Source organism: Ahaetulla prasina, chromosome 1 (genome assembly GCF_028640845.1).
Source record: "Ahaetulla prasina isolate Xishuangbanna chromosome 1, ASM2864084v1, whole genome shotgun sequence".
In the NCBI taxonomy this organism is placed as follows: Eukaryota; Metazoa; Chordata; class Lepidosauria; order Squamata; family Colubridae; genus Ahaetulla; species Ahaetulla prasina.
This window is the reverse complement of record NC_080539.1, coordinates 300,754,082-300,883,645: the sequence shown is the minus strand read 5'-3', so window position 1 is coordinate 300,883,645 and position 129,564 is coordinate 300,754,082. Positions and strand designations below refer to the sequence as shown.

General features: G+C 40.7%; 5 protein-coding genes across 5 annotated transcripts; all 5 read left to right on the top strand.

Moving 5' to 3' along the window:
- Positions 1-7,946: 7,946 nt before the first annotated feature.
- LOC131187607 (disintegrin and metalloproteinase domain-containing protein 20-like) lies at positions 7,947-10,136 on the top strand. The gene has a single exon (XM_058162047.1). The coding sequence runs from the start codon at positions 7,947-7,949 to the stop codon at positions 10,134-10,136; it is 2,190 nt and encodes a 729-aa protein (XP_058018030.1).
- Positions 10,137-15,501: 5,365 nt separating this feature from the next.
- Positions 15,502-17,637, top strand: LOC131187603 (disintegrin and metalloproteinase domain-containing protein 20-like). The gene has a single exon (XM_058162034.1). It carries the CDS (start codon positions 15,502-15,504, stop codon positions 17,635-17,637), a length of 2,136 nt encoding a protein of 711 aa, XP_058018017.1.
- Positions 17,638-36,548: 18,911 nt separating this feature from the next.
- On the top strand, positions 36,549-38,684 carry LOC131187591 (disintegrin and metalloproteinase domain-containing protein 20-like). The gene has a single exon (XM_058162021.1). The coding sequence runs from the start codon at positions 36,549-36,551 to the stop codon at positions 38,682-38,684; it is 2,136 nt and encodes a 711-aa protein (XP_058018004.1).
- Positions 38,685-46,035: 7,351 nt separating this feature from the next.
- On the top strand, positions 46,036-56,627 carry SYNJ2BP (synaptojanin 2 binding protein). The gene is made up of 4 exons (XM_058161926.1): positions 46,036-46,249; positions 50,658-50,794; positions 52,475-52,570; positions 53,840-56,627. Exons 1-4 carry the CDS (start codon positions 46,186-46,188, stop codon positions 53,984-53,986), a joined length of 444 nt encoding a protein of 147 aa, XP_058017909.1. The 5' UTR covers positions 46,036-46,185; the 3' UTR covers positions 53,987-56,627.
- A 17,505-nt stretch (positions 56,628-74,132) lies between these two features.
- On the top strand, positions 74,133-125,595 carry LOC131187538 (deubiquitinase DESI2-like). Its single transcript, XM_058161925.1, has 5 exons — positions 74,133-74,830; positions 111,480-111,552; positions 114,851-114,944; positions 119,258-119,399; positions 125,253-125,595. Exons 1-5 carry the CDS (start codon positions 74,792-74,794, stop codon positions 125,493-125,495), a joined length of 591 nt encoding a protein of 196 aa, XP_058017908.1. The 5' UTR covers positions 74,133-74,791; the 3' UTR covers positions 125,496-125,595.
- The last annotated feature ends 3,969 nt before the right edge of the window (positions 125,596-129,564 follow it).

The window sequence follows — 129,564 nt, the reverse complement described above, 5'->3', positions numbered from 1 at the left end:
CCCATGCCCGGACAGGATGCCAGGAATGAACAAACAAACCTCACTCCTGCCTGCCCTGAGAAACCTGGAAGGAATTTGGCAAAGCTGCAGAGGCTTTGTGGCCACGCTTGATACGGACTTCCTAGACCCGGTCGTCGGAGGGGGACACAACACAACCACTCGTCTAGGGATGGCGACCCAACTCTCATTTGGCCCGTTTAAGCCAGCCGCCGAAACTTGGGACACATTCCTGGAACATTTCGAATGCTTCTTACAAGCCAATGATTATACGGAACTGTCCAACATACAGAAGAAAGGGTATTTCCTCAGCCTGTGTGGCCGAGAAATGTTTGGGACAGCGAAAGCCCTAGCAGCCCCAAAGCTATTGCGAGATGTTCCATGGGACGTCCTGTTGGATAAGCTAAAAAACCATTATGCCCCAGCGACATTGCGGATAGCCCAAAGGCATGCATTTTGCCAATGGGTCCAGAAAGAGGGGGAATCTGTGGGCGATTATGTAGCCACCCTCTGGTCAGCAGCATCACAATGTGATTTCCGTGACCTGGATGATGCCCTGCTAGAACAGCTGGTTAGCGGGGTGCAAGACATGAAGCTCCAACAGCATTTGTTGGCTTGTAAAGAATTGACTCTGTTGTCTGCGAAAGATGAAGCCCAGGTAACCGAGATGTCAGAGAGGTCGGCGACGGAAATCCAATGATTCTATGCCTCAAATACGCCCCAAGCAAGAGGATCCGCTGTCCACCATGCGGACTCGGATCTGACCGATTCCTCCGATGAGGGTGACAGTGTGAGTCACCTCAGAACCGTGCCAAAAAATAATTGGTCTCCAGCGGTCATATCATTCCCACTCAAGTGCGCAGATTGCGGCAGAAACCATGACAGGGCAAACTGCCAGTTTAAAACAGTGATCTGCCGATGCTGTGGCAAAAAGGGTCATCTGGCCAAAGTATGCCGGGCCGTTTTGCCTTCTGCCGATACCTGGCCAGAGCCCACCTGAACCAAAAAGCTACTGAAGAAGTCCCTTAATCAGTGTGACGACTGCTATGACATCAACCATGCCACGGTGACCAAGCCCAACAACAAGATTTACCTCACGGTAAATCTTGAGGGGGCACCCTTTAAGATGGAAGTGGACATGGGGTCCTCTAAGTCCTTGATTTTCTGGGCTACCCTGTGGCACCTTGTACCAAAGATGTCAAAGAGCCACCTCAAGCTGTGCACTGTTAGACTAAGGGACTACCAAGGTCACCCCATCCCTGTCATGGGATGTGATCTTTTCAAAGTCAGCCATGGCCGTTTCACCAGCTGCCTTCCTTTGGTGGTAGTAAAAGGGAGTCTGCCCAGCCTTCTTGGGCTGGATTGGTTTGAGGCATTTGGCCTCAATGTGCTGGGAATCCATTCAACTACTCCTGATGCCTTCGAGGACGTCCTCCAAGAATTTGCCGATGTGTTTGATGGCCAGTTAGGTGAATATAAGGGGAAGCCCATTTCTTTTAATTTGGACCCCCAAATTACTCCAATTCGTTTAAAAGCTAGAAGGATGCCTTTTGCATTGTGGCAGAGAGTAGATCAGGAACTGGATAAACTCATTTCCCAAGGGATCCTAGAGCAGGTGGATCATTCCCCTTGGGAGACCCCTATTATGATTCCCATTAAGAAGGACGGATCCATACAGATCTGTGCTGATTACAAGGGAACCATCAATAGAGCTCTGCAGGCCAACCTGTTCTGTCCCCCACCTCAGTCCGGGAGGCATGCAAACTGACTCAATTAGCCAGCAATTTAGTCCACGGCAACTATCAGCTCTGGCAGCAAACCAGCGTTCGTCTGCCAAGGTTTTCTTATCTCCTGGATGCTGGTGTCGCAGAGCTCGTTACCAGAGCAACCAGGAAGTCAGGAGCAAACAGCAATTCAGGCCAAATGCTCAGTCAGATAATTCAGCTTAAGTGTTCTCCAGTCAGTTGATTTGTTCGTCACGAAGTAGTATAGCAGCCCCTCCTGCTTTTATACCCCGTGGGGTGTGGCTCCGTGACTCAGCACTTTCTAGGCCTGCCCCACCCCTGCTTCTGTTGTTCCTGCCTCTCTTGTCTATGAAACCTGGGATCTAAACAGGGCTGATTGTCCACAGCTGGGTCTGGAAGTGTTTCCTGGGTGGGGGGAGATACAGGAGACAGAGGCCTCGTCACCTCCTCCACCTGGCCTGCCTCTGGCTCCTGGAGCTGAGCCAGAGAGGCCGGCCCTGCACAAGGGAGCCCTGACGGCCCTTCCCCCTCACTCTCTAAGTCACTTTCAGGCAGGGGGCCAGGCCCGGGGGGGGCTGGAGCCACAACACAACCCTTACCCGGTCCCCGTGGTGCAACTCCTGTTGCACTCACTGGGACAGGGTTCCATTTTTGCCAAGCTCGACCTGACACAGGCCTATCATCAGTTGCCGGTCGATGAGGCAACAGCTATGGCTCAAACCATTGTTACTCACCGGGGGGCTTTTAAGTGCAAACTCCTCCAGTTTGGAGTCTGCGCTGCCCCTGGTTTGTTCTGGAGCCTGATGGAGCGGTTGCTCCATGGGCTTGAGGGTGTCATCCCCTACTTCAACAACATCCTTATTTCAGCCAATAGTCACGCTGACCTATGCATGAAGCTTAGGGCCGTTCTGACTAGGATCCGGAATGCGGGGCTTAAATTGAAGAAGCATAAATGCAAGCTAGGGGTGCCCAGGGTGGAATTCCTGGGATTCCTTGTCGACTCCCAGGGTATCCACCCCACGCCCTCCAAATTGAGGCCATCCAGGATGCCCCCACTCTGACCAATAAAGCCGAGTTGCAGGCTTTTTTGGGCTTGCTTAATTTCTATGCAATTTTTTTGCTCCATAAGGCATCCTTAGCTGAGCCCCTTCACAGGCTTTTAGATGCAAAGTCTCCTTGGCATTGGGGACGGGACGCCGCAGGTGCTTTCTGGGCCATGAAGGCTATGCTCACCTCCACTGCAGTCGTGGTTCAGTATGATCCCCATCAGCCCCTTTCCCTGGCCTGCAATGCCTTGCCTTATGGGATCGGGGCCGTTTTGAGCCACATCCTGCCCAATGGCTTCGAGGCTCCAATTGCCTATTATTCCAGGATGCTCTCTGCGCCCGAACAGAATTATAGCCAATTGGACAAGGAGGCATTGGCAGCCTTGGCAGGAATCAAGAGATTCCATGATTATGTGTATGGGCGTTTTTTCCACTTGGTCACCGATCACAAGCCCCTTTTGGGCTTGCTGGCTGGTGACCGCCAAATGCCTCTCATTCTGTTGCCGTGCATGTCCTGGTGGGTGGAATTTTTAGCGGCATACAACTACTGGCTTTTATACCGTCCTGGCCGGTCTCTGGGACATGCAGATGCCCTCAGCCATTGCCCGCTTCCCACAGCCGTAGAAGACCCAGCCCCTGCAGCCTCAGTGTTGCTCATTGATGACTGGCAGGGGCCGATTTTGGCCTCTGATGTTACCAGGCACACTGCCTCTCACCCTGCCCTCACTCTGGTTCTCGACTGGGTGCGCAGGGGTTGGCCGGACTCAGCCGTGTCTCCTGAATTTCTACCCTTCCAGCGCAGATAGCATGAGCTGTCTGCGCTGAAAAGATGCCTCTTGTGGGGGAACATGGTAGTGGCACCCTCAGCGTTAAGGGCGCCAAATTTAAATGGCCTCCATGACTCAGCACTTTCTAGGCTTGCCCCACCCCTGCTTCTGTTGTTCCTGCCTCACTTGTCTACAAAACCTGGGATCTAAACAGGGCTGATTGTCTACAGCTGGGTCTGGAAGCGTTTCCTGGGTGGGGGGAGATACAGGAGACAGAGGCCTCGTCACCTCCTCCACCTGGCCTGCCTCTGGCTCCTGGAGCTGAGCCAGAGAGGCCGGCCCTGCAGAAGGGAGCCCTGACGGCCCTTCCCCCTCACTCTCTAAGTCACTTTCAGGCAGGGGGCCAGGCCCGGGGGGGGGGGGGCTGGAGCCACAACACAACCCTAACCCAGTCCCTGTGGTGCAACACCTGTTGCACTCACTGGGACAGGGTTCGATTTTTGCCAAGCTCGACCTGGCACAGGCCTATCATCAGTTGCCGGTCGACGAAGCAACAGCTATGGCTAAAACCATTGTTACTCACCGGGGGGCTTTTAAGTGCAAACTCCTCCAGTTTGGAGTCTGCGTTGCCCCTGGTTTGTTCTGGAGCCTGATGGAACGGTTGCTCCATGGGCTTGAGGGTGTCGTCCCCTACTTCAACAACATCCTTATTTCAGCCAATAGTCACGCTGAGCTATGCGCGAAGTTTAGGGCGGTTCTGACTAGGATCCGGAATGCGGGGCTTAAATTGAAAAAGCATAAATGCAAGCTAGGGGTGCCCAGGGTGGAATTCCTGGGATTCCTTGTTGACTCCCAGGGTATCCACCCCACGCCCTCCAAATTGAGGCCATCCAGGATGCCCCCACTCTGACCAATAAAGCCAAGTTACAGGCTTTTTTGGGCTTGCTTAATTTCTATGCAATTTTTTTGCTCCATAAGGCATCCTTAGCTGAGCCCCTACACAGACTCTTGGATGCCAAGTCTCCTTGGCATTGGGGATGGGACGCCGCAGCTGCTTTCCAGGCCGTGAAAGCCATGCTCACGTCCTCCTCTGTTTTGGTCCAGTATGACCCCCAGCAACCACTTTCCCTTTTCTGTGATGCCTCTCCTTACGGAATCGGGGCTGTTTTGAGCCACATTCTGCCCAACAGCTCCGAGGCTCCAATTGCCTATTATTCCAGGATGCTCTCCATGCCCAAACAGAATTATAGCCAATTGGACAAGGAGGCGTTGGCGGCAGTGGCAGGAATCAAAAGATTCCATGATTATGTGTATGGCCGTTTCTTTCACTTGGTCACCGACCACAAGCCTCTTTTGGGCTTGCTGGCTGGTGACTGCCAAATGCATCCCATTCTGTTGCTGTGCATGTCCTGGTGGGTGGAATTTTTAGCGGCATACAACTACTGGCTTTTATACCGTCCTGGCCGGTCTCTGGGGCATGCAGATGCCCTCAGCCATTGCCCGCTTCCCACAGCCGTAGAAGACCCAGCCCCTGCAGCCTCAGTGTTGCTCATTGATGACTGGCAGGGGCCGATTTTGGCCTCTGATGTTACCAGGCACACTGCCTCTGACCCTGCCCTCACTCTGGTTCTCGACTGGGTGCGCAGGGGTTGGCCGGACTCAGCCGTGTCTACCCTTCCAGCGCAGATAGCATGAGCTGTCTGTGCTGAAAAGATGCCTCTTGTGGGGGAACATGGTAGTGGCACCCTCAGCGTTAAGGGCGCCAAATTTAAATGGCCTCCATGATGCCTACCCCGGCATCGTTCGCATGACGGCACTGGCCCGCAGCTACGTGTGGTGGCCCAAACTGGACCAGGACATAGAGCTGTGGGTATCCAGATGCCAGCGCTGTCAGCTATCCAGACCAGTTCCCCTGGCAGCCCCTGTCAGGGACTGGGAAGTCCCCTGGGTGCCTTGATCCCAGGTCCATTTGGACTTCACGGGGCCGTATGTAGGTCTGACATTTCTGGTGCTGATCGATGCCTACTCTCACTGGTGGAGTTGGTATGCATGCCCTCCACCACAGCGGAGGCCACTATTAGAGTCTTGGAACAGCTTTTTGCCACCCTAGGGTTGCCTGACGTAGTAGTGTCAAACAACAGTCCCCAGTTCGCAGCGGCACCCTTTCAGACCTTTCTGGCCAAGCATGGCATTCACCATGCCCCAACGGCTCCATTCCACCTGGCTGCCAACAGCCGGACAGAGCGGGCCGTGAGGTCAGCCAAAGAAGCGCTGGGCCATTTGGGGCCTGCAAATTGGCATACCAACGTTTGCCAGTATCTACTGTCACAGCATTCTACCCCCTGCCCACTCTCCAACCTGAGCCCCGCAGAATTATTGATGGGATACCGGATCCGGACGACCTTGGTTTGGCTGCACCCCTCTTACTGCCAGGAGCAGCGTCCTGACCCGAGGGCCCCCCCAAGGATTTTGCCAATGGGGATCCTGTCTTTGCACAAAACTATGGGTCGCCTCCCAAATGGGTGGCCGGCCACATAGTGAGCCTAACTGAGCCATGCTCTTACAGGGTCCAACTGGAAGACAGACAAGAATGGCAGCGACACATAAATCAGCTCCGATGGCGAGTGTCACTGCCCTTTGGCACGCAAACAGAACACTCTGTCCCAGACAGACACCACAACCACGACCAGTCCGCACAACCAAAACACTCCGTACCTAACAGGAACCACGGCCAGGCCTCCAACTCGCCCTACCCAGGATTGGATGATGACCAGGCCCCCACTTCATCACAAGCTGCTATTGAGGGACGCCAACCCTCCAAACCCAGACTGTTCTCGGCGGTTGACTTACCGGAGGAACCGGGGTCCATGACATCGATGGGTCCTCCATTGGCAGCAATGACAGCATCACCGGCGATGTCCCAGGAAGCCTCCACAACTCCTTCTCTGTCAGGCGCCACCCCTGAACTAAGGAGATCTGAATGGAGCCGACGCCGGCCAGCGTATCTGTCTGAATATGCATGTGCTATCTGAGAGGGAAGGGGTGTAGAGTCCTCGGGGATACGACGCCAGCTCGAGCCTGCCAACAGCAGGTTGTGCTGCTGATTGGCTAAGATGCGAGCTGGCTAGGAAGCGGGAAATCCAAGGCACGGCTATTGGAGCAGTCATCTGACAGCCGGGTATATAAGAGCTGTCAGAGGGCTGCTTGCGTTATTGTTGTTGCTGTCCAGTTGCTGTTCGTTCCTAGCACCAGTTGCGCTTGTTATTAAAGTCTGTTGATTGAACCTGCCTGCCTCATTATTGACCACTCGCTTCGCTATATATAGCAAGGTGTATATAGAATCTGGAGCATCCAATGCAGTCTTTGTTGAACAGGACAATTCTTCTTGTTGTTTGCTATTTCATGTAGTTTAAAACTATCTCATTTTATACATGACACAAACTTTTGCCGTTTTTCTTGCTCTTGTATCTTGTTCTACCCTTTCAAAAATGAAAAAGAGTTCAGTCTGATCAGCGTTTTAAGTTGGGTTTTTATGTTAAGAATGTAAGCTTAGGGTCCTTAATAAAGTTCCACTCCACAATACTTATAAATATCATCAGGTACAAGCTTTAGGGAAAAATACCTGAAAAACAAAGTATTTTGATTATCGGAATTGTTTTCTGTAGTCACCTTACAACTTCTATTCCCAAACCTTCTGTTGGTTACTTCAATCATTCCAAGAATCATTATTTCCTATCAACATGAGATTAGGTAATAAATTCAGATATCTTCCTCTACACAGAGCTTCTATTTAAAGCTCTGAAATCTTGAATGAAATTTCAATGGTTTGATGCTTTGCTGGTAGATTGTGGTCCTCTCTTAGCTTTGAAGATCTGGGATTAGCTAGGCTGCATGCCCCTCTCCCTCCCTCCCTCCCTCCCTCCCCTCCCTCCTCCCCTCTCTTTTCCTGCCTGCCTGCCTCTCTGCCTCCTCAATTCCATAGGCTTGAAAAGTCTAATGCAAATGCTGGCCCTTTTGACATGTAAAAAGTCTCAATACTTTTTCTACCTAAAAATGACCTTTGTGAATGGAGGAATGGAGCCAAACCTCTCCTAGTGTGATAGGCTACTTCAGTTGAACTAATCAACTACAGTTAAATAATGAGTCATCATAATAACATTTCATAAATATTGCTATGCTTTTGTATTCTATATTTGATTCTTTAAACTCCGCCTACATTCCAAAATCTACTGCATTTTCTGTTGCTAGGTACAGAACCCTCATTTTCAAATGTTTAAGTCTATCCCAACTTCTCTCTCTCACACACACAAATACACTCAATTCCCATGTGCCCGTCCATATTAGATTTTGTTTTCTAGAATACGATCAGGTTTTACCCTCGTTCTGTGAAAATGAGTACATGTATGGCATTGTTGAGTGTGGTATTGCTGAAGATCATCCAAAATGCAGCTTCTAGACAGGCACCTCCTCAGGGCTTCAGATATGCCTCTTATGATGTGATCATCCCAAGGAAGCTGTCTCCCAAGTATGGGCAAGAAGAAACCCAGCATGTAAGCTACCTCCTGCACATTGAAGGAAATCCCCAGGTGGTATTTCTCAGGCAAAGAAGGAACTTCATCCCAAAGGTCTTTCCTGTCTTCACTTATGATACAGCTGGAGATCTCCAGGTGGATCATCCATTTATCAAGGATGATTGTTTCTACCATGGATTTATACAGAGAAAGTCCTCTTCTCGAGTCACCCTCAGTACATGTTCAGGAGGACTGAGAGGTCTCTTGCAAATGGAAAATAAGATCTATGAAATTGAACCAATCCAGGAATCTTCTACTTTTCAACACGTGGTGTTTCGGTTAGAAGTAGAGGAAGGGGCTCTCCGAATGACTTGTGGAGTAGGAGAGGAACAACAGAGTCATCAAGAGGACATAATTCCTGTAACAGATAATCTTGGAAACAAAGATATTTTTGGTAAATCCTGGTGGACACATACTAGATATGTTAAAGTGGCAATTGTGATTGATTACGAACTATTTTTGCAGTTTCACAGAAATGAATCTTTTATTATGATGCGAGTTCTAGATATTGTCCACACTGCAAATTCATTCTATGATTCACTTTCTGTTCATTTATCAATAGCAGGCTTAGTGATCTGGTCACAAAACAACCCCATAAACATTACCTCTGTAGCAGGTAGCACACTTTCATTGTTTAATATTTGGAGAAGAAACCATCTGCTTAAAATTTTAAAAAATGATGTTGCTAACTTATTTGCTTATAAACATTTTGGGATAACAGTAGGACTTGCTTATATTGGAACTATATGTAGCAGTCACTGGGCAAGTGCTATTGAATCGTATAGAACTTTCAGTTTGTTTTTGATTTCTGAAATATTTGCCCATGAACTGGGACACGTTCTTGGAATGATACATGATGAAAAATATTGTCATTGTGGAAAGCCTAAGTGCATTATGGCACCCTATGCAACAGAGACTGATAAATTTAGTAACTGCAGTTATAATGATTACTTCCGCCGTAGAAACATTGAGTGTTTATTTGTCCCACCAGACACTAACACAACATTTATATTTGAATCCTGTGGTAACCAAAGAGTGGAAAAAGAAGAGCAGTGTGACTGTGGGTCAGAAACACAATGCAAGTCAGATCCCTGCTGTCAAGCTAATTGTATGTTGCGCCCTGGGGCTGTATGTGCCTTTGGACTGTGCTGTGCTAACTGCCAATATCGTCAACATGGAACTGTTTGCAGAGAGAAGATTAGCAGTTGTGATCTCCCTGAATATTGCAATGGGACTTGGGAGCACTGTCCAGAAGATATGCACGTGCAAGATGGTGCCGTGTGCAATGATGGCGTGTATTGTTATCATGGGAACTGCACGACTCATGAAATGCAGTGCAAAACGATATTTGGTAGTGGAGCAACAGTTGCTTCTGAAGTTTGCTTCATAGAAGTGAATAATAAAGGTGATCGCTTTGGCAACTGTGGCCTTAAACATGGAATTTACAAGAAGTGCGATACTGGGGATAGCCTATGTGGCCGTATCCAGTGTAAAAGTGTAGAAATGCCTTCTTTGGAGGATCACAGTACAATAATTCATACTTCCACTGGAGTTAATCAATGCTGGGGCACTGACTACCACACTGGGATGAAGGTAAATGATATTGGAGCAGTGATAGATGGAACTCCTTGTGGCAATAACATGATGTGCATTGAGGGTAGTTGCCTCAATGTGTCCATTCTGAAATACGACTGTAATGTCACAATGTGCCACAACCGGGGAGTATGTAACACTCTCAAACACTGTCACTGTGATGTTGGATGGGCCCCTCCAGACTGCAGAAATACAGGCTCTGGAGGTAGCATAGACAGTGGGCCAGTTCCAAATCTGATACAGGCTAAAGCTAATATAAAAACCACAGCTTTAGCTGGAGTATTATCTGCCTTTTGTCTCATAATTGTTTCTACTGGCCTGATTATCTGGTTCAAAGATAGACTGAGAAATCGATTTGGAAAATTGCAAGGAAGAGTCCATGCTACAAAATCAAATGATAAAGAAACACCAGTGTAACTCACCCTTCTAGAGAATGCACAACACATCCAGTATAAACATAGGAATTAATAGTCCAATTGAAAAATAAAGAAATTTGAAATTTCAATGTTTTAAAGATGTTTCCCTGACACATTTCCTTTTGAAAAATTTGGCTTCTTTGAAGGTAAAGATACCTTGCAATATATTCTGCGAAAATGAGTTGAGTAAATTTCTGATTTGTAATGAAAAATAACTCCTCAGAGAGCCTTGAAAATGAAGCGTCTGAACTGAAGATACCTCAAGCAATAGCCAGCTATACCAACAGTACATTGGATGTCAAAGATCAAGAGGCATTGTTGATTATAGATAATTTAGGTTGTCAACACAGCACTGCACACCGACCCTTCTCTAGTTCTGCCCTGTTAAGAGTAATGATGAAATTATTATGGATGTTCAGTATTATGAAGCCACTCAATGACTATTAGAGAAAATCATCTCCATCATGGTCCTCTGTGTTATTCAGTTACAACTGTTCTCATCAGTTCTACTATGATTCCTCTGTTTTAAATAAAAGGTTGTTTAGGTTTTCACCACACTGGAAACATTAGCTCCTAGTGTCATCAGTGTGCCCAGCTACCGCTTCTTCACACACTGCAAAACACACACACACAAACATACATTCCTATGAGAGAGAGAGAGACAGACAGACAGAAAGACAAAGAGAACAACACATTCATATAAACCGACTCTCATAGACTCCCTCCCCTGCTGCTCTTAATCTGGTAGAGGGTTCCCTTCACTCCTTTACCACCAAGTCAACTTTTGGCTCTTACCCAGAACCAAGAATCAGTCAAGTTTTAATGGTACCTCAACAAAGAAAGCCATGTTGATTCTTCCTTCTTTCTTCCTCCCTTCTATGGATACCTGTAGGGCACTTGCCCCAGATAAGTTATTCCAAAAACATACTCAAACTAAACGCACAAGTGAGGACAGCCCCAGTGTATCTCTCCCTCCCTTTTCCACCTTATTGGCAATCTTAACTGGACAACCCTCACTTTTGCTTCAAAGGCTGGCTAATTGTGCTTATGTAGATCTGGACTACTACAAAGAAGAAGCTCCATATGCAGTGGTTGTTCTTGCACAAATATATGTTCCTTCCTTGATCCATTGCTATGTGACTCAGCTTGTGATGTTTCTTCTTTTTTTAAAAGCCATGTCTCTAGTGACCATGATCCCAACACAACTAGATTTAATTGCCAGTCCTTTGCTGCCTTGTGCTCTATTGATGCATTTTTATATTGGGGAGCAACAAGGTGTCACATCCAAAACATGTAAATGAAATGGTAATAAGGGACCCAAAAGATAATTTCTTTCTATTTTAATGTTATTTCCTTTGGCTAAACTGTTATTATGTGCTATCTAACATTTGTACAGCTTTCAAAAGGGAAAAGATGTCCTGTGCTACTTTCCACTCCTCTTTTACCCCTTATTTATTCTGAAACATGACAGGAATGCTATGCATGAAGATTATTCAGATGTATGAGAATGACTAACATGTCTTTCTGTATATTTAAAAGCATGACGAATGCCTGAAGTAAGCTCATTAATCTAACATGTGGGGTCAAAGAGGAGGGGATGATACACACTTGGTACTTCCAGTTAGATAGTTCACTTAGCCAGTTCTGGATAGACTATTTCTGGTCACGAAGAGATATTATTTATTTATCTATTTATTTATTTAAATTTTTATACCGCCCTTCTCCCGAAGGACTCAGGGCGGTGTACAGCCAAAGATAAAAACAATAAAATATACAAAGTTAAAATATCAATTTAAAATACATATTCAATAATGGCCGAATTAAAACCGTCAATTGACCCAACCTAAAATAGCCCATATAAAATTACAAAAAATTAAAATTTAAAATTTAAAAATTTAAAAATCAGGCCAGTCCCGCTTGGATAAATAAGTAAGTTTTTAATTCCCGGTGAAAGGTCCGAAGGTCAGATATTTGGCGCAAACCGGGGGGAAATTCGTTCCAGAGGGTAGGTGCTCCAACAGAGAAGGCCCTTCTCCTGGGGGCCGCCAGCCGGCATTGCTTGGCGGACGGCACCCTGAGAAGACCCTCTCTGTGAGAGCGTACGGGTCGATGGGAGGCATAAGGTAACAGCAGGCGGTCCCGTAAGTACCCGGGCCCTAAGCCATGGAGCGCTTTGAAGATGGTAACCAAAACCTTGAAGCGCACCCGAAAGACCACAGGTAGCCAGTGCAGACTGCGCAGGAGCGGTGTTACCCGGGAGCAACGTGAAGCTCCCTCGATCACCCGCGCACCTGCACTGCGGATGATAGCGGATGAACTGGGAATTTAATATCAGTCCTAATACTTGTCAGCCTATTCCTGTTTTTTTTTTAAATTTGAATTTATATCCCGCCCTTCTCCGAAGACTCAGGGCGGCTTACACTGTGTTAAGCAATAGTCTTCATCCATTTGTATATTTATATACAAAGTCAACTTATTGCCCCCAACAATCTGGGTCCTCATTTTACCTACCTTATAAAGGATGGAAGGCTGAGTCAACCTTGGGCCTGGTGGGACTTGAACCTGCAGTAATTGCAAGCAGCTGCTGTTAATAACAGACTGTCTTACCAGGCTGGTGAATGAACATCTGGGCAAGTGAATATGGAACAGCCTTAGGGTTCATTCCCAATCTTTGTCAGTAAAATTCTCTAGAAGGAACTATGGGGAATAATAAAACTTTGCAAAGGACTAAGAGATAAAACAATCTATCAAAAACTACCTTACTGGCAATACCAAGTGTGTATCATCCCCTCCTGTTTGACCCTACATGTTAGATTAATGAGCTTACTTCAGGCATTCGTCATGCTTTTAAATATACCAAAAGACATGTTGTTCTCATATATCTGAATAATCTTCATGCATTCCTGTCATGTCCCAGAATAAATAAGGGGTAAAACGGGAGTGGAAAGTAGCACAGGACATCTTTTTCCTCTTGGAAGCAACATCTCACTGTTAGATGGTGTTCATTGGGAAATGGAGAATGGGATGGAGCTCTTAAAATGGCTGATTTACTGTATGTAGTCACTGAAGGGTGTGTGTGTGTGTGTGTGTGTGTGTGTGTAGTGGCCGAGGGGGGTGGGCGGTTACTATTTTATTATTTCATTATTATTATTATTTCATATATTGTTTATTCATCTCTAAGCCACCTAGAATCACTGTGAGTGAATAGCTGATTATAAGCATTCTCTAAAATAACTAAATAAATAAACCAAAAGACCCAGTAGCCCAAAAAGAAAAAAGAAAAAGAGTTATCTACAATATACAGGGTAAGGACTGTATCAGCCACTAAGTAGGAGAGAAGGCAGAAGACCAGCACACCATATCCATGAACACCAACTAGCAGTGAGATGACACCATAAAATTCCTTAATCACATAACATACAGATGGACTCGACCATAATTTGAATGGGGAAACAATCACCATCCTCGACCAAGTTAAATCCCAAAGTGCAAGGAAATTCTGGCAAATTTGGCATTCAGACAAGTCATCCATCAACAGAGATAGAGAAGTTAAAAAGAAAGCTAAGAGAGCAATTTTTGGAATCTAATTTTAGTAGACATTTGACCCCATTTACTATGAGGTGTATATAGAACGTGCAGTATCCAATGCAGTCTTTGTTGAACAGGACAATTCTTCTTGTTTGCTATTTCATGTAGTTTAAAACTATCTCATTTTATACACAACGCAAACTTTTGCCGTTTTTCTTGCTCTTGTATCTTGCTCTACCCTTTCAAAAATGAAAAAGAGTTCAGTCTAATCAGCCTTTTAAGTGAGGTTTTTGTGCTAAGAATGGAAGCTTATTGTCCTTAATATAGTTACACCACACAATATTGTAAATTTCATCAAGTACATGTTTTAGGGAAAAATAATATTGGAATTGTTTTCTATAGTCACCATACAACTTCCAATCCCAAACTTTCTCCTGCTTACTCTCCGCCATTCCAAACATCATTCCTTCCTATTGCTAAATCAACAGGAGATTAGGCAATAAATTCATATTTATCAATATCTTACACTAGCTTTTGTTTAAAGCTCTGAAAACTTGAATGAAATTTCAATGGTTTCATGATTCTTTATACCAGATGATCAGAACTAAATAGTAAATCTAATTTATGGTATAAATTTGATGTTTTGCTGGTAGATTGTGGTCCCCTCTTAGGTTTGAAGATCTGAGATTAGCTAGGCCAGTGTTGGTGAATCTCTGGCGTTCTCGTATGCCAGCCTGCGTGCCGGAAGCGGCATGCAAAATTGTCCCGCGACGAATGCGCGACCTCGCCATCTCCTCTTCGCATTCTTGTGCTCAAATGCACGTTGGTCAGGTGGCCGTTGTGCACATGGTGCCAGCGACCCTGGAAGAGCGGTGGTCCATCACATATGCGCGAATCAGCACCCGAACTTCTGGGTTGATGTCTCGTGCATGTGTGATGGACTGACGCTCTTCTGGGGTCGCTGGCACTGTGCGCGCGACGGCCAGCTGATTGACGCACGTTTGAGCACAGGAATGTGAAGAGGAGACGGCAAGGCCACACATTTGTCACGGGACGGTTTTGCGTGCCGCTTGCGGCACTCATGCCATAGGTTCACCAACACTGAGCTAGGCTGACATGCTTCTCTCTTCCTCCCTCTCCCTCTCCCTCTCCCTCGCTCCCTCTCTTTCTCTCCCTTCCTCTGTCTCCCTCTCATTCCCGCTCCCTGCTTTCCAGTTCCCTGCCTGACTAGCTGTCTGTTTTTTTGTATCTTCAATAAGGTTGAATATTCTTAAGGCAAAGGCTGGACCATTTGGTATGTAAAAAAACCTCAATAATTTTTATAGCTAACAATGACCTTTGTGTTCGGAGGAAAAATCAAACTACCTTAAATTAGGAATCAGAAAATTCAGCAGGTTATTGGTTTTGAGCTCTTACAAAGCCACAGCTCTCCTGGTGTGATAGGCTACTTCACTAGAACTAATCGACTTCAGTTCACACCTTCAGCCAACCAGAACAAATATGTAGTTTATTCCTGCTAGATAAATTATACAACAGTAGCATACAAACAGTAATCAAGCTGATTGGAGTTGTCCTGGGAACTTCAAGTAATTAAATAATGAGAATAATAACATTCCATAAATATTGCGTTGCTTTTGTATTCTATATTTGATTCTTCAAACTCCGCCTACATTCCAGAATCTACTGCATTTTCTGTTGCTATGTAAAGAATTCTCATTTTCAAACATTTAAGTCTGTCCCAACATCTCTCTTTCTCTCTTGCACACACACACACAATTCTGTCCCTGTTGAGATTCCTTTCTCAGAATTCAGTCAATTCCTACCCTTGTTCTGTGAAAATGAGTACCTGTGTGGCATTGTTGAGTATGATATTGCTAAAGATCATCCAAAATGCAGCTTCTAGACAGGCACCTCCTCAGGGCTTCAGATATGCCTCTTACAACGTGATCATCCCAAGGAAGCTGTCTCCCAAGTATGGGCAAGAAGAACCCCAGCATGTGAGCTATCTCCTGCACATTGAAGGAAATCCCCAAGTGGTATTTCTCAGGCAAAGAAGGAACTTCATCCCAAAGGCCTTTCCTGTCTTCACCTATGATACAACAGGAGAGCTCCAGGTAGATCATCCATTTATCAAGGATGACTGTTTCTACCATGGATTTATACAGAGAAAGTCCTCTTCTCGAGTCACCCTCAGTACATGTTCAGGAGGACTGAGAGGTCTCCTTCAAATGGAAAATAAGACCTTTGAAATTGAACCAGTCCAGGAATCTTCTACCTTTCAACACGTGGTGTTTCGGTTAGAAGTAGAGGAAGGGGCTCTCCGAATGACTTGTGGAGTAGGAGAGGAACAACAGAGAAATCAAGAGGACATAATTCCTGAAAAAGACAATCTTGGAAACAAAGATATTTTTGGTAAATCTTGGTGGCCACATACAAGATATGTTAAAGTGGCAATTGTGATTGATCATGAACGATATTTGCAGTTTCATAGAAATGAATCTTTTATTACCTTGCAAGTTCTAGATATTGTTCACACTGCAAATTCATTCTATGATTCTCTTTCTGTTCATTTGTCAATAGCAGGATTAATGATGTGGTCACAATACAACCCTATAAGAATTACCTCTTCACCAGATAACACACTTTCATTGTTTAATATTTGGAGAATTAGCCACCTGCTTCATATTTTAGAAAATGATGTTGCTCACCTATTTGCATATGAGTATTTTGGGACAGTAGTAGGCCTTGCCTATGTTGGAAGTATATGTAGCAATTACTGGGCAAGTTCCATTGAATCGTATAGAATTTCCAGTTTGTTTTTGATTTCTGAAATATTTGCCCATGAACTGGGACACATTCTTGGAATGAAACATGATGAACAATATTGTCATTGTGGAAAGCCTATATGTATTATGGCACCATTTACAGCAGAGACTGATAAATTTAGTAACTGTAGTTATAATGATTATTTCCACTATAGAAACACTGACTGTTTATTTGTCCCACCAGACACTAGCACAATTTTTAGATTTGAATCCTGTGGTAACCAAAGAGTGGAAAAAGGAGAGCAGTGTGACTGTGGGTCAGAAACACAATGCAAGTCAGATCCCTGCTGTCAAGCTAATTGTATGTTGCGCCCTGGGGCTGTGTGTGCCTTTGGACTGTGCTGTGCTAACTGCCAATATCGTCAACGTGGAACTGTTTGCAGAGAGAAGATTAGCAGTTGTGATCTCTCTGAATATTGCAATGGGACTTGGGAGCACTGTCCAGAAGATATGCATGTGCAAGATGGAGCCATGTGCAATGATGGTGTGTATTGTTATCATGGGAACTGCACGACTCATGATATGCAGTGCAAAACGATATTTGGGAGTGGAGCAACAGTTGCTTCTGAAGTTTGCTTCAAAGAAGTGAATAATAAAGGTGATCGCTTTGGCAACTGTGGCCTTAAACATGGAATTTACAAGAAGTGCGATACTGGGGATAGCCTGTGTGGCCGTATCCAGTGTAAAAGTATAGAAATGCCTTCTTTGGAGGATCACAGTACAATAATTCATACTTCCACTGGAGTTAATCAATGCTGGGGCACTGACTACCACACTGGGATGAAGGTAAATGATATTGGAGCAGTGATAGATGGAACTCCTTGTGGCAATAACATGTTGTGCATTGAGGGTAGTTGCCTCAATGTGTCTATTCTGGAATATGACTGTAATGTCAAAATGTGTCACAATCGGGGAATTTGTAACACTCTCAAACACTGTCATTGTGACGTTGGATGGTCCCCTCCAGACTGTAGAAATACAGGCGATGGAGGTAGCATAGACAGTGGGCCCCCTCCAGTTACAGTACAGTCTGGAGATAATATGAAAATCTCAGCTATAACTGGAATTGTCTGTGCTTTTTTTCTCCTAATTGTTTGTGCTTGCTTGGTTATCTGTTTCAAGGATGGACAAAGAAACCGATTATCATAATTTCAGGCAAAAGTCCATGGCACAAAATAAAAAAAATGAAGGTACACCAGTGTAACTCACCCTTGCTAAGAATCCACAATGCATTCAATATAAGGAAAGGAATTAATAATCCATTTGAAAAACAAAAACATATGAAATTTCAGTGTTTTAAAGGTGTGTCCCAGACACATACCCTTTTGAAAAATCTGGCTTCTTTGAATGGGATGAAACCTTCCGATCTATGCAAACTAAGTTCTGTGAGAATGAGTTGAGGAAATTTCTGATTTGTAATGAAAATAACTCTCCAGGACAACCTTGAAAAGGAAGCATCTGAACTGAAGATACCTTAACTAGTAGCTGGCTGTATCAACAGTACATTGGATGTCAAAGAAAGATCAATAGGCATTGTTGATGATAGAGAATTTGGGCTGCCAACATAGCATTGCACACTGACACTTCTCTGACTTTGCCCTAGTAAATTATTGATGAAATTATTATGGATGTTCAGTTTTGTGAAGCCACTCAGTGAGAAAGACATCTGCAACATGGTCCTCTGTGTTATTCAATTACAACTTTTCTCATCAATTCTACTGAGATTGATCTGTTTTAAATAAAAAGTTCACTGTTTTAATTCCATGGGAAATATTAGCTCTCAGTGCCATCAGTGTATCCAGCTACCACTTCCTCATACATAGCAGAAAACACATGTGCAACATAAGAGGGAGGGAGGGAGAGAGAGAGATAGAGAACACAACACATTCACAACCAACTCTCATAGGCTCCCTCTCTTGTTATTCATAATCTGGTAGAGGATTCCCTTCATTCATTTACCACCAATTCTTCCTCTGGCTCCTGCCCAGAAGAAGAATTTAAGTCAATTTCTAATGGTAACTCAAAAAATAAATGGAGCCATGTTGCTCCTTCCTTCCTTCCTTCCTTCCTTCCTTCCTTCCTTCCTTCCTTCCTTCCTTCCTTCCCTCCATCCCTCCCTCCCTCCCTCCCCCCCTCCTCTCTTCTCAGGACACTTATAGGCAGTTTGCCTAGGTAAGTTATTCCAGAATTTATTATAACTCACCACACAAGTGAGGACAGTGTGGTTCCTTCACACAAGTGAGGACAGTGTGGTTTCCTCTCCCTTCTCCATTTAATTTGAATCTTACCGTAACTAGACCTCCCTTTTGCTTCCAAGGCTGGCCAATTGTGCTGATGTTCATCAGAGTCGGACTATTAAGAAAGAAGAAAATCCATCAGTGATTCAGCTCCAATACAGCAGATGTTCTTGGACAGAGATCTGTTCCTTCCATGATCCATTGCTATGTGACTCTGCTTGTGATATTTCCTCTTTAAAAAGCCACATCTTGATCCCCTGGTTACCAAGATCCCAATGCTACTAAATTTAGTTACCAGTCCTTTGCTACCTTGTGCTCTATTGATGCATTTTTAAATTGGGGAGAAACAGGGTGTCACATTCAAAATATGTCACACTAAGTAAATGAAATGGAAATAAGGGACCCAAAAAATGATTTCTTTCTATTTTAATGTTATATTCTATGGTTGCCCTATCTAGACTGGTACTGTGTTGAATTTGGTGAGATTGCAGTCTAACTTTTGTGCAGTTTTCAAGTAAGAAAAGATGTTCTATACTATTTTAAACTTATTTATTTTAAGAAATAACAGGGATGCCATTCACGAAGATTATTCAAATATATGAGAAAAATTAACATATCATTCTGCATATTTAAAAAGCACGTTGAATGCATGGAGGAAGCTCACTCATCTACCATGTTGGGTGAAGCAGGAGTGGATGATACAAACTTGGCACTGCCAATAAATTAGTTCACATAACCATAAGCTAGACCAGCTATTCCTGGATATGAAAAGATGGAGGGTGAAATGCAGGGACAGGTTCCAAATCCCATCGCTACCAGTTCGCTTGTGCACGAATGCACGATGCTTCTGCTCATGTAACAAAAGCATCAGGGCAGGTGGGCAGAGCCTCCCGCCGCCGCTACTGGTTTGCCAGATCAGGTGCGAACTGGTAGAAACCCACTACTGGTGAAATGGAAATTTAGTATCAGTCCTAGTACTTGACAGTCTATTCCTATTGCAGGCTGGTAAATGAATATCTGAGCAAGTGGATAAGGGACAGCCTTAGGGTTCGGTCCCAATCTTTGCTACTAAAATTATGTAGAAGGAACTATCGGGAATAAGAAACCTCTCTTCAAGAGACCAAGACATAAAAATGTTGTAATAACTAGTTCCTTAATCTTTGTGGATTCTTTTTCCCCTTACACTCATGTGGAAGTTTCCATCTATTTTTTTTTTAAATTATTCAAGTCGATGGTGAAAAGCCACATACCAGAATATCAAATAATGAAAATCTATTTAGACACATGGTTTTGTTTTAGGAGGGGGTTTGGAGTAGATGCACAAAGAACTGTATAACTGTTGGTTCCACCAATTCGCAACTTGTAAGGACTTGCCTCTCCTCTCTCCTCCAGAAAGCAGAACTCTTGAAATAAGCATTATTTCAAAAGGAAACTTTTATTGAGGGAAAGTGATAGCAAGGACAGCAAGACAGGATCTGAGTTTCCCAGCTAAAGACCATTAGATTAAACATTGAAAAAGGCCCTCCTGTATGTCGAGTCAATCCACAAAGGCAAAGTTGTTTTAAGAACTCGAGCCAAGAAAGGTGATAAGTCATTCTCAGGCACTGCTCTGGCCGCTTCTTCAGAGCTGAGACAAAACAGATGGCCCCAGGCAGTTCCCTTCCCCTCCCTTTCCCAAGCAGGTACATCAAAGTGACAGGAAAGCCAGAGAAAGGAAAGGGGCTGTAAATGGAACATGCATCCCTCCCCGCCAGAATGGCAGGTGTCCTGATAGGGACACAACCCAGCCATCACAGGAAAATAATCAAATGATGATAATGACAATCATGATTACTACTCATAGAGTGAACATCAACGGAGTTTAGATTGGGTATATTCTAAGTGAAGACTTCTGAATCCTGGAGGTACAGTGGGGTGGGGGTGGGATGTTTTCAGTCAGCAGTGTCACATCGAATAAATTAACACTTCCAAATATTGCTTCGTATTTTAAAATTGTACAAGATCTCAACCTGCATATTTTCTAAAACTTTTTCACATATGTGGTCCTGGTATTTTTGTTAATAGTGAAGCCAAGCTTTTCATCTAAATAACAATACACTTTTTTTAAAAAAAAAATTCTCATGGTGTTGATTTGGATCAGTTCGAACAATTTTGCTAAAGGCTCTAATGAGATTATATGTTCAACATTTATTTAGTGTGGTTTAATCCCTGCTTAACTGAGTGTTGATTGCTGCTGACCTGCTACCACTGACTAGTATAAGAACAGCGTATCACCATAGCACATAAATCAACTAAGGCCCTCCAAAACACCTTAAGTAAAGTGGAGAAGCAGAATGACCGAGAGCCTGAAGAGCAGAGAGATTTGAAAGGGGCAGCTGGAAGGTGAGACACAGGTAAGACAGGGAAGAGGAGGTGCATGATTTATGATTCAGTGGCTTCCCTGAACTCCCCCCTGTGAGTCTCCTAGACTCCCCCTGGACTTCTCTGGATTTCAGTGAACTGCCTTCTGTGTGTTATGATCACTTGGAGCTGAGTTTATTTCAATGGTGTTGGGTAACAGGTCACAGGAGACAAGGGGTGTACTTATGGTGTACAAGAGTTCAGTATTTAATTTTGTGTTCTGCCCCTTGCACTCAACCTCATTTACTTGGTCAGAGGGAGGGGTTCTCCTCTCAGAAATGTTCCCAGTTGTTACTGAGCATGGCACTAGCCTAGACCTCAGATCCAGGGAGGAGGTGTTACTGTTGTTATCAAACAATCTCCCATCTGTGAGACTCTTTTTCTTAGGTTGTGCTCAAGGGATTAGGTGGGATTCCTGCTGCTGTACCAACAGCTTATATACCTTGGCTCCTTACCCTCACTGGAGGGCTGGTGGTGGAGCTCCCCAGGCTCACTTGCAAGAAAAGGAAGTGAATTTTGGAGTCTGGCTGCATCCCCCTAGCGGTGATCCTAGCACCGGCGCAGCCTCGTGAGACAGCCTGTCTCCTTACTGTGATGCTGCCCACCGTCTAGCCCTGTGCAAAGGCAGCCAAGCTCACCACTTCTTATGAAAAGGTCTTGACTTTCCCGGGCACTCTGTAAGCTGAAGCCGGGTGGCGGAGGGGGGATCATAAAGGGAGAGGCTGTGGTGAAATATGTGTGTTTTGCTCTGTGTGTATGTTTGAGGTCGACAAGGAGGGAGACGACTTGCCCAAACTTTTCCTGCCTCCCTTCGCAGCGAAGCTGCTTGGAAGGCAGCTTCAGCAACCTGTCCTTTTAAGGTACTTTGATGCTGCCCATTATCCAACCCTGTGCAAATGCAGCCAAACCCGCCGCTGGCAAAGGAAAAGGACTCAATTCTCCCGGTTGCTCCGTAAGCTGAAGCTGGGTGGCGGAGGGGAGTGGGAGGGGGATCATAAAGGGGCAGGCTGCAGTGCAGCAAGCAGCTTCACTGCAAAGGGAATTAGAAAAGTTCGGCAAAGTTGTCTCTTCCTTCACGTCCTCAAACATACACACAGAGAAAACATGCCCACATCTCACTGAAGCTGCTCGGAAGACAGCCACCGCAGCCTGTCCCTTTATGATCTCCCCCCTCCGCCACCCAGCTTCAGCTTATGGAGCGACGGGAGAGGCGAGCCCTTTTCCTTTGCCAGTGGCGGGCTTGGCTGCCTTTGCACAGGGCTGGACAGTGGGCACATCAAAGTACCTTAAAGGACAAGTCCCTGCCCAAGACCCACATGTCCATCACATGTTCCAATCATCCACCATCCAAATTGGAGATACCTCCAAGTCATCCAACTCCAGGTGCCAGGGCAAGGCGTCCTTGACTCTCTGAGAAAGGAATGTAATTTTGACTACATATCATCCATACTCTATGCAATCCCCCCTCCCATTTTCCCATAGTAGAAAATATGGCAGGCCTGAAGGCCCAAATGTAAAAGATGACTTCCAGGTCTGACACCAGTTGACACCTCAAAAGAGAAACGAAACAGTCATCTACAAAATACAGGGTAAGGACTGTAATAGTCATTATGTAGAATAGACAGTAGAAGACCAGCACACCACATCCATGAACACCAACTAGCAGTGTGAAGTACATAGACTCTGTAATATCCATTGCAGTCTTTGTTGTATAGGACAATTATTCCTGTTGCTGTTTTGTGTAGCTTAAAACCACATTTTATTATACATGACACATACTTTTGCCATTTTTCTTGCTCTTGTATCTTGCTTTACCCTTTCAAAAATGAAGAAGAGTTCAATCTGATGAGCCTTTTAAGTGGGATATTTGTGCCAAGCTTATGATCCTTAATACATAATAATTCCTATCAACAGGAGATTAGGTAATAAATTCATATTTATCACTATCTTCCCCTAGGCAGAGCTTCTGTTTAAAGCTCTGAAAACTTGAATAAACTTTCAATGGTGTCATGATTTTTCATATCAGGTATTGAGAGCTAAATAGCAAATCTAAGTTATAAATTTGATGTTTTGCTGGTAGATTGTGGTCACCTCTTAGATTTGAAGATCTGAGATTAGCTAGGCTGACATGCTTCTCTCTGTGTGTCTGCCTGCCTGCCTGTCTGCTTGCTTGCCTGTTTCTCTGTCTGACTACCTGTCTGTTTTTCTATATCCTCAATTCAATAACAGTGAAAATTCTTGAGGCAAAGGCTGGGCCATTTGGTATGTAAAAAGCCTCAATACTTTTTATAGCTAAAAATGAACTTTGTGTTTGGAAGAAAAATCAAACTATCTTGAATTAGGAATCAGAAAGTCGGAACTGAAGATACCTCAAGCAATAGCCAGCAATTCCAATAGTTCGTTGGATGTCAAAGAAAGATCAAGAGGCATTGTTGATTATAGATAATTTAGGCTGCCCACACAGCACTGCACACCGACCCTTCTTTAATTTTGCCCTGTTAGGATTAGTGTTATTCAGTTACAATTTTTCTCATCAGTTCTACTATGATTACTCTGTTTTAAATAAAAGGTTGTTTAGGTTTTCACACCACTGGAAGTCCTTCGGGAGATAGGGCGGTATATAAATATGATTAATAAATAAATAAATAAATAAATAAATTAGCTCCTAATGTCACCAGTATGCCCAGCTAACATTTCCTCACACACTGCAAAAAACATACTGATAGGAGAGAGAGAGAGGGAGGGAGGGAGGGCAAGACAGAGAGCACACCATACATTCATATAAATAAACTCTCATAGACTTCCTTCCCTGCTACGTCTGGTAGAAGAGCCCTTCATTCATCTACCACCAATTCCTCCTTTGGCTCACTGGCACAGGAAGAATCAGTCAATTTATAATGATAACAAAGAAATGGAGCTGTTGTGTATGATCCCATTGGTGGGCAATTCCAGCAGGAAATTCCAGCGGGAAAACATTTGAATTCTATTGGTGACCAACTGATCCAGGTGTGTATATAAGGAGAGCATCCTGCCTGCATCTTTTGCTGAAGTCTCATTCTTAATGAAAAGAGCTGTTGTCACGAATCCAGTCTCGAACTCCTTACTCGACTAACCAAACACTGGCGATGAGGATGGGAACTGGATAAGTTAGTTCAGCAGGGAATCCTCATCCCCATTGACCATGCTAAATGGGAAACCCCCATAGTAACGCCTATCAAGGCTGATGGGTCTGTTCGCATCTGCGCAGACTATAAGGCAACACTAAATAAAGCCCTACAAAAAGAGTGCCTATCCAGTGCCGGTCGTGCAACACTTATTGCACTCGTTGGGCTCGGGGAAAGTTTTTGCAAAACTTGACCTAGCTCAGGCTTACCAGCAGTTGCCCGTTGACAATGCCACAGCAGAAGCACAAACAATAGTGACCTATAGAGGAGCATTCAAATGCACCCGCCACAATTTGGGGTCAGTGTGGCACCAGGACTTTTCCAAAACCTGATGGAGAGACTGTTACAAGGGATCCCTGGGGTGGTGCCTTATTTCGATGATGTCCTAATTTCTGCTGACGATCAGCACCAGCTAATGATTAGACTAAGAGAAGTCTTGACGGTATTCAGAAACGCAGGACTTCTATTGAAACGAGAGAAATGCCAAATAGGGGTGCCCTCAGTTGAATTCCTGGGATACAAAATCGACCAGATGGGCATCCACCCCATCGAGTCGAAAATTAAAGCAATTAAGGAGGCACCCACCCCCAAGGATAAGACAGAACTGCAAGCCTTCCTTGGCCTCCTGAATTTTTACGCTGTATTTTTAAAACAAAAAGGCACAGTGGCAGAGCCCCTTCACAGACTCTTGACAAACAAAAGACCATGGTTCTGGGGAAAGGAGGAAGCAAAGGCATTTTCTAAAGTTAAGGAACTCCTGACGGAGGACAGTCTCCTAATCCAATACAATCACACTCTGCCGTTAGTTTTAGTCTGCGATGCATCCCCGTTTGGAGTGGGGGCTGTACTGAGCCATCAGTTGCCGAATGGGTCCGAGGCACCAATTGCATATTTCTCCCGAACTCTGTCCAGCACAGAAAGGAATTATAGCCAACTGGACAAGGAAGCCCTGGCTGCAGTCTCTGGGGTTAAGATGTTTCATGAATACCTTTTTGGGAGACAATTCGAACTTGTTACCGACCATCGCCCCCTTCTAGGACTACTGGCCGGGGACCAACCCACTCCCATTGCATTATCCCCTAGGCTGACAAGATGGGCATTGTTTTTGGCAGCCTACAACTACAAACTGGTCCACCGTCCTGGCAAGGACTTAACACATGCTGACGCCCTAAGCAGATGCCCACTACCAGGGCTAGTAGAGGACCCAACCCCAGGGACACCAGCTCTGGTCATTGACTTTATGACAATGGGCCCATTGACCTCAACAGGCCCGTTGACCTCAACAGGCCCATTGACCTCAACAGGCCCATTGACCTCAATGGTCCTTGCAAAAGCTTCACGGCGCGACATGCAAATAAGAACAGTCATGGGTGGGTACAGAGAGGGTGGCCCACTAGTAGATTGGCAGATGAATTCAAGGATTTTGGAAATAAGAAAAATGAGCTAGCCACACAAGGGGGTTGTTTATTGTGGGGAGACAGGGCTGTGGTGCCAAGAGCACTACAGGGTTCTAGAGATGTTGCATGAGAGTCATCCTGGCATAGTGCGGATGAAAGGCCTCGCCAGGAGTTACGTTTGGTGGCCACAACTTGACAAGGACATAGAAAAATGGATTGCACAGTGCTCCCTGTGCCAGGAATTCAGACCTGCCCCCCCCATCCGCCCCAGTCAGGGAATGGGAACGACCATGAAATCCCTGGTCCCGAATCCACATTGACTTTGCTGGCCCTTTTCATGGCCAAACATTTTTGATAATTGTTGATGCATATTCGAAGTGGTTAGAGGTATTCCTAACGAAATCTACAACATTGGAAGCCATCATCCGAATTCTTCGGAGACTATTCTCAACACATGGGCTTCCCGACACTCTAGTATCTGACAATGGGCCCCAATTTACAGCCCTACAATTCGAAAGTTATTTGGCGGGTTTGGGAATCCGACACGCGCTATCGGCTCCTCACAAACCATCGACCAATGGTTTGGCTGGAAGATTTGTGAGATCCACAAAGGAAGCACTAGCACATTTGGGGCCAGGGGACTGGCAAGAGCGCATTGACATATTCTTGACTTCACAGCATGTCACACCTTGCCCGGCCACAGGCCTAAGCCTGGCCGAACTCCTCATGGGGAGCAAACTTCGGTGTACGCTTGACCGTCTAAACCCAAACTACTCCCCAGATAATTACCAAGGGGGAGGAGAGGGAACTAGAGAATTCGAAATAGGGAACTCAGTATTCGCAAGGAATTACTCGGAGGGCCCGGCATGGCTAGCCGGTTACATAGTAGAAAGAACAGGTCCCAAATCTTATAAAGTAGACTTGGGGAATGGAAAACTGGAACGGAGACATATCGATCAACTCCGTAAACGAACAGAAAACAACTCCGGCCCTAACTATCATCCAATTCTTCCAACAGCTGACTCAAACCTAAGAGGACTGGATGACTCACCTGACCCTATCACCAACCCAACAGCGATTATTCCACCAGGGTTTGAAGAAACAACCACAAATAATCCACAAAATAGGGACCCATTGGAAAAGCTGGGAGGCACGGGAAACACCTCCGAACCAATGGAAGAGCTGGGAAGCGAGGAGGGCACCTCCAACCAGCATGTTTCTCCCACCAAACCTGAACTGCGCAGGTCAAGTAGAAACAGGGAACGCCCGAATTATCTACGTGACTATTATGAATATTATTACAATTGCTAAATTTGCAAACCTGGGTGAAGTGAAATTCAGGGGTGGGGAGTGTTGTGTATGATTCCATTGGTGGGCAATTCCAGCGGGAAATTCCAGTGGGAAAACATTTGAATTCTATTGGTGACCAACTGATCCAGGTGTGTATATAAGGAGAGCATCCTGCCTGCATCTTTTGCTGAAGTCTCACTCTTAATAAAAAGAGCTGTTGTCACGAATCCAGTCTCAAACTCCTTACTCGACTAACCAAACAGGAGCCATATTGCTTCTTCCTTCTTTCTTCCTCCCTTCTGTGGATACCTGTAGGGCACTTGCCCCAGATAAGTTATTCCAAAAACATACTCAAACTCAACGCACAAATGAGGACAGCCCCAGTGTATCTCTCCCTCCTTTTTCCACCTTATTGGCAATCTTAACTGGACAACCCTCACTTTTGCTTCAAAGGCTGGCTAATTGTGCTTATGTAGATCTGGACTACTACAAAGAGGAAAGTCCACCACTGAGTCAGCTCCATATACAATGGCTGTTCTTGCACAAATATATGTTCCTTCCTTGATCCATTGCTATGTGACTCAGCTTGTGATGTTTCTTCTTTTTTTTAAAAGCCACATCTCTAGTGACCATGATCCCAATACGACTAGATTTAATTGCCAGTCCTTTGCTGCCTTGTGCTCTACTGATGCATTTTTAAATTGGGGAGCAACAAGGTGTCACATCCAAAACATGTAAATGAAATGGTAATAAGGGACCCAAAAGATAATTTCTTTCTATTTTAATGTTATTTCCTTTGGCTAAACTGTTATTATGTGGAATTTGATGGGGTTGCTATCTAACATTTGTACAGCTTTCAAAAGGGAAAAGATGTCCTGTGCTACTTTCCAGTCCTCTTTTACCCCTTATTTATTCTTGAACATGACAGGAATGCTATGCATGAAGATTATTCAGATGTATGAGAACGACTAACATGTCTTTCTGTATATTTAAAAGCATGATGAATGCCTGAAGTAAGCTCATTAATCTAACATGTGGGGTCAAAGAGGAGGGGATGATACACACTTGGTACTTCCAGTTAGATAGTTCACTTAGCCAGTTCTGGATAGACTATTTCTGGTCACAAAGAGATGGCGGATGAATTAAGAATTTAGTATCAGTATCTAGTACTTGCAAGTATTCCTGTTGCAGGTTGATGAATCAATATTTGGGGAAGTGTATGGGGGCCAGCCTTAGGGTTCATTCCCAATCTTTCTTAGTAAAATTCTCTAGCAGGAACTATGGAGAATAATACAACTCTGCAAAGAGATAATAATAATAATAATAACAGCAGCAACAACAACAACAACCCATGGCTGGGCCTGGACAACAACAACAACAACCCATGGCTGGGCCTGGATGGCTATCAGGTGCAGTCCCTATGGTTTGGAAATGCCAGTGTTCAGATTGGTAGTGGCTTAGTCACTGTGAACCAACTCAGGGACCTACTATCACCAATTATGAGAAGAAATCAACAAAATTCCATATTGGATTGGTCATTGCCCGGGTCAACAAGGACCATGTCAGATGCTATGGCTCCTGGACATCTGCCGAAAAATGGGCTAGAGGGCTCAGTCGCTACTGCTGGGGAATCAAGGCGTGCAACTGTAAAGCGACTGGGACAAGAGTGCAAAATTTGGACAACCGAAGAAAATCGAGAAATCATCGAATATTACTACCAAGCAAAACCAACAGCCAGGGAATTTCAAAAAAGAATGAGGCAACTGAGGAAGAAAAAGGATCCAGAAAGTGACATAACTGAACAAAGATTAATGGATCAAAGACGTTTCATCATCTGTTATAAATTTTTCATAGATGTGGAAATGCAACATCTAAAAACATTGGCTAGAAAGAAAACAGCAAGTAATGATGAACAGGCTGAAGAAACTGCTCCAACACCTGAACAAACTGACCAACCAGTGGAAGAAATCAACATACAGAAGATCTTCCTATGCAACAACTTGAAAGTGTAGAGCTAAGTGATCTAGCGAAAATGCTGAAAGAAAAGATTTGTCAGCTTTGGAAGCCATACTAGGCCGAAGGCTTCCACACGCTGCCACTTTTTCCGGTGTGGGAAAGTAGGAGAGGGGGGTGAGGGTACAAGGGGCTATTAGACATAACAACATTCTTCCTGCCGGTCAAGGTCAGGCTGGGCTCACATCTGGAGAAGGAGTGGCCAGAGTGATGCTTCGACATTGGACGGTTGAGGATTGGAGCATGTGACTGGCAGAGGGGTCATGAGGGTGGAGATCTTGGGGTGTGTATTACTGAGGGAGGAACCGGAGACCCCAGTTTCATTTTTCATCCAACTGTGTCAGTTTACCTATGCTAGTAAAAGAACTTTGAAAGATGTTGGCTTCAGAGTCTTTTCTGCAGGAGGGGTTTTCTGAAACGCTGACATTAAACCGAAATTTCTTTTTAGCATAGCGGCACTCCCCCACCTGTGGGGCCGTCAGGGGTATTGGGCCCCAGCATCCACCAAAACCCTTAGGTGGTGCAAAGACCCAGCGAAAATGGAAAGGAAAGAAAAGAAGAAGAAGTCCTGGAGGGGGCAGTGGGCCCAGAGGTTCAGGAATTTATTTATTTATTTATTTTTATTTTTATTGAAAAAGTTTTACAAGAACAATTAAATTTTTCCCCCTCCCCCCCTCCCTCCAAAACCCCCCTCCCCCCCGGACTTCCCGGAGCAAACACAAGGTATAGTTCCTTAAACAAAACAGTCATACATTAAATTTTTAAAATCTACCACAATTATAATCTTTCTCTCTCACATAACCTGACTTCTTCCATTAAAATCAAAAATAACATCCTTCATTCAAAAGCAATCCGAAATTTCTTAATCTGATATCTATTTTGAATATAATCAATCCAGTTCTTCCATTCATTTAAATATTTTTCTTGAGTACTGTCTTTCAAGAAGGCTGAGATTTTAGCCATCTCAGCCAAATTGGAAACTTTCAATATCCATTCTTCTATTGTGGGTAATTCTTTTTTCTTCCAATATTGTCCAATCAACAGTCTTGCTGCTGTTATTAAGTTCAAAATCAACTTAGTCTCAATCACTGTACAGTCCGTTGTTATTCCCAAAAGGAAAAATTGCGGTAGGAACTTTATCTTCTTCTTCAGAACATTCTGCATAATCCACCAGATTCTTATCCAGAAAGACTTAATTTTCTTACAAGTCCACCATACATGAAAATATGTAGCATCATCACAATTACATCTCCAACATTTCGCTTGCATATCTGGATACATACATGATAATTTCTTAGGATCTAAATGCCATCTATAAAACATCTTATAAAAATTTTCCCTTAAATTCTGCGCTTGCGTAAATTTAACATTTCTAACCCAAATTTTTCCCATGTTTCCAACATTATTGGTTCTTGAATATTCTGTGCCCATTTTATCATACAATCCTTTATTAAATCTCTTTCAGAATCTATTTCTATCAACACAGTATACAATCTCTTTATATGCCCCTGAGTTTGATTTCTAATTTGTTTAACCAAATTTTCTTCATTTTGAATGATACCAATTTTCTGATCTTCTTTCCATCTAGCCTTTAACTGTCCATATTGAAACCAAGTATAATTCCTCCCTTCTTCTTTTAATGTATCCAAAGATTTTAGTTGTAAATTTCCTCTCATTGTATAAAAGATCTTTATAAGTAATCATTTCTTGTTCCTGTTCTATATTTATATTCTCTACTGCGTGCGAGGACATACCCATATAGGAATTTTGTAATTTAACTTATAATAATATTTTTCCAGACACGCAGAAGAGAAATTCTCAACACATGATTCTTAAAAGCTTTATCTACTTTCTTATCATACAATAAATATGCATGCCAACCATATAATAAATCATAACCTTCTATATTCAAAATCCTTTCCTCCGTCAAATTAAACCAATCACTTATTACCGAAAGAACAACTGCTTCATAATACAGTTTTAAATTAGGCATTTTAATCCTCCTCTTTCCGTGTATCTTGCATTATTTTCATTTTGACTCTCGCTTTTTCCTTCCCATATAAATTTATTAATTCCAATCTGCCATTCATCCAAATTTTATCTTTCTTAATTATTGGTATCATCTGAAACAAGAACAAGAATTTAGGCAAAACATTCATTTTATAGCTGCTATTCTCCTAACAAAGATAATTGTAATTTTTCCAAGTATTCATTTCCTTCTGAATTTTTTTCCATAACACATCATAATTATTCTTATACAATTTTCCATTTGATGAAGTAAGAAAGACTCCTAAATATTTAACCTTTTTACAATTTCAAAATCCTGTTATTTCCTCTAGTTTTTCTTTCTGGTTCTTAATCATATTTTTGGTTAACACTTTTGTTTTATTTTGATTCACTTTAAACCCTGAGACCCTTCCATATTGATTAATTACTTCCAACAAATATACACTCGAATTTATAGGCTGAGTCAACATAACAACCAAATCATCTGCAAATGCTCTGACTTTATATTCATATCTTCTAATTCTAATACCCTCTATCTCCCTTAACTCTCTTATCTTATCCAATAAAGGTTCCAAAGATAAAATAAACAATAAAGGTGATAAAGGACACCCTGCCTTGTTCCTTTCGCAATTTTAAAACTATCTGTCAAACTACCATTAATTATTATCTGAGCTGTTTGCTCTCCATAAATTGCCCTAAGTATTCGTATAAAACCATTTCCAAATTGCATTTTGTCTGTTAATTTAAATAAAATTCCCAATGCAAACGATCAAAAGCTTTCTCTGCATCCAAGAATATAAACGCTGCGGAATCTGATTTTTCTTTTCCAAATATTCCAATAAATTCACTATCTGCCTAACGTTATTCCTCATTTGTCTCCCTTTTATAAAACCAGACTGGTCAGTGTGGATCCTTTGTTGTACAATTTCCATTAACCTATTTGCCATTATTTTTGCAAAATCTTATAATCATTATTCAAGAGTGAAATCGGTCTATAATTCCCAGGCTTAGTACAATCCTGATCCTCTTTTGGTATCAATGAAATAAAAGTAGTCCTCCATGATGGTGGTACTCCTCCTCCCATCAATATCTGATTAAATAACTCCATAAGTGGACCAACTATCTCATCCTGTAACTTTTTATAATATATTGCTGTAAGTCCATCTGTGCCCGGGATTTCCTATTTTTAATTGCTTTATTACCCAAATAATTTCCTCAAGTTATAGCCCGATTCAACTCTTCCCTTTGTTCATTAGTTAAACCTTTAACCTTATATTCTTTCAAATATTTATCAATATCCATATTCAATATTGTATCTCTGGCATATAAATTTGTATAATATTCCAAGAAAGCTTTTTTAATTTTATCCTGTTGAAATCGCACTTTACCCTTGTATTCAATTCCTTCAATAGTACGTGCTTTCTGTCTTTTCCTTAACATATAAGCCAACCACCTCCCTGATTTATTGGCATTACAAAAAGTATTATGTTTAGCATATTGTATATTGGTTGCCACCTGATCTGCCATTAACATATTAAATTGACTCTGTAATATCTTTATCGCCTCAGTAGTTTTTAAATCATGTGGATTATATACCAATAATTGTTGTTTCCTCTGAATTTCCTCTTCTACGCTGTTTTTGTAGTTTTCTCCTCTGTCTACTATTAATATATATCAAATTTCCTCTCATAAAGGCCTTGCTTGCGTCCCACACCATTTCTATCGAAGTTCCCTTACCCAAATTATAATCAAAAAATTCTTTCATTTGTTTTTTACATTGATTTACATTATCCTCATAGCTAAACAAATTTTCATTTATTCTCCATGATCTTCTTCCACCTTCATATTGCAACTCCATCCATACCGGACTATGATCAGTTAAACACCTTGGAAATATCTTTGTTTTCCTAACCCTAGAAAGCAAGTCATTGGTAATTAATATAAAATCAATACGTGAAAAAGATTGATGCCTATCTGAAAAATAAGTATAATCTCTATCATCAAAATTCTGCCTTCTCCATATATCTTTCAACTCAAAATCTTCCATCAAATCAAAAAAAGATTTAGGCAATTTTGCATGCATAGGAATTTTCTTAGAAAGAGTTCTTTTATCTTTTCTAATGTCCATTACACCATTCCAATCCCTAATATAATAAATGTTTTATAGTCCCAAAAGTCAATTTTTCATGTAACAGTTTATAAAATTTTTCTTGTTGTTGATTAGGTGCATATATGCCAATCACAAGTGTCTTTTTCCTTCTAAAATCAATTCAATAGCAATATATCTTCCTTGAATGTCCGTTTCAATTAATTTACTTGATATATTTTTCTTCAAATATATAACTATACCATTTTTCTTATTCGAGCAGAAGAAACAAAATGTTTACCTAATTTGAATTAATCAAATATTTCTGATCTGATAATTTTATATGTGTCTCTTGCAAACATATCACATCATTTTAAATTGTTTCAAATAATGGAATATTTTTCTTCTTTTCTGTGCTGAATTTAAACCATTAACATTCCATGTCAAAATTTATTTGCCATCACTGGCCTCTTGAAGCTTCTGAGCAATTAGCTGAAGACCCTCACTCTTGACTTGGCTCCTCCCACAGCTTCAGTAGTAGAATCCGTTCCTGTCTTTGAAGTCGTTCCTCCATCTCCTTACGCCTAATAGCTCCCTTGTCACTCTTTGTTCTTGAGATTGTTCTTGAGGTACTGATATCACAGGTGCAGTTTCAGCTTCCCACTCTGTTTCTCTTGAAGACTTTTATCCACTGTTTCTACATCCACTTTCAATACATTAAAAGAAAATCTTTGCTTTCAATTCAGTATCAATTCGATATCTCCTGCCTTGAAAAATACTGTTAAACCAATTGGAACCTCCCATCTATATTGAATCTGATGCTTCTTAAGCTCTTGTGTAAAAACCTAAAATCCTTCTATCCTTTAACATTTTAGCAGGGATCTCTTTCAAAACCAACACCTCCTGTTCTGCTATTTGCAATTTCTTTTGGTATGTAGCTTGCAAAATCTGATTTCTTATTGTAGAAGTTAAAAAATAAATTACAATATCTCTTGGGAGCTTTTTCTGCCTCGCTACCCAAGAATTAACCCTATATGCCTTATCAATTTGAAAATCAACTTCTCGAGGGTCCATGCCTAACATTTCAGCTAAGGCTTCTGATATAACCTTTTTAAGATCTTCTTCCTTCCGGTCTTGAAGACCCCTAATTCTCAAAGCCTTCTCCAACGCTCTATATTGCAATACCACCACATGATCCTCATTTTTATCCACTTTATTTTGGAGCTCTCCAACTTTATTATCCAAATACTGATTTGCTTGACTAATTACTTCCACTTTATCCTCCATTACTTCCAAATTTTTTGCCAAACCTTGAAAAACCATCAATAAATCTTCTCTAATTTTTTTATTAGTCTCTTTAATTTCTTCCCTAAGTTGATCCTTCACACCATGAATATTATTCATAATTTCTTTAAATCGCTCTTCAGAAACTCTGTTCTGTTCCTTTAATATATCTTCTAAATTAGTTTCAGACCCCCTTCTCGTCATGGGAGCTTTTGGTGGCTTAGAAGCCATTTTATTTTAAGTAAAGTCTCTAATTAGAATTATAAAATCTCAAAGTCTCAAAAAGTCTCCAATTAAAGTTGTAAAATAAAAACTTTCACCTTGCCTCCTATGGAAAGCTTCTATTCAGCTAAAATCCACAAAGACGAACTTCGCTTTCTCTCACAAGCAGCCTCCAATCCACTTCCTCTCAGACGCCATTTCTTCCTTCACTAAGTTCAAGTGAGAAAAAGTTTTCCCCTTTTTTTAAAAAGAAGTAGAAGTCAGCTCTCTTCTTGCTTCCCCAGTAATTGATCACTTGTATTTGTCCCGTCTGCTTTTAGTTATTCAAAACGGAATCAATTGAGCAGAAGTGGGCGTTTTCCTCTTGTCCTGCCTAAACAGGATCGAGCCGAGTCTGGAGTAAAGCTGGGTTATGCAGGCACCCCTCCGAGACTCTGCATAAGAAAGCAGAGCCCCTGGGGCAATCTTCTGCTATCCAGCCGCTCTTGCTAATCTCTTTCACCCAGAGAAAAGCTTTGAAGCTGGCTAACAGCCGTTCTCCCGCTTTCACCAGCTTTTACAGAATCTCAGTTCGGGACGCCATTTGAGACGTCCTCCGGGGAAAACGAAACCACTGGAAGCCCGTTCAGGAATTTATTGATACCAGATTCTCCCCGTCGGAAGAGGTGGTGTGGGGCCTCAAGGCTGCAGAAACTGCTTGAGAGCTAGGAGCACGGCCCAAGGGATCTGATTCCTGGAGAATTTGCCAGTCTAACCCGACTCCTGAAAGGAGACCAGAGGTGAGATCTCCGGAGAAGCATGGCATGCCCAGCTAGCTCAATCGGTAGAGCATCAGACTCTTAATCTCAGGGTCGTGGGTGACAGAAAACCACATCAAAGAAAACACAGAAAGAAAAAGACTGCCTGCCATTCACGAAGTACATAGGAAACAAGTGAAAGATCTACTAAATACCATGAACAACATTGTAACCTCCACTCCATCCAGCACACTACATGAAACAAATCAACTAATGTACAGCACAGCCACCATTATAACTGCACAAGTGAGTTATAAAATGTAAAAAAAGAAACCCACTAGAACACCAAAGTGGAAAATTCGACTTGAAAATAAAATTAAAAAAATACGAGATGTCAGCAATTTGAAATATTTGAAAGAAGGAAAGCTAAAGAATAAAAAGCTGAAAAATAGTCAAAAAATACAAGGAGGAAAAATACAATGGAGGAAAAAACAATAACAGAAATTATGGAAGAACTAAAGCAATGTGTAATAGCAATAGTAAAGAAAATTGAAAGATACGTAGGACGAATAAAACAATATCGTGAAAATGTCCAGTTCAGAAGAAATCAACACCTGTTCTTCTGGTCATTTGATGAAAGTCGAGACCATACAAATGTTCACCCATGTAAAGAAAAAACTTTGAACTTTTGGAAACAATAGTGAGAAAACCCAGTTGAACACGATAAAACTATCTCCTGGATCAAAGATACTAAAAAACAAGCAACACGAAACAAAATGGAGAATATTGTAATAACAACTGATGTGGTTGCACAACAAGTAAAGAAGATCAAGAACTGGAGCACACCTGGCCTGGATTAACTGGATGGATACTGGGTAAAACACCTAACCAGCCTCCATCAATATTTTTTGTAAAAAAGAATCCCAGAATTAGAAAGCAAATTCTGTTGATAAAGAAGCCTGATTAGGTCTGCCATTCTATTCCATGTTTGATCCCCTAGCTCCACCCACATTCCAAAGGAAACCCCATTTACAGTTGCCTGGTATAGAATCCTCTTCATCTTTGTGGAGGACATTTTGTTTACAGCCTTATAAACTTGTTCCTAGATTCTCAACAGTTGCTGGGGCCTTCCTCCTCTGAACTGAAATGTCAGAAAATGTATTTTGTGTTTTAAGGGATTCCCTTCTTTGCCAGAGAGTATGAATATTCATCTTCCTTGGCTGATGGTGACATTCTTGATGAATTTCCTGACTGATACTGCCTCTCAGAAACCTCCTTGGGGCTTTATTTATGCTTCTTATGAAATAACCATCCCAAAGTCATTAACGTTCAAATCTGGACAACAGAAATCCAGGAATATGATCTATTTGTTTCAAATTGAGAGGAGGAATCTTATAGTGCACCTTAGGCAGAAAAGAAGCTTAATCCCCAAGCATCTGCCCATCTTCACTTATAGTAAGGATGGGGATCTCCAGCTAGATTATCCTTTCTTCAGGAATGATTGTTACTACACTGGTATTGTAGAAGATGAGCCCTTCTCTCTGGCCATCATCAGCACTTGCTCTGGAGGACTCAGGGGCCTACTGCAATTTAAAAATAAGATTTATGAAATAGAGCCACTTCCAGAATCCGCTACATTTCAACATGTAGTCTTTCGATTAGAAGAAAAGATGGGAGTCATTCCAATGATGTGCGGTCTAACACAGGAAGAGCAAAGACATCAAGAAGCCATGATCCAAAATTCTGACAAAAAACCAGACAAAAATGTACCTAAAGCAAACTGGTGGTCACACGAGAGGTATGCAGAGATTGCTATTGTGATTGATCATGAACGGTTTTTGAAATTTGGCAGAAATGAAACACTTACCGCTATAAATGTTTTGGATATCTTCTACATTGCAAATATACTGTATGAGCCTCTTTCTGTTCATTTGTCTATTGCTGGACTAGAAATATGGTCAGAAAGAAATCTTATATCAATTCATGACAACATTTTTGCAACACTTGAAGAATTCACTAATTGGAGAAGAGACTCATTACTTGCTCATTTACCAAATGATGCTGGTCACTTATTTATATTTAAGAATTTCGGTCATACAATAGGATTAGCATACTTAGGAAAGATTTGTGATGATAACAGTGGATCGGCTGTTGAATCATATGTTACTTCTAGTTTGTACCATATTTCTAACACATTTATCCATGAACTAGGACATAATCTTGGCATGCAACATGATACAGAATACTGTGTGTGTGAGCGGGCAAAATGCATTATGGCCCCAGCACAAGTAATAACCGACATGTTTAGCAACTGCAGTTATATAGATTACTTCAGACAAAGAAATTTGAATTGTTTGTTAATTCCACCAGACCCTAATAAAATATTTAAATTCAAATTCTGCGGCAACAAAGTAGTAGATAATGGAGAGCAATGTGACTGTGGTACCAAAGCTGAATGCAAGTTGGATCCATGTTGTCAATCTAACTGTAAGTTACATTTAGGGGCCACTTGTGCTTTTGGACAGTGTTGTACCAAGTGTAAGTATGAAGTAACTGGAACAGTCTGCCGAAATAAGACAAGCAGTTGTGATCTCCCCGAGTACTGCAATGGAGTTTCTGAAAGGTGTCCCGAAGATGTTTATGTGCAAGATGGTGCCCCATGCAATGATGGTGCATACTGTTATAATGGGAATTGCAATACTCATGATAGACAATGCAAAGCAATCTTTGGCAGCAAAGCAACAGTTGCTTCAGAAGTTTGCTTTAGAGAAATGAATACTCAAGGTGATCGGTTTGGCAACTGCGGCCTTATACATGGAATTTATAACAAATGTATACCTAAGAATATTCTATGCGGTCGTATCCAGTGTGAAAATGTGGAAAGCTTGCCCTCTTTGGAGAATCACACCACCATAGTTCAAACTTCCAAGGGCAATAAACAATGCTGGGGAACTGATTACCACAGTGGGATGAAGATCATCGATATTGGAGCAGTGAGAGATGGCACTCCTTGTGGCAATGGCATGATGTGTATTAACAGGGAATGTGTTAATGTGTCCCTCTTGAGATATGATTGCGATGTCACAAAGTGCCATAATCATGGAATATGCAACAATTTCAAGCATTGTCACTGTGACCAAGGTTGGGCTCCCCCATACTGCCAAGAGGAAGGCAATGGTGGCAGTATTGACAGTGGCCCGCCACCTTTGCATGAACGCGAGAGACTCCATCCCAAAATGAAAATTATCTTAGCAATTGTATTTCCTCTTTGTGCACTTGTCCTTTCTGGTGCCTTTTTTAGGAAGCAAATTGTACATAGAACCCGGGAGTCTGAGGGAAGTTTTAGTCAGCAGGAATGAAAAGTGAAAAAAAGTTCATAGTAAGTCACGGAAATGAACCAGGGTTCATGAGTCAAATCTTTCCCAGGATAATATTGGATAATATTGAGCAAAAGAGACTGGTATCTTGTTCAGTAAGCATTGGCATCTGTAGGGATGCCAACAGAGGTCAGACTGATGTCACCAGCATGGTAAAGCCATGATTCAAACCTGGTCCTTTTCGATGTGAATTGTGAACTTGTGGGCGTGCCTCAAAGGGGCCTACCTTGTGGTGGCACATTGCAATGTTGCTTTTGTCATTCTGGGGAAAGCAGCAACTCCCTGTTTCTTGCCATTTAACCTGCCTGTAACTTTATTCTCCTTTCAGAGGCCCATTCTTTGTAGAATGTTATATCCCACAGCTTTTGTTCCCAGTTTGGATCTGACTCTCAAAAAAGGCTGTTAACAAAGCACTGGAGTGAAATGCATGTGACTTCAAAGGTAATGACTCCTGTATGCAGCTAATATGGACAAGGACATGTACCTATGAAGTCACATGGAAGAAGATGCTATGACCCTTTTCTTTGCTCCTCTGAACTGCTGGACTTTTATGTTTGAAAACTTCCTCTCTCTGTGTTCAGTCCAATGAGGTGAAGAAGTCCCAACGTTGATATGCAAAACTCTCATTGTTTTGTGATGTAACTGCTAGATAAACATGCAGGAAAGACCAGAGCTGGGGTGGGGAGACATGTTTCCTTACATTCAGCAGCCTTGTCTCTGATAGCACATGAATTTCTCTAGGCATACTTCCAAATTCTGTCTCAAGAAGTAAGGCACTATCTTCATGACTTAACATGAAAAGAATTAATAGCAAACACTGAGATCCATCATGAAATAATCCGTTTCAATTCATTTTTTGAGATTTTAGAAGAAGTCCTGTCAGATAGTTCCTTGTGTGTTGGTGACAGAAGACAGAAGGTGAGAATTGATGGGGGAACTGGGAATTGTAGGGAGAGGGGATGTAGATGCATTAGAATTACAGCTTCAGGAATCGCCAAATATCTGAATTCTAATGTCGGTATTTTTTCCCAATTTCTCCTACCATCTTCTCAGTCTCATTTTCATCCTGGAAGCGAGACACAAATGATCAGTCCTAGTGAAGAATTACTGTGTGTGACTTGGGCGGCCACATGTGTTTAATAAATTTAATAAATAAATAAATACAGCATCAGAGCATTTGAGAATTAACTTAGATATTTTGCAGAAGCAACATTCAAAGTACCACTTTAGGAAAGTTATTTTTCAGGGAATTCACTCAATTGTGGTTTTGATTACCTGTGTTTTAGCTTGTAGGTTTTGTTTCAAATTCACACAAATGATTAAAAGTCAGATGAAGTCCAGCAAAGAAATAGGAGCAAGAATTCTGATATTCTTAATGAATTAATTTAATCCTATTTTGAAGCAAATTGATTTGAAGTTACCATCTTCCAGATAAGGTAGATATCAGAATATAGTTAAAGGTAAGATTCTGCACTTCAAACATTAACATAAGATGCAACCCATACATTTAACCCAATGTCTCACATTTCTCTGAATGATGGAACATGACAGTATGTGCTATGTGTTCTCAGTGACCTAGGGAATAATAACATATCACTTTAGATCCCTCTAAACCAGTTTTAAACTAGACCAGTTTTTCCGGTACCTGTTGGTTTTCTGTTTTCATTTTAAAGATGCAGAAATTTTGAGGTATCTACTACTGAACCTTGTAATAGTGTAAATTACATATTTATAATTATCTATGAATTGTAATGCAAAACTTTCTCTTCAATAAATATTTCTTGTTGCCTTCTGGTACAAGTCTGTTCTATGTTTTAATGTCTGGTTTATCTCCCTTGACACATTGCCAAAGACCTAATTGGCAATTAGCTTTGCAAGGCCACACGGAGCAGAAGCAAAAAGGAGTTTCAGAATTTAAATCGACCAGAACAAACCAAGTTGCTTCCTGCAAAAGCCCATGTGCCTTTACTCCTCCTTTATATCTTATGGGAGGGGCCAGTCATCACCAAGCCCTACTCTTGAGTCATCCGTTTGTTTTAACTGTTCTTGCCTTCTGGCCGCTCTGCACATGCACACACTGGGAACAGGCTCACACTATTCTTCTGCCTCGCTGATGTCCGATTCTGGAGGCTCTGAAGTCACCACATAATTCCCAGATGGTCCTGGCTCCATCTCTGCCTCCGATGCAGAGCCCTTGTCCGAGTCTTCCCCAGACTCCAGGACTGGCCCATGTTCCTCCCCAGCCTCTTCACTGTCTGACTCTGCTGCCAGCTCTGCAGGCCAGCAGCAGACCACAACACTTTCTGTGTTTCTTTCTTAAAAATAATTAGTTTGCACAGATTAAGGATTTTTTTTTCTGTTTCTGCTGTATTTCTTTATACTTGATACTTTTGTTTTTGTTGCATTAGAACAGAATTTGAACTGAAGTAAATGTTAATCCATTAATCCATCTATTCATTCAGTTGTCTGCAGAAACAGTTCAGCCTTAGAATTCTGTTATCTCAGTCCTGCTGGAGAAGTCCAGAAAAGAAAAAAACCCATACAAATAACAACATAAATAAACAAGCACTAAAGTAATGGTTTTGGGAATCTTGCGTTATCCAATTTTTGTTATATAGTCCAGGGGTCTCCAATTTTGGTCCCTTTAAGACTTGTGGACTTCAACTCCCAGAGTCCCTCAGCCAGCAAAGCTGAGTCCCTCAAAGCAAAGCAAAGCTGGCTGAGGAACTCTGGGAGTTGAAGTCCACAAGTCTTAAAGGGACCAAGGTTGGAGACCCCTGACATAGCCTGTATATTATTTAGAGCAGTGTTTTCCAACCTCTTTCTTCATTACTCATTACCCACTTATCAGAAAGTCTTCCTGAACTTTGAGGTCTAGTTGTAAGTCCTTTTCTTCAGCACTGTTTTAAACTTCAAATACTTGTTGAATGAATGGTCATAAATCTTTGTGTCAAATCGCCATTAGTAATTTCATTGATTTTCATTGTAATGAAATACTTTGAGAGATTTTCAAATGTATTTTAATATATATATGGCAACCTTTTAAGTCAACTTAAATATCCCCATTGTGATCAGTAATGAATTCCAGGTGTTGTTACTGGAAGAAAAAACACTTTTACCCAATTTGGGGTAATTTATTCAGGTTTGAGGAGCACTGACTTTGAGCATTTGTTTAATGTATTATTTATTACATTTTTGTTTCTCTTTTAATTGATTTCAATTGTGCCAACTGAATCTTTTTACTATGCAACAGGGACATGTTTTGAGTGGGAAATGGATAAGAAATGCCTGTATGAAGGTATATTAGTCATATGTTACTTTAGAATTGCTAGTTATTCAAAATTTATTAGCTGTCCATCTATATTGTGTTTTTTTCTTCTCTACTACATTTCCTTTTCTCTTTTAAATGTGTACTTACTGTATATCAGAATTATTTTTCCTTTTTCTTCCTTTAAATAATAATATAAATAATTAACATGTTAGGGAAGTGCCCAAAGTCTCCAACTCAGAAATGGTACCAATATCACAGTAATTATGAACCTTGGTCCCTTTTACAGTATTTTTGTAAAGAAATGAACATCTGGAAGAATTACAGCATAAAGGGGTCACACAAAGGTGAGAAGGTGAGGAGATGACAAGCTGAGAAATATAATGGATTTTTGAAAGATTTTGAAAGTGAGAACAAAAAAAAAACCCTCTCACAAATTGAAAATGAAGAAAAGCAGAACTACTATATAAAACAGAAGAGTATAAATAACATTATGATCACTGGATACGTTCAGCCACAAATAACTCTTTCCCCCTGATCATATCGTATAAAAATAAAGATTATAAGAAAATTGATGTTTTTCCCTCATTGACTAATTCCAAATTAAATACTTGGAAATAAGTATGTCTCAAAACAGAATGAAAAAGTGCCAGCTTCATGCTAGGTGATAATTATATTCATGTTTGTATGATATGAAGTACCTTGAAGATCTTTTAGAAACACTATTTAGAAAAAATAACTTCTAAATAATTTCTACATTATTGTAACTGTGCTTGATATTGCTTCTGAAATGTATTGATTTGATCTGTATATTTTCTGTTCTTTTACCCAAAAATTTTAGTAACAGCAATTACTAACATTTTTCCAGAAAGCTTCCTCAAAATCTCTCTGCAAGAGCTATTATCACCTTAGTGGATAATTTTCCAGCTTCATGTCTTCTGCTCATAAACTTCAGTCTGCTATCTATTTCTTCCCATCTTCATTTACCATTTTCATTTACAAAAATGTCATTCACGGCATCATTTGCAATCAGTAAATGATTCTTCTCAGTGAAGCCATGTGGTAATGGCACTGATGAACCAGTCTTCTTCAGTATAGTGAAATTTTCAATACCTGTAAGAAATGATGGTTTCCTGAATCCCACAGTTTAAGGGCTTCAGTTCACACAGAAGCCTTCACACATTCCTCTCTATTGCCAAAGTTTACATGGGAAGTAGAATAATACAAAGACAAAATTACTAGCCGAGAAAAGGCACGTTAAATCCAGCCATTGCTATTCTTGTTCCTAGTATAAACATAGTTAAGCATTCCAAATATTGTATTCTGGGTTGGCTTCACCCCATGGCAGGGATACATTGATTGTATCTCACAAATAAGCAAACAAATAACATTTTTCCTAAAAGGGTTTTTAAAATGCTCTTGATGTTTTACTACAACATTTAACACTCTACTTCTAAACTTATGGCTGCTACCATCATTGGTTTTTGGATCAGGGCTGACTTGATGTTTAAGCTCTTTTACATTAGCTGATAACTCAGGTAAAAAACCCAACTGTCTTTATTCTAACTGAAAAAGCATACATTGAAAGGTAATAAATATCGAAAGAAGCTCCATTACGCAAGCCTCATTTTCTTGTAAGACTTGCAAAACCTGCTTAGAAAGGTGGCTTACCTTGATATAACCATTATAAAAAGTTATCCACAATGGTCCATATAGATAACCCTTACTATAGTAGAGATACTTAGACACTAAATCCTTCCTTTGTGAGAGATGCACTATATAGCAGTGATCACCAACCTTTCGGACTTCAGGGACCACTAAATTCATAATTTTAAATCCCATGGACCACTAATATGATCTGCCTAATGACTGGCTTGGTGGGCGTGGCTAGGTGGTCATGTGACTGGGTGGGTGTGGCCAACCCAGTGTCACTCACATCAAGAGGTGTCTCTCCAGCCTCTACTCACCCCTCCCTCCCAGCCACTCCTCGCCTCCTCAGGGATCCAACAGGAAGCAATTGCTGGAGCTAAGCAGCCACCACGAGAAAGAGTTGGCAAAACAGCTCAGTTCAAATTGGATCTCACCAAGAAGGAGACTCAGCAGAAGCACCTCACTGAGAGCATAGGATTTCCAAGCAGAGGGAAGACCTGCAGGAGGGCAAGGCCAGGTACCGGCACCTGGAGGCTCAGTGGGCTGAGATGGTCAGCCAGTTCCAGGCCATGATGCAATCCCACTGGAACAAGGCTCTCCGGCTCTTTGACTCCAGCATCACTTTCCTCCAGCCTTTGCCCAAAGCCCTGCACCAGGAGGTTGAAGCAGACCCCAAGTCAGAATTTCTGTCCCCCTCCGACCCACACAAAAAGACCCCAAAGGGGGATATTCTCTGCAACAACATGTTCATTGCACATATCCAGCCAGGGACTATAGTTTGAGGACCCCTGATTTAGTGCAATATAAAAAATGCAAATAATTTTTCTGTGGAACACCAACATTTTCTCACGGACCACCAGTGGTCCATGGACCACCAGTTGGTGACTGCTGCTATACAGGATTCCTCTCCTCCAAATCTGCAGGAGACAGGAAGCATGGCATACGATCTTCTTTGGAATGGTAACTTCATAAGAGAGGTATGTGCGTCCTCTCTGGAAAAAAGAAACTTTGATTTCTGAGAGTTGCCTCAGAATAATATTATATGTAACCATTTGGCAAATGCAGCTTTATCATGATTGTCTGGAGTGGGGGAGGGGGGAGGAAATCACAAAATATGTCAAAATGCTAACTCTGTGACTTATATACTTTCGTCTAACATTCAGATAAAATGCAAAAGCAAGTAACCACAGCTACAAATGCACTTAAACCTATGCTACAATATAAGACTAAGCAGATGGTGTGTTATCAAATTCACGATCATAATATGCCATTTTGGAAGAAGATACAAAGTAATTCGAACACTATAATTAAAATATAGTTGCGTAGAAGAGGCACTAATTAATAACTACCACATTAGAAGGCAGCCAATATGTGATAGCGATAACTACCCGCCCCCAGCAAAACTGACTGGACTAGCCGCGTCTGCAAGGAGAGATAGATAGAATTCTTTATTGGCCAAGTGTGATTGAACACACAAGGAATTTGTCTTTGGTGCATATGCTCTCAGTGTACATAAAAGAAAAGATACATTCGTCAATAATTTTAAGGTACAACACTTAATGATAGTCATAGGGTACAAATAAGCAATCAGGAAACAATCAATACCAATATAAATCTTAAGGATACAAGCAACAGAGTTACAGTCATACAGTCATAAGTGGAAGGAGATGGGTGATGGGAATGATGAGAAGATTAATAGTAGTGCAGATTTAGTAAATAGTTTGACAGTGTTGATGGAATTATTTGTTTAGCAGAGTGATGGCGTTCGGGAAGAAACTGTTATTGTGTCTAGTTGTTCTGGTATGCAGTGCTCTGTAGCATTGTTTTGAGGGTAGGAGTTGAAACAGTTTATGTCCAGGATGTCAGGGGTCTGTAAATGTTTTCACAGCCCTCTTTTTGACTCATGCAGTATACAGGTCCTCAATGGAAGGCAGGCTGGTAGCAATTGTTTTTTCTGCAGTTCTAATTATCCTCTGAAGTATGTGTGTGTCTTGTTGGGTTGCAGAACAAAACCAGACAGTTATAAAGGTGCAGATGACAGACTCAGTAATTCCTCTGTTGAACTGTATCAGCAGCTCCTTGGGCAGTTTGAACTTACTGAGTTGGCGCAGAAAGAAAAATTCTTTGTTGTGCTTTTTTGATGACGTTTTTGATGTTAGCTGTCTGTTAGCTAAAAAGACAAGATAACGCTCGTCAAGAATCACGAGGCACAACACCCAGTGACAGCCACACGGTACAATAAGCAATCAAATCATACTAGGAAACAACCAATATCAGTATAAATCGCAAGGATACAAACAACAAAGTTACAGCCATGCAGTCATAAGCGGGAGGGGATCGAGGACAGGAGGACCGGAGGAGAGGACCACAAGCCCCAGAATTCTTAGCGGCCGCCCTCGTTCTTCCGGTTGCGAAGCTGATGAAAGTGAAAGTGCCGCGGCCGCCGTGCCGCCGCTCTAGCCACCTCCTCCTCCTCCTCGACTTTGGCTTGGTTGGGTTCACCTTCAAGCGCACGCTTGGCGGAGCGAGGTGGCGCCGAGCAGAGACTCCGCAGGAGAGCGCAGCATGAACGGAGGGGTGGACTATCTGCTGTCGGAGGAAGTGATCCATCTCTCCCGAGGACCTTCAGGTATAAAAATCCACCGGGGGTGGGGTGGGGGGGCAACCCCGGGAGCTTCCCCCGCCGCCTTTGGCTAAAGCAACTGTTCTCGCCTCCGGGCGCTCCAGCTGCGGCTAGGCTCTGGGGCAGGCGAGCGCCAGGCTGGGTTTTGTCGTGGCGGGGAAGGGGGAAACCCCGATATTACGAAGGAGGGTCCCGGGGAAGCCACGCCGCTTAGAAGCAGCTCCTCTCCCTCGTCCTTTGGCCCTTTTGTTCCCGAAAGGCCCTTTGGCTCTCAGGACTGCATCGGATCCTCGGCACAGGAAAGCGCTGCAGGATTGCTTTTAAAGACTTTTTAATCTTCCAAGAACAGGTTTCTCTTGAAACTGAATTCTGAGGGTGGGGTTTTGGGTTTTGTTTTTTTGTGTGTATCTGAAAGTTGATCCAAAAATATAGGACCTTTTAGGTAGGCTGTATGGAACGCCTATTAAACTGCAAGAAATATAAAACTATTAAACTGCAAGAAATATAGAACAGAATAAAAGAGTTGGAAGGGACCTTGTAGGTCCTCTAGTCCAACCGCCCCACCCACCCCCGCTGGAGACCCTACCCCATTTCTGACAGATGGTAGTCCAGTCTCTTCTTGAAAGTCTCCAGTGATGAAGCTCCCACAACTTCCAAAGGAAAGCTGTTCCATTGGTTGATTGTTCCCACTGTCAGAAAAATTCTCCTTATTTCCAGGTTGAATCTCTCCTTGATCAGTTTCCACCCATTAGTCCTTGTCTGTCCTTCAGGTGCTTTGGAAAATAGGTTGACCCCCTCCTCTCTGTGACAGCCCCTCAAGTATTGGAATACTGCTATCCTTTCTCCCCTGATGCCTAGTTCCTGTAACTGTTCTTCATATGTTTTAGCCTCCAGTCCCCTAATCATCTTTGTTGCTCTTCTCTGCACTATTTCTAGAGTTTCAACATCTTTTTTATAGTGTGGTGACCAAAACTGCATGCAGTACTCTAGATGTGGTCTTACTAAGGCTTTATAGAGTGGTATTAGTACCTCACTAATGCAACTTAGGTTTGCATTGGCTTTTTTGGCTGCTGCTGCACACTATATAAATATAAATCCGTCCATCCTGCACCATTCAGTCAGAACTGAAGAAGCTTCTTAGATGAGAAGTGAAACGTCTTCAAGGAAAAACAGTTGCCTTTTGAAAAAGCACCTTTGGGACAACCTAGATAACTGAGAATGTCCATAGACAACTCCTATTAAATATGTCTATGGTGATTCTCAATCATCCAGGTCATGATTGTCCCAAAGGTGCTTTTTCAAGAAGCAACTTGACTTTCTTGTTTGTCCTTGAAGACATTTTGCTTCTCATCCAAGAAGGTTCTTCAGTTCCCATTAAACTTGGAGTATGCCTACTGCAAAGTAGGCATACAGGATTTACACTATAAAGGGAAATGGAAGGTTGGGAGATGCTGGTTATGCAGAAAATGTGGGAGAGAGAATTTTATCTGAATTTCAGCCTATAATCTGATTTTCACAGTGGAGATTACAACAAGAGTCAAGCTGGACTGGTTTAAGGCAGAACAATTAGTGATCTTCCAAATGTTGCAAAATTACCATCCTCTCGGAAGCTTCAATTAACTTGACCAGTGAGAACAGTTTATAGGATAGTATCCTAGACTTGTTCTGAGCTCAACTCCGTTTCACAGTTGTTTGGGTATTTCTTAAAGTGATTTTCTTACTCATACTCTACTTATGTATGATTCTCATGAAAAACAGATGATTCCTGTCTGCCCTATTCAAAGTTTATTGGAGCAAAAATGTGTCTTTAATTGTAGGAAAAAAACCACTTATTTTTCTCTGTATGTACAGAGGTTTGACGTGAATATATGTGATGCTTAATCTATTCAGATTTAGTTTTTTAAAAAAAGTTTGTGTCTGATGGCTTATGCTATAGTTTACTGCTTTACAATAAAAAGTTTGATATTATTACTATTTGCACATTTTGAAGTCAACAGTAAAATTCTCCCTGCGATCTCATTAACACTGTGTTACCTAGGGAATAGTCTATGGTCCAAATGGATCACTCTAGGTTTCTTTGTTAAAAGAAGTGATTTGGCAAGAGAAGAAATAAAGGCATTCTTGGGATTATATCCTGTAATTAAAGGGCAAACATTTTTTTAAAAAAAATTAGTTTAATCCTTGTTTGGATCAGAAGCACCTGCAAGGGAAACCCAACCATTAATTATTGAGTTACTGTAGTTTTTAATTTTGTGCTTTTGCTGGTTTGTTAGTATGCAGTCTGGGTAATTTGATTCATTTATTCTGTATTAAACTATAGGATGACAGTATTTATGTTTATATTAAATATATAGCCTACATTCCAATCCTTGCATTTCCAAAATTGCAAAGTTTAATATCAACATTCCATTTACTGTAGTAGAATTCATGGGGTTTTTTTTAAAGGTAGCCACTAAATAACAAAATCCTAAAAGTGCAAGCTATAATATAAAAATAGAAGTACATGAAGGTCCTACTGGACATTAGTGACACCTAGTGGAATATCAAGCATTAGTCAGATCCTAGTCAGGAAATAAATATGTGCCTTATAATGTGTAAATGAGGGCCTTCATGCCTGCATGTGTTTTTATGATTATCTTAATCTCTTTTAATTCAGTATGTGTTAGAAGTCTATATATGCTGAATATTGTTTTGGTTATGAAGTTAATAAAGCAGTGAAATTGGGGGGAGGAGAAAGAGAAGTGAGTGACAATTGTATATCTCATCTCAAAGAAAGGGGATATCATTTGATACTCCTGCCCCAGATTAAAGCATTTCTTAGATTAAAGGTATGCAAGAATGTAAATTTTAATCCATTGTGACCAGGTAGAAAGAATACCTGATGTTTTGCAGTCTTAAAAGTGAATGTTTATTCTGGGATGGCAGAAACATGATTTCTCTCTACTGAATTCAACCTTATTGTTCCCAATTTTTCTAGCTGTATAGTAGGCAAAAATGGGTAGACTTTGTTTTTACTCCCAATAATATGACATCATTTAACAATTTTTACTTGGGACAAATATCTTCTACCTGTATGACTCCTCTTTCCTTCTTCACAAGGCTGTTGGAAGTACATCATTGCTGCATTCTTTGGTCATCTCTACCTTGTGTATCCATTGCCTTTAGAGATCTATTTCTTTAAGACATATAACAGACCCATCACAAGACTCACTGATGATGCACAGCTGACCCATCACAAGATCCTCACTTGACACACCCACACCTGAGGCCCTAGTAAACAAAAAAAACAACAACTCTGAAACTGACATCAAGACTTTACCTAGCCTGGTAATGAAACGTTTTGAAACCAACCCACAAGCTTAGGAGAATGAACCTTCACTCTCATCCTACACCCGAGCTACAGATATTCGCCACTATTGCAAAATATATATCTGCCCATCTTGTATCAAACTCTGGGCAGCTCATAACCAAAAGATAAAATATCATCAATGTACAATAAAAAAATATTAAAATCACAAATATGAAAACCAAACCAAACAAAAATTATGTGTAACCATAATGTAATATTCATTAGGTGAAAAGTATTTTTCCAAAGCTTTACATTTTTATAGCCATTTTATTAGTTTACTAAAGTTAAATCAGATAAATGGCACACAACTTGTATCTGAAGCAACCAAGAAATTAACTGAATATGTCCTCAGCTGGCTGGAATTGGCATTCCTTAAATCTATGAAGAAACAAGTAAAGTAAAAACACCCTTAGGTTGACTCCCAGTAGTTACATAGGCAAGCCAGTATATTTTTTTTGCACAATGGCACAAAAGCTATGTTGACTTTTTTTTAAAAAAAACAAAACGTTCCCAATGTAGCCTATAACTGAATATCAAGGGGTCCAACGCCTCTGGTGGTGCAACAGGCTAATGCAGCCTGTTATTAACAGCAACTGCTTGCAATATTGCAGGTTCAAGTCCCACCAGGCCCAAGGTTGACTCAGCCTTCCATCCTTTATAAGGTAGGTAAAATGAGGACCCAGATTGTTGGGGGGCAATAAGTTGACTTTGTATATAGTATACAAATGGATGAAGACTATTGCTTGACATAGTGTAAGCCGCCCTGAGTCTTCGGAGAAGGGCGGGATATAAATGCAAAAAAAAATAATTAAGCCTGCAGGATCAGCCAGGGCATGCTGAATGCTGCCATCCAGACAGTGCCCTGTTGCTAATGAAAATTACCAGTATTGAAAATAAAAACCAAATATGTATAATTGCCAATTGCTGTTTACTTTGGTTCAAGAAGTTGTATTACAATTGAAAGGAATAGTTTTCATTGTTCTGAGTTTTTTCTTCCTTGCTAGTTTTAGGCTGGGGAGTGATCTCATTTTTTTAAAAAAAATTTCTTTTTGATCTTTTTCTTAGGCTTGGGATTTAATATTGTTGGCGGGACTGATCAGCAGTATATTGCCAATGATAGCGGCATCTACGTTAGCCGGATCAAAGAAAATGGAGCTGCTGCACTTGATGGCCGCCTTCAGGAAGGAGACAAGATTTTAGCAGTAAATACTTTAATTCTGTCCTGTGAAATTTTTCCTGACGGGGAGGGGGGCAGAGAATGATGTAGAAACATTTACAATCTCTTCACAATACTAGCTGTTTCTGTAAACCCATCCAATCTGTATCACTAAGCTGTTTGAAAACTCAAGACTAAAATTTTATTGATATGTCACATATACCGCATTTTTCAGAGTATAAAACGCACTGGAGTATAAAACGCATCTTAGTTTTTGGGAAGGAAAATAAGAAAAAAGCTGATTGGCAGGTGGATTGGCCTCCCGGAATACTCCCAATCAGCTGTTCCCAGAGGTGAATTTTCGCAACAGGTTCCTTGGTTATGAGCTCCGTGCCTTGCTTTTTTTTTTGCTTTTTTTCTGCCTCTGAAAGCCTCTGAAACAGAGCTTCAGAAAAAAGCCTCTGAAGTTCTGTTTGGGGGCTTTTTTTCCGAAGCTCTGTTTGGGGGCTTCTTTTCTGAAGCTTCGTTTCTGATGCTTTTTTCCGCCTCTGAAACCTCCGTTTGAGAAGCTGGGCAGCGCTACATTTGGAGTATAACACGCACCCAGATTTTCACCCTCTTTTTTGTGCATCTTATACTCCAAAAAATACGGTATGTAGATTTCCCCAATCTAATACGGGTCTTTTCTAACTAATATTAGCATGACTGGAATAATGAAGAAAGCAGCACTTAACAACATCTCGGCAGGCTTTAACACAGCCACAATATGAGTTTGCCTCAACCCCAACTGCATAGAATAGTGTTTCTCAACCTTAGTGACTTTAAAATGTGTGGACGTCAGCTCCCAGCATACTAGCTCATGCTCTTAAATACTTAGGTCCTTGATGGAGAATCTATGGCACACGTGCCACAGGTGGCACATGGAGCTATATCAGTGGGCATGCGAGCTCAGCTCTGGCACGCATGCGCACATTGGCCAGCTGATTTTCGGGCCTTCTGGGCCACTCAGAAGTAGGGAAACAGGCTGTTTCCTGTCTCCAGAGGGCCTGGGGGAGTGGGGAAGGCCAATTTTTTGCTCTCACCAGGCTCCAGAGCCTCTCTAGGAGCCTGGGGAGGGTGAAAACGGCCTTCCCCACCCCCTGAGGGCCAGAAATGGCCCGTTTCCCAACTTCCTGTGGGACTTCCGGAGGGCCTCTGAGCGGGTGGGGAGGGCTGTTTTTGTCCTCCCCAGACTCCTAGAGAAGCTCTGGAGCCTGGGGAGAGTAAAAAACGGGCCTACCAGGCCCACCATGCCATCATGTGCCAAAAGTGGGGAAAGCGTGGGGGGGGGGTCATGCGCGCATGCATGGGTGGGCGGGGCACATAGAATTATGGGTGTGGGCACACACACACGTGCGACCCCACCCCCGCACTCTCCCCGCTTTTGGCACGTGATGGCAAAAAGGTTAGCCATCACTGACTTAGGTATAGTTCTGGTTTATGCTGTACGCTGTTCTATGTACAGAATATATTCAGAATGCTAGCAGTTAATGAAAATATAAGGAAAAAACTGGAGCTCTTAAAACACTTGGAACTGATTACTTAAATGGTCTGTACTAATTATTGTATTCTAACTAATGGAGTAGAATTACTCATTCTAATTAGGCTTTTGTTCTTTAGTGATGGTTTGGATCCAGGCAGTTTTGTGGTGAGTACCTAATTGGCTTTACATGTGTTTTTTTTCCAGGTTAATGATAAGGAGTTGAAGAACATGCTACACAAGAATGTTGTGGAACTTTTCAGGACAGCTGGTGACAATGTATCATTAAAGGTCCAGCACAGGGTATGTAGGCCCTCTTCTTTAGTTTTTGCTTGGTAGAAGTTCCCCAAAGTGCTTCAAAGAATTTAGGAAAATCCCAAGCTACACCAGAAAGGTGGATTGGCATGATTTGGATGAGGAACATAAACATTGATTCTGAACATCTCTATTATAAACCACTGTTTTCTAAGTTGGTGGCGTCCAGATGTGATGAACAAGCTACTACTATTTTTCCCATCCTCAAGGCGAAATGACTGAGAGATTTGGGGAGTTGCAGTGTATCATATAAGAAAAGCACCATGCTGGGAAAAAGTTCTGTTTTTTAAGCTGTTGCTGCTGCCATATAGCCCCTCCAAGTAAAATCCAGAGTGTGGATAAATTAGGATACTTATAAGTTTGGCAAGAGGTAGAGAAGAGAAACTAGGGAGAAAGGTAACAGATAAGTAGCAGAAGTTGAATGTGAGCAGCATGTGTCAGATCTCCCCAGTCGTGTAACGCTCTTCAGATGTGTTGGGAATACAGATAACTTTTGTAGTCCCACACATCTGAACAAGAGCAGTCTAGGGAAGCTGATGTACACTTGTATATGTGTTATGTAATGTAAAGTTTCCCTGGGCATTTTGATATATTTTATGTATAGCAAATGGAGTCCTTAAAGTAATCTACCAAGTGGCAAAATGTTGTGGAGTATCTATAACAGTGTGCCATAGCAAAATCTCCAAAATCTTGATTAATGTTGAGAGAAAGAAAGATAGCTAGCTTTTGAATTAGCAACTGCCTAGACTGCCCTATTGTTTTACTGGAATTTTTTTCAGGAGAGAGAGAGAGAGAGAGGGAGAGGGAGAGGGAGAGAGAGAGAGATTATATAGTCTGTTACTGCACGTAGTAGAGTTTTATTTGATTCTGTTCAAAGATTGCAACACATTTTGTTTGCCTGCTTGTTTTGGTGTGATTGAAAATGGAAATGATTGATCAAAATGGCAGCTAGAGCTTCCTCAATAGATTGGGTGGAGATCTTTTTAAGTTTTCCATAAAGCAAAAGTGAAACGTAATTCCCTAAAGGCCTCCGTCTTTTTCTCAAATATAACATGGGAATCCCACTTACAATATCTCTATAGGACATGCACTAGCTTTCAAAAGTAGCTTGGCTGAATATGTCCTCGGAAAAGAAGTTTCAATTTTGCCAGCTTGAAGAAAATGAGTCGTCCTTGATTTTCTAAATTTCCTTACAAAGTTGAATCATCTCCTCCTTTGATTCAACTGCTAATGTCTTTCCTCTCCTCCTGATTGCAGCTACTGCCCCAGAATGGTCCCTCAAGCCGAGGAGATGGAGATCCGGGAGGCGTTCCTTTGGCTATGATTTTGGTTCCAGGGCTGGCCATAGCAGCAGCAGCAGCAGCTCTAGTATGGGCCTTCCTTAGATATCGACAGAGGGTGTGATGAGCATCATTTTCCAAAGATCTTGGTGTCTAGGAAAACCTATATATCTGTAAAATAATTTAAACAGAAGAAATCAGCAATCTTACTCTGGACTGACACAGGGAGAGGAGTAATAGAGAATCATTGGTCACTGCAGCCTTCCCCAACTTGGTGCCTTTCAGAAGGTGTTGGATTACAACGCCCATTATTTCCAACCTGGCGGGTATCACTTTGGGAAAGGCTGGAAAACACTAAACATTTTGGCTCCTTTAAGGAGTTTCAAATTTCATACACTTAGAACCTGAAAACTGATGAGCTGGACAATCTGACTCCACTGGCCCTGAAGAAAATTGGTCCGGTCTTTTCTGATTTATTTTTTTATCATGCAAGTTTTCCTCTGCTCAAATTTTTTTCCCCACCTGTAGCTAAGCAATGGGGCAGAGCATGTACGTTGTGTCCCCTGACAGATGTGATAAGACAAGGTATCTGTTTTGCCACTTGCGAAACTGCTTTTGAAACATGAAGGAAACTTCCGGAGCAATTGCAGCATAGTTATGCTTTGATGTGGGGAGGATTGGGTCTCGGGTGGAGCGAAATGTCCTTGAAAATGCAAAAAAGCAGGTTTTCCTGATCAGAAGGAATATTGTAGATTGCAATTCAGAATCGAGTGTGAAATTGAAAAAGGTATTGGATTTTTTAAAAAAAATACAGATTTATCTTTGTTCCCGCCCTATGTTTTCTCAGAAGAATATTGTCCGTAATAATGAGAGATGAAAGTGATAATGAAAACATCTTTTGTTAACGAGTAGAATATTTTGGCAGGGCAGGCTAAATATTATTTAAATCAGAAGTCTTCAAACTTGGCCGCTTTAAGACTTGTGGACTTCAACTCCTAGAATTCTCCAGAATTCTGGGAGTTGAAGTCCACAAGTCTTAAAGCGGCCAAGTTTGAAGACCTCTGATTTAAATTATGGCTCAACATAATTGTATTTTTGTAGTGGTTCTCTAGCTGAAAAGACAGAACATTTCCTCAAACCTGAACATGGAAAGATGATGCGTTGTCCCTTTCGACTCTCTAAGAATAGATAATTTCAAGTATTGTGTACAATGGATGGTTTATTTTGAACAATTGGGTAGAATGCATTGCTTTTATCTGTGGGTTGAAAACTGTCATTGGAAAGTAGACCCTTGCAGAGTTTCCTTCCACATAACTTGTTTCAGGTTGGGTAGTCAAACATATTTTTTTTCTTAAATTGCTAAAGTGCCAGATAGCTCTTTCCAGTGAAAAGCAATATGTGTTCATGATAGCTGTTTTGTTTTGTTGTGTTTTGTTTGGAGAGTGTGAACTACACCTATGGAATTCTCCAGCCATGCAACAAGGCAGCAGTGTTTATATAAACCCAAAGTCTGTGAAATGATGACAAGGTGCTTGAAAGCAAAGCTACAATGCCTTCACTTTCTAGATGGCAAACCCTTGTTTGTTGACTGTATCATAGAGGTGAATGATTTAAACTCCTTAAAGCAGGGGTCTCCAACCTTGGCAACTTTTAAGACTTGTGGACTTCAACTCCCGGAATCCCTCAGCCAGCAAAGCTGGCTGAGGAATTCTGGGAGTTGAAGTCCACAAGTCTTAAAGTTGCCAAGGTTGGAGACCCCTGCCTTAAAGTATCGTTAATTTTATTTTTGAAACGGAAACTGTTTTTGTACTTTGCAAAGAAAATTGATGTATGAGAAACGCATAATGCCAAAAAATGTATGTGCAGTACTTCTTGAAACTTTAATCTGTGCTGAATGGGTTTTGTTTTTTTCCCAACTTTTAAAATTTCTAATATTTCTATACAAGAGAATACTTGAGATATGCTGGTGTGTGCCTATTGTATTTTCCCCTTTCTATCCCTTTAGCACAGTGAAAGGAGCCTGTCCTTCCTCCAGTTATATTTACCTGGAATGTGCCCAGCCTTTCCTGAGATAGAAAATAGTCATTCCTTATTGGGAACCCTATTCCAGTAATGAGGACCTGGCCACACCAGTGAAACCTCTCCAATTTGGGGGGGGGGGGGATTATTAGGATTATTATGACTGAAAAGGCAATTTCCACAAGTATGGTACAATCGCAAGAGTATAATTTTGTGGACACATGCAAACTGGGAACTCTGATAACAGAGACGGTTCGTGTGCAAGGAAGTATTATAGTATTGTGGCTCTTCTGTGATACAGATAATCCTCGATTTATGTTCCCTTACAATAGGGATCGGAATGTCTGTTACCAAGGTGTTCTTAAGTGAGTCATGTCTGATTTTACAACCTTTTTTTTTTTTGCCACATTTAAGTGAATCACCCTTAAGCAAACTTGACTTCCTTCTTTGACTTTGCTTATCGGAAGCGAGAGGAGGTTGCAAATAGAAATCATGTGTCCCCTGGGATGCTATAACAATTGTAAAGTGTGATGATCGGTCGTAAGTGACTTTTTTCAGTGCTGTTATCACTTCAAGTGGTCACTAAACAAATACTTGTAAGTCAGTGACTACCTATATTTATTAGGTCAAACTAATTTGGTTACGGTCACAGAATTTTACTGACTTCAAGTGCTGTCCACAAAGCATCACATTCGGGTAGAGCTTTCTGACTAAATGTTATTACAATAAAACCATTATCAAATGTTCCTTTGTAGAGTGGAGAGTTTTTCTGCCTAATTTCTGCATTTTTCACCTGCTTTTCCTCTACAGTATAATTTTGTGGAATTTTCTTGCTTTTCCCCATAAGATGTGGGGAGAAAAAGCCAATATATTAGGCAGCATTATATTCTTCAACATGGGAGATGCACTGTAAATTCCCATGGTAGCCAGAAGTCTAAAATACGAGAAATGAATTGTGTGTGTGTGGCATTTGAGATATTTTTGCACTTGGATTTTTCTTTGGAACTTGTTTCTGAATTTCTGTTTGCAGAAGGACATCATGCTTTCTAGTTATATTGCCTTAGCTTTGCTGAATGTAAAATTCCCAGGTCCCTGCTCTGGTTGTGAAAAAAAAAAACTGCAGTTCTCACAATGTACAGATGTGCAATGTTCAAGTCATGTGTAAATTGTAAATTTCCTTTCTAGCCTAACCCTCCAAACATCCTGCCAAAATTCAGAGGTCAAATAATTTTCCTCTGTCTATCCACAGAAATCGGCTCCCCACAAAAAAGTTTCAGTAGCCAGATGGACATCACACTCCTAAGAAAAACATTTTAAGAAACCCTCCAAACGTCTCCAGATTTACAAATCCTACACTAGCCACTTATATATGAAAACATGCGTAGGTACTTGTACACTTTCCTTTTCTGCTCTCCAAGTTGCACCAACTCCCCTCCCGCCAAGTACGCAACTTTGTACTTGACGTTCAAATGGTTCATGCTTTCTTTCACCGTTATTGCTTGCTAGATAACAACCGCCAATGTTTCTCCTATGTTAAGGATTAAATCAAAAGATTTTGGGACTGATTCCACCAATAGGAGCAGCTGCGATGCTGACGTGTTTTTTTTTAAATTCTTGCTTAGTAGATCCTGTCCTTTAGCTGTCTTAGATTCCAATTACCTTGAATCATTCTGAAATTGGCTCCTTTAGTAGAATCCTGTTCACATGTAGAGTGTCTGGTGAATGAATTGATTTCCAAGTATTTCAGTCCCATCGTTCATTGAATCTGCTTTTCATATAAAACACTTTGTACCCAGGATTGGTTTTGCCAAACCAGTTCGTTGCTGTGAATTTTCACTCACTCACACACACACACACAAATACCTCTTGAAAAGCAGATTCCTTTTTGAAAGCACTTGTTTGATTGGAACTCAAGAAAGCAAATGCAAGTTTGAAGATTGACGGGCAAAAAGACCAGAACCCAGGAATTGTTAGAGGCTCTCATTCTGCAGTTCAGATATTAAATGTGCTACACATTCATCAGAAAAGTCTGGTATAGGCAAAAAAATGAGCAGTGAATTTTTACTTTTATGTAATGATGGGAAAAATATTTTGTAATTCATAAACCTAGGATCCTGTAATAATCTCTGAAATTCCAGCAAATGTTTGGAAGAAAATTCTATTGAAATAAATGAAATTATCGGCATTATTGGCCGTAATAGCTCAGGGGGCCGTAATAGCTCAGGCTGTTAGAAGCCTGTTATTAGAACACAGTAGCCTGCAATTACTGCAGGTTCAAGCCCGGCCCGAAGTTGACTCAGCCTTCCATCCTTTATAAGGTAGGTAAAATGAGGACCCAGATTGTTGGGGGGGCAATAAGTTGACTTTGTAAATATACAAATAGAATGAGACTATTGCCTTACACACTGTTTGCCGCCCTGAGTCTTCGGAGAAGGGCGGGATATAAATGTAAATAAAAAAATAAAATTTTTTTTTTTACCGTATTTAGGATTGGGAAGTGGAGTTGCATCTCCAAGCAGGTTTTTTTTGAGGGTGGTGATGGTTTGGTCATACTTGTAAAATACGCACATATGTATTTGTGAAATTCTTTATCCTTGCTGAAAGCAAGGATTCTACTTCAGAATCAATACTGTGCCGTGTTGCCCATCCAATAGTTTGATAATCTGGGATCAATTTTAAGGTGGGGCCTTACTCATTTTCCAACAATGCTGAAGATTAGAGAATAAAGTGGCGATGGACAAGTGCAGACTAAGGAAGTTAGGAGCTGAAATTGCCGCAGCTTTTCGAATTGAAAATTTTAATGGGCAAAGGTTTTTCTCAGTCCTTCTACTGTGAACGTTTCAGTTCAGTCTCTTCCAGCTTAGAGTTCCCTGCAGACAAAAAGTTCTGGCTCTTGAACGAAACATTCACCTGAAGGACGGTGATACATTGCACCGTTTTGTGCTGGGTCCCAAATGTTTCAGCTCGATAGTGGGAACTGGTAGGCTGCTGAACTTGTTTGGCAAAAAGGGGACTTTTGCCTATGGACAAAACATGTTGTATTAGTAACAAAATATATTTGTCACAACAGTTTGGTCTAAACAAATAACATGCTCACGCAGGAAAACAGAAGACCAGCTCTTCCAGTTTCTGGCACTGCTGCATGCAAAAAGGCCAGTTGATTGTCACCTGCGCATGTATGCCAGAAACCCAGAAGAGGAACGGGCAACATTATGCGTGCCAGGTGACATAGCTCCACGGGCCCCTTCAGGCATGTGTGCCATAGGTTTGCCATCATGGGTATAGGGTTTCCTGCCTGAGCAGAGGGTTGGACTAAAAGCCTCCAAGATCTCTTGGAGCATGAAGACCAATCCAGGTTTGCTAAGTACTTGACAGAATCAGGGCCCAGCCAACGAGATTGTGCTGTTTGGGGATGATTACTATTGGAGTTCAAAATAGCTGGCGGACAGCTTATTGGGAAGACAAAATTAAATCAGGAATTATCTGTGAAAGATAGGTGGGGAACAAGAAGTTAGAGGACAATGTTTCCAATCTTAATTCTGCCCACTAGGCATAATCTAAAAAAATATATAGATCTCATCAAATATAAGGTATTGAGGAGCCTTTTCACAATGCCCATTAGTTGCCAGTCCCTCCCCCCCTCCCCCAATAATATTTCTCAGATTTGCTTTTTATTCTGGGCATGTAAAAAACTTTCAGAAGCTGATGAAGTGAAAACCATCTCCTATCTGATGCAGCTCCCTGTTTTGGTCCTCGGAGTTTTCTTCAAAATCAACATCAAGGTAATAGCAATAGCACTTAGACTTATATACCGCTTCACAGTGCTTTTACAGCCCTCTCTAAGCAGTTTACAGAATCGACATATTGCCTCCAACAATCGGGCTCCTCAATTTACCGACTTCGGAAGGATGGAAGGCTTGAGTCAACCTTGAGCCTGGTGAGGTTTGAACTGCCAAACTGCTGGCAGCCGGTGATCAGCAGTGGTAGCTCGCAGTATTGTATTCTAAGCACTGCATTACTGTGGCTCTTTCTCATCCTCAACATACAGCCTTTTCATTTAGTGACTGAAGTTACGACGGCACTGAAAAAGTGACATGACCATTTTTCACGTGAGCATTGCAGGATCCTCATGGTCACAAGATTAAAATTTGGCCGTTTGGCGACTAGCTCATATTTATGACAGTTGCAGTGTCTCGGGATCATGTGATCATCTTTTGCGACCTTCTGACAAAACAGTGGGGAAGCCCGATTCACTTAACAATCATGTTATTAACTGCTGTGATTCACTTATCCACTGTGGCAACATATATCGTAAAGTGGAACAAAACTCACTTAACAAATGTCTCACCTAGCCACAGAAATTTTGGGCTCAATTGTGGTTGTAGGTTGAGGACTACTTGTATTAAAAAAATATTCCCTACCATTTTGAGGAAGTATATGAACAGTGAAACGCAACTCCTCAAATACACTTAAAAGTAAGAATCTCTGCCAAATGCTCCAGTCCCAAACCCACAAAAATCTTAGCTCTGCTCTGTTATACTTATTCAGATTGCTTCATGCTCGCAACACTCAGGCCATCAGAAAATTTGCCACTCTGATCTAGGCCACAATAGTTTTCACTGGGAGCTGACAAGATTCTTCACCTTCACCTTCCTGCTTCCCTTTCAGCCAAAACAGGCATAACAGGAACTGAAATTTATCTCGCTTTCAAAACACATGAATATTTAAGTATCCAAAATCCAAAACTCTTAGAACCTAGAACAACTTTATGGTCACTTTGAATGCACACTAATTGACATACATTAAAGTGAAATTTCATTGCATACAGCTCTCAAAGGGTCACCACCTCCAGCATACATTACATAAACGTGACAAAATAAATAAATAAAATACAAAATTATGCATATGCTCACATAGATTATATGGCACAGAGAAACAACGCAGTCTAGTTCGGATGTATACATGTACATGGCAAGAAAAACTAATCTTGTGAGTTCCCTATGCCTACGGATGCGCATAGGGAACAAAACTCGTGCACGCTTTCAGAAAGGTCTGGAAACAAGAGAAGACAGAAAATTTGTTTCCTGATTGTACATTTTTCCTCTAGCATCAGATATGAGAAAGAGTAGAGTAAATAAAATTGTTCTACAGTATATTTTGGATTTTCTCCCTTGCACCAGACATAAACATATAGGAAGTAATCAAAGATGTCCCTTTGGATTTTTTCTTTTTTTTTAATTCTCTAGTTTTGGGTAAGAGAGCATAGTTGGGAGTCTGGATTAAATAAGTGGGTAAATGAATGATTGGCAATGAGAAAATGAGACCTGTATCAGGGGTGGGTTCTACTTACCTTTACTACCGGTTTGCAGTGGGTTTGCACGCACATGCTTGCTTCTGCGCATGCACAGAAGCTTCCTGATGACAGGGTCAGTGGGCGGAGCCTCCCCCCCCAGGTTTTACTACCGGTTCGCAAGACCCGGTCTGAACCGGGGGCAACCCACCACTGAACTGTATACAAATAAATATTTTTATTGCCTAAAAAAATTTTTTTTTGAAGGAATCCAGGTCTCTGCTGTTGAAATCTCTTCTTCCTTTTACCATGAAGACACTTGCAGTAAATATGTCCCATCGCTCTTACTGCAATGCAGCTGCAGTGAAATGGGAATGGATGAAGCTAAATGAAAACAGGCCATGCCTCTATTTCAAAGAACAGTGAATTCTCATAGAAGAGGTTCAGTAAACCTAAGGCAAAGAACCAGGGCTGCGGCTTAAAACAGTCGTTTGAAAACTTAGATTAAATTTTGCAGCCTGCAGAGAAGGCTAAACCATTTCTTACCCTAATTTGTGATGATCATTTAGAGCTGTAAGCTTTTCAGACATATTATAGCATCCAAATGGCAATCAATATAGCAACGGAATAGTGTTTAGTACAGGGGATTGCACCAGCTACTCTTTTATTTTTTGCTTTATCTGCTAAAGTGGCCTCAATAAACTACAATATTGTACTGGCAGCAGTAACTTTAGTAGGTTCAGAAAAAGCATATTGTACAGAATTACAGAATGAACCTTAGAGTCCTCTCCCTCCCCATGTTAAAGTTAAGTAATTGGGGGAGGGGTTCAGAATCTAGTAATTCTTCAGTTGAGTATAAGTACACTTTTTCATATGAACGTTTAAGTGCTCCAGCCTTTGTAATCAACTTGCAAAATGACTTCAGCTGAAACCATTCTTTCTCCTACTTTGTTTCTTGGTTGCCATTCATGGGGGCAGGGATGGGGAAACTTAGGAATGTGGTGGCTCAGCTGCTAGTCAAAACATCTTGGCATGTGAACCAAGGCCATGTCAACAGACTCTGTTGGAGCTGAGCAGGAACCTGTGGCTGAATTGATTGGTCCATGTGATCAAAAAGACGGGGGGGATTTCTATTCTTTTAACTATCCATAAGCGCAGGAACCAGAGGTGGGTTTCAGCAGGTTCTGACCAGTTCTGGAGAACCAGCAGCGGAAATTATGAGTAGTTCGGAGAACTGGTAATAAAAATTCTGACTGGCCCCACCCACATCTATTCTCTGCCTCCCAAGTCCCAGCTGATCGGGAGGAAATGGAGATTTTACAGTATCCTTCCCCGGCTATGCTCACCAAGCCACACCCACAAGCCATGCCACACCCACCAAGCCACACCCACAGAACCAGTAGTAAAAAAAATTGAAATCCACCACTGGCGGGAACCCTTTAGAGCTAGCTTCACCTTTCTAAATGCTGATATGATGTACTCCACAAGGGCTTCTTGAACCTGAATAAACTGTCAGATTCTTGATCACCTTGAGTTCATTGCTCGGAACGATGACATTCTGGGATTGAGACTATTGACTCCAGATCATCCTGTCTGCTTCCTAGTTAGTTTCTTTTATAAAATTTGGGTGTACTTATTTCATTTTTGGATGACACAAGAGAAACTGAAAACAAACAAAATCCCTCAAAGTATCCAAACATCACCATCAGTATTATAAAGCAGGAGTCTCCAACCCTGGTCCCTTTAAGACTTGTGGACCTCAACTCCACACGCCTCCCACAGACCCGTACGCTCCCATAGAGAAGGACTTCTCAGGGTGCCGTCCGCCAAACAATGTCGGCTGGCGGCCCCCAGGGGAAGGGCCTTCTCTGTGGGGGCTCCCACACTCTGGAACGAGCTTCCCCCGGGTTTACGCCAAATACCTGACCTTCGGACATTTCGTCGCGAACTCAAGACCCATCTTTTTATTCGCGCGGGGCTGGCTTAAATTGGGATTTTAATGTTAAATTTATTAATTTTAAACGGGGTTTTAGTATGGTAAATTTTAATTCATTGGGCTAATTTAAATAAGTTTTTTAAATTGTATTTTAAACTTGTATATTATATTGTCGGTTTTATTATGCCTGTACACCGCCCTGAGTCCTTCGGGAGAAGGGCGGTATAAAAATAAAATAAAATAAAATAAATAAATAAATAAACTCCCAGAGTCCCTCAGCCAGCAAAGCTGGCTGAGGAACTCTGGGCGTTGAAGTCCACAAGTCTTAAAGGGACCAAGGTTGGAGACCCCTGTTATAAAGTCTCCCTTCTCCAAGGGAGGACTCCCATTGCTTTTGTTTGAATAGGCTATTCATTTTCCAGAGGTTGAATGGTTTTTGATGAATTGCTCATAGTTGAGACCGTGGTGAAAATTAAGTCTCCTGGAAGGAGAAGATAAATTTTGGTCACCATATGTTTGAGGAAGACACAACTCTCAACTAGGTAGGGATCAAGAACAGAAAAATGTGCACCCGTGTGCCTACTGTCCCTGTCCTAATATTGCTTTTTTACTTACTCTTTTCATGTATCCAAATTAAGTTTATACTTTTACCTGTTATCTTACATATGATTGACAAATAAAATAAATAAATATATGACTTTGCTCCACCCTGTTGGCCATTTTCTAGTGCTTTTATATCCAAACTTTTCTTCCATCCTGGTAGCCACTTTGGGCTTTTTGAAAGCAATCATTCTAATTTACAGCCCACTCTTGGTATTAGTTTATAAAGCATTAATTCAGGGATTTGAGAGAGCTGCTCTTACTTGTATCCTAAATAGTGATTTGCTTGTGAGTTCCGATATCAAAAGTTTAAAGCAGGCAGGTCAGAAATCAATCCAGTTTTTTCATCATTTGAGGTCTCAATTATCTTAAAGTCTTCTGCCCACTCCCTCAGGCCTACTGTATTATGGGAAAGGATCTGCTCATTCTGCTGATTGAGGCCCTTGCCTTTTGCTCCAAAGGCTAGCCCTGATGCACCATTAATTAATGTGGACAACCTAGAAGAAAAAAAATAATATGAAGATGCATTTTATGAAGTCATTACTTATCAAGCTCAATTAAAGAGGCAGCCTTAAGTTTGATGGAGCTATTTCTGCAGCTGAGAGCACGTAGTGTACTTGGGCTGATCTGGAAAAGACCAAGAATGCCAGACCCAATTAAGTATTTGGATGGGAGATTATCAGGAAATGCCAGGTTGGTGGGCTAAAATGGGAAAATGAAAAACATCAAAAGAGAAGGTAAGGACAAACCATTTTCATATTGTGCCAAGAAAACGAAATGCCCGTGCAATGTTTCTCTTGTCGGGAGGATCTGCTCTGACCTTATTATTTAAGACTGTCACTCTCTGGAACCAATGACATTTAAAGGATTGTTTTCCTTTCGGGCAAAGGCTGCCTTGCCATATTTAAATTCCAGAATGCCATCATATTTCCCATGTATGCCAGCCACTTACCAGACCGGGCAATAGTGATGGAGCTTATTAAGACCATGGAAGATCCGTTTCTTCCTTTGTGCTCCTCCGTGTTAGAGATGCTTCAGCTGGTTTGAGCACAAGGCGCACTCAAGGAGAAATTCTGCTTTCCCATTCAAATCCAATCAGTTCTTCTCAGTTCCAGCTGCATGCTTTAATTGCAGGCTTCATTATTATTCACTTAAAGAGGTGTGCCACAACATCCACTAATAGTATGTCATCATTAGTTGTAGACCAACTCCTGACAAAACTAAGGCCGCCTCAGTCTTGGCTTTCCTTGGTGGCAACAGATACCATTTACCAGGGAATAAATGCCATGGGATTTACGGGAATACATGGTTGGAGTTTATGTGTTAGTGACTTTGTACAGCTTCAACCTGTCTACAAATATTGCCATCTGCTTCTCCTTTGACTGCCTGAGAAAGTGCTTTTATGTTTCTGCTTTCTTACACATGCACCCAATACAGGTAGTCCTTGACTTACAAACAGTTAGTTTAGTGACTGTTCAAAGTTATAATGGCACTGAAAAAAGTGACTTATGTCCATTTCTCACATGACCATTGCAATATCCGTGTGGTCATATGATCAAATTTCAGATGCTTGGCAAACTGACTCATATTCATTGTGGTCTCAGGGTCATGGGATCACCTTTTGCAACCTTCTGACAAGCAAAGTCAGTGTGAAAGCCAGATTCACTTAACAACCGTGTTTCTAACTTAACCGTATTACTAACTTGATTCACTTAACAACTGGGCCAACGAAGGTTGTAAACTCTGACAAAATTCACTGAACAATTGTCTAGCTTAGCAACATAAATGTTGGGCTCAAGTGTGGTAATAAGTCGAGGACTACCTGTATATACACATGCAGATAGGCATTTACCATGTATTCCAAAGCCTGAAACTTTTCACACTTTCTAGATCAGGGGTCTCCAACCTTGACAACTTTAAGACTTGTGGACTTCAACTCCCAGAATTCCTCAGCCAGCTTTGCTGATTTACTGATCAGATGGATTCTAGGCAGGTTTGTGGACTTCAACTCCCAGAGTTCCTCAGCCAGCAAAGGCACATGGATTGCAGGAAGGCATAGTCAGTTGCAGCTGATGCAACTGATTGGAGAAGTGAAGGAAAGAAGCTTACTTAATTAAGTAAGTGAGGAGGGGGGATTGGGTGGGCCAGAGGAAAAAAAGTTTTTAAAAGGATCCTCTGAGGATCCCTGCTCAGCCACGCGATCATCAGAGAGTTTTTTTCCTTTTAAAAGCCTTTTTTTTGGCTGAAAAAAAGGGGCTTTTAAAAGTAAAAAAACCCACAAACCTCTGATGATCAGAGAACCGGTTCAGGGGCATGGCCAGCCAGCCATTACTACCAGTTCTCTGAATGCCAGCAGAGTTTTACTACCAGCTCTACAGAACCGGAGCGAACTGGGGGCAACCCACCACTGGTCCACTCATCTTAAAGTTTTCAAGGTTAAGAAACGCTGCCTTACGAAAAGATCCAAGACTTGGCAGATATCCAAATGAAGAGCATTTAAACTTCTTTTACATGGCAATCTTTTCTTCGACAGGGCAGCCTCATCTGTCATGGCTCTACTAAGGAAAGATTGTCACAGCCATTTTGATGAGAGAAAAAAATCGAAATGCTTTCAGCAACTTTTATAGGAGTCTGATTTCTAAAATGTATCGAACTTGGCACTGCTTTAAAGCAGTTGTGAGTTATTGCTTAAATGACTTCTTAAATTTGATTTTCTGTCACTGAGACCCCATTAAAATTGATTTTATTCAATTTTCAGTATATGTTTATATGAAAATGTCAATATTCTCTTAAAGGTAATTGATTAGCCTGAATATTTGGTTCTTGGTCAATTTTTGCATAGATAATTTCAAGATAAATACTGTAGATAGCCTTCCCCTTACCTATATATTCACTTATTCATAGTGGACAACTAATCTTTGTTTCACATAGAACATTCTATTTTATTTTTGAATTTACCAACTTTCTGTGACACCTTTCTTAGGTTATTAAGCACTGTCTAGAACTCTGAAGGGAAACTTGTTATTTTCTGAGTTATTCTCACTCTTAGTTAAAGTTTTGAAATCAGAGAGCCATTTAACTGATTTCGCACATGGTGTTTTAGGACTTTTTCACAGGTAGTCTTTGCATCTCTGCAGAATCACTTCTGGACCTACCATATGCTTTCATGCAGTTTACCTGGGCAAGAGAGCAACAAAGTTACAGTCATACAGTCATAAGTGGAAGGAGATGGGTGATAGGAACAATGAGAAAATTAATAGGACTGCAGATTTAGTATTTATTTATTATTTATTTATTTATTTATTTTATTTGATTTTTATACCGCCCTTCTCCCGAAGGACTCAGGGCGGTGTACAGGCATAATAAAACCGACAATACAATATACAAGTTTAAAATACGATTTAAAAAACTTATTTTAAATTAGCCCAATGATTAAAATTTACCATACTAAGAAAACCCCGTTTAAAATTAATAAATTTAAACATTAAAATCCCAATTTAAGCCAGCCCTGCGCGGATAAAAAGATGAGTCTTGAGTTCGCGACGAAATGTCCGAAGGTCGGGTATTTGGCGTAAACCCGACTATTTTCGCGTAAATAGTTTGACAGTGTTGAGGAAATTATTTGCTGTTATAATGTTACTTCTATTGTGTTAATCTTTCCAAAATATTGTAAATTGCCTTGTGAAAAATTGATTCAAAATGCAGGAAATAAAGAATTGGTATTATGCAGCTACTGTTAACTAATAAACGATGAATATTTGTGTTTGGTTCCTTCCAAAGGTAATAATGGAAACTCAATGTTCTTTTTCATCTTTGAATTAAATTTTATGTCCTGAAAGAAATTCCCTTCTATTGGAGCAAATGAGTAAATGAATACAAATGAATGTATTGTTGATGAACTGGAACTATCAGATGCATGCGAGGTGAGTCAAATGGATGCACTTTATGTAAGTAGCTGATGAAAATTCCAAGGTGGATGAAAAGTTAGTTAAAACCAAATCTAATTAATAGATCAACATAGTCTAACCTCAACCTGAGGATTTTTAATATGATGCTGTACAACCTAAGTCCAGGTTTGTCAAAAGTTTTTTTTCCCTTTCCTTATTAAATTCAGGCAAAACTTTTGTTAAAAGAGGCAGCCAAGTTCTCTGTTATTAGTTTCCAATGTCCGCTCTGCTTAAATTAAATTCAATCAATTTTAATCAGGAACAAAGGGTATATTTGGCTCATGACATTAATGTCATGTCTTTGTTACTCTAATTGTTAACCATTTTTGAAAGAAAAGGAATATTATTCCCAGGTGCACATTCTTCATCCAATTTTTAAATACTCCCCTAAACTATTGAGGTTTGCAGCTACCTAGAAACATAAGGTAAAGGTTCCCCTCGCACATATGTGCTAGTCGTTCCCGACTCTAGGAGGTGGTGCTCATCTCTGTTTCAAAGCCCAAGAGCCAGTGCTGTCCGAAGACGTCCCCGTGGTCATGTGGCCAGCATGACTAAATGCCAAAGGTGCACGGAACGCTGCTACCTTCCTACCAAAGGTCCCTACTTTTCTACTTGCATTTTTTATGTGCCTTTGAACTGCTAGGTTGATAGAAGCTAGGACAAGTAATGGGAGCTCAGCTCACCCCATTACGCGGCACTAGGGATTCGAACTGCTGAACTGCTGACCTTTCGATCCGTCAAGCTCAGTGTCTTAGCCACTGAGCCACCCTTTTTTAAACATACTTATAATAAATGGGACAATAATTGACTATGTCTGTATGCCCCTTTTGCTAAAATTGGAAAGTTATTATGAGGCTGTAGTTATCCCCAATCAATCACATTCTGATATATTGGCTTTGAAGGTAGCGGAATGTTGAAAATAAATAATGACCACATACTTGCATTAAAAGTTTCAGACTAAAAAAGAATTAAATGATCTGCTAATTTAACTGATAGTATTGGTGCAATACTTCATCTGGCAGATATTCAGTTTAAATTGATTAATGTTGATCCTATTTCTCCAATTATCCTGAACTCCAACTTGTCAAGCAGTGCCTTTTGAAGCAAGTGAATTTCTCCACCCCTCCTTGCATCAATTGGCCTATGTTTTTATCCAATCATGTGCATTCTTTTAGTTTATGCCCAGAATTTCTTTTATATTCAAATAACTTTGTTGCTGGCAATCGTTATGATTTATATTGATATATTGACCATCAATTGTGTTGTAAATGTTGTACCTTGATGAACGTATCTTTTCTTTTATGTACACTGAGAGCATATGCACCAAGATAAATTCCTTGTGTGTCCAATCACACTTGGCCAATAAAAAATTCTATTCTATTCTATTCTATTCTATTCTATTCTATTCTATTCTATTCTATTCTATTCTATTCTATTCTAATGCGAGCAATAATCTATTATTTAAAAACAGGATACTGATGTCTTTGACACCCACCCCCAAAAATTGTTTAAATGACCAGAAAATAAAATTCCCCTGATATACACTTAAAAATAAAACTGAGCTTGAACATTATCTCAAATGGGTTGCAGTGCCATCCCTCCAAGAGGCACTTACAAAACTATAGTTCAGCAAATGACATCAGGAACTAGAGAGGGCCAATTTTTCACTATCCCATCTAATATGTGCCTCTGCCCTTGCTCCAAGGAAATTGTAGAAGATTTTATCTATTATTTATTGTACTGTCCTATTTCTACTTTAGAACATGGAAAGAGTCTGGAACCCCTCTTGATAAGGAGGAAGTTTGCCCTGATTCATATAAAATTGAATATCCAATTACCATATTTTTCAGAGTATAAGATGCACCTAAAAGAGGGTGGAAATGTTGACGCGTCTTATACACTGAATACAGCCATTTTTGGCCTCCTGAAGCCCCACCCTGCTTGTTCCATTTTTGCAAAAAACAGTCCTGTTTTTCACCCATTTTTCGCAAAAATGGGGGTGTTTTTGCCCTCCCCCAGCCCCCAGAAGCACTCTATAGGCCTCCCAAACCCTCTGCGTGCCCCATTTTTTGCCTCATTTTTGCAAAAAATGGGGCGCACAGAGGGTTTGATAGGCCTGTAGAGTGCTCCTGGGAGCTGGGGGAGGACAAAAATGGCCTCGGTTTGTGAAAAATGAGCCCATTTTTGTGAAAAATGGGTCATGCAGAGGGTTTGGGAGGCCTGCAGAGTGCTCCTGGAGGCTGGGGAGGGCAAAAACTTTTTTTTTTCTTACTTACCTCTTCGAAATCTTGGTGCGTCTTATATACCGGTGTGTCTTATAGTCCGAAAAATATGGTAATTTAGACAAGGAGACAACGCCAGGGAAATTAGCAAGTTTTGCATAGGCTGCTGCTAAACAAAAAGAATATTTTGTCAAAAGTTTCTATTTTTTAATATTTAACTTGCTATAATGACACTGTTTTAATGTTTTTATGGGGTTTGTACATTTTAATGCATTTAAATTGGCCATTTTTATGCAGGTTTAATCTTGTTATAACAAGTGTCAACACTATACATAAATTGATTGCTACTCTAATATTCATGCTCTGATATGATGTATGCCATAATCTGCCAGCAATGCCCTATTACATCTTTAATCTTATCAAATCTCTTTAGAAGATTAGGTAAGATAAGATATAATGTGACATCAGAAATGCCAAAACTCAGTAAGGAAATGCTTCAGTTCTCCAGGACAGTCTGTCACTACCTCAAAGTAACAAGAAATTAGAAATACTAATTTTAGTATGAAACAGTGGTGTTAAAATTCATTAGAAGATTGAACATAATTTCTCACCCTCAAAGATTAAAAAAAACATACCAGCATTTCATTTCACTACATGTATTAATTAACTCCTCAGTGCAAGAACACTTTCTTAATTTCAGCAGTCACAATAGAATTACAAAATGTAAGGGTTGGCAGGAAACTCTGAAACTATCTAGATTCCACCTCTTAAACTCCCTTTTTACAATCCTGTAATCCCTTGTTTTGGGGTAGAGTCAGGGTGACTGGATGAGAAATTATGGGCCGGATGCTCTTCCTGATGCCAGGTGGAGTTCACAGTAGGTTTTTTTGTGTGTGTGTGGCCTTTGCTACATCCAACCCAACTCACCCCAACCCAACCCAAACCACGAAAATAATCCTAACAATTTCAATAAGCATTTTAATATAAATCTAACATTTTATGTTTTCTTCCATTTGCCCTGCAGTGTAATTTTAAAAAGTTGGTCTTCTGGATGAAAAGAACACATGCTGGTTCAAAATAGGTAAAAATTGTACTGGTGATAAACTGGTTGGTTTGGTAAAGTCTGTGGTGGCTCATTACATTAAATCTTTCAAATATAGTTTGTTTTTATTTGTTTGACTACATGTCTTATTTTTCCTAGATTGTGGATGAACAACTAAACCTGGATGATAATTATTTGCTTCCAACAGTGAATTCATTTTGCCGTTAGAACCTGTGGTCAGGTCTTTTACTTCTAGATGTATCCTGATAGTACAATATGTTGTTGTTCTGATACCAGATCCTCTGAAGAGATAGATTTTTCCGGTCTTCAAACTTTCTGGGAAATGTCATACAGTACTTTCCCTTTAGCCTTTTACACTTCATTTCCTCCATGAAATCTGCTTCAATGAACTTCCAGTACATGTAACCTCTTTCCCCATTTAAAACCTATCCGCATTGTACCAGATTATGGTAGGTGTCCTTAGAAAATGCCAAAGAAAATGCTTAGCTTAAGTATATATGGTGATCTTCAGAAGAGTGGCTGACACCTTCTTTTGTGAAATCAAGAGAGCAGGATGCATGTAGGGAATGAGCCAACAGGTCTTCCAAATCTTCCAGTTTATCTTCCATTTTACATAAAACTGTGATAAATCTTTTTATGCATTTACCATAAAGCTGATAACAAAACATAGTATATTAGTAAAAAGAATGAGAAGCAGAAAACAAATTTATGGATTTATAGAAATCAAATTTATCCCTAAAAGGAGATTATTCTTTCTTAATGGATGGGGATGGGGGAGAATTGTATTCTTTGTATTGTATTGTATTCTTAATGGATGGGGATGGGGGAGAATTGTATTCAGCTAGAATGTTAGCAGTTTGGGATTCAAATTGTCTCCAATACAATTGCTGGAGGTTTTATTAACTGAGTTATCAAAAAAGGTGGAGCATTTTTAAAAATTTAATTCAGCAGAAATTACAGCAGGAGGAAGCTTACAAAAGCTTGTTTGTTGCACATATACACACCTGTATATGAACGCCCTTGAAGCATGCTCTGGTAGCTTAAATATATATGGTATACGTTTGGATTAATTATCCTGTCCTGTACTGGATATATTAAGTGTTAATTCTCTATTCTAATTCAAAGTAACATAGAAAATGTGTAAACGAGAGTGCATAAAATCATTAACTAAGTTTCAAATAAACTGAAACACGAATCTCTGTCAATTCCCTCTTTGCTTGCACCAAAACAAATATATGCTGCCTAGGCTAGTCTGTTTTTTATTTCTTTTAATTTGTAGTGCTGATCCTTGTCATGTGGTTGGTGGATGCTAACACATTTTTCTCTTTGGCTGAATGGTCCACCCACAGCTGGGAAAAGCGGGCAGCTGTTGCCTGCGAAAGAGAGGGGAATGCTGGGCGATGCTGATGTAACAGGCTCTCTGCAATTTTCATTCAGATGTGGTTGGCTGCAAGCTGGCAGAACGCCTCGGCTACCCCTCCCCCTCCGATGAGGTAATCCCAGCACCCTTTCTTGGATATTACAGCAGGATCTGCGCTTTTCCAGCTTTAAGGTCAGCTCTCTCTCCTCCCCGAAACTCATTGGATGCAGGAAGAGTCCCCCTCCTCATTCCCTTCCCAAGCTCCCCCTCCTTTCTCTTTAATGCACATCTCACTATGCTTTGGAGGGGAGGGAGGAGCAAACACAGGAAGAAATTTACCGCAATGGATTTCACAATTTACTCTGGCCTCCAGGTCTAATCCGAATGGGATTCATGAGACTCCAGCAGGAATTTGCAGCACTGTCAGACCCGAGAGTCCTAACCAGCAGCGGGATAAGAGAAAGTCCAGAACTACTCCTACCCCCACCAAAAGTAATATCTGTTCCTTCTGCTCTCATTCGTTGGCTGGTTGTTTAAACTTCTCCCTTTGGAGATGCCTTCTCTCAGAAAAAGATGGAGTGGTACTCTTCGGCTCTTTCCAGTCTCTGGACAATGTTCCTGTTGAGAGAAACTGGTGTGGAAAAAGGGGTTTTTAGCTTCCTGTACAAAGTGCTGAGAAGAGCCAAGACTTGGTGCTCGGCATTTCCTGATTTGCTACGGTTTTGTCATCAGCACCCGGAGAGCGCTTTGCACGCGATTCTCCTAAAGGGTTACCAAGAGTGCTGTTCCGTGGGATAGATGGCTGGGGAGGCTTCAGTACCCTGGACAGTTCCCTCTCGGCTCCCTGTTTTGGTTCAGAAACTGACTGAACTGCTTTAGTGCGTGTTCTCCTTTTCTTTTAAGAAAAATTACCTTCCTCTCCTCCCCGAAACTCATTGGATGCAGGAAGAGTCCCCCTCCTCATTCCCTTCCCAAGCTCCCCCTCCTTTCTCTTTAATGCACATCTCACTATGCTTTGGAGGGGAGGGAGGAGCAAACACAGGAAGAAATTTACCGCAATGGATTTCACAATTTACTCTGGCCTCCAGGTCTAATCCGAATGGGATTCATGAGACTCCAGCAGGAATTTGCAGCACTGTCAGACCCGAGAGTCCTAACCAGCAGCGGGATAAGAGAAAGTCCAGAACTACTCCTACCCCCACCAAAAGTAATATCTGTTCCTTCTGCTCTCATTCGTTGGCTGGTTGTTTAAACTTCTCCCTTTGGAGATGCCTTCTCTCAGAAAAAGATGGAGTGGTACTCTTCGGCTCTTTCCAGTCTCTGGACAATGTTCCTGTTGAGAGAAACTGGTGTGGAAAAAGGGGTTTTTAGCTTCCTGTACAAAGTGCTGAGAAGAGCCAAGACTTGGTGCTCGGCATTTCCTGATTTGCTACGGTTTTGTCATCAGCACCCGGAGAGCGCTTTGCACGCGATTCTCCTAAAGGGTTACCAAGAGTGCTGTTCCGTGGGATAGATGGCTGGGGAGGCTTCAGTACCCTGGACAGTTCCCTCTCGGCTCCCTGTTTTGGTTCAGAAACTGACTGAACTGCTTTAGTGCGTGTTCTCCTTTTCTTTTAAGAAAAATTACCTTCCTCTCCTCCCTGCAGATTGATTTTTCAGCCGGAATTGATATCAAAGCCTTCCCTCCCCCCCCCAAATAATCACCTAGATTGAAGGAGAAACTGAAGCCTTGAAAGGTAAATTTCAGCACCTGGATAGATTCTATTATTTCTACATTTTGTGGATTGAGGTACACGAAAAACAAAACAGTAGCAGAGTAGATGGTTCTATTTTTTCCCCCCTCTGCTGATTTTAGAGACTGAATATACATAGGAACTCGGATTTTCTGTAAATGTCTGCTTGGATTTGTTCTAGCCTAGAAAAGGGATACAGATTTTTTGCTTTAAGCTCTCTCCCCTTCCCATCGCTCAGTGCACCTTCCCCCAAATTACTCCATGTTTTGATGTTCATTTAAAGTATTCCAAGTTTGGCTAAATGTCTAATTTTGATTCATCCATCCACCTGCCCTGTAATCTTTTCCACGTTTCTCCCCTCCTGGAAGGTTTAGAGGGACTCGTTTTTAAAGCAAGCCACTCTATCTTTTGGTGGCGGTTAGTTATGATTTGCCATTAGGAGACAGGAGGATAGAGACTGGCTTGGAACATGCTGTACAAACACTGGCACATCAATCATCTGCAGTGATTTTTTTTTTTAAAAAAAAGATTGAATATTCAGCTGAGAGTTTTAAAAGGAGCCTCGTTACCAAGAAACTTTGGCATCAAAAGGCTTGGAAAACCCTCTCCGGATCTCCCCACCATAGCTGATACTTCCTCAACAGCATGGGCATTGGTTTTCCTGTGTAACTAAGGGTGAAAAAAAACCACCATCCCTCGGGCATCGCCACATCTGGCAGGGATTTAAGGGCTTCAATCCAAGCATCACTGCAATCTACAATGGCAAATGAACCGGTGATCCTGAATGTTTATGACATGGTGAGTAAGAAGCAAGCAGATGCCTTCGTTTCAAGGTGGGAGGTAGGGGAGACAATTCTGGGATATGATTGGGCAAGAGAATCTATTATGATGAGCCAAGCAGCATGCACGGCACTTGGCTGGGCTGTAACTCCAGAACCATTGGTGACAGAGAAGCTACTGTTGCCCATACCTGGGTTTCTTCAGAAAGTACTGTGTTTTGAAGGGAGCCCATCTCAACAAAGATGCAGTTAAGAATTACTATTGGAAAGATTCTTTCTTTTAGAAGCCCAGGTAGAGAAAAGGCTATAAGTTGTATGGCTTATATCCTGAACTGGATGCCCTTGACTTTCTAGGCAATGAAGTGCTCTGGACTAAGAAGGAAGCTTCAGAGGGGTGAGGGTGGGGGGGATAGTGTAACGAAATACTTTGATATACCAGAGAAATCCTTATAAAGCCTGGTCTTTTTTTATACAAATAGGATTGTTCCAAAATAACCGTGCAATCTCTTGCTTAGCATTCCACCTTAGGACCTCAGGAGTCTGACTGAAGAAATTCTTTCATGCATTTTGGAAATGTTTTAAGATGAACTTTAACACCAGGGGAACTGGTTTAATTGGCAAGTCTTTTATCATGGCTTTATAGCAAAGTTCAGTTAATTGTGTACTATTATTATTTTAAAAGCATTATTGGTATCTGAACATATTCTCTTTAGGTTGTCTGGATTAACAACTTTTCATTGCTTTTCTACACTGGATCTTTGTGATGCTGATAATAAGTAGAGACAATATGTTTAGAGTCAATAGGTGGGGGGAAAGGCTATTTGGATAATAGAGATCAGTAACATCAATAAAAAATCAGGAAAGTCTGAAGTACACTGGTAAAATTAATTTATATCTTCCTCTGGATTATCAGTATTAAATTCTTAATAAAAGATACTTTCACAAAGGAGCTTGAATTCTCTTGACTAATAAGAAGTTTCTTCTGTTGTTGTTTTTTTCTTCCAAGACTCAAAGGATTAGCAGATGTGCAAAATAATAACCAATTTGATTGTCAATTTAGATTCAGCTACTGGCTTTTTCTAAAGTGCTCATTTCCACTTCTGAAAAATTTATGAAGACAAAAGCTCTATTATTCAATCAAGATATGAATTATAGTAAAAGGTTTTAGTGGATTTCAGTGAGAAAAGTCCTGAATGGAAGAATCAGCTAACCTTGGAATATTCAGTAATTCTCCATTTGTTGGTATTGGTTAATGCAAAGTTGTAATTGGAAACATCATTTTGTTTCTGGTGTTTAGGATCTCACTGTGATCTTAAGCATCTCAGTTCACTTTGTGAACTTTGTTTTCAAGCTGATTTCATAATTAATAAATGAGATATAAGAAAAAGATTAAAAAATTCTGTGAAAAAGAAAGTGTTGTTCCCATAATGAAAGATAATAATATAAAGGTCTTATTTTATTATAAGACTGAACTAGAACTCTTGCAAATTACACCTTTGTCTTGAATTGCTTGCAAATAAGTAGCACATTTCCCCCCTTTTTTGGTTGCTGGATATATGCTTTGATTATAATCAGTCTGCCACCTGAACAATTACATCCTTTTTCTGTGAACTGGTCAGCAAAGAAGTGCCTATGTGAGAATATTAAGAGATATTTGTGATAGTAATTATGTTCACTTGGTATTGAAATAAATCTGTAATGCATAAGTTAATAGAATTTAATATCTTCAATAACCATTCTCAACTGGGTTCCCTCTAGAGGTATTGCACTGCAAGTCCATGTCCCCCATGTTGGCTCCCAGCATTATTTGTCTTCTTGCATAGGAAGACTGAGGTGAAAGACATGAATATCTCTATAATGTTGTGATAAATATATTTTTGTTATCCCATTTCCCATCTTCTATCTTTGAATGTAGAAATCTTCTTATCCTGCAACCCTATCTATCTATCTGTCTGTCTATCTATCTATCTATCTATCTATCTATCTATCTATCTATCTATCTATCATCTGATTATCCTTCTATGATCCATGAGGCATCATATGTGTGTGTTCTGAGAACAAGCTTTGGCTCAAGATCATTCACCGCTGTGCTCAAATCAATGGCCTTATTCCAGTGATAACAAATTTTGAACATTTGTTCATTGAACATTTTGGCTGGTATGCTCCAGCCAAAATTATTCGCTTCGTATGTATGCCTCCCTGCTGATTTTAATATGAAAATTTTGCAAAAGCTTAAATATCTCTTGTGTTGATTGATGGAACTTAAAAATGCTTGCTTTTAGCTTAATTGGTAGCCTTTTGGAGTTATTTTTCTAGCATGGCAGGTTACCATTTACATCTACTTTGGGAACAATTGTTCACTGAAAAAAATGGCTATAATCTCTTTATTTTATATGTAAAGTCCATTACTTTCAATAGTATGTAAGATGGAATGGGACCATTGACTATTGTTCTTACACATCTTGCTGGAAATTTGATCCAATTGGCTTCTAATTTCAGAAAGAAATATGGAAGGGAAATGGGTTTTATCTTTCACTATACATTTTGAAATGGACTATTAAGCTTCAGAAGTGTAATATTTGGTCTTCTATGACTAAAGAACATTACTAGATCTTACATGCTACTTTGGCATTATACCCAGGATTCAATGAATTCCAATGGTCTATCAATTTAAGTGTGGCTGATGCTCTTTAAATAGCACTCAGTAGTTTTGTTAGATTAACAAAGATTTTCATGTAGTTTAAAAGCCAAGTCAATCCCTATTTTTTGTAACTGTAATGACACATTTATCTTGAAGAATATTTATTTATTTATTGGTAGCCTGCCTTTGTTACTTTTACAAACAACCCAAAGCAGCAAACCTATCCAACACATCTTCCTCCTCCTATTTCCCCCAAAATTTCCTCCTATTTTTATCCGGAATACGAATGTGGTTTGCCATTGCCTTCTTCTGGAATGTTTTTTTCCCCAGTTTCCCTATCTAATCTACAGTCTCGGAATTTCCTGATCGTTTCTTATTTGAAATCTGCCGAAATCACCTAAGTGCTGCCACCTGCTATAAAAATGGATCAGAGCAGAATAAGCTCACTATATAATGTCTAGCGATATAATCACATATTGACTTGCGCCAAGTTGAAAAGAAAATTGAACTACACTGGACTGCTTGATTTAGCTTATATATCCTACTTCTCAAAGCAAATGCTCACATAAGAAGTTAAAACCCCAAGTATGACAAAAATCAAAAGACAAAGTGAAACAATTGGGAAAAGAGATTAAGCAGCAGAATAGTTATGTTATCTTGATTTTTAAAAATGCTTATTTAAAACTGCTCCTAAATCTTCCTTCGATCCTGACCTGCTGACTCAGGTTGACTCAGCCTTCCATCCTTCCGAGGTTGGTAAAATGAAAACCCGGATTGTTGGGGACACTATTCTGGTTCTATAAACTGCTGAGAGAATGCTGTAAAACCCTGCGAAGTAGTAGATAATTTTAAGTGCTATTGCTATCTTTCATAATTTGCACACAGTGCTAGAAAAGATTCATATCTAATAAATAAGGGCCTTTCTTTATTAGGGTTCAGAAAAGTTTCAGAAGATGAGCAAATCATGAGATGCTCTTGTCCAGGTAGGTTTGGATTTATAAAGAATTGTTGGGCTCCATGTTCCCTCAAGAAGGAAGGGCTTCTTCTAGTTTGGGCTGTACCAACTCTGTGAGTGGAAGGGGGAGGGAGAGCGACCCATTCTCTCTTACTCTTTCTAAAACTTGCTACTTTTGCTTTCCCTTTTCCGTCCTTGCGAGTAGGCTACCAGGAAAGAAAGCATGCTTCTCAAATGTTAAACAGATTTAATATAATATAACAACAGAGTTGGAAGGGACCTTGGAGGCCTTCTAGTCCAACCCCCTGCCCAGGCAGGAAACCCTACACCATCTCAGTCAGATGGTTATCCAACATTTTCTTAAAAATTTCCAGTGTTGGAGCATTCAGTGTTGGAGATTTTTTGTAGAAGGCTTTCAAAATTAGATTAAGTATTGCAGATGAACCCAACAGACAAGAAATCTTTGTCAGATAAGAAAGAACTATCATATTTTTTGGAGCATAAGACGCACCAGAGTATAAGATGCAGCTTAGGTTTTGGGAAGGAAAATAGAAAAAAATAATCTGCCTACCAGGTATTCATCTGGCTAGCGTCCTTAGTCTGGTCAGCTTCAGCACATTAGTTTGCTGATTTTTATCCCCTGCTTGGGGGTAAAAAACAGCTTCTAAAGCACAACCAATCTTTGGAGAGAGAAGCAATGAGAAAAGCAGGCAAACCACGGAGATCGCTTCACTCGCTAGTGCCTCGTTAGAACTGCAAAAAAACTTTGCAGCTGAGAGTCAGAGGGAGCAGGCAAAGCAAGGAAGACCGCTTCACTGAAAAAAAAAGCTTCTAAAGCACAGCTGAGAGTTGGAGGGAGCAGGCAAAGCACTTAGATTGCTTCACTTGGTAGCACCTCGTTAGGGCTGAAAAAAAACTTTGAAAAAACTACCTTTGGAGTACAAAATGCACCCAAATTTTCAGCCTCTTTTAGGAGGGAAAAGAGTGCGTCTTATACTCCAAAAAATATGGGTAGTAATAATTTAGGGTTTCCTGGTAATTGCTGGTAACAATTTAGCAACATTCACGGGCAATCTGAAGGAGGTAAACAAGGCAATTGACATCCCACAAACCAATGGTACATTTACACCATTTCTTCCACGATGTCATGATACTTCAAATCATTTATGCAGTAATGTTACAATGGACTGAGATCATTATGGCTCTTACCAGAGTTCCATGGCAGCAGTTTCTGGACCACCTCATTTTTCTTGATTGTCCTCAACAGCAGTTAGATATTCTTTTTCATTCTTGTTTCCTTAATCATTAAAACATGTCATGGTCATATATCCCAGTCTCACACCACTGCTGTCTTAACGTACTGCATCAAGTCCCAGGTTATTTAATCCTAACACATTGAATAGACCAGGGTTCTCCAACCTTGGTCCCTTTAAGACTTGTGGACTTCAACTCCCAGAGTCCCTCAGCCAGCAAAGCTGGCTGAGGAAGTCTAGGAGTTGAAGTCCACAAGTCTTAAAGGGATCAAGGTTGGAGACTCCTGGAATAGACTATGATTGACAGAGTTTGAGCATCATAGCTGGGTTCAAACAAAAACAAACAAACAAACAAAAAGCCACAAACCAAAGAAGCAATAGTTCAAACTATGCTAAATACGAGCCCAGCTAATTACACATGCTGATGAGAACTGGCCACTCATTTTAACTAAGGAAACAGGGATTTTTATTACCATAAAAATGGTAATCAACCATTTTGCGGTTTGTTCAACCTGGGTGAATAAAAGGTACAACTGATCTGGCTTATTATGAGGGTTTTGAATATAATGCAAAAAAAAATATTATATGAATTATATAGTGAGTGTACAAGGCAACATAGCACTCCAGGATGTATGTATTGTACGGGAATTTGTGTCCCTGGGAGAGGGGGAATCGAAGTGCTCCATCAATTGTCACAAAATAGATTAAGTGCAATTGTGGCAGGTGGGAGGGATACCAATTACCATGGATTTAAAGCTCTGCCATGGCTGGCATGATCCTCTTTCAGCACATGGGAGTACTTTAGCCAAAGAAAAGCTTAGCCTGAGGATGAAAGCGCAATTATGAGCATCTGTGCAGATATGAAATAGTTTCTTCTTGAAGCCTTGATGTCTTGTGTATTTAAAGATTGCAGAAATTTATCTTCACCCTGCTAAATAGTTGTTCCAGAAGGAAATACATTGCCTTTAATGAAATGTTAATCGCTGGAGTGGAGAAATTATTTTTTGTCACATAAAATAAGGTGTACCAATATCTAAGACTTACTTTATGAAAATGAATCCTCCACTCTGAAGATAGATTAGGTTTTTCTGTGGCACTTTCTTGACTTGAAAGTGTTGCACACCACGGAAGATATTTTCTTGCTTAGATACAAACATAACTTGAGGAAAAGTTGGGAAAGGTAACTGGCTGTTAGGATGTTTAATTGAACTAGAATATTCCAAAGATTAATAATGGGGTATCTGTCTTCTTTTGCCATCTATGCCAAATCTCATGGAGATTTCTTTAAATAGTTAACATTTGGCCATGCAATCAAAAGGCAAGTAAAACAAGATTTCATGGGATCTTCTTATTGAAAACTTTATCTCAGTTGTTCCTATTGAAAGCAATAGCACTTAAACTTGTATACTGCTTCATAGTGTAACTTTGTTGCTTGTATCCTTACAATTTACATTGACTGTTTCCTAATATGATTTGATTGTTTATTTGTACCCTATGACTATCATTAATGATAGTGATTTTGATGAACGTATCTTTTCTTTTATGTACACCGAGAGCGTATGCACCAAGACAAATTCCTTGTGTGTCCAATCACACTTGGCCAATAAAATTCTATTCTATTCTATTCTATTCTATTCTGTTCTATTCTATTCTATTCTATTCTATTTTATTCTATGCTATGCTATGCTATGCTATGCTATGCTATGCTATGCTATGCTATGCTATGCTATGCTATGCTATGCTATGCTATTGCTTTACAACCCACTCTAAGCAGTTTACAGAGTCAGCATATTGCCCCCAACAATCTGGGTCCTCATTTTACTAACCTTGGAAGGATTGAAGTCTAAGTCAACCTTGAGCCAGTCAGGATCAAACTGCCAGCAGTCAGCAAAATTAGCCTGCAATACTGCAATCTACCCACTGCACCATCACAGCTCTTAACCTGGAACCAAGATAGCTTTAGGTGTAATAGTAGATTTTAGAGGACTCCAAACATTAGTGAACAGAACTAATGCTGCCAGTTATGGGCTGCAAAAACCAGATGGTCATTAGATAACAACTAACATTCAATATTCATCTGGATTTTTGCAGCCCAGATATTGTGGCCCTAACAGATCAGTGATCCATCTTCAGTCATAGAGCTGACAAGGCTTGGTCTAGATGAAACATATGTACTCCGAATCCAAAACAGCATGACCTCAGGATATGAATAGCAGTTATATCTTAAAATAATGTTAAAGGACAGTTTAACTAGAGAGTTCAAGATGCAAACTCCCCAATGAGTTCACACAATGAGTTTAGCTGAATCAGTTAAGACCTAGTAGCCACACTCACCCAAACCATGCTGTGCTCCATTACTTTTAATCCTCACTTGAGTTCTGTGGCATGGTTTAAAATTCAATGCACTGTGTGAATCCAGAAAGTACCATTTACTCTAGTTTCCTTTGAAGCAAGAGAGAAAGAGGAGAAGGCAATCAGTAAAGAAAAAGGATAACTGGGGTTCTTAAATAGAAGCTGTTATTTTGAACATGAATGCATAATTTGTATTTCAAACAGTTAACTCACATTAAGCTCAAGCCTGATAGCCATTACCTTTACCAAAGGCATTCATTTGTGATCATCTTGCGATTGAGGCTTTATATTAGATGTTAAACCAAATTAGGCCAATGTTAGGAATTTTTTCTATGTTTTCTGATATTAATATCTCCTCTGAGTCTGAAATTCTGTTCCCTATTAGGAAGCATCTTTAATGCAGCTTAAATGCTCAACCTAATTAAAAGGTAGGTGGATCAATGACCAAATTGTTCAGAATGGGGGGGGGGAGAGAGAGAATAGCCAACCGTAAAGGAGAATTGGTTACATAAAGGAAGAAAGTCAGCAGCTGTATTTCACCAAGCAAGCTGTTTTATAAAACTGGAACTGTTCCCATAACCCATAGAAAAATAAGACAAATGCTGTGGGAAGGAAGGAAGGAAGGAAGGAAGGAAGGAAGGAAGGAAGGAAGGAAGGAAGGAAGGAAGGAAGGAAGGAAGGAATGAATTTTTCTGTGAAATAGAAATTAGGTAGAGTTCTTAATTGATTGCAATAGGAATAACTAAGCAAGGGTGAGTAACCTTTTATAAGTTCTTGCTCAGTGGTCCAGGCAAGTGGAACAAATGACAATAAAAGTGATTTTAAAATTGATAAATTGATCTCCTATGCCACCAGGAGTGACTTAGCTATGGCTAAACTGCTGATATGTCAGATTAAGCAAGTTTGTGACTGATCACTTCTTTGGCAGTTGGTAACTTCTGTGACTTTTCTTTTCCCATTCTGCCATTTACATATATAGCTGTATATGCACTGCGCTGACTAAGTTCTGCCTTTATTTTATCCATGGATCTTTCATTTTTCCAACTAAGTGCCAGCATTAAAACAACAATATTACTGTGTGAGAAAGCCATAAATGCAACCACACATGTATTTATCAAAGTCAGGAAGGGAAATAAATATTTGTTCTTTGTTGTTGAGAATCTTGTGAAATAGTTACCCAAAATCCGATTACTGAGTTTGTTTTCAGAAATGCATCATAATCAGAAGACACTTGGAATGAGACTTACTGACTGGATCATTTTTTATTCATATTGGACTGAAGCAGTAGTTTCCATTAATGATCCACAGGCAGGCCTAAGGATAAGCACTAAAATGAAATGAAATAAAACGCAACCAAAATTTTAGAAGTTTGCTGGATCATTCAAGGTTTTTGCCTATCCAGCCTGCAATATTCATAATAATACCATCGACCATGGTATCCTGCTGCGCCGGTTGGAGGGATTGGGAGTGGGAGGCACCGTTTATCGGTGGTTCTCCTCCTATCTCTCCGATCGGTCGCAGACGGTGTTGACAGGAGGGCAGAGGTCGGCCCCGAGGCGCCTCACTTGTGGGGTGCCGCAGGGGTCGATCCTCTCGCCCCTTCTGTTCAACATCTATATGAAGCCGCTGGGTGAGATCATCAGTGGTTTCGGTGTGAGGTACCAGCTGTACGCGGATGACACCCAGCTGTACTTTTCCACACCGGACCACCCCAACGAAGCTATCGAAGTGCTGTCCCGGTGTCTGGAAGCCGTACGGGTCTGGATGGGGAGAAACAGGCTCAAGCTCAATCCCTCCAAGACAGAGTGGCTGTGGATGCCGGCATCCCGGTACAGTCAGCTGAGTCCGCGGCTGACTGTCGGTGGCGAGTCATTGGCCCCGATGGAGAGGGTGCGCAACTTAGGCGTCCTCCTGGATGAACGGCTGTCTCTGGAAGATCATTTGATGGCCGTCTCCAGGAGAGCGTTCTACCAGGTTCGCCTGGTGCGCCAGTTGCGCCCCTTTCTAGACCGGGATGCCCTATGCACGGTCACTCACGCCCTCGTGACGTCTCGCCTGGATTACTGCAATGCTCTCTACATGGGGCTCCCCTTGAAGGGCATCCGGAGGCTGCAGTTAGTCCAGAATGCGGCTGCGCGGGTGATAGAGGGAGCCCCTTGTGGCTCCCGCATGACACCTATCCTGCGCACACTGCACTGGCTACCTGTGGCCTTCCGGGTGCGCTTCAAAGTTTTGGTAACCACCTTTAAAGCACTCCATGGCATAGGGCCAGGTTACTTACGGGATCGCCTACTGCTACCGAATACCTCTCACCGACCCGTGCGCTCTCACAGGGAGGGACTCCTCAGGGTGCCGTCAGCGAGGCAATGTCGTCTGGCGACGCCCAGGGGAAGGGCCTTCTCTGTGGGGGCTCCCACCCTCTGGAACGAACTACCCCCAGGACTTCGTCAACTTCCGGACCTCCGGACCTTCCGTGAGCTTAAAACACACTTATTTATTTGCGCAGGACTGAATTAGTTTTTAAATTTATGGGTTTTAAATGGGTTTTATTTTTATATTGTTTTAAATATTCGGCTTTTAGAATAAGTTTTTTAATTGTTTTTACTCTGTATTTATGTGTTTTTATGTGCCTGTTAACCGCCCTGAGTCCTTCGGGAGATAGGGTGGTATACAAATACGATTAATAAATAAATAAATAAATAATATTCAGGCAGGAACTCCAAAATGTTATGAAATTCAATAACTTCATGCAATTTCACCATTCTGAATTTCTTTTAAATGTTTATTAGTTGTATTTATCTTGGGAGTTCTGAAGACACAATCTGGATGCCACATTGCCAGGGGAAATCTCAACATCCTTCCAATGATTATGACGTTCTCAGTCTAAAAAGGGAAACTTAAGAACCCCTGGCACAGTTCTTTCTGGTTCACTGTTTGGGGAAAAAAAATACCATTTACTTTTCCAGCAGATTGGAACACACAACACACACAGGACTTCCTAATTCATGTTAAAAATAACAGAGATAGTGCACATCCCAAGGTTTTGGGAAGCTTTTATCACCAATCTTTTTTTATAACACTTGAATTGATAAATCGTTATTTAGATGCCGACAAAAAACTGTAGAAGCCAAACTCCAAGATGACTCAGAGGCTTACATCATAGGACACAGAAACAATAAAAAAAAAGCCATACCCATCTGGAAAATATAATACAGAGAGAGACAGAAAGAGAGAGGAAGGGAGGGAGAGAGAAACTCTCTCTGATAAACTAACCATAGTACTGGCTGTATTTCTCATGATAGATAAAAAAGTAGGTAGGTAGGTAGGTAGACAATTATCAGTGCAGGCTTTAAGCAGATTTAAAGAGTCCATGGTGTGGGTGGTTGCATCATAGCATTCAATAGCTCTTTTCTCACCGATGGAGAGATTATGCTTAGCAACATTGCTTGGCAACCAGTCTTTGCAGCTTGGGTTATGAGAATATTGCTTGCGCTCAAAAGTGTTAGAGATCGTGCAACCATTTGCAAGACTGCGCACAGTATTATCTTTGAAGACATGGTCCCCAGGTTACCTGTCTTTTAATGTGTGAATAAATTACTTATGCCTGCTTAGGGAATGTACAGACAAATTGTATTCATTACCCATATAAAGGCAATGTTTGAAAGAACAGCACACTCTTCTTTGATCATTTTCCCATTTATAAATAGCACAGTGTTGTCTTGCCAAATACTTCTGGAAAAACTATCACCCATTTTCTGTTGAAATATAAACTTGGATTATACTCTTTGCTACATGCACGAAGCGAAATTTGAGTTCAATGGGATTTGTTTTTCCATTAAATGTAATTTGACTGCAGAGCAAATTTGCAATCAGAGGGAGGGGGAGGGGCAGATCAGAGGGAAAATGGGCAGATTGGATCGTGCAATGTGCAAAAAACCCAAAGTGGTTTGTCTTGGTATATTTATGCCTACCAACATTTCAGAATCATGGCTATTTCAGTGTGTCTCGGATAGTGTGCAATGTGTGAAATAGTTTTAATCCTTCTTCCAGCACTTCTCTGTCTCTTAACCCCTGGAAGGAGAATCTAACCCAAAAAAAATCCAAGCCATCCATTTTTAAAAGGTTTATTCTGTTATATTATCATGGAGGAAATAGATCCATGTGATTGCTGGGAGTTAAAAACAGCACATTATTAATCAATCAATCAATCAATCAATCAATCAATCAAAATTTCACTATATTTTCATAAAAAAACAGAAGCCCATCAGTTAGGGGACTGGAGGCTAAAACATATGAAGAACGGTTGCAGGAACTGGGTATGTCTAGTTTAACAAAAAGAAGGACTAGGGGAGACATGATAGCTGTGTTCCAATATCTCAGGGGCTGCCACAAAGAAGAGGGAGTCGGGCTGTTCTCCAAAGCACCTGAGGGTAGAACAAGAAGCAATGGGTGGAAACTGATCAAAGAAAGAAGCAACTTAGAACTAAGGAGAAATTTCCTGACAGTTAGAACAATTAATAAGTGGAACGACTTGCCTGCAGAAGTTGTGAATGCTCCAACACTGGAAATTTTTAAGAAAATGTTGGATAACCATCTGACTGAGATGGTGTAGGGTTTCCTGCCTGGGCAGGGGGTTGGACTAGAAGGCCTCCAAGGTCCCTTCCAACTCTGTTGTTATGTTATGTTAGTTCTGAAGACAGAAACCCATCAAGATAGAAATACTAGCCTCTTCCAAAGTAAGGAAGAGTACATGAACAGTTACATATATTTTTCCTGAATGCTAACACAGGAACAAGCAAGCACATCAGCTGCGAAAACTGCATGTCAACTCTGTTAATGTTTCTGGTCTGTTTATATTGTTTGTCCGTTTATGTAATGGTCTGTTTCTATTGCTCCCCTCTAGGAGGAGGTTTCAAAGTATTTTAGCAGGACTACCAGATACTGTAACAGCTTTGTTCCCTATGCCCATCTGTCTGGTAAACTTGCAAGATTCGTTTCTCTTGCCATGTACATGTATACATCCGAACTAGACTGCGTGTCATATAATATATGAGGATGTAGGCATAATTTTGTATTTATTTATTTATTTTGTCAATATTTATGTATATTGAAGGTGGTGACCCTTTGAGAGCTGTATGCAACGAAATTTCATTTTAATGTATGCCGATTAGTGTACGTTCAAAGTGGCAATAAAGTTATTCTAAGTCTAAGTCTAACTGCAAGCCAAGTCCCAGTAAGTGTACTATACGGGTATCTTATTCCAAGTTAATTGGTGAGATTGCAGCTCATTTACAGGGAAGTCTCAATAAATTTGCCACAGAAATCTCTCTGTATCACTTCTTTCCTGAACAGAAGAAAGCCATCTGCAGGTACCCCTTTTTCCTATAAAGAAAGTTTGGATAAATTATTAGAAATGCAGTGCATCCTATAAGTACCTATTCATATGCAAGACCAAGGCTTATCCCTGGTTTTAAAAAAGGCATCAAGGTCAAAAGCTTAATGAAATGAGACAAATGAAGCTGAACGAGACAGCAGTGAATGCATTTGCAACTCTGCAGCCACTTTCTGAAAATAAACATCCCTTCATCTCTATCTCCCAAATCCACTTCTAAAAATATATTTCCACTGTATAAATAAATTATCATCAGCAAAAATACATTTTTAATTAGCACCTGCTTTCGTGTACCTCTAGCTCATCTCATTCAAAAAATCTTTGTGCTCTGCTCTTCGCCATTCTTAAGTAAATGGTAAACTCTTGAGATCTTAGGTGTGAAACTGCCAATTGGAAGGCAGTGTCTAAGATTGTTTATTATAACTTTGACAATGATCCAGTTATTCTTTCCCCTTAAAAGATTGGGAAAAGATCACACTGACAATAGAGGAAGATAAATCTTTCATGGATGAAGCAGGTACCAAAAGAACATGTTCAGAAGAAGCCTCTTAGAAAGGAACTTATGTGTGTTTGTTTGTTTGTTTGTCATGTTTATGTGGTGTATATAGGATAGAGCAGAGCAGAGCAGAGCAGAGCAGAACAGAACAGAACAGAACAGAACAGAATAGGATTTTTTTAATTGGCCAAGTGTGATTGGATACATAAGGAATTTGTCTTGGTGCATATGCTCTCAGTGTACATAAAAGAAAAGATACCTTCATCAAGGTACAACACTTACAATACTTAATGATAGTCATAGGGTACAAATTAGCAATCGGGAAACAATATCAATATAAATCGTAAGGATACAAGCAACAAAGTTACAATCATATTCGAGGCGGTCACCCTTTGAGAGCTGTATGAAATAAAATTCATTTTAATGTATGCCGATTAGTATACATTTAAAGTGACAATAAAGTTACTTATTTATTTATTAAATTTATTATTGCTGCCTATTTGCCCATGGCGACTCAAGGTGGCTTACAGAATATAAAAACCACATTTAAAAATAGTAAAACTAAAACTAATAAAAAAATCAAATAAATTAATGTAATAAAATCCACCCTCCACTTCCCACCCCAGCGACAGTTGATCACACGAGCCATTTAATGGGCTCCATCCCACCCTGGGTTCCCCAGGCATGCTTCACACCTTCTGCAAGAGAATTAAAGTGGGGGCCATTCTAATCTCTGGGGAAATGATGTTCCAGAGAGAGGAAGCCACCACAGAGAAGGCCCTTCTTCTGAGTCCCACCAGGTGTATCTCCCTTGGGGATGGGACCCACAGCATTCCCTGCCTCCCTGCTCTGATGGGTCGGGTAGATGTGACTGGCAAGAGATGGTCCCTCAGATAACCTGGTCCCAAGCCATGAAGGGCTTTAAAGGTGACAACCAGCACCTTGAATTGCACCCAGAAGCAAATTGGCAACCAATACAGCTTCTGCTTTAGATTATTCTAAATCTAACTTTTAAAAAATTAACTTAGAAGATACTGGAGAAACTTATCAAGCAAATAGGAATAATATTCCAAATTTGTAAACAATGTTTGAGTTTCCTGTGCTGTGCAAGCTCAGTCACTGGTTTATCCAATAAAGCAAGGTTAAATATGTTTAGCATAATGTGAGAAACCAGTCACCGGAAATAGGTCAACATATGTGCAAGGTTTGGGCAAAGGGATTTATCTTTTCACTGTATTTAATCCAAATTAACAGGTAGAAACATCTTCACCTTTACTCTCTAAAGCAGGTTAGCAAGTTGTCTGGCAAGTTTCCAACGAATCATCTTATCATCATCTCTGCAGTAAATTTTATAAACAACATTGGAAAAGGTCTTCCTATACATTTTTTCCCATGGTCTGGGCATGCAAGAAAAATATACAATGTCCTCAGCCCGTTTATATTATTCCATTTTAGGACATTCTTGAAATTAGTCTGTCATGAAATTGCCTCATTTCTGATTTTAGTTCAAACTATTCAGATGAATATGGCGATAAAGGGATTGTGTGAAATGAAAGTGAAAAATGTGGGATAGACAGCATCACCACCAGATGGATTTGTAACTGGCTGATCAACTGCACTCAATGTGTAGTCCTCAATGGAATTGCATCTAATATGCAGTGGGATCCCCAAAGGCTCTATTTTAGGCTCAGTACTCCTCAACATCTTCATAAATGATTTAAATGAGGGAATAGAAGGGGAACTCATCAAAATACCTTATGCCACCAGACTTGAAATCCTGGGTTTAGACAACTTAGAACTCCGCCGCCTTCGATATGACTTGAGTTTAACTCATAGAATCATCCATTACAATGTCCTTCCTGTTGAAGACTACTTCAGCTTCAATTGCAACAGTACACGAGCACACAATAGATTTAAGCTTAATGTTAGGGGGCCGGTTTAGCTCACGCTGGTAAAGCCTGTTATTAAGAACACAGTAGCCTGCAATTACTGCAGGTTCGAGCCCGGCCCAAGGTTGACTCAGCCTTCCATCCTTTATAAGGTAGGTAAAATGAGGACCCAGATTGTTGGGGGGGCAATAAGTTGACTTTGTAAAAATATACAAATAGAATGAGACTATTGCCTTATACACTGTAAGCCCCCTGAGTCTTCGGAGAAGGGCGGGGTATAAATGTAAACAAACAAAAAAAATGTTAACTGCTCCAATCTTGATTGCAGAAAATATGACTTCAGTAACAGAGTTGTTAATACTTGGAATACACTACCAGGCTCTGTGGTCTCTTCCCAAAATCCCCAAAGCTTTAACCAAAAACTCTCTACTATTGACCTCACCCCATTCCTAAGAGATCTGTAAGGGGCATGCATAAGAGCACAAGCATGCTTACCGTTCCTGTCCTAACGTTCCTTTTCATTATATCCAATTAATACAGTTATTACATACTTATACTTATATATATGCTTATATATCGTATAGTTATTTCATGCTTATGCTTATATATACTGTTGTGACAAATAAAAAAAAAGTTTGCAGTATGACAATAAACTGGCAGGAAGAGCCAACACCTCAGAAGATAGGCTCAAGAGCCAAATGGATCTCAACAGACTTGAACACAGGGCCCTATCTAACAAAACGAAATTCATGTGAAGTATTGGCACTATTTTATAAAGCTTTAGTACAAACACACTTAGAATACTGCATTCAGTTTTGGTCATCATATTTTAAAAAAGAAACAGTGGAAAGAGTGCAGAAAAGACCAATAAAAATGATTAGGGGGATGGAGGCTAAAACGTATGAAGAATGGTTGCAGGGATTGGATATGTATAGTCTAGTGAAAAAAAGGATTAGGGGTGACATGATAGCAGTGTTCCCATGTTTGAGGGGCTGCCACAAAGAAGGGGGCGTGTCAATCTATTTTCCAAAGCATCAGAAGGCAAGACAAGAAACAAAGGATTGAAACTAATCAAGGGGAGAAGCAACCTAGAACTAAAGAGACACTTCCTAACAGTGAGAACAATTAATCAGTAGAACAGCTTGCCTTCAGAAGTTGTGGGTGCTCTATCACTGGAGGCTTTTAAGAAGAGACTGGAGAGCCACTCATCTGGAACAGGGATCTCCAACCTTGGTCCCTTTAAGACTTTATATGTGCATGGGTTGGAGATGTGAATATGTAGCAGCTGTAGCAGAATTTTTAATTTCCAATAATTTCTCCTCAATTTCCTTAAGCTTTTTGTCTCGAGCAGAAATTTGAGCCTTCAGAAATTATTTCAACTCCTCTTGTAGTTTGTGTATTTGAACTAGCGAGGCAGCTCCCTTAGAATCCGCAGGCTGTATTTGTTTAAAAGCCATCTTACTTTAACTTTATAAATTGCAACAAAGTCAAATCTTTTCAAGCCACTTATTTGAAATGGGTAAATCAATTCTATAGACCTTCGGCTTTTCTCTTTAAGATTTCTTCACTTAGATATAAAATCCATCAAATTTAAGCAAAGTTAATAAGGCGCTAACGATGTTAACAAAGACTTCCTTAAGTTTCGTTTTCATGCCTCATTAACCAAATCCGCCATTTTCCTTCTTCTCAAATACCTTTCAAAGATCGAGATGACGTCTAAAACAAACATCCACCCTGCCTCTTGCCTCCACTCCGTCTGCTTAAAGTAATTAGAATATCTTCATCTTGATAGCAGAGATGGTCGCGAGCGCTTTGTTCTGCAAAAATGCAGAAACTTCCCGGATCTGGATCATTTGCCAGGTTTAAACAGGGAACTCTCACCTTTCGAGCCCCAGGAGTTATTCCTGGAGCTCTTAGGCAGCTCTACCCCAACCCGGCTGCTCACCTTTCCCTCTTCTCCTGAGGGAAGGGTTTTCAAGTTGTCAGACAGCTGATTTACGCTGTCTGAGCGACTTTAACAGAATCACGGGGGCGGCGGTCTGAAAGGGCCGTCTCCAACGTGCGCGGAGCCACCCGAAGTCCCCCACAAGCTCTGTTTTTGCCAGAGCAATGGGCCAGTCCATTGCTGTTTTCAGGGTGGCCCCATGGGCCAGATCTAAGCATACCGTGGGCCAGATCTGGCCTGGCCTTGAGTTTGACACCCTGGCTTAGTGGGTTACTTGGCCAGTTATATTCTCTCAATCAACCTATCTCAAAAGATTTTTGTTTGCGGATAAAGATAGCTGGAGGAACCATTAGGTGTGAAACCTTGAGCTCTTAAATGAAAAACAGGATAGAAAATAAATAGATAAAAATCAATAAATAAAGTATGATCTTTTTAAAATACTAAATGCTTAGCAAAAGAAACAAAAAATGGCTATGCATAAGACAGTTCTTCTCGCAAGAAAAATATAAAGTTAAGCTAAATGCAGTGGAAATGAAAACATGGGAATCCATGAGGGCAAAGACATGTATGATTATATAATCACACAAATGTTATGACCTACGACTTCTGGTTGACGTCCCAGTGGGAATGGACTAGAAAATAGCGGGCTCTGATGAGCTGCATGAAATCCAGCTGGATGAACCGTTGCTGGGAGGCTTTCTAGCCATAGCCATCTTTTAGGGATGGTGAAGAAAGGAGAGGCATTTCACAGACCATGAGGAACTGGCAATTTCCTTACTGGAATGGAAACAGCTCTCCTGAAGTGGCAGTGGGGGTGGCGGCCATCTTATGGTGGCTGCTTTGAAGCTGGGACAACCAGACCAAAGAATTGAGCAGGAGTGGCATTTGGATGGAGTGCTAGAACTGGGTGAAATAACTGCCAGTTTATACTATGAAAAATGGAAATTGAAATCTTAAAAGAATTCCTGAACTTGGACTAGCTATCTGGCATTTGGGGGGGAAAACACACACGCGGAAAAAAGAGAAAGTGTGGACTATAATACAAAGAAGCTAAGAGGAAGTCTTGGATTTGGAAAATTAGGAAAAGCAAAATATTTCAAAAAGGAAATAAATGATTTTTGAAAGAAAGACAACAATTTATAAGAGGCTTTAAAAAAATTATTGAATATTTTGATAAACAATTGGATTTAATAGACTATTTTGTATCAAGTAGAAATGAAGAGTGCCATCTCCTGGAGAAAAGAAAAAGTACTATGATACTCTGTTCAAATAAACAAAACAGAAAGCAGCTGGAAATTTTGATCTTGGCCATATAGAAGAAGATAATTTGGACACTGTGAAAACATTTAAGGAGTGACTGTGTTTTTCATTAGGATGTTGGTTTTATTTCCCTTCTTTTTTTGGAAGATAGCTTCACAGTTGGATTTGACTGTTGTAGAATTTGGATAATAATTAATAATCAAGGAGAATATTTTAATTTTTTAAGAACAAAGGAATATTTCAAGAAGAAAAGAAGATGAGATATAAGAAAATTACATAGACTTTAAATTTTGGCTAATTACATAGAGGTATAACTGGGGAAGTATTAATAACTTTTTAAATTGTCACAAAATGGAGTTGCAGATGTATGAAGAGTTACTTTTGATGCTTAAAAGTATGCGTGAATCTTTAATAGGTAAAAAAAAGTAACGGAAAATTCATTTAAATTTTCAGAAAAGGAAAATGAAGAGGAGCTGGAAAAGAGAAATTTGGATGAGAAACAAGAAATCAATAACGTTGAATAGAAAGTATTAAAAAATAGAAATCAGATAGAGAATATTATAGAAGTCTTTGGGATTGTAAAAAGAGCAGCTAGGAAAAGGGGGAAATCTCCCCTAAAAAAGAAGCAGATAATAGGGAAAAAGGGAAATATCTGGAAGAGACAAGGGAAAACTATGGTGAGGGAAGTTCACAAAGCACAACAAAAAAAGACAAAAAGAAGCCAGAAGATGAAATGTAATATATACAAAAAGAAAAAAAGAGAATTGAGAAGTTAGAGCGAGATAAAGGGTCGGGCAAAAAACCACTAGAAAAGAGGATGCTAAAAAGATTGAGAGATGATGGTTAAAGATGAAGGATGATGAGGCAACTGTTAGTAAATATATAGAAGATAGATTAATGAATGGGAATGGAAAGTAGACAATATAATAACAATAGTGTTTTTGATAATTTTTTAAACTGGAATGGAATTTTAAATATTGAATTGGTAAGAGAGAAGAATTATAGGATATATTGTGATCTTAGATGAAAGCATTGAATGAAATGGGGGAAAATATGTGAGAATAATATGGCAGAAGTTGAAAAAATAAGATATGGCATAAAATAATTATAAGTGATTATATAATAAAGATGAATGAATAGAACTTGTCTACATTAAATTTTAACAGATAGAAAAGTGATAAGTAAGTTGACAATATTATTAATTTTGTTAATAATATAAATTAAAATGAACATCTAAAATGTTAATTCTAAAGAGAATAACAATGTTGAAATCATGAAAGCGATTATTTCTGTAAAGAAGAAGGAATAGAATATGTCTGTGATAAACTGCAGCTGATGGAAAAGTAAAAATAAGTAATTTAATAATATTATTAATTTTGATAACAATGTAAATTAGGATGAATATTTTAATGCTAATGATTGGGAAGAAGGAATTAGAGAGATACTTCCGGAAATGAAGAAAGATGGTAAATAATTGGAGCAATTGTAATTGAGAAGAAATATAAGGCGTAAAGTGATGTTATTCAAATATAAAATTGAAAATGATGGGAAAAAAATAACGTGGCAGAAGTTGAAACAATAAGAAATGAAGAAAAATGATTAATTTCTGATAAAGGATTAAAATATATTATAATGATGATTTTGATGATGTATAAGATGTGACCCGGTCAGCACTCTGTTCATAAAATATGTATGATGAACGGGAATTTTTTTAATAAAACATATTTAAAAAACAACAACAAATGTTATGACTTACATATTTGTGTCAGGCTCTTAACACAATTCTAAATTGTGATGTTTGCACAATCATACATCTGTCACTGATTTGGTATCATTGTGTTGCAAACACCACTGAATGGAGTTTTTAAGAAACAGGAGTTGCAAACAAGCATAGATAGGGACGAGAATGGATGGATGCTGAACAAAACGAAAAGTCCAAAAGTGGTTTCCACAAGAGATATTTATGATATGTTTGAGTGGAAAAGTTTTGTCAAAGTAGTTTACAGCCCCAAAACTCTAAATGAAATTGGAGCCCTTTCAAAAATCAACCATAACACATCAGTCAAATTATGGTGTAGCACAATGTGGGAACTATGAATTGATTTGAACCAGACTTGTGTGATGTTATCCTTGCCAAACAAGTGGTCTCCATCTCACAGTGTATGTAGAACATGGGTAGAGTTGAGCCAAATACGTTTGTGACTTTAATGATTTGATTACTGTACTCTACCTGAGTCTGATAACTGAAGGCTGGAAATTAACTGAGATAATTTTTTCATGTGTGATTTAACTTATTTTCCACTTAAGGTTGTATTTGTTATGTAATGAACCAGGATGCATGAACCAAGTTTATTCTTCATTAGTGATGGGCATCACTCATAAGCATATACTGTAGATGTAGTTATTAAACTCTTTCTATCAGGGGTCTCCAACCTTGGCAACTTTAAGACTTGTGGACTTCAACTCCCAGAATTCCTCAGCCAGCTTTGCTGGGAGTTGAAGTCCACAAGTCTTAAAGTTGCCAAGGTTGGAGGCCCCTGCTTTATATGATGATGATGATTATTTTTTTACATTCATGGCCATACTTTAAAGTTTACCTAGGCTTGAATCCAGACGCCTTTAAATGAGAGGTCGCTTAAACGTTAAAGGAAGAGAATGGGGGACAACCCAGATATAATTCTGTTTTACTAAGACAAGCCTACGAGATTTTGAAAAGATTAATGGACATAGTGGGAAATCTTGCATGAATTCTGATGAACAAAAAGGTTGGAGAGAAGGGGGGAAACTTTTTAAAAAGTGCTCAGCATGCCGGAAAGCATGCAAGTAGTCATTACTTTTACTTTTAGAATTTCCATATGCATTATTATTATTTTTTTCCCAAGCTGGTAATAGCTTTAATGACTCCAGAAATGTATGCTTAAAGTGTAAGTGTTGAATTACATGCTGCAAAATAATTGCATGTCACGGTGAGAGACTTGGAAGAGGTTTATTTATATACTGTGCACAGAGAGTGCTAAAAGGAAGTGTGATGTGTGATTGCTTCCTACATTTTATTTTCTTATATCCTACTGAAGTAAGCAAAGAAACAGGACAGAGGAATAGAGCTCAGGATTGGATTATTTGGGGGGTGTTGTCCCCCTCCTTCTGATTCAACTCAGAGCAGGGCGGACATTATTTAAAGAGAGGGGCTGAAGACTGAAATGTGCTGCTAGGTGTGGCTGCTCTCTACCCACATTTTCATTGCTTCCAGGGCATGCAGAATGTTAACGCAAAACTCTCCAACATCTGGTTGACCCCTGGCGGATCAGAATTGGAGTCCAAAGATCTGAGCCGCAGGACTCCTTTCATGTTCTGATTACAAGCAAGGTGGGGGGGGGACGACAGCAAAATCTCTGCTCGTGCAGTTCATTCTTCATTTCCTACCTCCTATTCACCAAGTAACCGAGGGTCCGACCTCACAGCTATCAAATCCGCTCATCAATTTTCATTACATTTTTCAAACAATCTCAGCTTTTCTTTCCTCTCCCAGGTTGTTATTTTATACATGGTCACTACAAGCTCAAGATGTTCATGGTAGGACTCTCCCCCTCCTCCTCCTCCTCCTTTTCTTCCTCATTTTTCCCTTCCACTTCCATGCATCCAGCTAGTTCATGCAATCAATAGCACTTTGAGGAATCATGATTTAGGCTAGTTTTAAATCTTGAGATTATTTAGGGGTGTTCTGATACTTTGTGTGAGTTGTACATCTATCTCTGGTGGATACATCTTATTCTTAAACATGCCATGAAAAGATATGTGTAAATATTCTTAAAAAATGGAACAAAATAAACACTTTTATAATGATCCTCCCTCCGCCCAGGATCTATTTATTTAGTTTGTCAAATAATGTACAATATAACAGATATAAGTATAAACATGGACATGAACATAAGAAATGAATACAAATAAATGGGGACAGTAGGACAGGGATGGCAGGTACGCTGGTGCACTTATGCACGCCCCCTTTACGGATCTCTTAGGAATGGGGTGAGGTCCATGGTAGACAGTTTAAAGTTGAAGCTGTGGGGGTTTGAGGATGTAACAATGGAGCCAGGTTAGGGAGATGTCCTCTCATTGGTTTTTTTCAATGAACCATGCTATAATCACCAGTCAGAAATTTGGGGACATTGTCTTAATTTTTTTTGCCAACACATTTGATAGGCCATTTTTTAAATACTATTTGACTGAGGTGTGGTTAAACTACATTAAAAAATCCCTGCAGGAATCAGAACTCTTTCGCTTTGGGTTGAAAGGAAAACTCTGGGAAGGGAATTTCTTTAACAAGGGTCAGCACTGAGGAGATTTAATCTGCCTTTTTCTGTGACATGCAGGGTGGAGGGGGGGGTGTCGTCTTTGCAAATATGAATCTCTTTTGTTCACAGTATCAGGCAGGGCAGTCTTCAAATGATTTATAGCTGCAAAATGTACTATTTGTGGTAGGCCACATCTGAGTAAACTTTCCACTTTATACATTTTGTGCACTTTACATGACACAGTGGCTGAATTTAAAGGGCACACTAGAGCATAATGCGGTTTGCTTGGTTTTGGCACAGTGAGAACATAGCCATACATTGGTGGAAAGATTATCGATGTCACAAGTCCCTGATAGACTTTTAAAAAACTGCAAAACAGATTGTTGAATGGATGTCTAAGGCCACTTCCCTCCCACAGATCTCCAGCTCCTTAAATATCTTTGCAAATACTTCCTCCCTCATACTTCTCTGAGGAGCTTAAGGCTGCTTTTCATTATGAAAATCTATTGGGATTGTCTTCCACCAATTTGCTTTTACCCAAGAGCTTATAGACTTGTCCAACTATGCATCCCTATCCTAAAAAAATTTGCATACACTTGTACATTTTCCTGCAGAAAAACAAGAATTCGCTTTTGAACCAAATCTAGTTGAACAGTTGTGTTGCCATGAATATGAACCTAATTCTCACTATTGGCAGAATGGTTAATTCAAGCCAGGTAAATCAGGTAGTTGTGGCCTGGAACATACAAGTAATCCTTGGTTTCAAGCCTACTGAGGTCTGGGAGACAGTGTTAAAATGCAGGATCTTCAGTGAAATAAAAGCAATTATTCTGAACTCAGTTATTTGCATCTAGTAGCTCCATGGCTTAGGGCCTGGGTACTTACGGAACCGCCTACTGTTACCTCATGCCTCCCACCGACCCGTACGCTTACACAGAGAGGGACTTCTCAGGGTGCCGTCCGCCAAACAATGTCGGCTGGTGGCCCCCAGGGGAAGATCCTTCTCTGTGGGGGCTCCTACCCTCTGGAACAAACTTCCCCCTGGGAAATATCTGATCTTCGGACCTTTCGCCGCGAATTGAAAACGTATTTATTTACTCGCGTGGGGCTGGCTTAAATTTTGTTGTATTTTAAATTTATATTTTATATTTCTAAATTTTATATGAATTTTAATGGGTTTTTAGAATTTTAAATGTTTTAAAGTTTTCGGCCAATTGTATAATAAGTTTTTTAATTTTGTTTAATTGTATATTGTATTGTTTGGGTTTTTATTCTGGCTGTACACCGCCCTGAGTCCTTCGGGAGAAGGGTGGTATAGATACCTAATTAATAATAATAATAATAATAATAATAATAATAATAATAATAATAATAATAATAATAATAATAATAATAGTAAAGATACTACTAATTGTCATATAAACCAGGGGTCTCCAACCTTGGCAACTTTAAGACTTGTGGACTTCAACTCCCAGAATTCCTTGTGGACTCTGGGAGTTGAAGTCCACAAGTCTTAAAGTTGCCAAGGTTGGAGACCCCTGATATAAACCTTGTAACTGTACAGGAAATTGGAATCCAAGTTTACATCCATATCTACTCCAAGACTTCCCCCCGCCCCACTGGTTGGCTCAATCCAAAGTCTGAAATACTGTTTCAGGGGGGATCCAAAGACCATTCATCAAAAGAGATATGTAGCTATCATGACCTTTTCTTCTTTACTGATTCTTTCTGGAAAAAAAAATGTTAAAAGCAGCATTGGATAAAGAATATTGGGTTACAAATGGAAATTTTTAAAAAAAACATCTTTATTGATCCATTGGTGAAAAAACAAATATCAAAACCTTAGCTGGATGATACATGAATTGTGGCCAACCAAAGTATCTGAAAATGGCATGTAAGCCTTCAAACTACCCAGAACATTTATCAGGCAAGAGGATATAAGAAAAAGGGAACGGGACATATTATGAAACTTTGAACAGGTTTTGAAGCCTGCAAAATGGAGTTTTGCGAGTGCTTTGATTCTGATTGAAATAGTTATTTGGAAAATATAAGAGGTAGTAACAAAATCCTTCTTCTTCTTCTTCTTCTTTTTTTTTCAAGCCCAACACAAGTGCTTCAGACTTAAAATAACTTTATTGTGAACTTGAATGTACACTAATTGGCATTCATTAAAATGAAATTTCATTGAATACAGCTCTCAAAGGGTCTCCATCTTCAATATACACTACATAAACATGATAAAATAAATAAATACAAAATTATGGATATACCCATATATTATATGACACAGAGAAACAACACAGTCTAGTTTGGATGTATACATGTACATGGCAAGAGAAACGAACCTTGCGAGTTTATCAGACGGATGGCAAAGGGAACAAAGCTGTTACAGAATCTGAAAGTCCTGCTAGAAATACTTTGAAACCTCCTCCCAGAGGGAAGCAACAGAAACAGACCATGAAGTGGGTGTGTAGGGTCTCTAACAATGCTTTGAGTTCTAAGCACATAGCGCTTATAAGCAGTATCCTGAATGACAGGAAACAAGCTTCCTATAATCTTCTCGGCTGTCCTTAACTACTCTCTGAATGGACTTTCTCTCTGAAGCACTGCAGCCACCAAACCAAACAGTGATGCAGTTCCTGGCTGTTTTTCCATGTGGGCACATGCACATCAAATTTGCTTCTTCCCCATCCTCAAGCATTCCAAAATACACCTTTTGAAGACATGTGCAGCCCTAATTCAAAATGTAAATGAAAACTGACAACATTTGGACCCCCACAAAGTTCCATTAAGAAGGTTTTGCATATCTACAAGCAAAATATCCTCAGGAAGCACATGTCTGCAGAACATTTTATCGGATTTCAACGTCAAATTTAATTCAAGTTGTTCGGTAAGGAAAACATCCACAACAGGTCCTTCAAAAGTAGCCATCCCTGTGCATAGTCTCACACTGTCATCTTTGTTCAGTTTCAGCTGATTCATTTCTGGTTCAGCTGCAGTGTATGTAGAATTGCCCGAAAAACCTTTTTACTATTTGCAGTAGTGAAGCTCTGCAGAACTTGTGGGCAGACCATTTTCCCATTGATGGAAACTTGATTTGTTCCAACTCTTGGATTTAAGCCAGCCTCTCTCTCTTCCCTGTAGAGGTTGAGCTGCCATGGCATCATGCCAAAATGCTCTTGTTTCAACAAACTCTCTTAATGTTAAAGACGATCGTGCCTTCACAGCTTTGCTTTCCGTTCCCAGCATCAGGTCATGGGAAGGGGGGGAATCCATAGACAAACGTACACTGCATGAAATAAAGCAATGGATGGGAGCGCGAGGCCCTAATCGGAGGCTACTTGTTACATTCTCCTTAAGAATATTAGTTCATACCATTCTCAGTGTTGTGAGGCAGGTTTGTGGACAAGAAGGTGATCACAGAAGCTTCCAATTGTTTTGGTACAAGTAGAGATAGTGACGGTGAGGAAATGTCCCTTTTTTAAATATTTATTTATTTATTAATCACATTTATATACCGCCCTATCTCCCGAAGGATTCAGGGCGGTTCACAGGCAAATAAAAAACATATAAATACAATTAAAATAACAATTAAAAAACTTATTCTAAAAGGCCGAATTATTAAAAACAGTATAAATAATAAAACCCATTTAAAACCAATAAATTTAAAATCTAATCCAGTCCTGCGCAGATAAATAAGTGTGTTTTAAGCTCGCGACGGAAGGTTCGGAGGTCCGGAAGTTGACGAAGTCCTGGGGGTAGATTGTTCCAGAGGGTGGGAGCCCCCACAGAGAAGGCCCTTCCCCTGGGCGTCGCCAGACGACACTGCCTCGCTGACGGCACCCTGAGGAGTCCCTCTCTGTGAGAGCGCAAAGGGTTGGTGAGAGTATTCGGTAGCAGTAGGCGGTCCCGTAAATAACCCGGCCCTATGCCATGGAGCGCTTTAAAGGTGGTTACCAAGACCTTGAAGCGCACCTGGAAGGCCACAGGTAGCCAGTGCAGTCTGCGCAGGATAGGTGTCATATGGGAGCCACGAGGCTTGGATTAGGGACTATTGCTCATTTTTAAATTCTTCACAACATTGCTTATGAATACAATAATGTCACAAGCTGTATATGATGCTTAGCTTCTGAATACTTTCTCCCCATGTCATTGTAGGTTGCACGGACAGACTGTGTTCCTCACCCCCTCCATTTTCCCTCTAAAATTCAGCTCAAGTTGCCTTTTTTTATGTTTCTGCTCCCTTACCAGGGGTGAAATCTAAAAATTTTCCCTACCGGTTCTGTGGGCGTGGCTTAATTGGTGGGTGTGGCTTGGTGGTCAGGTGACTGAATGGGCATGGTCAATAATAATAAATAATAAAAATAATAAAGTATACAAAACTTGGGAGGCACTGGTCTACCTTCTTTAAAAATAGAGGCTTCAGTCTACCAATTGCGTTTTACTGAGAGGCACCGGTCTACCAAGTGCCTTTTTTTGGCAAGCACCAGTATACCTTCTTTAAAAACAGAGGCACCAGTTTACTAGCTGCTTACAGCGCTGATCAGCTGTAGTGCAGCCCTTTAAGTCAATCATTTAAGGCTGTTTGCAGCTATATCACCACCGAGAGCTTCAGGAACAGAGAAGAGGAACAGCGAGGCATGGGCAGTGGGGGGGGGGCAGGGATTTTTGCTACCGGTTCTCCGAACTACCTGCTCCCATCACTACCGGATCAGTCCAAACCGGGAGCATTTCACCCCTGTCCCTTACCCACTATAAACAGAGGAACCTAAAGTTAAAAAAAAGAATATAAAATCAATATGAAATTAGATAATCATTGACATATGAAAATATGTATAACTTCCCCTAATTTAATATTTCGAGATGCATCATTTGGGCCCTCAATCTCATTGACTGGATGTTCAGTTGGAAATTGAAGCATTCCATGTATATGCTTGTGCTTTTCTAAGACCTGAAATCTAACCTGAGCAAGGATTATTGAGGATTTGTAACCATAACACCATGGAAATGTTTTTAATATAAAGATAGGCAAAGCTCACTTAACCACATCTTAGCAGGAGAGGGGTCAAGAACATATGCTCCATATTTCTGTGCTTGAGAGAAAACCAGAAGGAAGTGGTTCAAGATGAGCCCTCTCTTAAAGACCAGGCAGAATAGCGAATATGAAGGGGATACAGAACACAACTGTAATTCTTTATATTGTGAAGAAAGGAGAACATCTCATGCTTTCCTCAACCCTCCCCCCAAAAATCATCCTTACATCTCAATTACTTTGTTTTAAAAAAGAAAACACCAGACGAAACAGGAAAGGAGGCAGCTTACTGTCTCTTTCTGTTCTTGCACCTTCAGAAAAAGGTAATTGCCCAAGGAAACAGGGAGCAATTTACCAGGATAGAAATACATCTAATAAAGCAATAAATATGATATACGCCTTAATCAGTCTCCAGTCTCCAGGATCTGATCAGATGATCAGGTTGCTGTCAAGAACCAAGCTGCATGCTTTTTTTTCTGTCATTAATGGCATCAGAAAAACTTACTGAATAGCTTGCAATCAGCCAATTAAGTAAATTTACGTCCAACTTTCCACCTACAGCACGGGTGTCAAACTCGCAGCATCACGTTGCTGTCATGTGATGTTTCGTGGCATTTTTCCCCTTCGTGGAGCTGGGGTGGGTGTAGCCTGCGTGTGACACACCCGGGCCGCTGGCCGCCAGTTTCAAACCCCTGACCTATAGGGTTCGTAAATGGGATAATAACAATATAAAGAAATGAAAAGCTAGAAAAGCCAAATATTATTAATGGTACGTGTTTGTGCATGTATAAATAGTTATAGATGTAGATGTAGATATATGTAGTGTGTGTTTAGGACGGTATTTTTTAAAAAAAAAAATTACATAATTTAAATTTTAAATATTTAATATTTAAGTGAAGTTTGTTATTCATTGTTTTATAATTGAACCATATTTTATTACTGTTATAAAGCTTCTATGTGAAGAATCTCATCTGCAGCTATTCTATAGAATACTACTGCCCTTCGTTTTTGCGGTGTTTTGCTTTTTCTCCTAACAGTCATGAGACGAACCAGAACACATGTTTTAATTTCTTCAGTAAGTTTTTCCCTAAAGATTTGTACTTCTGCAAAATAAATAAATAAATAAATAAATAAATAAATAAATAAATAAATAAGTAAATAAGTAAATAAGTAAGTAAGTAAGTAAGTAAATAAATAAATTCCCTGAAGCTTGCTGAAATTCCTTTGGTGTACCAATCACAACATTTCATGTTGTGATTGGTACAATACCCAAACCATGGCATTTTCAGCTATAACATTAGAGATAGATGAAATGTTTCTGCTCTATAGGTTTTCATGTGGGGTTCCCAAACCTCACTAAATCATGGGGTGTTCAACTATGATTAACCAAACTTACCAAATCCGGCTGGCTTCACATCAATCGTTGAACCATAATCGATTGTTTTCTAACTAGGACAGCCAGGTTTGTCCACAGCAAAATGTGAAGTTATCAGAATGGCAAGTACTAATGAAGGAAGCGAGGCGCCTCACTTGTGGGGTGCCGCAGGGGTCGATCCTCTCGCCCCTTCTGTTCAACATCTATATGAAGCCGCTGGGTGAGATCATCAGTGGTTTCGGCGTGAGGTACCAGCTGTATGCGGATGACACCCAGCTGTACTTTTCCACGCCGGACCACCCCAACAAAGCCATCGAAGTGCTGTCCCGGTGTCTGGAGGCCGTACGGGTCTGGATGGGGAGAAACAGGCCCAAGCTCAATCCCTCCAAGACAGAGTGGCTGTGGATGCCGGCATCCCGGTACAGTCAGCTAAATCCGCGGCTGACCATCGGTGGCGAGTCATTGGCCCCGATGGAGAGGGTGCGCAACTTAGGCGTCCTCCTGGATGAACGGCTGTCTCTAGAAGATCATTTGGCGGCCGTCTCCAGGGGGGCGTTCTACCAGGTCTGCCTGGTGCGCCAGTTGCGCCTTTCTGGACCGGGATGCCCTATGCACGGTCACCACGCACTCGTGACGCCTCGCCTGGATTACTGCAATGCTCTACATGGGGCTCCCCTTGAAGGGCATCCGGAGGCTACAGTTAGTCCAGAATGCGGCTGCGCGGGTGATAGAGGGAGCCCCTCGTGGCTCCCGTATAACACCCATCCTGCGCAGACTGCACTGGCTACCTGTGGCCTTCCGGGTGCGCTTCAAGGTTTTGGTGACCACCTTTAAAGCGCTCCATGGCATAGGGCCGGGTTATCTACGGGACCGCCTACTGCTACCGAATACCTCTCACCGACCCGTGCGCTCTCATAGAGAGGGACTCCTCAGGGTGCCGTCAGCGAGGCAATGTCGTCTGGCAACGCCCAGGGGAAGGGCCTTCTCTGTGGGGGCTCCCACCCTCTGGAACGAACTACCCCCAGGACTTCGTCAGCTTCCGGACCTTTGGACCTTCCGCCGCGAGCTTAAAACATACTTATTTAATTGCGCAGGACTGAGCTAGATTTTAATTTACGGTTTTTAAATTGGGTTTTATTTTCATATTTTTAATTTAGGCTTTTAGAATAAGTTTTTTAACTGTTTTTAGATTGTATTTACCTGTTTTTTAAATGCCTGTAAACCGCCCTGAGTCCTTTGGGAGATAGGGCGGTATATAAATTTAAACAATAAATTTAAACAATAAATAAATAAATAAAATATTTGTAGCTCAGGGTTGAAATGAGAGGACTTTGGTGCTCTCAGAGCTTGGTTGTTTTCTTGTAGATATTTTTTTACCTGAAGGTAATAAGGTAAACATCATCAGTACTAGTGCACTGATCACAAGTACTAATGATGTTACCTAGTATGGGTAATGAAACATCTGCAAGAAAACTGCAAGAAAACCGTCAAGCTTACAGAACATCGAATGACAATGCCCAATGTTCTTATCACACAAAACTCATCATTATTTACTTATTTCTCAACATCCAATGAAAGTACACACTATAAGTCACAGCATTTGCATTAAGACATCTTCAGAAACATATCATCGTTTCCTTCTTTCCTACCTCGGAACACTTACTGTATTTTTTGGAGTATAAGATGTACCTTTTTCCCTCCTAAAAGAGGATGAAAATTTGGGTGTGTCTTATACTCCGAATGTAGCTTTTTCTAAGCTTTTTTTTCCAGCCCTAACGAGGCACTAATGAGGCACTAGCAAATCTTCCCAGCTTTGCCTGCTCCATCAACTCTCAGATGTGCTTTAAGGAGAGTGAAGCGATCTCCATTCTTCGCTCCGACTCTCAGCTGTCCTTTAGAAGCTTTTTTTCAGCCCTAACTAGGTGCTAGCCGAATGAAGCGATCTCCCCATGATTTGCCTGCTTTTCTCATTGCCGCTTACTCTCAGCTGTCCCCCAAACAGGGGATAAAAAACCAGCAAACTAATGTGCTGAAGCTGACCAGACTAAGGATGCTAGCCAGATGAATACCTGATAGGCAGATTTCCCCCCACCCTATTTTCCTCCTCAAAAACTAAGCTGCGTCTTATACTCTGGTGCATCTTATATTCTGAAAAATACGGTATGCTTATATGGCAATATCTTAAGGCAAAAGCAAATTACACTTTGGCTTAGTACAATATATGTGCTTCTCCAACAGAAATGGGTTAGGATGAGTTTAGTAACCATTTGGAAAATTACATGATACCGTAAGTTCTTAGAACACCTTTCTTTTGCTGTCAAATTTAGAAGATTATGCAAAGCTCAGACTGAATAAGTTTCCCTTTTTACGGGTATATTGAGAGTTGTACCTTAATGGAAGACTTGACAGGTTGAAATACTTGGGTTATTTCAAAGATTTTTTCCTAATAGGTAAAGTTTCTCCTATAGGTAAAGCTTGACTCCTGATGACTGTGTTCATGCAATTTTCTTGTCAGGCTATTCCCTTGTATAGCTGTCAATTTTGATTTTTCCAGAAATTGACCCTTATTCTAGAAGAGGCAGAAGTCTCATAGAGAAACTCAGATGGATCAAGTTTTTTATTGTGGACAAAGGATGAAACAAACCCATATAATAGGACTTATGTTCTAATAGTGACCAGATCTAATTCAGTTTAGCTTCTGAGTCTACCCAAGATGAACCAGATCTTGTCACTTGTTGAGAGTTTCCTAAATGCCTTTGATTTCTCAGCCAGAAACCAAGGAATATTAGGGGGCTTTGTGGAAGGAAATACATTTGTAGAGCTGTGGAAATTTGCTGGCAAGGCTGTTTGGAATTAGGAATTTTCATTATTTGGGTTGCAGCTGCCTCCTTTGAAGCATCTTTGGGATTTGTTTGTTGAATAATAAGGCAACTCTGTTTTATGCACAACCATAATGTACATTCAAAATGCATCACCAGATACTTAGTGAGCTACTAGGGATAGCAGCCTATCAATAATGCAAGAAGAAAGGCAAGGAAAGTGGATTATGCATATCATTATGCATGAACATGCTACAATCATTGATATTCCAACATATTAGGACCATCCAGAGATGGTAGCTATATACAATCCAGATGGCAAGAAAATCCCATCGAAGCAGAGGGATCGGTTGACAATAACTTAGTTGATTAGCCAGGAAAAATTAACTAACAGATTCATTATCATCAGAGGATCAGAACCAGAGATTCTGAAACTCTAGCACATCAAATAAAATCAGTATTTTAAGAATCTAAACAGGTTTCTAGACATTTGTGATGTCTAAAAATACATGGAATATCCTCACGGGCATATTAAAATGCAGAGAGGAATTCAGAAGGGCTTAGATCTTCAATATCTGTGACAGAAGGCTGAGATTTCATCTCAAGAAGATATTAAATCCATAACATGCATCTAATTTCACTTTCGTCATTGCAGTAGAAGAGCCTATATATGCTTCCTGAATTTTATTTTTGTCCTTGTGGAGTTTTTTCCCTTCTCCAAACCATGTATTTCCTCCTATATAAACAAAGAAAAGAAGAACAACTATCTGTAACATATTTATTTGAGTGCCTCCCCCCCAAAGTGAACTTGAGCATGTCTTGCAAAAGTGAAAATCTGATCTTGGAAAATCCTAACAATGTCCCATTACACTGAAACCCTAAATTCTCTCTTGACACCATTCACCCAGCACTGTCAAACTTCATGATAAGCTTTTTTTTTTTTTTTTGCAAATCTCTATAGCACACACAGGTTAGAGATGCATTCTCTTTGCATACAAACTTATTCATTGTGATGAGTAAGAAGGGAATCACAATAGTTTTAAACCAGTACAAGTTGCTTGAAAATTATTTTAAATTCTCCCCTTATTAAAACACAAATCGGACAAAATTGCCAAAAAAAAAGCATTGCATGTGTGTGTACTACATACTGTAGGATTTGAAAAATGATCCAGAAATCACCTTCTGTACAGTTAAGTTGTTGCTGGCAAAGGCAAGATTTCTAACTGCCCAAACCAGTGAGTGTAAAGAGTTAGAAAGATGACCGTGATGGAATTATATAAGAACCATTACCTAGCCAAAGGGGGTTGAAAGCAGGGGTGAAATGCTCCTGGTTGATCGGCTGATCCGGTAGCAATGGCAGCCGGTGGTTCAGAGAACTTGTAGCAAAAATCCCTGCCCTCCCCCTTCCCGCCTATGCCCACCCAATCGCCCGGTCGCCTGCTTGCCGGCTTGCCGGTTCTTTTTAAAAATGCTTTTAAAAGGTAAAAAAAAGGCTCTGACAATCATAGCTGAGCTACGTGATCGTCAGAGCCTTTTTTTTTTACTTTTAAAAGCATTTTTTTACAACCTATTCGGCCAGCGAACCAGTAGTAAACCGGCTTAGTTTTCACCACTGGTTGAAACATTTTTTAAGCCTTAAGAAATAAAATACCATTCAGAAGTGGCTCAGGCAGATACAGCCCTCATTCACTGGAGTATAAGAAGGAAAAGGAGGTACAAATACATAATCAAGGCTCTGTTATTATAACCAACCTCAATAAAAGTACTTCTAATTTTCTTTGAAGTTGATTTTCCTGGTCTGCTCTTCCTAGCTTTTTTTTTATGAAAGAGCATGCATTTGCAGGAAAATATTGAGAGGAAACTTTGTGAAAAGAGTTAGCAATCAGAGAATTTGGCTGAGTCTTGGAATCTATCGATTTTATTTAACTATCCATTTTTTTCTCTTCCAAAATATCACCACCCCTCCAGACCCTATGTGGCCATTCAGTCAATATCCCCATACATATAGGATGGCACACTCAGTGCAGAATTTAGGGAAGATGAAAGGGAAGTGCTACCTAAATTAAAGCAATATGGTTACCTAGCTGGTACTTTTTACAGCCTGAAAAGCTGTAAGAAAGAACTTTGTCCCCTTGTTCTTCGAACCCTGAGATAGAGATAGACTCGAGAGTAAAAGAAATTCCATCCATCTATAATTTTAATCTTGCCACAGTTCATAAAGAGCTCCTTTGCTCTATTGTCACACTCTACAATCAATGCATTTTCTCTACAACAGTGAAGGTACCCAAAAGGATCCTTTTTCTTGGCCTTACCTGTCACTGCAGTCCTGGAAGTCAACAGTAACAGTAAGAGTTGAAAGGGACCTTGGAGGTCATTTAGTCCAACTCCCTGCTCAAGCAGGAGACCTAAACTAGGGATTTGAACTGCCGACCTTTCTGATCAACAAAGCTCAGCATCTTAGCCACTGACTGCAGGAGCGGCCTCCTCCCTTGAAGTTCACCCAGGCCTTTTGCTCCCTCCCATCTTATCTGCTGGCCCAGGGCTGCAAGGAAGAAGTGTGTAAGGAAAAGGGGCTAGCTTCACATTTCTTTCCTTCCCATCTCTCACCTAAATAAAGCTCAGTGCTTGTCCTCAAAAGATCTAGAAAAATTTACCAAGCAAAAAGCTGATGCCAAAGAAATGGCAAAGGAGGATTCCATAAAAGTTCCATCTTGTGTAATCCTTGGTGCTCTTTGAGTTTTGTTGTTTTTATCCAGATGTTTCATTATCCTAGGCTAGATAACATCTTCGATGCTGAAATCGAATGATATTTGCTCCCTGTTTATACCCAGAAGCTTATCCTGCCAGTGTTGGTGGAGGGGATGGTTTCTCTTCGGTAGTCCCATCCTCCTTCTGATAGATATCTGCAGAGCCGTGTTAGCCCAACAGTGTAATCCAGACAAGAAACGCAACCAGGAGTATTAACTCTTTATTTTACATGAACAGAATGTTGCTAGACTGAAAGTACAGGTAGTCCTCAACTTACAACAGTTTGTTTAGTGACCATTCGAAGTTACACCACCACTGAAAAAAAAGTGACTTTTTGTGACTGTTTTTCACATTTACGATCGTTGCAGAATCCCCATGGTCACATGATCCAAATTCAAACACTTGGCAATTGACTCATATTTATCATGGTTGCAGTGTCCTAGAGTCATGTGATTCCCCTTTTGCGACCTTCTGACAAGGAAAGTCAATGGGGAAGCCAGATTCACTTAATGACTGTGTTACTATTTTAACAACTGCGGTGATTCACTTAACAACTGTGGCAAGAAAATGGATCAAAACACACTTAACAACCATCTCACTTAACAGCAGAAATTTTGGGCTCAGTTGTGGTCATAAGTTGAGGGCTACTTGTATTTCTCTCCTCCCTTCATTTTACTCTCCAGAAAACCAGGGAAGGCTCCTTTTTAACTGTTTCCCACACCATCCTTTCTTCTGTGGACTGAGACATCTTTTATATGCTGGTTGTCCAGTCCGCAGCTCTCCCTCCTGTCTCCCAAGGACATTCCCACATATCTTTATAAGCTATCAAGAAAAGTCTTAAAAGAATTTGGAAGTCCAGCCTAAAAGATGTGGGCTTGGGTGACAATGGCTATGCTGTGGTCCGACAGCAGCCTGCAGAGCTGGAAGCTGGACAGTGAGGAAGCTGGGGAGGACCATGGGCCAGTCCTGGAGTCTGGGGAAGGCTCAGATGAGGGCTCGGCATTGGAGGCAGAGAAGTTGCCATCTGGGAGGTATGTGCTGCCTCCAGAATCAGACCTCAGTGAGGCAGAGGAACAGGGGGAGTCTGTTCCCAGTGCACACATGGGCAGACCTGCCAGAAGGCAAGAACAATTAAAACAAAAGGGATGACTCAGGAATAGGGCGTGGAGATGATAGGTCACTCCCATAAGACTTAAAAGAGGAGCAAAGGCATGTGGGCCTTTGCAGGAAGCAACATTGTTAATTCTGTGCAGTTTAAAGTCTGAAGCTCTGTTTGATTCTGGACTCCATGTGGCTTTGCCAATTAGATCTTTGGCAGCAAAGTCAAGGGAGATAAAGGTAGGTGATTATCAGCCTTATCCCGAAGGACTCTCACAACTATTTGGGACTCATCTGTGAATGAACAGAATTCACAGCTGTTAAAATAAAACAGGTTTTTGGGACTACTCGTGTGTTTTACTGACTCAGGAAGCCTAGGTCAGAACAGGCTGGTAAGCCTACAAGATGTCATCATTACATCAATCAGGTGATAATTGTGAAATATATTTCAACTTTTTTTTCAGAATCACTTGAGTTTCCTTTATTGTGCATTTTACTTCAAGTAAGCAGTTCTTTTTCTCTGCTCAGCTGTAATCAACACACCACACAGTATTCTGAAATATGAGGGGGCTCCCAATTATGTACCTCAGGACGCCAGTCCTTTCTTGTGCAAGCACATTAATTTTCCACCCCTTTCCCCTGACAAACTCCAGTGACAATTCTACCACATGACAGACTGGTTTTGTGATTATTCTGACATACTGTCATAACCTGTATTCTAATTCAGTTCTGCTGTTCCACAGATTGCAGTCCAAAAATGTGTCATGGCATTCAAAAACCCAGGAGGTGATCTTTCTAGAAATATTTGAATCTCTTCTAAGCAGATATCCCAAAGGTGCTTTTTCAAGAGGCAACTGGACGTTCTTGTTTTTTTTTTTTGAAGACATTTCGCTTCTCATCAAAGAAGCTTCTTCAGCTCTGAGCTTCTAAGCAGATGTTGATTAAGCTATTCTTAAGGATTTTTTTTAAAAAAATTGTTAACTTTTGTGCAATTTTATTTTCAACTGTTTAAAGGTTTTATATTTTAGCTTCAAATCCAAAGTTTGCAGGATAAAAGGAAAGAAAAAAACTGACCTAGTACTGCCTTCTCATTAAATGCTTTTAAATCTGTCTTTCTCTAGTACTGGATAAATGAATACACCTCCACATTGGGTATTGGAGTCTTCCATTCTGGAATTGAGATCTACGGTAGAGGTATGGAGTTTTCTGTAAATTATGCTTGAAAATAGCTGTAATATTCCACTTTAAAAAACAAAAACAAAGGGGGTGGCATTTCCTTGGGGTCGTTTTAGCGAGAGTTAAAAATGGTATTTTTGGATAGGTTGCCAAAAAAAAAAAAATCCTACATGAGTGAAGGGCTGGGACAGCGAAATGTTAAGAGCAGCAGCCCCTTAGGAAAGCAAAAGTCCAGATGGAAACCCACTGAATAGATTAAAATTATATTAAAAATAATATAATGTCTTTTCTAGCGATATAATGCATGGCTGTGAGAACTAGATACTAAGAAGGAGCAAGGGATAGGAGATACTCTTGAATTATGGATTTGGAAATGGTTACTAAGATTATCATGAACTGCAAGAATCAATCAGCCCATCCTGGATGAAACGATGATTGATGGCTCCCCTGAGGCAACAATCAGCAAGCAGCACTCAGCTACTACGGGCATTTGATACAAATGGATGGCAGTTGGCAAAGTTGAGGCAAGAGAAGGGGAAGACAACAGATGGACAGGATCTGGATAACTTAAAAGATCTGTGGATTGCTGCTGAGATAGGAAGAGATGGTGGACATTTGTCCACAGACATCGGGGTTGATCCTGATTCAAAGACACCTCACTAAGTGAATCAAGTCTTTATATCAAAGGCTGTAAATAGCAAAATGACTGCAGATATGATCAGGTACATTAAACCTTTGGGCCAATGCCTTATATTATCAGGAGTTACTGTGAGATTCAAGGTAGCAATTTTTGAAACTCAACTTCTTTCAAATGGGAAATCTCTAGCAGTGCAGATATTTTCCTTTATTTCAATATATTTCTTAGCTCACTCCAAAAGAAAGTTGTCTTTTCTTGCATTTTACAAACACGGAATCCATTTTGGAAGCAGAAAGCAACTCAGATTACAGACTCTGCCATTTTACACCATTCTGTTCCAAGAGCTATGAGTCACCTCAAAGCAGGGGTGGAGAACATGGCTGGCTCAGGAATTCTGGGAGTTGAAGTCCACAAGTCATAAAGGGGCCACAGTTCCCCACCTCTACCTTAAAGAGTTGAGGAGATGGCCCAGAGGTACAGGCAAAGAAGGAAGTGCTGATCTGCCTTGAGGAGCCAAGAGCTGCATGGTAGCTCTGCAGAACTTAAAGTATTGCGATAGAAGTGTTAGACTAAGATTGGGGTGATCCCAATTGAAATTCATTTTCCATCATGAAAACTAATTAGGTGATATTTTTCTTCATAGGGTTGTCACTATTGGGATAGCTTGAAGGAGGATTCTCAAATAAATTGTCTTAAACTCTTAGTGGAAAGGCACATGTAATAAATAAAAATAATCTGAAGAACTTTGTCACGTTGCAAAAGATGCTTTGTATTTTAATGGATATATCACTCAACATTCCCATGATTGACCTCCAGATTCATTAGGCTGCAATTCCAATAATTCCTAACCATTGCTAGGAATTGTATGAAGTTGCTAAGAATTGGGCATAATTATTCCAATTGTTCCTGACTAATTCAAGAATAAATGCAACCTCATTTGCAAAGCTATATATTTATTCAGTATTGTCCTATTTTAAAAATAAAAGCCAGTGAGTAAGACTAACCAGTTCTTGCTTTCAGGGAAAGAACAAATATATTATCACCTGGTTTCTGAATCTGACTACCATAGTAGTCATTGGACTCATCTCTCAGAGCAGATTCCAAGGGAAATTAGAATTGCAACAAGATAATCTGAGAGTTTGGCTGAGTTTCAGGCTGCTGAATCTTCTCCTTTGCTCTACACAATTGTATGCTATTGCTTAAAACTCTACTACAAAGCTATGATGAAAAAAAATTAGGGGAAAAATCCTTCAGAGATCAGGGTAGTTCAATGAGAGTGAATCTGCTCAAGGGCCACAGAATTACATCTTGGAAGATTTAATGGAGATAGGATGGAAGGAGAGAACATTTTATGGTGAGTCAAATATCACATACAGCCTCATTTATTGCATCAATATTTTGTTATAAGTCTTGTTACTACTACATCTTCCACTACAACTACCACCACCCAATTATTGGATGGCACTTCCAAAGCAGCTGACCAACATCTGACATGCACACGTAGAAAATTTGATTACCCCCCCCCTTTAATTCTGGAAAAGAAATAGAATAGAATAGAATAGAATAGAATAGAATAGAATAGAATAGAATAGAATAGAATTTTTTATTGGCCAAGTGTGATGGGACACACAAGGAACTTGTCTTGGTACATATGCTCTCAGTGTACATAAAAGAAAAGATACCTTCATCAAGGTACAACACATACAACACTTAATGATGGTCATAGGGTACAAATTTAACACTTAATGATACACACTTAATGATAGTCATAGGGTACAAATAAGCAATCAGGAAACAATATCAATATAAATCATAAGGATTACCAGCAACAAAGTTACAGTCATACAGTCATAAGTGGAAGGAGATGGGTGATGGGAACGATTAGAAGATTAATAGTGCAGATTTAGTAAATAGTTTGACAGTGTTGAAGGAATTATTTGTTTAGCAGAGTGATGGCAGTTGGGAAAAAACTGTTCTTGTGTTTAGTTGTTCTGGTGTGCAGTGCTCTATAGCGTGTGTGTGATAATAATACTTAGTGAATTCATAAAAAATATTTGTTTTTGCACATGGCATTATATGGATTGGATCAAGCTGCAGAATATTCCAGAAATCTATCAGCTTACCTTTCAGTCTTGGTGCTTGATGCTGACTCAAAGCCAGCTTGGCAATAATGCCCTGTTTGACAAAATACATTGGAGTAGAATGCAGTAGATTGGAGTAGATTGCAGACTAAGGGGCACAGTGGTTAAAGATGCTGAGCTTGTCAGATGGAGAACTGACAGCCTGGGTTTGAGATCCCAGCTCTGCACAACAGGGTGAGTTCCTGTTACTTGCCCCAGCTCATCCTGCCCACCTGGTAGTTTGAATGTTGCTCAAACATGCATGTTTGAAATCTACATGCAAATGCAAGTAGATTAATAGGTACCACTTCGGTGAGAAAGTAACAGTGTCCTGTGCATCTCTGGCATATAGCCATGATGGCCACATGACCACGACTGACAGAAAAACCTTTACCTTAGATTGCAGACTAGTCTGGTCTCTTTGAAAGAGGAAGAGAAGCAAGTTATGTAACTGTAGATGGAAAGTGTCAACACTGTACCCTATCTTAACTTGAGCCAGAGCCCCACCACAGATGCTGCTCTTACATTCTTAATTGCAGTCTTTTTCTTTTCTTGCTAGAGTTTGCCTATGGAGGACATCCCTATCCTTTCAGTGGGATTTTTGAGATCACACCAGGCAGTGCGGTGGAGCTCGGAGAGACCTTTAAATTCAAGTAAGAGCTCTTCTACTTTTTCTCTGGATTGGCCACCTCCAGGGCATTGTCCCGTATTCTGCTCCCTTTCCCAAGGCGTTCCTTTCTTTGATTCCTTCTGAGAACCAAGGAAGCAGATGAAAATCAGCATATACAGAAATATTTAGGGTTGTCACCTTAATTTCGTAGTATAATATAAAATACCCATGGACAAGAACTCATTTTGTACTCTTCAGAGCTGCCTCTGACCATGAAACTTGAAAACTGCCAGCAAAATTTCTCACATTAAGGTGGAAAACAGAAAATAACTGTAGTAGAACTCTTAAAAGAAATCCATCATAGGTAGCAAAGTACTTCCCCAAACTCCATCTTGCTAAAGTGAATGTGCCCCCAGCTTCATTTCCCAGACTTAAGTGCAGCCATTTTCCATTAAATGCTCTCTCTCGCCCCCGCTATTAAAACAAGGCAGGTTGTAGATTTGAGAGGGTTAAAACCTGTCCTATCTTGTGTTGGAGCAACTTCCTCCAACTTGGTGTCTACCATGTGTTTGGGCCAACCTCTAACATCCCCAGTCAACACAGTGAATTGCCTTGGTGGCTTTGGTAATGGGACCATATTTGGTTGACACCAAATGGGGAAACATTGGGGTAAGGAAGGCAATCTTAACTCTTTTCCAGTTTCAAATCCTTTTTTAGTTAAGGTTGAGCAGCCTTAGGGCAGTCTCTATCGCTCAACCTCCCTTATGAGACTATTATAGTGATAAAATGAGAAATATTGTGTGATGTGGATGGCTGGTTAAGAATGCACTATATGCAATACTAAGACATGCCCAGCATATAGAAATTCATCTATAACATGCATCTATAACAAAACAAAACAAAAGCCTTTGACACCTCCATTCATTGAATGACTGCACCCATTCTGGCATTCTTTTAATTCAGAGCCATGGTGAGTTAATGAGTGAAAAAAGCATGAGAACACAGGCTATAGTTCTCACTTGCTTTTTTCCCCTAGATTCATATTTCTCCCACACTTAAACTGCTATGGTGAATATCTACTGTATTTTCCTCCCACAACGTATCAACTATTATGGCTGCACAATCTCACCTTGTGTTACTGGGATATGCTCTGGACCAGGGATCTCCAACCTTGGCAACTTTAAGACTTGTGGACTTCAATTCCCAGAATTCCTCAGCCAGCTTTGCTGGGAGTTGAAGTCCACAAGTCTTAAAGTTGTCAAGATTGGAGACCCCTGCTCTGGACTGTATGAATGCACTCCATCCTGTGACTTACCAGATTGCTTCTTTGTCACCGGAGGAATAACATTAGATTCAGGGTCAGTTGTCTTCCACCCAGGTCTCTCTTATGTGGAAGAATTGCAGGAACATCCCTGCAGCTGTCAGCATACTGGAAGTTAAACTATAGTAAATGAAATCACCAAGAAACAGGAGGAATCGGAAGGGACGAATGGATGTCTGAATATGGAGGTCTTTGATCCGCTGATCTAACCCATCTACAGCAAACCGGGGGGGAGGGAGGCAACAGAGTAATTGCACAGTATTAATATTGGAAACTTTTGAAATAAATAATTGATGATATGCCTGAAGGACCTTGGATGAGGGGGAGATACACATTTCAAGGGGAAGGGGAATTTCTAGAAAAAGCAAGCTGGGGAGCAGGTGCTAGCTGCCACACACAGAGCCTCCTTGTAATTGTTCCGCTTTGCTTGCTTGCTTTGTTAGCCAAACAGAGGTCAGTGACAAGAACACAGGGCCAAGAAAGATACAAAATCCAGGGCTAACCAATGCAGTCTGAATGAACTCTTTGCAATGTAAGCATGGTGTATAACATTGTTTTTCAAATAAGGGGACGAGAACGACACAAAGTCTATCTCGTACTCAAAACACGGCAAGGACATTTGAATAGATTTGCTCAAAAATGCCTTCTTTGACCCCACTGTTGAAAAATGTACTGATTCGGATGGATTTATTTATTTTATAATTTATGACTTGCCCCCTCCAGCAGACTTTGAGCGGGCTCATGTAAAAAAAATCATCGTTAGCCATCGATTTTGACAGTAAAACAATTAAACCAAATTAAGATTTATTTTTGAGTCGCCCCTAGACAAGATGGGTGGCACACAACTGTAATAAAGAAAGGAAGTTTTAAGACCAAGAACTGAAAGAATATTTAACAATAAGAATTACCGTATATACTCGAGTATAAGCCGAGTTTTTCAGCACGTTTTTTGTGCTGAAAAACGTCCCCTCGGCTTATACTCAGTCCCCAGTTTACCCCAGTTTTTGGGGTAAATTAGACCTCGGCTTATACTCGAGGTTTTTTCTTCTTTTTTTCACATTATACCGGATGGTGCAAACTTGGCGGGCTTTTGCATTAGCGCGGGGAAGCCCTGCCGGTGCAGTGAGAGGGCGGGGCGGGGGAGCCGCCCGCCTTCTCGGCTGAGGAGGAGGCTTTCCTGACCGGTAGCTGCCTCATTTCCCTCCCTCGGCTTATACTCGAGTCCCCAGTTTACCCCAGTTTTTTGGGGTAAAATTGGGGACCTCGGCTTATACTCGGATCGGCTTATATTCGAGTATATACGGGTAATTAGGTTTAAAAGTAAGCCTTGGGAAAACAGCTCAGCAAAATACCCCAAAGCCTCAACAGGCAACAATCTCCACTGTTCTTTTGCTAGCAAAGAGCATAACACCATTCAATTTTGGGAAGGGAAGGCTTCCCCAAAAAGCTAGAGGAACTATAGAAAAAGCCACCCATTGAATATCTGAAGTGGAAGGCCTGAAATGATTACAAAGCAGGGGTGAAATCCAGCAGGTTCTGACAGGTTCTGGAGAATCAGTAGCAGAAACTTTTAGCAGTTCGGAGAACCGGCAAATGCCACCTCTGGCTGGCCCCAGGGTGGGATGGGAATGGAGATTTTGCAATATTCTTCCTCTGGAGTCGGGTGGGAATGGAGACTTTGCAGTATCTTTGCCCTGACACGCCTGTCAAGCCAAGCCAAGCCATGCCCAAGCCATGCCCACAGAACCAGTAGTAAAAAAAAATTGGATTTCACCACTGTTACAAAGGATGGATAGATGCTGTCTGGAGAAGGTGGTGTCAAAGGTAACCTGGACCCAAGTCACATAGGGCTTTCTTGGTCAGAAGCATCATCTGGAATTTTGCTCATAAAACATCTTGGGAACAAATGCGTTGCCAATCCTGAAACCAAGAGCCAACATCGCCAAAGCGATTCCCACTGTGGATCATGTTCAAAGGCAGCCCGGAGTAGAGCGCCTTGCTGTAATTCAGCTGTGAGCACCGGGGGGGAGGGGACGGGACGTGAGTGATGGCTCCAGAAAGAGCTGTGGTTAGTGCACTAGTCAAAGCTGCAGAAACAGCACAGATCAGCAATGTACCATAGAGCATTCTTTCTAGGATGGTATAAAAATACTTGAGGCTATCCATGTGAAAGGCGCTCGCTATGATCGATGCTTTGGAGAAGAAGAAAAAAATCTTTTGCCAATAGACAAATTTGAATCTCAGCAGCGAGAAGCTCAAAGAATGCCCTTGCCAAAATCCCAGCATGGGTGGGTTTCTGACAACTCCCAATGGGATTAGGTTCCTGGCTGGCTGGCTGTTTGCCATATAGCTGCTTGGAATGCCATTGACACTCTGAATATGACTGTGCTGGGAAGCAGAAGGGGCAGGGATAGCTTTTTCTCCAAGAGTATGTAGATTCAGTATTAAAATAGTCAGGGTAGACATTAGGTGTTTGTTTTAAAGTGTAAATGCTATGTAAATGCTAAATGATTAAAGTGATACTATTTACACCCATGTATGTGTTGCTATTTGTTTAAGGAGATATAAATATAGACCAAATAGAACAATGGCCTTCAGTTATTTGGGAATTTAAAGTGAATGTTATGGTGAATTAATCTAAAAGGATATTTAAATGCGTAGTACTCCTGTGCCTGGAGGCTTCATTAAACATTAGATAGACCAGGCAGATAAACAGACTGAGGTGTGTGTGTGTGTGTGTTTGGATTGTGCAGTTTGAAAAAGACTTGGATGAAGTGATTCAGGTCTCATTTCCGCTTTTCATTAAAGTAGCCTGAAAAAAGATGCTGCTGCTTTAAAAGACTCACTCTTCAAGGTTAATCCAGCTCTTTGAGCAAGAGGATCTTCTGTTAGCCCGATGTGAAAGCCTGAAAAAGAAGCTAGGTTATTTTAATTCATTGCAAGGGTTCACTTTCAAAGCATGCCTGGTGTCTTGTCTCTCTGACTGCCCATTTCCTGTTGGTTGACTTTTCTTATCTTTTTTTTTTCCCAACTAGAGAATCCATTGCCTTGGGCACCACAGACTTCACTGAAGAAGATGTGGATAAAATCATGGAGGAACTGGGCAAAGAGTACAAGGGCAATGCTTACCATCTCATGCACAAGAATTGCAATCACTTCTCAGCTGCTTTGGCAGAGGTGGACTCACCTTCTATTCTTTCTCTGGGTATTACTTTATAATCCTCCGGCAATGTTGGTGAGGTAGTTTGTGAGCCAAACAATCCCCACTATGATTAGATTGCTATGGCTGAATCTCTTATCATAACACAATAGAGTATCCTAACTGATACCATCACATCTGCCCTGCCTAGTATCTGTGGTCTCTATTTGTTAAGAATCCAAGATGAATTTTTTTCACACTCAGGGCAAGATCCAAGCAATCTGAAATAGTTTCTTACCCTGATGTTTTCTTACAGCCTGTTTACATCCAAAAGAGGATGTGTAATTCAGATCCCAAAGTTCTTCTGAGCAATTATCCTGCTTTATTTATTCATGTATGGAAATATTGGTATGTGGTTCTTCTATTCTTTCGAGTCTTCTCGCGTTTCCTAATATTTTGCCTGCCTTCCTCTTTTTCTTATCACCGAACATCCCTTAAAATGGAATGAAATGAAAGCATATCTTTTAGTGGTTAGTGCTGGCAGCTGTCCAGCTGGAGAGGGACAGGAGGATGAGTGATTCCCCTGCACCCTTTGGAAGCCACAGGCAAACACAGCTGACACATCAGTCCATTCCTCCTATAGTCAATTATTGTCTTGGTTGATGTGTTCTTAAGACAAAGGTTCCATGATTGGGAACAAAATCACTGGGTGGCATTCTTTTGTTTTTCTTGAGCACTGAAATTACTAAGTAGGTCTTGCCAGTTAAGGACCAGATATTTTCCTCTTTAAAAAAAGAAAGGAAGAAGGAAGGAAGGAAGGAAAAAAACCCCACATCTCATTTCTTTTGACACTGATCTCTTTGATATTTGTAGGTACAAGCCAAATGAAGTGTCACAGAAAAGGTCACCAACTGCAATTCCTTTTGTAGCAGTTTCTCATTTCTTGAGTTATTTATGTGTCTCTGGACTGTCATGAAATACCTGTGCATTTTTTTTTTAATATAATGAGGATGGAAAAGAGGAAAAGGCCAGATCAGTCATTTTGACCTGCTTGATGGTCTCTAGGACCATAGATGAAAAACTTGTTTGCTCTGACAGAGGAGCAGATCCCCCAAATAATCCTTCGCTTGGTTTTCTGCAGGTATCCGGTCCAATATTCCTTGCTGACTGGAGATACAGACATACATTGCAAGACAAGACCTGGGTTTATAAGACTAGCAGACATCAAAGGAATCAAGGGGAACTTAGAGGAAATCAAGTGGCAAGGAGGAATGAGTTAATTTTCTTTTCCCCAGAAGGTGCACAATGCCTATTCCACAGCAGCATTTTGCAATGGAAAAGGGGGTTGATTGCAGATGACTGCAAGGAAACTGCAGTTTCAGAGGTCAGATTGCTGAGATCTATTCAAACTTCCTTTGCAGTGGAGAATTGGGCTGTGTAGGCGTGTGATGTGGGGGTTTTTCCCCCCCTAAAAAACTCTGTGGGATATTGAGGCAGATTTAAGCATCTCAAGCCATTTTCTCATTTGCTGCACCTTCTCTCTTTCTCTCTCTCCCTCCCTCCCTCCCTAGTTTCTGAAAGGAGCTAAATAAATGTACCTTAAGCTGGAAATTATTACACATCAGTGGAAGAATCAAGTGCTATTACTGGAAGGCACTTGGTTTTTTTTTTTTTTGCTTGCTCTATTTGATTTGATTGACTTATGGAAAACAGCGTTCTCTTAGTGACGAAACTTTTTCTTTAAGGGATTGGCAACATGGTTCCCATTCTGGGGATTATAAAGTAGATTAAGTGATTGATTTATATAGCTGCCTGCTTGGCAGTCATCTGAAAATGGTGCATATAATTAACAAACAGTCATTAAATTTTTAGAAATGCAATACACTAAGCAACTAATAATAATTAAAAAAATGAAAACAGGACCAGAAAAAAATCGTCCAAAAGATCATATCGTTTCCCGACCCTTTGCCAAAATGCCCATCATGAGCAGAATTTGGGAAATAATTGGCTGGGCTCACAAATTGGACTAAGCTATTATTTTGAGCATTTATTTGTTTTGACATGATGTTATGTGCAAACCCATCCAGTCTACTTGTAGCATTACAGTGTTTTAAATTCAAATCATACCCTTTTGCTTAGCAAAAAGTTAAGGTTTAACTGAGCTTGACTACTGCTGACTACATATAGTTTTCTTGGCAACAATATGAGAAAATCCAGGACCTTCTTTATCAACTCTGGAATTTCCTAGTGGTCTCCAATCCAAGCCTTAACCAGGATCAATGTATTTAGCTTTTTGGAGGCCAGTCATTAATGTATGAGCACCTGCAGGGGATTGGGGAGAACAAGTTTATTGGACATCTATTGTGTAAGGGAAAAAAATGGAGGGAAGGGCCCCTTAAAGGGAGGAAATCATGATTTCCCAGTAGGAAATATTCTTACTACTGAGGAGTAATAGTACAGAAAAAGAAGAGAAGAAGTATTCTGTTACACAAGTTAGCACTTAAACTAGAATGAAAGAAGGTACAGCAGGAATGTATTTTAAGCTACTTACTGTATCAGAAGATTTATAGAAGTACTGATGTTACAGGACAAATTACTCTAGATAAAATGATGATTGATAATTATATGTCAACAAGTTGGTATTAACTCTTAGTGACCAATTAGATACATTGTCTTCAGGACGATCTGTCCCTAATTGGTGTTTCAGGTCCTCCAATATTGCATTCAGTTCTGCTGTAATTCTGTATATCCACTTTGCTATTAGTCATCACCTTGTTCTCTTTCTTTCCATTGTTCCTAATATGATAGACTTATCCAGACAAAATGTGTCCAACATTTACCTTCAAAATATGACAATTTGAGCCTGGTCTCATGTGTCTGGAGGGAGAAGTCTACGCTGATTTCTTCAATGACCTTTTAGTTTGCTTTAGTTATACCTGATGTTCTCAAGAATCTTCTCTGGTGCTAAAGTCCAAAAGTTCCTTTTATATTTAATTTTAATCCTAATTTTTCCTGCACTAATGATTTTCATTAGTGCAATATGCATTGATTTGCAATTTAAGCTGTCAGAGTAGTGTCATCCGCATTGCATAGGTTACTGATGTTATTTCCTCCAGTTTTAAAAACCATGGTGGATCAGTGGTTAGAATGCTGCATTGCAGGCTATCTTTGCTCACTTACAAGAGTTCAATCCTGATGAGCTCAAGGTTGACTCAGCCTTCCATCCTTCCAAGATCAGTAAAATGAAGTCTAAGATTGTTAGTGGCCATATGCTGACATTGTAAACTGCTCAGACAGTGCTGTATGGAGCGGTATATAAATGTTCTGTCTCCTTCCCCACTTCGGATCAACGAGCTGGCCTTCAGCCAGTGGATTCACGGCTCTTATCAGTCCTGGCACAGAAATCACAGCTGCCTGCCAAAGTTCAAACAAGTGACTCACGGAGCAAGACTTTCAGCTCTTTTGAAGCGGTTCAGCTAGCTTTTGCTTCCCGTGAAATGAGAGCAGTCCCAAAGCTCCTTATATATCCTGTGGGGTGGGGCTCCTGCCCCACCCTTCCCTTTGATGACACCGCCTCTCTAATCTTCTGAAGCGCGGGTTGATCCAAGCTTGATTATTATTATTATTATCAGCTGGGTCTGAAGGCATAGCCTGGGGAAGGGAGGAATCAGGGGATGACGGCCTCATTACGTCCTCCGACTGGTCTGGTTCTGGCTCCTGGAGCCAGGCCAAAGGAATCGGTGCTCCCGAGGTAAGCCTTACCGGCCCTTCCCCCTCACTCTCGGAGTCACTTTCAGGCATGGGGCCAGGTTCGGGGGCTGGAGTCACAACAATAAATCTATTGCTATTGCTATTTAAAATCATGTTCCTCTTCTTCCAATCTAAGTTTCTTCAATACATGTTTTGCATGTAGAGAGAATACATAAGCGGAGAGTATATAACTTTGTCTCAGTCTTTGGCCAACTTGGAGCCCGTCTGTTTCACCATGTTTTGTACACATAGTGGCTTTCTGACTTTTGTACAGGTGAGGAGAATGAAATGTTCTCATGTTTTTAAGCACATTCCACAGCTTAAAAGGATTGATATAATTGAAAGTCTTCCTATAGCCAGTGAAACATACATTTCCAGCTTGCCTTTTTCCCTTTCTCTGTGACATTCATTTTTAACAACCTCTTTAATTCATTCCATGGTTTCTCTGGTTCTGCATCAATGCGGTTCAGAATTTTCTGGTGTTCTCTTGCTTCAGATCATACTATGAATGGCTTCCCCCTTCCAGTTTAGCTTATGTTGTGACCCAGGCCCAAGTAGGTAGTAGGAAACTCAGTCAGTGTAAAGACAAACAAACTTTATTCGAACAGCTGAAAATTACTTCATTCTCAGTGTAGTTCAATTAAATTAAAACAAATTCCTCCCAACACAATTCCTCAGTCCTATCACCAGCCTTGGTCCAATTAGGCAAACTGCCAAAGGCCTTTCTTAGCAAAAGTTCAGAAGACACCGCTACAAAATAAATGCAACAAGACAAAGCTATCAAAGACGTTTTCTGGCAAAGAGCCCAAACGCTGTTGCTGGTCTTTTAAGCCTTATGGGAGGGGCTAATCATCTCTTGGCTCTACTCCCAAGTTGTCCTCTTTACCTGAGCTGCTCTTGCCTTCTGGCAGCTCTTCTCATGCGTGCATTAGGAACAGGCTCCTCCTGTTCCTCTGCCTCACTACTGTCAGTCTCTGGAGGCTCTGGAGTCCGCACCTCACTCCCCAATGGCCCTGGTCCCACCTCTGCCTCCGATGCAGAGCCCTCATCTGGGCCTTCCCCTGCCTTCAGGATTGGCCACGCTCTTCCTCAGCCTCATCGCTGTCTGACTCCATTGCCAGCTCCGCAGGCTGCTAGCGGACCACAACAGCTTAACATGGAATTTGCACACAAAGAGTTTGTGACCTGTTCCAAAGTCGGCCCCATGAAATGTCTTTGCTTTTATAACTTTGCTCTTTCACCCTTTTTGCGGGATGGGGGGGGGGCAAAGAAGATTTAGGGAGCCTCTGAACTCTACTAGTAAGGAGACTTTAAAGTCATACATCCTGAACAACAATTCATAGGTGCAAGAGAAGGTTAATTGCTTAAAGGAGAAAGCACCACTGTGACACCAGATCAGTCAGCAACAACTTTAAGCAGCTTGAAGACACAAAGGACAGCAGAGAGCTTAGATGAGGTTATTGTTGTTGTTTTTTTGATGATCCTAGAACCGGAAACCATGTGACCACAGAAAGCTCTTGGCCAAATGCTTTTGGAAAGAAATCAAGTACTCATTAAATTTCTCCCTGCACACTGTAGAATAAGATTTCCTGGTATGCAATGCAGGACTTGTGTTCATCACATTCATCGTATTTTGAACTATATACTCTTAGCACCACAGGAAGAAAATTGCTCTATTTCTGGAATGTGCCTGTAGAATAAACTACATGGCATCCTGCCATTTTCTCCAGATGTTATTGATTCCTGTAAGCTTCTGTTTTTCTCTGCAGGGAAGTTCACAGCCGAGTACCCCCTTCCCACAGGCAACCCCATTTTCAGGGTAATTGTAAGAGCTGAAAAATAGTAACCTTCACATATCAATGGTACAAGTAATTTTTAACTCTCAAGATTCTCAGGTAGAAGGCTTGAGCATAGATTAAGCTGTGCTGGCTAACTTATTGAAAGGTCATCTTGCTCCCCCTCTCATCGTTTATTGATTAGTAAATTGTATTGGATTCTTTTTTCTTGCTTCTATGCCTCATGGTCAAGGCCATGAATTTTCTTTTCTCTTGCCAGCGAGAAAAGGAGGCAGTGGCAAATGATCTGCAAATCAAACAATAATTGTTTTTGTATGTGTGTGTTGTTTCCCTATCGTTTCTCAGATCCTGTGTGGGAAGGAAATCCCACGCTGGGTGAACCGCCTGGCCTACTTTAGCTCCTGCATTCCTTTCCTGCAAAGCTGCCTCCCCAAGGAATGGCTGACCCCAGCCGCTCTGCAGACTCATATCAACCTTGGCCTTCATAAGGAAGAGCAGGGAGACACGACGGATGAGGAATCGCCATCGACTTCTGCAGCTGCTTCAGCCCCAGGCCCTTCGCGAACCTGCCGGCACACAAGGGTCTGAACTCTGCCCGTGGAAGCGGCCCTCAAATCTTTCCCCTATGCCACTGGTTGCTCCTCCATCATTTCCCACGGCTGCTCGATCTTTTTTCCCCAAGAACCCATGGAGCATCCTTGCCAGGACGAGATGACACCCTTGCCTCTTTTGCAAAGGGCTGCTGTTACTTAAAGCAACATTTAGAATTGTCTCAATACGCGTCTTGAGATTAAACTTCTGGAGCTGACATTCTCCGTACTGTGAAAATGAAGCAAAAAGTACTGTGATCTCTGGAATATGACACAGCAGCCCTGAAAGGAAGCCATATTGAGGGACAGATGCTTCATCTGGAACTCTTTTAATTCTCTATCTCCAGTCATAAATGCACAAGGCCTTCTCCCCCATTCCTCCAAAGCCGTCTCTCCTTTAAATATTGAAAAAGAGGAACTGAAACTAGAGCTTCACTTTCTCCTCCCTCAGACCAGCAGCAAGCTCCACTTAACGGTCTCTTCATTCTTTTTAAATCACTAGTTTCTTAAGCCACTTAAGAAGGGTCAATGAAAGGTGCTCCTATTCAACCACTGCAGATTTTGTGTGTGTGTATGAATTCAAATACCGTATAATAGACTAAAGGACACTTTACTCTCCAACTACAGTAGCAAAAATTATCTAGAAATATGTGTCTGAGTCTGTTTTTTTTAAAAAAACAAACAAGAAAGAGAAACTTTGTGATTATACAACATCCTAAGTTGTGAAATTCAGTCAATGAACATGATGGCACCACCATGTTCGAAGTACTTTGGAAGTGCTCCAAATACCCCACCTTGGAAGCACAGGTAGTCTTTGACTTATGACCACAATTGAACCCAAAATGTATGTTGTTAAAGAGAGAATTTGTTGAGGGAGTTTTCCCCTTTTTTACGACATTTCTTGCCACAGTTATTAAGTGAATCACTGCAACTGATATGTTAATAACCTGGTTTTGCAATAGTGGCGAATATCTGTAGCTTGGGTGTAGGATGAGGGTGAAGCTCAGAGAACGAACCTTCACCCCCAGTAACCTGGTTGCTGAGTGAATCTGGCTTCCCAACTGACTTTGTCAGGAGGCTGCAAAAAGTGATCACATGACCCCCTGACACTGCAACAGTCATAAGTATGAACCAATTGCCAGGCATCTGAATTTTGATCACATGATCACAGGAACGCTGCAGGTGGCTGTAACTGTGAAAAACAATCATAAATCACCTTTTTTAGTGCTGTTGTAGCTTTGAGGAGTCACTAAGTAAGCTGTTGTAAGTCAAGGACTACCTTTAGTTCTTTAACTGAGATTTGTAGTTTGCCATGTCTCCTTATTTGGACATCCATGATGCCATTGCTTTGAATCCAAACAGAATAGTAAACTGCCATCTCTTTAAGGAACTTTATTTAATGATGGCAACATGCATGGCCATTAATAATACATAATAGTTTCAGCAGTATCTGGGGTGGCAGTGGTAAAACAATGGCAAACATGACCACACAATCAAAGCTCTGCCTTTCTAAAATATATATTGTTCATGTAACAGATATAAAATAGGGTGGGATTCAATCTTGTGGTCACCATCTTGACAATTTTGACATACATGTTCACACATGAGCACATATACACACACAAAGGTTCTCTTGAACAGCTTAGCATGATATGAGAGTACAGGCACTGACTTATATATCATGCATAACCTTCATACTATTCATCTCAGATAAGCAATATCACACAGTTATTCCCAGAAAGGTAAGTTTAAAAAATTAAAAGTATCAGAAAAGAAAAAGAAAAGGGAATAGAGCTCAAGTTAGTACATACCAACATTTACTATATTTTATCATAGCAATACCACTTAGACTTATATACCGCTTTACAGCCCTCTCTAAGCGGTTTACAGAGTCAGCATATTGCCCCCAACAATTTAGGTCCTCATTTTACCCACCCTGGAAGGATGGAAGGCTGAGTCAACCATGAGCCTGGTGAGATTCGAACTGCCAAATTGCAGGCAGCTGGTAGTCAGCAGAAGTAGCCTGCAGTACTGCACTCTAACCACTGCGCCACCGTGGCTCATTATGGTTTTCTATCATTGCAATCTTTGCTTCAACCACACCATTCTGTGCATTACTTCTTGTTCTCCAAACTTTTCTTGTTTCAGTATCATTATATTATATCTTATCCCATTCTCACGACATTAACTTACTGGCATGTCAGTTCTTATTGCTATGGAAAATATAAGCAAAATCATGTTCTTATATGCTACTGTTTTTGTTTATTTTGACCAACATTCATTCCTCGCAATGCACTTCATACAACCTTTTTACCAGCATGTGCAGCCTTTCGTTTTCCCCATCTTTCAGAAGCATTCTATCATGGTACCCATATTTATCTACTTTGTTTTTCTTACCAAATATACATTAATCTTCAAACTGTACACCGCCCTGAGAAGGCGGAGAAGGCGGTATAAAAACCCATATATCACAAAAGCTAACAGTTACAGCAAGCACTGAGCCGTCAATCAACATAGCATTATTAGTACACAAAAATGCACACCAATGTAGACATCTGCAGCCAACGTTTTTCAATTATCCCCATAAGAATTTCCAATCTATTCCTTTGATTTTGTACATATTTAATGCCCTTTTCATATTCAGCAACCAACTCTGAATTCCATATTTATAAATGTTGTTTTGTAATTCAAGGCTATTTGATGTATCCATACTTCCTTTAATCCAGTGGTGAAATCCACTTAACCTTTGCTACCGGTTCGGGAACAGGAGTGCACATTCACAGAGGGTCAAACATAGGACGTCCTGGTGGGTGGGCGAAGCCTCCTGTGGCCGACAGGAGGCTGTGGTTCACGAGAGATGGATAGATCCAGCCGGATTTCACCGCTGCTTTAAACCAACTTATGTACAATGCAATTTCCTATCCATACACTATATTTCTCAATGAACAATGTCTATGGAGATTTTCAGACCTCCAGGTCATGGTTGTCCCAAAGGTGCTTTTTTAAAAGTCCACATTTTGGGCAGAGAGGACTGCTGGTTTGAAAGAGGGGTCAAAGAGGCCATCTATGTCAAAACTGAACAGCCCTCTCTCAACAGAGGGGGAGGGATACAACGTCATCTATCTCCAAACTACAATACAGTCCTTTCAACAGTTCCAAGAAGGCTCCACACCTATTTGCACAACTCAGGTGACCCTGATGACACAGATAAACCTCCAGATGACCTTAATGACTTAATGCAAATGACCAGCTGTCTGCAAGGAATATAAATCCTTCCATTCCCCACCATCCGGTCAGAGAAGAGTGAAATCCAGCAGGTTCCGACAGGTTCTGGAGAACCGGTAGCAGAAATTTTGAGCAGTTCGGAGAACCAGCAAATGCCACCTCTGGCTGGCCCCAGAGTGGGATGGGAATGGAGATTTTGCAATATCCTTCCCTCAAGAGTGGGGAGGAAATGGAGATTTTGCAGTATCCTTCCCCTGCCACACCCACCAAACCACACCCACCAAGCCAGACCACACCCATCAAGCCATGCCCACAGAACCGGTAGTAAAAAAAATGGATTTCATCACTGGGTCAGAGTTAAAGAAGCTTTTTGGATGAGAAGGGAAATGTCTTCAAAGAAAAACCAGAAAGTCAGGTTGTCTCTTGAAAAAGCACCTTTGGGATTCTCAATGAGCAGAAGAAAATATGTTCTATCTACCCCTTTCGCAAATTTTGTTCATTGCTATCTCTTGTATCTTTTGATTTCTGAGTTCTTCAAAAACACCTTCCCAGGTATAGTTATAAACAAATCCCTCTGCAGTTTTTGCATTCCCTTTTGCCAATTTTGTCTTTTTAAAGAGAATAACAACAGCATTCTTCTAAACATCAATCTGGAGGCAAGTGTCACACACAATAAAAAAATCTGCATAGCCACAATTTAAGCAAATCACATCCCTATTTTAACATTTATCCAGTTATAGTATGTATACCTATGGCCTTACCATTCTTCAAGACATCATTTATAACTTTCTTTCCAGGAAGTTTTCTTGGATAGTAATATTTATAGCAATTCAATCCTACTT

What these genes read in the sequence shown, in the direction of transcription:
- LOC131187538 (XM_058161925.1), top strand. Translation starts at nt 74,792, where the DNA reads ATGGCAAATGAACCGGTGATCCTGAATGTTTATGACATG. An exon ending in TCCTGAATGTTTATGACATG is followed by an intron (nt 74,831 to 111,479) that starts GTGAGTAAGAAG and finishes GTCTTTCTCTAG; the next exon opens with TACTGGATAAATGAATACAC. An exon ending in TCTCAGCTGCTTTGGCAGAG is followed by an intron (nt 119,400 to 125,252) that starts GTGGACTCACCT and finishes ATCGTTTCTCAG; the next exon opens with ATCCTGTGTGGGAAGGAAAT.
- LOC131187603 (XM_058162034.1), top strand. Translation starts at nt 15,502, where the DNA reads ATGAGTACCTGTGTGGCATTGTTGAGTATGATATTGCTAAAGATCATC.
- SYNJ2BP (XM_058161926.1), top strand. Translation starts at nt 46,186, where the DNA reads ATGAACGGAGGGGTGGACTATCTGCTGTCGGAGGAAGTGATCCATCTC. An exon ending in AAGGAGACAAGATTTTAGCA is followed by an intron (nt 50,795 to 52,474) that starts GTAAATACTTTA and finishes TTTTTTTTCCAG; the next exon opens with GTTAATGATAAGGAGTTGAA. An exon ending in CATTAAAGGTCCAGCACAGG is followed by an intron (nt 52,571 to 53,839) that starts GTATGTAGGCCC and finishes TCCTGATTGCAG; the next exon opens with CTACTGCCCCAGAATGGTCC.
- LOC131187607 (XM_058162047.1), top strand. Translation starts at nt 7,947, where the DNA reads ATGAGTACATGTATGGCATTGTTGAGTGTGGTATTGCTGAAGATCATC.
- LOC131187591 (XM_058162021.1), top strand. Translation starts at nt 36,549, where the DNA reads ATGGTGACATTCTTGATGAATTTCCTGACTGATACTGCCTCTCAGAAA.